Source organism: Pararge aegeria, chromosome 8 (genome assembly GCF_905163445.1).
Source record: "Pararge aegeria chromosome 8, ilParAegt1.1, whole genome shotgun sequence".
Classification (NCBI taxonomy): domain Eukaryota; kingdom Metazoa; phylum Arthropoda; class Insecta; order Lepidoptera; family Nymphalidae; genus Pararge; species Pararge aegeria.
Genome location: NC_053187.1, coordinates 1,002,350 through 1,146,528, shown reverse-complemented (window position 1 = coordinate 1,146,528; position 144,179 = coordinate 1,002,350). Strand labels below are relative to the sequence as shown.

At 35.4% G+C, this 144,179-nt stretch overlaps 1 protein-coding gene across 1 annotated transcript; it reads left to right on the top strand.

The window, feature by feature from the left end:
• The first annotated feature begins 44,768 nt into the window (after positions 1-44,768).
• On the top strand, positions 44,769-137,411 carry LOC120625952 (QRFP-like peptide receptor). Its single transcript, XM_039893232.1, has 8 exons — positions 44,769-44,962; positions 119,466-119,608; positions 122,254-122,480; positions 125,841-125,946; positions 131,353-131,450; positions 133,969-134,137; positions 135,494-135,615; positions 137,244-137,411. The coding sequence occupies exons 1-8, from the start codon at positions 44,769-44,771 to the stop codon at positions 137,409-137,411; spliced, it is 1,227 nt and encodes a 408-aa protein (XP_039749166.1).
• The last annotated feature ends 6,768 nt before the right edge of the window (positions 137,412-144,179 follow it).

Below are 144,179 nucleotides of genomic sequence, written 5' to 3'. Positions count from 1 at the left end.
AAACAGACTGAATTAGATGAGTCCGACTATCTATTTATCAGAAACAATTAACAAATAAACGAGATTATTCCTAATATGCCCTTTTAAAGTACCACCAATATTATTATCATCGTCGTCATCAACCCTTTACCGGTCTACTGCAGGGCACGGCTCTCCTCCACCACGCTGGCTCAGTGCGAAATGATAGACTTCACACGTCCTTGAGAACATAATGGCGAACTATCATACATGCAGTGTACTCACAATGTTAAGAATTTTCAAAATCGCTTTTGTTCTATTTGAGTTTACCAATGACATTCAAAATTTTGTATTAGAATAGGTGACTTCGAAGGAAAGCCATATTTTTTAGAAAAAAAATCCTAAAACATTTTTATTAACACCGTCTTTACGAGAATTTATAAATTTAGCAGCAAAAGCTTTTTAATAAAGCCCTTTCCAAGCTAACCCAATTCACACTTGGCCAGTTTTATTTATCTGTATAAACATAAAGTTATTAATGTAAAGACTTACTCTATCCCAAAGTTAACAGTTCTTCCACGAAATTGGGTCAGCAATTCCCTTACGTAATTTAGAAAGGATTTTCTGAAATTTAACTTCTTAAGTGAAGGGAGGCTAAAAGTTTGTGAGTAAATATAGTTCAAAATGTAACCCCAACTTCTTAACGATTTACAAATAAAATAATCCCAGGTTTAGTTTTAGATACCTTAAGATGCACGAGGTTTTTTGGCTGAAAGACAAAGACTCAACGTGCAACTCTGCGATTTAGAGATTTAGAACCAGTGCATCATCACCGCCAGGTGAAATTGCTGTCAAGGGCTTACTTGTAGTAAAAAATGTGTGTGTGTGTGTGTGCGTGTAGACTTAACGCGATTGAAGTAAAACTATTTATTGATAAAAGACAAAATTCACTATTTTATTTTATATTCTATTTAAAATTCATTAGTATCACTTTCACATTTTATAAATATTTACATTCGTTGAATAGATTAATTGAGAGTAGAAAATAGAAGGTGAGATCAACACATGTCAATATAACCTTGTCATTGAATATTATAGAATGTCGCAATCGCCAGAAAATTTATTAATTATTTATTAATTTAATTATGATATATTTTTTTAAACCGTTCAATTTTTATTTACTTTTCTATTTACAATTGAGCCGTTTAAAAATATTGATTATGATATTTGCCAATAGCTGGCGTATAAGTCAAGAAGCTTGGAGTATATGACATATACTTACGTCCAATCCAAATTATTATTTTGAAATAGCGGTAACTACACAGACGTCTGACGTAAGCGTTACTTCAATCAGAAAAGCATCTGAGTTACTCGCTAGTCGCGCCTAAAGAAGTTTTACTTCAATAAAAAGAACTTCGATTAAAATTGCAAACGCATACATTTCAAACAAATTACCGATGACCTATACTAGTACTTAAACAAGCGTTTAAATACAGCTGACGGCGAATTGATCGAACTACTATAGCATGCATCGCGTGCTGCGTTCTCAGAAAACGGATATGGGAACGTACGTTTGTACGTACGATAATACGTACGGTAATTGCTTTCAGATGAATTAATCGAGTTCCCTTGTAGAGTGTTTTTAAATGCAATAAGCTAAAAATGATTACACGAATTTATATGCTAATATATCAATGGTATTTTTTTTTATATTAATAACTAGCGGTAGCCTAGTATTCTTCGTCCGCTTTTTTTCAAATCCCGTGGGAACTGTTTGTTTTCCTGGGATAAAACGTACTACTTCTGTACTTTGTTACTCTCAGAATATTTGAATTGAAAGGATCAATTAAGTCTATTCCAAAGTCAAAGTCAAAAATATCTTTATTCAAGTAGGCCCTAGGTGGCACTTTTGATTAGATTTGACATTGCATGAGAATTACACGGTATTGAGATGATGGCGATTACCATTTCGTAAACTTAAAACTAAAGCTACGAGTGTTCCAAACGCATCCTGGTCTAAGAAGAAGGCCACAAAAAACTTAGCCGGTAGTTTTTTTTTTGTTATCACCACCTTACATTGTCATTAAAAAATATAAGAAGAGCAACCTGATTACGTAGTCCTTTATACTATAATCGCATTTATAATCTTAGTAAGGAAAATACTAATAAGAATTCACAGACCAACCAACGCATACAACCATAATAGAGAAACAGTCAGCAGCAGTACACATTTCATCATTTCATCAGAACAAGTTAATCGTAATTACTAAAGAAAAAGATTTTTCCAAAGGCCATGCGATATATAACAATAAATAGCAACATATTGATATATTATTTTATAAGTACGAGAGGTTTGCATCCAAAATCAGGAAATGTGTCTAACTCGTGACCTTACCACCGATGACAAGGTAGAATGGAAGCAGCCAGCCTCGCTCTCATCTCCCGCAAGATAGCAAAATGATTGTAAATGTTGATGTTGGAAAAGAGCAACTACTGAGTTTCTTGCCGGCTCTTCTCGGTAGAATCTGCTTTCCGAACCGGTGGTAGAGTCACACAAAAATACATACTTGACGTTTCAAAAGTGCTTATAAAGTAGGCCTACTTGAAATAAATGAATTTGAATTTGAATTGAATTTACCTAACTGTTGAACTCGAGCCAAAATAAGCAGACCTACCCGCTTGAGAAATGTGCCTAGTGTATATGCATATGCTATATATATGCTAGGCTTATTTGGAATTACCTTATCTTAGGTTGCAACCATGTAAAATATGTAGCTGTTTGTTTCCAAATAAATAAAAAAATATGTGTGCGTGTAACCTATACGCGCGATTGAAGTAAAACTCTTATTATTATTTACTGATGAAAGAGTAAAATGTTCCTGGGACTCCGTTTCATTTAATTCGCTATTTCTTCATTATTATAACTTTCACGTTTTATAATTATTTTCATTTATTTAAAAGAATAATTGAGAGTAGAAAATTGAAGGTAAGATCAGCACATGTCAATATAACCATGTCATTGAATATTATAGAATGTCGCAATCGTCAGAAAATTTATTAATATTTTTTTTATTATAAAAGTAATACATAAACAAGTAAACTGTTTTAATTCACTTTTCTATTCTCATTGGAGCCATTTGAAAATATTGGAAATAAATAATCAATTAGTTTTCATAATCTATTTGCCACTAGCTTGCGTATAAGTCAAGAAGCGTGGAGTATATGACATATACATACGACCAATCCAAATTATTATTTAAAAAAAAAACTGAGTCAGTCGGGCCTGAAGAAGTTTAACTTCAAATAAAATATAACTATGAGAATACTTCGCAGGGCATGCAAGGAACCTTAAAAGTGCCCCCGCGTGTCCATTAACCTGAGGCGTAGGTCTTAAGTCACATGTGCCTGTAATTACACCGGCAACCACGCCCTTCAGACCGGAACTCAGCAATGATTCATAGCGGTACTTACTCTGACGACCTTTGTCGTATAACGATCTACTACTACTAAATCCTGACGTAATAGAGTTATATCATAGATTAATAATTGAGTTCAGTTGAGAGATTCGTGTCAACAACCATCATTACTGGGGTTCTATATAAATAAATTACATGAAATCAGGTAGTTGTGCTAATTGGCGTTAAAATTTGCGTGTTGTCACTTGTCATTGACATTTATAAAGGACCGGCCAGTCAGTACTTGACAATTACGCCTCACAAATGAGTCCATAGTATTGAATTCGGTTTTTTTTTATACTTTATAGACTTGCGCTTGACAACTATCATGCCTGATGTAAAGCAATGATGCGGTCTAAGTTGGGGCATGCTTGCCTAGAAAATGCCTATCCACTCTTGTCTTGAAGGCATTCAAGTTGTGTAAATTAGGTAACACCAAAGCCGAAAGAGTAATGTTCCAAACTGTAACGTTACGTGTCAGAAAAGTAGAAGATACAGAACTGTATGTCAACCACCTAAGGATGCCACCGTTCACAGCGTCTCGCTGTTCTGTGGTAGAAAAGTACCCTAGGTGCCCAAAGTATATCCTGTAAAAAACCGACAGACAGTCTACATTACGTCGTTGTTGCAAGCTGTGTAGTTTCGCCTGAGTAAGGGGTCTTCTAAAGCTTCAGTTCAGGCAGAGCCATCCCACAGGTGACTACAGTATTCCATGCTGGTTCGGATTTTAGCCTGGTAAAGTGTAAGAAGTTGTCCCAACGTGAAATACCGCTTTACTTTGTAAAGGATACCAAGTTTTATAGCAGCAGTTTAGGCCTTATACTTAGTTGAGGTTGGATGAGATGTTGATGCCCAAGAGCTCAATATGGTCGCTTACAGGCAAGGATACACTCTCGAACAGGGAGCGAAGGTAAAAGGGCTCTTTTTTGCACTAAATAAACACGCTTGGGTTTTTATAGGGTTAAACTTAACCAAGCTGGCTTCACCTCAGTCATTTCATTTTGATTATTTATTATATCCCTGTCAAAAAGTATGTAGATCGGAATTTGTTTGTTTAGCCTATACCATTTGGGAGTATGGCCCAAAACAGCTGATTATTAAGGCAGTATTGCACCACCTTATCGTATTTAAGTAGTTAGATTGCTAGATTTTTTTACTGCAACGAAACCGTCTTTTTTGTATTCCACTGCAGGTATATCTCTTATCGGTTCTTACGCGATATCGTAACGGGGCGCAAAATCTAGCAATGAGATCTAGCTACGATCGAAGCTTCGTACCAGATCAGATCTGAGAAAATTCTGAAACTATACACTCCCGGATTAACCCGGGGAACTCCCAAATAAAACCACAACGCTATCCGTTTCTCGAGAGAAAGTCAAACTTTCGTAGTGCATATCTTGTCATATATATCTATGCATCTTAAAATAGTAATGGCATCTAATAAACTATTATCATCAGATTGAATTAACCCTAATCCCCGCTGAACTGAGGGAGCCGAGAGTTGAATAGTTCCATTGTCGCTTAGTTTATCAATTGCGTACAATCTCACACTGTTATATATTCAAAGCTACAAAGGGAGCGATCAATAGAACCTACTCAGGTACATATACACATTGTGAGGACTCAAAAATCTTCGCACAACATTACTTAGACTTGGACGAAAGTATTTTTTGTAAAACCTTGTTTTTTAGTCCAACAGTACCGGTAAAGAAAGGAATATGCTGTGTTTTTTTAAAACTAGTCCTCAAAAACATTTTTCATAACTAAGCCCAATATATTTATGACATAATTGGTTAATCGACTTATAATTCGAAGTAATAAATAACTATGCATAATCAAAAATTATAAATTATTACCTAATTCAGAAACCGATGCCATATACTCGTATTTGCCCGGTGATACTGTAATGGTTTGATGATGCAATCTCGGAAATTTACGAGATATAAAACCATTATAAAAAAATGTAGGTTTTTTTTGGACATATTAAATCAAATTTAACACCTATCTAAATACAAAACTTAGAATGGGTAAATTCAAAAATTCAAATCCATGCCTATTTCTGCTAAGCAGCAACGTCGCGGTGCTGTCTTTCAGTCTAATGGTTGCCGGTGTAATTACAGGCACATAAGACCTTACATCTACGAATCAGGTTGATAGACACAGGGCAGAACTTTGCATGATGTGTTTCTTGCATGCCCTCAGCGAAGTGTTGCTCGGTTTATGATAAATAAAAATTGATTGTCTGTAAATTCGGTTTACTGACGATAGTTAAACGTGACAACGTCATAAGAGAATACTGATGGAATGGTTGTATTTTTCAAAAGAAAATTTAAATTTTATTTGTTTGATAGATATTTTGTATGGATATAGAAAGTAGATAGATTGAAATCACAATTGAATTGATCAAGTTACATTTATTTGTACGCATAAATACAATTATGTCAATTTTTTTTACAATGTACATAGTTTATATCATCATCGTTGCTATAAACAATTGACACCACATTCACTTTCCACTGCACTTCATACTTGACGAAAACATGTAAATGTATTATTGTATAGCAGCTGTCCACGCGGACGCATCGCTCACTCAAGTTAGAGAGAGACAGATGTCGAACGCTGCCGAGCGCGGAGGCCGATTGTGCCTCTTTGTCGCTCGTTCCGCGCTTGCACTTCAAGTCTTAAATGGAACGCCTCAGAGCGAGGTAACGCCGCATGTTGTCACGTTTTTTCGTGCGTGCAGCCGGCTCCATCGAATTATAAGACGTTGTCACGTCAAAAAAACAAGCGGCTAAGTTTGTTGTGGGCTTCTTCTTCGACCAGGGCGCGTTTGAAACCCTTGTAGCTTTAGATCTAAGTTGAGGCAGTGTCATATATGTGCCTATTTGAATAAAGAAATATTTGACTTTGTCATTATATACTAATCTAACTAAATCTACTCTAACAAGAATTTTGATTGCTTAAAAAGCATTTATGTACACGAGATTTAAAAACGGTCCTTGTGTATGTTGCGGGAACTAATGTAAACTTTCGTGGATGGATCAACGAAATCTGTTGGCATAACAAAATGGAAGTATAGTTTTAGTGGTTTTCCCATTTATCCGAATGTCTGATGCAGTTGCCGCCGCATCGCTGCATCTTCTGTTTGCTCGCGAAATGGAGAATTGAACAGTGAAGTTTTACATCTATTTTTATCCACGCTCTGGAATATACAACTGTGCATGATCGAGAGTAATTTATATTTCAATACAAAATAGGTGGCCAGGAAAACAAGATAATTACAGTGACAGTAGACCTTTTTTTTCAACATTAAGTTATCGTACTTACTAACCAGTGCATGATGGGACGGCCTATAAGTTACCTAAGGCTAGCTTTTTCCATAACTATAATGCATGTAATTTTGATGGTAGTCCTAATTAAAAAAAAAAAAATTACTGATATAATAAAAACCGTCGCTTGTTATATCGCTCGCGACGAAATCCGGCGTCAAAGCGATATAATAGACGTGTATCGACGCCTTTAGTAGTATGTATACGTCACACATATCAGTATGTTATTGATATTGATCATAATAAAACGTGTAGTATTATGTGTGATTTGGCCAACAGTGTGTGTGCCAAAGCCTGGAGTAATCAACTGGCTGTAATCTGCGTCATCGCACTATGGGGGGAGGGGGAGGCGGAATAATCATATCGTATTGTGCTATCGGGTACGACTTAATTACCCTTTAGATTGCGTATGAATGGAATGAATGCCTTAGGCTTGGCTCGGTTGGCATTTTAACCAAGTCTCCTTCCTACCAGTTGATATCTTGGAAATGTCTCTGAAATGTTCAAAGTTTGTATTAAACGTAAGTTTATAGAAAACTCCTATTATAGTGTTAAGGACTACGTCAACGATAACAATGTTTGGGTGTAAATGATTGCTCTAACCAGGTTGCTACTTTAATAGTTTGAAATGTCAATTTGAGATGGTAATAACAAAAAAAAACAACCGGCTATGTCTGTTGTGGGCTTCTTCTTAGCGGGGCAAAGGCAAACGGCAAAGTCAAAGTCAAATATTTCTTTATTGAAATAGGCACATAGATGGCACCTTCGATACGTACATTACATGTAAAATATGACATAGAAGTCAGTTGATGGCGATAACTAAACGACGTGTTTAGAACCTTCGTAGCTTTAGTTTTAGGTTTACAAATATGGTTATCGCCATCATCTCACTACCGTGTAATTCTCATCATCACGCATCAAAAGTTCCACCTATGTACTTGAATAAAGATATTTTTGACTTTGACATTGACTTCATCCCGGAATTCAGCTCAGTTCCTTTAGTTGAGGGTGTATAAGTATTTGTATGTGTAGATAACAGGTGGACTATAAATGTCACTACATGGAACGGCCCGCCAGGCAAACGCCGAATAGGAAGACCAAACACGAGATGGGAGGATGGAGGAGTCCGCAGGAACAAACTGGTTACAAACAGCAAAAAATATACCGAAATGGAAATCATTGGAGGAGGCCTTCACCTGAGAGGGGTCCTTGCAAATTAAATATGGAAACCAATAATAAATTAATTCCTAAATATAATAAAAGAAAAAAAATGTTAAAACGAAATTTTATTGTAAACTTTATAGACACGATTTCTTATTTTTTTTTATTTTATTTCATTCTTATTTACTATGTTTGTAATAATATTTGTGTAGAATAAAAAGCTTTCTTATTTTTTTAATTTATTTTATTTAAGTGTTTGACGATTGTACAACGTGAGTTATTTTTAACTAATTCGATATATTATTTGACTGTCTCTTGAGTAACATTAGAGCGACATTTTGCACGGTAAATTTATACGCAAGAAACGAGTGCCCCTAAGTAACAGCGGTTGTAAAATCGACCGTTTACCCTCCCTGCCACAAAGGGCTAAGTCGAGCGTAGTTAATTCGTAGCTCGTTATTAAGATCCTTAACCTTACACTTTGCAGCCTACGGGAACATTAGTGTAGCGAGACAGGGGAATACTTAATGTTTGATGGCCAATTTGAAAATCCTATAGTTCACATTTTGGAAAAGAATTTAAGCAAATGGTTTTCACCTTAGGTAGCAAGGATCTGAAATGCCCTTCCAGCTTCTTTTCTCTACAATATGAGTACCTTCGAATCAAGAGTGAATAGGCATCTTCTAGGCAAGCACGCTCCACCTTAGGCTGCATCATCGCTTACCATGGGGTGATTGCAGTCAAGCGCTCGTCTATAAACAAAAAAAAACACCTCGATGGTGTAAAGGGGAGCATTCTTGACTTCAGAACACGGGGTCAAGATAGAAGTTACATTATATTACTTAAGTGCTTATTAAAATACAAATAAAAATTGTTTATTTGGGTAAATAAAATTACTAATACCTCTTTTCTATGTTTTTTCCTCTTACGCCATTGGTTGCCTGGAAGAAATCGCTATGTAGCGATAAGGCGACCAAACTTTACTTTCTTGCTTTGTATTTATATCTCTGTAACTACTTTTTTTTTTTTTTTGGTGTACAATAAAAGTGTATTCAATCATTCATTCATATTGTAAACGCTAATAGCTGAAGGCTCATTTTAAGGGTAGGATCACTACCCCTGTGTCAGCAGACACCGCTCTTCCGTAACAAGAAATAAATATAAAAACGAGGGTAGTTTTACAAACAAAAAAAAAATATTAGGAATAATAGAAATGTTAAACAGAAGAAGATAACTTAACTAAATAATAAATATTAAAAATAAAAAAAAGGACATTACAATATATTTTAAGTGCATAGTAGTTTGCATGTGTGTGTATGTGGAGTAAGTGCCTGCCTGGGTGATAAACGCTATTTGATATTAAATTATACGTTTTAATAACATATATTTCCTTATGTTGTAAAAAAAGAGTATAAGTAAATTAAATAAATAGTTTGATTCTCAGTTAGGGCCCGACTTGTTAGGTATTTAGGATAATAGTTAAAGATCCCACAGTCTTAAACTATTATTTTAAATCTTTCAATCTTTTTCTTCTAATAATAAGCTGAGTGATGAAAATTTAGGTTACTACTACAGTCCCTGCGAGTGGTTTCCTAAAATGAAAACTCTTTTATTTTGAAACAGGTGTTATGAGTTATTAGTTTAATGGCTAACATAGGCTGAGTACAAAATTTGTATCCCCTGATTGTATCACCTGCTAAGGTACGGTAACAGGGGAAGTGAGAATTTTACTCCCGTCTTACTTTATAAGTATATTGCTCTGATACTATTTCTACCCGTGTATCCATGCTCCAAGTTTGGAGCAGAGGATTTATATACGATTCAAAGCTAGTGGAAACTTACACCGCAAAAGAATCTATTAAACATTTATGGGTATTTTTTAAGTTATGTTAAGGTGATGCTAAAACCTATGCTTGGGTAAATTTGACACGGCTACACTATAAGCAAGGGCAAAAGAAATTGTCTCCACGGGGAGACGACAAAATGTATATGCCCACAGACTTGTAAATTTGATAACGGTGGTACTAATTCCTCGGCCGAGCTCTGTTACAAATTGCTCTACTGCTTCTTTAGAAGCTCACCTCACCTGGATATAAGCGATAACGCAGTTTAAGATGGTAGCGGGCTGACCTCAGTGGCGTGCACTGGGTTTCTTACCAGGGTAATCATACAGTAGGAAAATTGCATGAAACGGCAAAAATACCCCTCCAATACGAATCATATACAATGATTTAGGTATGCAGTGCTTTTGTGCATGTATGAAGTGCACGCCACTGGCTGACCTCAATGGAACTTGAGCGCTGGGTCTCATAAGTGGCCCCAGGTTTGAAACCCAGCAGGGCAATTTGGTAATTTATAAGTTCAATATTTTCACTTGACAGCCGAGTGGCGCAGTGGGCAGCGACCATGCTTTCTGAGTCCAAGGTCGTGGGTTCGATTCCCACAACTGGAAAATGTTTGTGTGATGAACATTAATGTTTTTTGGTGCCTGGGTGTTTATCTGTATATTAGAAGTATTTATGTTAATATACATAATTTTTTTTATTTTAAACATATTAATAAAAGAAAATATTCATCAGCTAACTTAGTACCCATAACACAAGCTACGCTTACTTTGGGCCTAGATGGCGATGTGTGTGTGTGTGTGTATTGTCGTAGTATATTTATTTATTTATTTATTAAATTTTTAATGATTTAAGAACGCATTGCATAAACTTCCTTCGAAATCCCACCTAGTATCTTTATAGTAAAATATTACAAAACAAACGCAAAAATATGCTAGCTCTCTCAGTTTTGTTGTGGGGGAAAATATCAAACTAAAGTAGTAAAGTATTTTCAGAGACGATAGATACTGTATTTACTCTGTGCTCGTTGTTTTAACGATTCTCAGACGTGCTGCAGACTAGTTTTAGTATAGGATAGGATATAGTAGTCTTAGTATAGAATGTTCCCGTTCTCAATCGAATAGTCGTTTTCGAGTGTGGAAATATTTTAACATCGAAGTTAAATTGAACTTACTGACATTGTTTTAAAGCTTAAATTTGCCTAGAATTCTTTAACTTGGCTTTTTGAGAGATCGTTTGTGAAACAAATATCAGAAGCACTGGATTTGCAACTTTGAAACGAGTGAAAATAGGTAAATTTTTCTTGTGTTTAATACTCGAAATCGATACCTCAATTGCGAGTGAGAAAATCTCGTACTATATGTACTATACGGCTATGGTAATGCTCTGGAACCTGGGAACATTGGCGCTATGGAAATCCAGGATATTGTCAGTGAATGCGGATTGAAACCGCTTATAATAAGAATGATATTGTATTGGAAAGGTGAGTGAGGACAAAGCAATATAGGCAGTGGCGTGCATAGTATGCATAGGGTATGCAGATGTTATAAAATGAAGAAAATCTCAAGTACGAGTTATAAATACTTAGAGGTAGGCTTTTTATAACTCTTACAATGCCTATCCTTAAGTTTTTTATTGTAACAATTCACGGAGTAATTATATATAATAAAATCCATAATTGTGCTTTTATTAATTTAAATAATTTCACATTCAATAATTTTTTTAATGTACTTTTTCCTGTAATGACAAAAATGTAAGATGGGAATAAATAAATAAATAAATAAATAAATCCAACAACCTTATTCTAAAACAGTAAAACTATGATATATATGCTTATTATGTAGGTACTTAGGTGTGTCTCGATAAGTTACTGATTATTTTTAGTACGCATTTACAAATGCATACAATACACAAAAACATCTCCATTTTGCGTTAAACATTTAGAATATTACCTAAATGTTCTTCGAATCTTATGTTCTAAATGTTTAACGCAAAATGGGGAAAGTGGAAAATGTTTGTAAGCTAGCTACACATTTATATTATTAGTATAGTTCACACGCGCAGAATATTTCTGCGCGTACTAATAATATAAATGTGAAAATGTTCGTTTGTTTGTTTCTATGTTTATACTTAATTTAAGCCCAAACTGAGCAACCAATCAACTTGATTTTTAACATAGAGTCATTTATATATTTTATTTGTATTTATATGTAAAATATTTATATATATTTGTATAATTTTAAATCTTATTTATTCCACCACCTACCTCTTTTCTATGTTTTTTACGCCATTGGTTGCCTGGAAGAAATCGCTATGTAGCGATAAGGCCACCAAATTGTACTATCTTTATATGTATTTATATCTTTGTAACTACTTTTTTTTCTTTGGTGTACAATAAAAGTGTATTCATTCATAGAGTAAATGGAAAGGAAGGAGAGTAAGATAGGCTTTAGAATATAAAGGGCGATAGTACTTCCCGAGATTCAACTCGGATGGGCAGCGTTCAGGAAACTTCGTGACATCTTTTATACGGCCGACTGGCGCAGTGGGCAGCGACCCTGCCGTCTGAGTCTTAGGCCGTGGGTTCGTTTCCCACAACTGGAAAATGTTTGTGTGATGAACATGATTGTTTTTCAGTGTCTGGGACTTTATCTGTATATTATATGTATTTGTGTGTATGATATTTATAAAAATATTCACCAGTCATCTTAGTACCCATAACACAAGCTACGCTTACTTTGGTTCTAGATGGCGATGTGTGTATTGTCGTAGTATATTTATTTATTTATCTTTTCGTCAAAAATCTCTCAGTGCCTTTATACCACAGTCTTCGAACAGTGCGTGTTGCCAGTGATGACCTATGGTTCAGAAACATGGTAGCTAACTATGGGTCTCATAAGAAGGCTCAATATCAATCAGCGAGCAATGGAGAGAGCTATGCTCGGAGTATCTGTACGTGATCAAATTATAATGTGGAGTTGCGTATACTTACCAGAGTTGCCGATATAGCTCAATGAGTCGCGTAGCTGAAGTGGCAATGGCCAGGGTACACAGTTCGGAGAAAGGAACGTTGGGGTCTCAAGGTGCTGGAATGGCAGCCTCGCACTGGTAAGCGCAGCGTAGGTCGACTAACGAGATGGAAAGACGAAATTAAGCGCGTCGCAGGTAGCCGCTGAATCCAAGCGGCCAAAACCGTGGAATTTTGAACTCCCTGCAAAATACCTATGCCCAGCAGTGGACGTCTATCGGTCGATATGATGATGATGATGACTTTCCGAGATAAGCTCTGTAACAAAACACTACTCTTACTAAGGCACTTACACAGTATTAGTGACAATATTAGTGAGAATGATCAAGTATACTTGCGACAAAATCCATAAGTACAAAGCACTGAGCAGTTACGAGTTCTGTCCAGACGCACAAACAGAGCTATCTCTTATTTGCTATAACGATAGCTAGAGCATTCATTTGCATAATGCACTTACATCTAAATGATAATTATCAAAGAAATTACCGTTTCACCTGCCATTGAACATAATTTTAACAGATTTCAAACATTTATTTTCATATGAGGTAAGGTTACTGTGATAGCAGGATATTAAGAAGCGGTGATAGCCCAGTGGGTAGACTTCGACTTTACTTTCGGGGGGTGGGTTCGAATCCCAGAACACACCTCTAACTTTCTAAGTTATGTGCATGTTTAAGCAATTAAAATATCACTTGATTTAACGGCGAAGGAAAACATCGTAAGGAAATCATAATGTTCGTGGGTTCTACATAATGATCTCAAAGGTGAATGAAGTCCACCAATCCGCACTGGACCAGCGAGGTGGCTTTACCCCCTTCTTATTGTGCCAGGAGACCGTGCCCTGTCGTGGGCTGGTAAGGGCCGATATGATGATGATAAGAATAATTATTTTATTGTAAGTTTGCGTGTCCTTTGTCCAACTTATAAGGATTAATTCATTGATTGATTACAATCGCACCTTCCGGCATAAGTAAACGCGTTCCACGGCTATTAGACAATTATATCCCCGGGGAAAAGGTGCAAATGTATCTTCTTTATCTTTATCAACTATTAAATATTAATAAACGCAGGTAAACTTCTCCTATTATTATTATAACGCATATATTATTTGGATATTAACTCCACGTGTGCGCCAGTGCTCAGAGAGTTGATACAGCTGTGGGAGGACATACATTTTGTATCCTTTCCCCGGCGAGATAATTGTCTCCTGCCCATACTATCCGAGCTGGAGTGTTATCGCGTCACTGGCCCACACATTCATTTGAATAGTGCACTTTATCAAAATAATGATTTCCGATACGCTCACAGCTTCTTTAGCGATCCAAAAGACTTTACAGGCTATTAAACTGAACGATCATGCTTTTTTGTTATTTGTACAGCCGTGGGCTAATTTCGACGCTATTCTGCATCACAATTGCGGCGTTGGAAAAATTCATTGTACTCATCGCCGCGCTGGGTAATGGAAATATGGAAATTATACTTCGCTATGACGGCTAATGAAGGATCTACCAACTATATTTTTTACCCCCGACGTAAAAACGGGTTGTTTTAAGTTGTGAAATGAATAGTGAACTAGGTGGAAGTATTCTTAGCTATGATGAAAATTGGTCCAAGGTGGCGGCACAACTTCCTCAATATGGATATGAAATGAAAGAGCTTGACTGGTAGAATAATGTACAGTACGAAAAGTCGGGGTTTTTTAAATTTAAAACTTTATATATTTACCCTGTCATCACTTCAGGAAATCGATCACTCGATCACATTGATCAATCAGTCGTCGAAACGTGTCAGTGAAAATATTTATAAACTATTTCCTCAGTTTTAGATTTCCAACGTGTTCGCGCTTAGGCTCCTAAAAAGCATTAAATGTGACGAAATATCGTGTTTTAGGTGAGAAATAAGAGCACGTATTCTCATTTGTATATACCCGAAAATATGTTATATCCACCAGGCTATTACCACTTCAATTACATAAAAAACTTTATAGCTTCGCTGAACAACATCCCTGTTCCTTTCCCTACTAATAATATAAATGACAATGTAAGTTTGTTTGTTACGCTTTCACGCAAAAACTACTTAACCGATCCTCATGAAACTTTTTACACATAACCTTGGAAGTGTTAGAAGTAATACTTTTTATCCCGACATTAAGCTCGGTTTCTTTGGGAGAGAGGATGAAAGTGTTTGACGATTTTACACCATAATTCTGACAAATTATAACCGATTGAAATAATTATTTTTGTACTATAGAGGTTGTAATATGTGTTTAATTTTGCCCAAACTGTGGTTGGAGATAGAGGACAGAACTCCTTAGTGGACAGCAGCAAACCCCTCATTTAAGGCTTAGCGATACTGAATACTTTAAATTTTTTAGAACTACAACTAAATGCCACATCAAAAACAAAATCAAACGCAGACGACAGGCAACATATAGTAAAATATAACTATTATTTGTATCGTGTTTATCGACTTATTGATTTAACGTAAACGTATTATTATAATTTGGGATTATGTTCATCAATTCAAAATTTTGTTTACTGATTCAATCGGGTGTATCAAATAACTTTGATAATCTTAGTTTAGTATTGAGTTTAACATAAAGATAATGTTGTTTTGACTCTATGACCTAAGGGTTATCGCAGAGCAAGAGAGAAATTACTTAAGCAAAAATCGACGTCACCTTTTATTGCCAAGTGGTTAGAGCCTAACACCTCAATTCTGCTTGTCTGTAATATCTCTACTACTTGTTTGGAAGGCAGATTTTATCGAGAACAGCTGCAAGAGAGCGAGATAGTGCAGTTATATATACATATATATATTCGAAAAAATATTTTAAAGATTCAAAAACATAAAAAAAAATCCAAATAATACACATTTATAAAGATATTTAAATTGAGTTGAGTTTGTGAAGTAATATTCTTTCAGACTACTATCTGTCGCCCAAGTACTCGTTGTTGCCCAAGGTTCGAAATTCGACCATAATTAATTTCAATTATAAGTTTGAATTTTGTTAAGGTTATATGGTCAAAGACTATTTTTCTAATTACAGATTTAGCCAAGGCTACACTGTTAATTTGCTTGCTTTTTTCAACCAAATTATTGTACAAAAAAATATTAGAAAATACATGGTAAAAATATATGTCAAATACATGGTAGTGTGTTTAAAGTTAATTTTATTGATTTAATGTATATTTAATGCATAATTAAAATAAATATTAGCATTCTGCACTCCTACTATATAAGACTATCAGTGTGGGAAATTTCATACTCCCTCGTACGAGTAATTTTTGTAAAAAGGGGTACAAAGTTTTGGCTTCACGTATTAATATACTCGTAGGTGTAAATTTTGTGTTGTGAGAGACGAGAGGGGAGCGGTGTTGTTTGCGAGCAATGTATAGTAACCTCGCTACATCGAAGGTTCTATACAAACATTATAAATTTTGTGTTGTGAGAGACGAGAGGGGAGCGGTGTTGTTTGCGAGCAATGTATAGTAACCTCGCTACATCGAAGGTTCTATACAAACATTATAAATTTTGTGTTGTGAGAGACGAGAGGGGAGCGGTGTTATTTGCGAGCAATGTATAGTAACCTCGCTACATCGAAGGTTCTATACAAACATTATAAATTTTGTGTTGTGAGAGACGAGAGGGGAGCGGTGTTGTTTGCGAGCAATGTATAGTAACCTCGCTACATCGAAGGTTCTATACAAACATTATAAATTTTGTGTTGTGAGAGACGAGAGGGGAGCGGTGTTGTTTGCGAGCAATGTATAGTAACCTCGCTACATCGAAGGATCTATACAAACATTATAAATTTTGTGTTGTGAGAGACGAGAGGGGAGCGGTGTTGTTTGCGAGCAATGTATAGTAACCTCGCTACATCGAAGGTTCTATACAAAATTTATAAATTTTGTGTTGTGAGAGACGAGAGGGGAGCGGTGTTGTTTGCGAGCAATGTATAGTAACCTCGCTACATCGAAGGTTCTATACAAACATTATAAATTTTGTGTTGTGAGAGACGAGAGCGGAGCGGTGTTGTTTGCGAGCAATGTATAGTAACCTCGCTACATCGAAGGTTCTATACAAACATTATAAATTTTGTGTTGTGAGAGATGAGAGGGGAGCGGTGTTGTTTGCGAGCAATGTATAGTAACCTCGCTACATCGAAGGTTCTATACAAACATTATAAATTTTGTGTTGTGAGAGACGAGAGGGGAGCGGTGTTGTTTGCGAGCAATGTATAGTAACCTCGCTACATCGAAGGTTCTATACAAACATTATAAATTTTGTGTTGTGAGAGACGAGAGGGGAGCGGTGTTGTTTGCGAGCAATGTATAGTAACCTCGCTACATCGAAGGTTCTATACAAACATTATAAATTTTGTGTTGTGAGAGACGAGAGGGGAGCGGTGTTGTTTGCGAGCAATGTATAGTAACCTCGCTACATCGAAGGTTCTATACAAACATTATAAATTTTGTGTTGTGAGAGACGAGAGGGGAGCGGTGTTGTTTGCGAGCAATGTATAGTAACCTCGCTACATCGAAGGTTCTATACAAACATTATAAATCAAATACATTGATTATCTAAAAAAAACAGCTAATTTAATGTTTTCGAATTTTTGGGGAAAAAGCTCGAGCATGCTTTCGCAATTTGTTGTCCCATAGTCAATCTCACTCCAACTGAACGCATTGCATTATCTTTGGCAAACAAAAGTTAATACGAAAACAGCTGGCGATAACAACATTATTACTAAGTAATCACACCTGTTATTGCCTCGTTGTTCTAGCATTAAGATGTCAAGTGAAGAGGCCAGGTTCGAGGCCTGGATTGTTTTAAAAATCATAATAGGTTTTCTGTTAATAAATGCTGGCACTTCACATTTTTTATCTTCTTAGATAGCAAATTAATTGCAATTTCTTTCCTTCTTCTTCTTTTTCAACTTTCCTTTCGGGGTGCCGAGTTCGAATCCCAGGAGGCACCTCTACTTTTGAAGTTATGTGCGCTTTAAGTAAGTTCTCAAACGTGTGTGAAGTCCACCAATCCGCACTAGGCCTGCGTGGTGTACTACGGCCTTAATCCTTCTCATTGCAGAGGAGACCGTGCTCTGTCGTGGGTCGGTAATGGATTGATGTGATTATGGCTTCTATAATTAATCTTTTTTTTGAAATCAACTAACAAATGTGTAGAATATGTGTATATGAAAATTTTACTCAACAGAAAACTGCTAGTTTAAAATAATTTGAATGGGTTAATTTTACTCCAGTTGCTGGTATATGCTAATGTCAAGACATATCAACATGTGTCAGCAAGGATCTGACGAAATCATGTCATGTTCAAATGTATTACATTAGAATATTATATAGCACACATTTTAGGTTTGGTGTTGGGAAAGTCCTTTCAACTTGATAATGCTTGACAATGCTTTGAACTTGCCATAAAGCTTTTAACATTTATGATTTTGGTGGCATTTTCGAGGTTCAACAAAACACGATTCATTTTAACCAGCTTCCAATATATGTTCAAAATTTAAGTTTTAATGTTTTGGTGGTAAATTCACTAGCACGTACAGAATAGAGTCAAATATTTTGAGCTATATATTTATGCTATAGAGATTGTTTTTTGTTTCTTTTAATACTTTGATAAACGCGGAAATCCATAATATATTATGAAAATTAAGCTTAATTTGCTATACTCCGCGTACAGCAGCAGAATCTGTATGGTGTAATTTATAAAAACTTCAATCCGTATACTCCACACCAAACAGATACTCGGCAATGTAACCTCTACGCACGTTTCACTCCGGAACCGGAGCAGCCTCAGGAGATGTTGACTTTACAATGAATTTTGACTTAACAATTATTCATTGTAAAGTCAAAATTCTAAGAAGTCCGCGACAGCATAATTTTTAATGTGTAACTTTTACGCAGACTGTTATAACTTATACAGACAAACAAGTCTGTTGCAAAATAGAAACACAATAAATAATGGATTAAAAAAACTTTTTGGAAGACTATGATATACAATGAATAATATAGTCCATATCTCCTTTAAATGATCTGGTGTCGGGGCGAAACGTGCATAGAATAAGTAACATACTATCTCTATGGAAATGTTTTTAATGCGTGTACGAAAATTTTTTTTGAGTTTATGCTTACACCTATAAACCTGTGATATTATGTGTGATGAGTTTATAAATGAATAAAATAAATTTTGTTATTATTAATAATAAAAATATTATAATTTTTATATATTATATAATAATAGTTGCGGATAAGCGGTAATAGCCGAGTGTATAAGATTTTTCACAGGCACACAATATAATTATTCTTTTAAAGACCTCCCTTGCGCAGTGGGGAGAGCTGTTGTCTTACAATTAGGAAGTTTCGGGTTCGATCATCCGCGGGGGCAATTTGGATATTTATATTTAGGTGGCTAGTTTTAACCGACAAGGACGTGCCGCCAAGTACCGGAACTTTAGAGTTACGGTACGATGCTGTTTAATCTATGTATTTTATGTGTATGTTTAAATAGTAATATGTATTTAAGTTTATATATGGATTTGTATATATATATATATATATATATATCTATATATGTAGTATTAGTATGTATTGTATTTGTAATGTATATAATTATCTGTAATATGTTTCTTCAACCAAAGGTTGTCTGGAGGAGATCGCTTCAAGCGATAAGGCCGCCTTTGTGCATATGTATATTATCGTTTATTTTTTTGTTAACCTGGCTTTCTAATTGTATGTGCACTAAAGACTTTTTCTTCTTCTTTTGTTTGGAAAGCACAGGAATATAAGTTTAATATAACTGTCATACCTCGAATACGTTAGCCCGCTACCATGGTTGGGCTTACTCGTAGTGGAATAACATATTTTTCTGGTGTTCGGGTATTAAAGCAAATTAAGCTAATATTTATGTACGTAGGAAGCGGTGATTAGGATTTTGGCTGGGCAGAGTTTGAATCCCCACACCTCTAACTTTTCTAAGTTAGTAATGTGCGCTTAAGTAATTAAAATATTACTTGCTTCAACGGTAAAGGAGAACATCGTAAGAAACCTGCACCCCTGAAAGTTCTCCATAATGTTCTCAAAGGCATGTGTAGTTTACCAATCCGTACTGGGCATCGCGGTCGACTATGTTACTTCTCACTGAGAAGTGACCCGTGCCTGGGCCTTTAATGCGTTGAAATGATTATGATGACTGATATATCCCTATCCCTACTAATATTCTTAATGTCAATGTAAGTTTGTTTATTACGTTTCAAGCAGAAACTACTTAACCGATCCTCATGAAACTTTGTACACATATTCTTGGAAGTTTTAGAAGTAATATAGAATACTTTTTATCCCGACATTAAGCTTAGTTCCTTCGGGAGAGAGGATGAGTGTTTGAAGATTTTACACCATGACTCCGACAAATTATAACCGATTTAAATAATTATTTTGTACTATAGAGGTTATAATATGTGTTTAATTTTGCCCAAACTGTGGTTGGAGATAGAGGACAGAACTCCTTAGCGGACAGCAGCAAACCCCTCATTTAAGGCTTAGCGATACTGAATAATTTAAATTTTTTAGAACTACAGCTAAATTGAACGCCACATCAAAAAACAAAATCAAACGCAGACGAAGTCGCGTCTATCTAGTATAATAAAAAGTCGTAAGCCAAGTAGAAAGAGCAAGCCATACTAAAAATCAGTTCGGAGAATTTCGCGCTGACAACAAACTCTCGTAATTGTGGGAGGAGACCCGTGCCCTGTAATAGGTTGATATGATGAAGCTAATATTAAAATGAAAGCATTTATAATAACTTTAATATAATCTATTCTCTACAGTAAAAACAAGCTGAAATGTTGACTCTAGCACGCCGTTTATACTGAAGATTCCTTTCAGGAGTTTTAGACTTCAGTTGTACAGTCGACTCCAATCCGCGTGGTTGTGGGGACGCACGCTCGGTTTCCAATCGCAAAAGTTACGCAAATCTATACAAAAAGTTACAGTGTTTCTGTTACATAGTTACCTTAATTGTAAGAAGTGAAAAAAGTTTACCGAATAATTTGATTTTGGAACGCGAAAAATATTTTAGTTCGAAAAAGTGCGGTAAAAATTCGTGTAAAAGTTCTAAAGTCGTCATTATATTGCGTTCGAGGTTTGAATATGGATTAGTTTTCTCTTTTTGAAATTCTTCGGTATGTGAACGCGTCTATAAAACATTGTTTTTTTTTTAACTTTAGGGTTCGAGGGTTCTTATTCTTTGAAGGAAAATATAAAGTCCTAGGTTTAGCCTTACATCATACAATACTTATAGTAATTACCTAATAGTTAAAACATTACAATATTTGACTTATCATGTTCACAGCTTTTTAGCTTTTTCAAACACTTAATTAAAAAAACGCAAATAAGTTAATAAGTCAGTGAAATAATCTTAGTATAGTTATGCGCCGCGGTTTCACCCGCATTAATCAGTGTGATGTTGTGTATAACCTTTCTAAATGAAATCCATTTAATGTATACAGTTTTTTGATATCATACTAGCTGTCGTCTGCATTATTCATCCTATTTTATTACGGTTTTTTACAAATACCGTGGGAACCATTCGTTTTTCTGGGATAAGTAGTAGCCTGTGTTTTTCTCCGTCCTTTCAACTTACTTTTAGCAAAAACATCAAGTGGGTTTTTAGCAAAAGTGTGTTTGCCCGTTTGCCCTAAAACGAGCAAACACACTTTTGCATTATAATGAATGAATGAATACACTTTTATTGTACACCAAAGAAAAAAAGTAGTTACAGAGATATAAATACATATCAAGAGAGTACAATTTGGTGGCCTTATCGCTATATAGCGATTTCTTCCAGGCAACCAATGGCGTAAAAGGAAAAACAGAAAAGTGGGTGCAATAAATAATATTTAAAATTATACAAATATATAAATGAAATACATAGATTCTAATAAAAAAATGAGGTTTAGTGATTGGGCGACTATAGGCATTTACAAAAGCAGGGATAAGTTGTATGAGCTATATGATGAAAAACAATACAATCAGACTCCAACTTTCCCTGAATATGTAAAAAGTTACTCCAAAACATTTAAAAATGTTTGTAGACAAGCTAAGTCATTTAAAGATCGGATAGTAAAATCTGAAAACAAAATACAAACCACCTGGAAAATTGTTAATAATGAATCTGGGAAAACTAAATCTCGAGACGGAAATTTTGAATTAATTATTAATAATAATATGGTAACTACTGATACAGACGTTGCAAGTACTTTTGAAAACTTTTTTCAGAATGTTCCTATTTTGTTAACAGATTCACTAAATTCCTCACCTACTGCAGCTCAGAATTTATTAAGAGGCAACATTAATGAGTGCAAAGTTTTATTTCATTTCAAACATATAGATGCATCGGATATCAGTAAAAACTTCAAGTTGTTAAAATTAAAGAAAAAAGGTGATATATGGGGAATGTCGGTAAAGGTAATATCTCAAATTATTGACGTCATTGCTCCTCTTTTAGCCATAATTTTCAATGAATGTGTTGATTTAGGTACTTTCCCGAACCTAATGAAACATAGTAAACTCATTCCTCTATTTAAATCTGGTAATAAAAATGATATAAACAATTACAGACCTATCTCAATCTTACCAGCTCTTAGTAAGATATTTGAAAAAATTATATTAAATCAACTTTTATATCATTTTAATGTAAATAACTTACTACACCCTGAGCAGTATGGCTTTACTAAAGGTCGTAGCACAACGGACGCAGGCGCTAAACTTATAAAACATGTTTATGATGCCTGGGAATGTTCACAGAACGCCATGGGTGTTATTTGTGATCTATCTAAAGCTTTCGATTGTGTTGATCATAAAACCTTGCTTCTTAAGCTAAGCCACTATGGTATCCAAAACGTTGCACTAAATTTGGTTGCCTCTTATCTCAGCAATAGAACCCAAAGAGTTTGCATAAATGATGCAAAGTCTCAGGGTTCAAATACCTCAATGGGTGTCCCACAAGGGTCGATTTTGGGTCCTTTTCTATTTTTAATGTATATAAATGATCTACCGTACCATGTCAGTGGAACATGCGACATTGTATTGTTTGCAGATGATACATCTCTAATTTTTAAGACTGATAGGAGTAAAGATAACTCTGACGAAGTAAACCGTGTTATGTCGCATGTAAATGCAAAAAAAACAAAGTGTGTCGAATTTATCTTACCAAATGTAAAGAAAATTGATAAAAATATAATGATAAATGGTGAATCACTAAAAATAGAGACTTCCACAGTTTTTCTGGGCGTGACCTTGGATAATAAGCTACAGTGGGGTGCCCATATAGATTCACTAGCGGGTAAACTAAGCTCGGCTGCCTACGCAGTCAGAAAAATTAGACAGATTACTGACGTTGAAATAGCTAGGCTAGTTTATTTTGCGTACTTTCATAGTGTTATGTCCTATGGAATCTTGTTATGGGGTAAAGCAGCTGATATCGAAACTATATTTATATTGCAGAAAAGAGCTGTACGGTCAATATATAAACTTAAATCACGCGAATCCCTCCGTGAGAAGTTTAAAGAAATAGGCATACTTACTGTAGCTTCACAATATATTTATAACAATGTAGTATTTGTAAGACAACATATTAGTCTTTATAAACAAAAAGTGGACATAAACAGTCGACTTACAAGAAATGGTCATAAATTAGTGTCATCTGCATATCGTCTGCGTAAGGTACAGGGATCATTTGTGGGATTGAGTATACGCTTTTATAATATGATTCCTAAGGTGATTTTGGACCTGCCAATGCACAAGTTTAAAGAATTAAAGCGAGGTTACTATACAATTGATGATTTTTTTAATGACAAGGTTGCTTGGAAGCATCCGGCTCCGCTTTCAGCTCTCACAAGATAGAAAAATGAATGTTAAAATGCAAAATGTAAATTGTTGATGTTGGAAAAGAGCAACTGCTGAGTTTCTTGCCGGCTTCTTCTCGGTAGAATCTGCCTTTCGAACCGGTGGTAGAATCACTACAAACAGACAGACTTGACGTTTCCAAAGTGCTTATATTAGGCCTACTTAAAATAAATGAATTTAGAATTTTTCTGAATTTTTAAATATATATATTAGATATTTATATAGATATATAAATATCTATATAAATATAACTATGATATATATACCTATATGAATATATATAATTATAATATTAGTATGGATTTTGATATTTCATTACAAATATAATCCTCAAATGTTATCTTTTTTGTTTTATGTTATTTTTAACAAATTCAAATTCTATATTCATGTAGGCCTATCGCAGTCATAGTCACATATATGTATGAAGCGTTCATACATATATGTGTACATAATTATAAGGGGATGGTTATTACTTCGTCCGTCCACTAAAGCTACGAGGGTTCCAATGGCGCCCTGGTTTAAGAAGAGCCCACGATAAACGTAGCCGGGTACATTTAAAATTCAAATTGTTTATTCAGTTCATATTCTTTTTAAATTATTTTTTATATTTTTTTAACTGTTACTATATCAGAATTTGATTTGTAATAAATAATTGCTGTTGTAAGTTTTATTTTTTACTACAATTACTTGAAGCTCTGTCTGATTAATGTTTGAACATTCAAATCCACTAGAGGTTAGAAAGTTCAAAAAAAAAAAATTAGGTCCTGGTCTCGATCCCCGGTTCGAACCAATAATGTCCTTTGGCAAAATCTTATAAGTAGTAGGATTTAAATATACAATCTTACTAGTAGTAGGATATAAAAAAATTGGGAATGTATGGATTACAGGATCCAAAATCCCAATATTCTTTCCAGATTGAGTAATAGAAAGAATTGGCTATAAGAAAAAAATAATTGGCACAGACGAACTAAGCCAAACTATGCGATCACATCGAATTTTCCCTGCGACTAACTAATTAACGCCTGATTGGCCGCCTGATGCGAAAAACGCCGCTTTTCCTTGTTTTCTCCGTGGCATATATCCTAATGTACTATCACTTAGAAATAGAAAAAAGAAATAGAATTTATTTATGGCAAAAACTCAGTACAATAAATCTTTAGAATCCTAAACTTTAGGGGACTTGCTAACAATAAAGCTAGAGAGTCAATACTTTTGTTTGAACACTCTAGTCTCTGAATTTTTAATTGGGTTTGAAAATTCTCTTTTGCATGATGCGGGTTGCCCTTTGTATGGAAATTTTTAGATCATTGAAATTTTTCAATTAAAAATGTTTAGTTAATTGAATACTGATGACATTATAAAGAGCTCTAGCGGTGAAACCTCGTGGCCACAAGTACAATCGAAGGAAATATAAAATTTATAAACTGCCACCATCTTACAATCGTGGCCTCTACGTTCTTTTTATAAATTTTATATTAAACTGTTTGTGTTCCATATTTTTAGCTTTAAACTGATAAGATTCAATTGTTATTATTTGTACAGCAAACAAAATAATCTTGTAATTTTAACCACTTTTTCGAATGTTGGTACCTTTTTTTAACTTTGTGGTTGATTCCACCCAACTTCAGATTCCTTAACTATTTATTATAAAAAAATATATACTACGATAATGCACACTTTGCCACCCAGCCCCAAAGTAAGCTTAGATTGTGTTATGGGAACTAAGATAACTGATGAATATTTTATAAACACCCACACACTGAAATACATTCATGTTCATCACACAAACATATTCCAGTTGTGGAAATCGAACCCACGGCTTTAGATCCAGAAAGCAGGGTCCTTGCCCACTGCGCCAATCGGCCGGCAATAATTATAATGATACAATGCAAATTTAATACTGATAAGATAGTATTAACTGATACTGAAATGAGTTCTCTCAAACGTCTCGGACAATTATCTATTTCATTCGTAATAGTTTACCCATTCTTTTTTATTATTGTTCAGTGAAAGATTCTTTAGTGCTATGCCACAGAGCTGCAGATTGTTATATACAAATAAAAAATAAAAAAAAAACAATAATATTGCAGAAGATACAAAGAAAACGGAACAAAGCAAGAACAGAATTAACATTTCAACTATAATAGATTATCAAAGAAAAGAAAGAGAGAAATCATTAAAAAAAAAACAAAAAAAAAGATAGATCAGCTATCTTAGTACCCATAACACAAGCTACGCTTACTTTGGGGCTAGATGGCGATGTGTGTATTGTCGTAGTATATTTATTTATTTATTTATTATTGAAATCATTATAGCTGGTAGTAGTAGAGAGTAGAGTTTTGTGACAGAGTTCATGCCGGGAAGTATTGGCGCCATGCTCATTTGACACTAAGCGCCATTGTTGCAATGCTGTGTTCTGGTCTAAAGGACGAGATTGCCGGTGTAATGGCTATACAGGCTCATGAAGTTTATCACCTACACCTCAGGTTGTGGACACAGGCGATACTTTGTAGGACATAATCCTTGCATGCCATTCGAAGTCATGCTCTGGTTATAGGCGATGGTTTTCCACTTACCATCAGGTGTACAATCTACTTATTCCGCCAATTATTACTATTAAAAAAAATCTCCTAATTTTCTTAATAATCTTTACGCTCACATCGTTGCTTGGGTTCTCTTTGTGCAAAAGCACGCTAAAGATTTCCTAATAAAATGTGCTTATGGAGTTATAATTTTTCTTACCACGGATGTCTGTAAGATTAAGATCTCAGCATCATTCCACTTAATTGAGAAGGGGCTTTTATACAATTTAACGAAACAAAGGTGTCGTAAAGATTAAGTTTTCAGATTCGCTCCATTAGTGAAAATGTATTCTCAAGATAATTTTATACAATTGTTCATAACAAGAACGTCTTAATAATATTCTCCTCTCCACTCATCTTCACTTCTCTCTACTCCTCTCAACTCTTTTCCACTTATCTCCATTCCTCTCATTTCTCGTCACTACTCTCCACTCATCTCCACTTCTCAAACTCTTCTCAATTTCGCTCGGTGGAAATATAACCCTCATCTCTCACAAGATAGTGAATTTAAAAGATTGTAAACTGTAAAATGATGTTGACAAAACAATCTGCTGAGTTTCTTGCCGGCTCTTCTCGGTGGAATCTGCTTTGCCCAGACTGACAAGACGTTTCTAAAGCGCTTATACGCCTACTTGAAATAAATGAATTTTTAATTTCTGGATTTGAAAGGAGCTGTTATTCATGTTTTCTTATGTTGTAATGATAATGATTACATGAAGTATTTCTGGCTTTACGCTTAAGTTCAAGAACCTTTGAGCGAATTTCTACTCGAGCCGTCCTATTCATTATATGACATTGAGCTATTAATTTTCTTTAAGTTGGAATATTTGTGGAATCTCAGAGGCCGATATTAGAATTGTTTTCAAGTCTTAAGTTAGATTCAATCAAATATTAAACGGGTGGGCTCTATTAAAAAATAAATTAGCATTTAAATGGATTTGCATTGTTAGATTTGGTTTAAAGATTCGCCCCGGATTTAGACTTAATTGTTAAGATAAAGGTTTTTTTTACCTTTAGGCGTTTTATTCTATTTAACGAATTCTAACTTAATAGTTGTCTATACACTATTCAGCAAAGTTTTCTAGATATGAGATTAAATTTTTAATTTACTTTAGTAGCGTTAGCGGGGATAGCTTATGGTAAGGGTTTCGGCTTCTCTTTCGGGGGGACGGAGTTCGATCCCAGGCACGCAACCTCTAAGTTTGCAGAGCTATGTGCGTTTTTTATTTATACAATATAATTACCACTTGATTTAACGATGAAGGAAAACATTGGGAGGAAGCTTGCACGCGTGAGAGTTCTCCATAACGTTCTCAAAGGTGTATGAAATCTCCACTTGGCCACCACGGTGGACTATGGCCAGAACCCTTCCCACAGACAGGTGACGCGTGCTCTGTAGACGATCGTTAATAGGTTAAAATGATGATGATGATGATGATGATGACTGATATTTTCTCGCAGTGCAGGTAAAAACCTTTATTAATTATTTAAAAAAAAAAAAAGATTATGAACTCAACGACTCCTAGAAGGCATAGAAAATACAAAAAAAAATGGCAGCATTGCATGGAACTGAAATCAAAGTCGAAAATTGCAAAAATAATATTGCAATATCGAATCTTAAGGAGTTAAATAAGAAATGAAAAGATTCGTAGAACATTCATATATGATATAGCCTAAACATCATCAGCAAGTTAAAAAGTCAATACGTAATATCGAATAGAAAAGTCAGTTCGGAGAATTTCGCGCTGTCAATTATTACGAGTGGTATATTTAAACTAATATAAGAAAATGAATCGTATTATATTTTGGTTCGGTCGGGAATCGGTTTTCTTAGATAACAAGGCCGGCGAAAAACTTTTTGTTAGACCCTTGTCATTCGCAGATTTTTCTTATTGTCTCGTCCATAAACTGGACAATACAGACTAAAAACATCAAACAGGTAATAAATGTATATCTATATAATCGTATATGAAAAACGTGAACAAACTTAGGCAAAGTTAGCGAGATTAGCTTTTTTCAGTAAAAAATACCTTAATCCAACTTCTCGCAAGCTTTTGTATTATTTCTTATCAAACCTTAGTTTCTTAGATCTCTTTTTTGCTAAAGCCAGTAGTCAAATATTTATCACAACATCATTGATTACAAGATAGAGTTATTTTACAAAAATAAAACCGTCTTCGAAAATAAATAAATGTTAGTAAAATCAAGCCTGAATACTGTTTAGCGAAACTAGCTTTCAGTCGCAAAAAAAAATGCAACTACTACTGACTTTTATAGAAAATGTGGATGTTCCGATATTCTGGTACATCCAGGCGTGATGTGTGTGATTGCGTAAAAAATGCGCGATAAAGCGATATCAGCAATCGCGGATTTGATGTAATTTTTTAAGAGTTCATCTGATCCCTGATCCATATGAAATTTGAATAAAACCATTCCGGCATAAACGCCTTTCAAAACCCGATCGAGCCTTTCACCTCAGAGCGTGGCGGTCCAGCTTAACATACTACGGAAAAATCTGTGTGAGGTGCGCAAAAAGAAGTTTTCACTTTAAATATAAACATCCGAATGATTCTTCTTTTCGTAGTCTGTTAAAAAAAAATAATTGTAACCTTTTTTTAACTTTATTGATAGATAATTTCGATATACACTTAGGTAATGGCATAAAATTAATGTAAAATATCATATATACATGTATGATATTTTCCATGAATACATGTAATGTGATACTTTTAATTTTGATGTATTTATTAAATAAAATATAATTTTTATTAATACATAACTATAACCTAAAATAAACTATTTAAAAACTAAATAAAATCTAAAACGTCCTCGAAACCACCGCAGCGATGCACAGTTCCCAAGATGCTGGCAGCATTGCCCCTTTGGATGGCCAAACTAATTCGTTGGCCAAGGTAACTTTTAATTCGGTAAAAAATCGCGCGGTAGAAAGCACGGGGAACACTTAAAATGGTTACTTTGGCTAAAGTCCGAGATATCCAGTGAGGTGAAATATCTTTTGTATAAGTAAAAAATAATGCATGTAATTAAGATTAAATTAAAGTTTTTCTATTTTATGAATAATGAATAGTGGCATAACTTTCATCTAACAAAGTATTTTAAGGCTGCGCTATCCGCGCATTACTCTATGCAACTATCCTTATGCAATCGTAAACAATATTTCATCTGGCTTCGCCCATGGCTAGTTTGTTAAATAGAGGAGGATGTGCCACCTAAATTACCAATTTATTGTTTTACGTTTACAGGTCCTTATTTAAGTTTTATAAATAGTTATCTTTTCCACATCACTAGCCCCCCATTCTCAGGGAATACTATTATATTGGAACAGTAAACTAATTAGTATTTATTTCTCAACTACAGGATGTAACTGAAATTAGACGAAAAATACAGCTTTTGAAATAGTCTTTTCTAATACATCAAATTATGTGTACAGTGTAGACTAACCTAATTACAAAATTTATTGCAATAACAATAGAAACTCTATACACCTTTTTCCTTACCTCCCACCTCCTAGGATAATTCATATGTTTGTCTTTAACAGTTAAGGCTTAACGTTTTATATATATGACGTTTTGTTTACAAAAATTGTAAAAAGATGTATATCAAATTTTTTATGTAATTTTTTCATATAATAGTTTATTTCTGTTTGTTTTAATAATATGTCCATCCATTTTCGGGTTATAAAAAGCTGAAATCTGTAGTTATAGTAAAACTGTAACAAATCAAATTCTGTACATTGAAGAAATATTATGAAAATTATTTTTGGACGGCACTCTTTAATCTATACAACGGATTGAAGCCAGAACTGTAGTTACGAAATACATGTTGCACTCGCGTCTATAGGTACAAGCTAGCGTACCCTTAAGTACCGTAATCCGTTTTCTCTCTAATTTATATTCACGATTCATCACCGTAGCCAGTTCTTCTCGATATTGTTAAGTACCTTGGAAAAATTCTTACGTAATCCGCAAATTACTATAATAGCATCGGCGGATATACATGCAAATGGTTCTCTTGACGCGTTGAATAACAAGTGTTAAAATATCTTCAGGCAGTCATGTTTTACAGAAGGTGTTGCCAGTGCCTTACGCCTCTGAAACGTGATCGCTTACTGTGGGCCTCATAAGTTGGCTCAGAGTAAATCACTGGGCGATGGAGTGAGTTATAATGGGAGTATCTCTACGTGGTCAAATTAGAAAGTAATGGCTGAGCTTTTTGTGGAAAAGGAAGGGGTACTTTCGCAATTCCATTTCTACCTCCATGCTAATTGGAGGTAGAAATAAGAATAGCGCAAGTATAAAAAAATAAAAAAATTCGGAACCGACCGGATTTGAACCTGCGACTTTCTGGCAATCGCCTGAGCGCTTTGTCCAATTAAGCTACGGCTCTCCTATCGTCGATGCCGAAATTAGTATATGCATTGCACGTCATTTAGTAGGAAACGTTGCAGTTTCGATCTACTTTTTTAAAGGTCCATATTACAACGAGACACGTTTGAAACAGAAATGACACATTGCTTTTTTTTATAATTTTTATCCTGTCGGTTCTGGAATTTTTTATATGCATTTTAAATTTATAAAATTGATAATTCCTCCAAGTGTAGGTAATACACTTATAAAAATTATAAAAATTATAGCATTGCTTCGTTCTCTGAAAGGCATGGTTGCCGTTGCCAAATGGCGCAGTGGGCAGCGACCCTGCTTCCTGATTTCAAGGCTTTGCGTTCGATTCCCACAGCTGGTAAATGTTTGTGTGATGGACATGAATGTTTTTCAGTGTTCGGGTGTTTATCTGTATATTATAAGTATTGTATGAATTTTATTCATACAATATATTTATCAATCATCTTCGTTCCATACTCAGTACCGCGGTGATAGCCCAGTGGGTAGGAGCTCGACTTCATTCGTTCCTTTAACTTTTCTAAGTTATGAGAGTTTTAAGTAATTTAAATATAACTTGCTTTAACGGTGAAGGAAAACATTGTGAGGCAACCTGAAGAATTCCTGAGAGTTCTACATAATGATCTCAAACGTGTGTGTGTTCACCAATCCGCACTAGGCCAGCGTGGTGGACTACGGCCTAAACCCCTTCTCATTGTGGGAGACCCGTGCCCTGTGGGGGGCCGCTAATGGGTTGATATGATGATGTCGATGATCTTAGTGCCCATATCACAAGCTAAGTTTACTTAAAAGCTAGATGGCGTTGTGTGTATTGTCGTAGTATGTTTATTTATTTCCCATATCACAAGCCAAGTATACTTTGAAGCTAGATGGCGCTGTGTGTATTGTCGTAGTATGTTTATTTAAATACTGGCACCTGCAGGCCTAGCACGGGTGGGAGATAATAGGAAAAGTTCATCCCCGTCTATTATTACACATATATTATTTGGATATTATTTCGACTTGTGCGCCAGTGCTCAGAGTTGATATAGCTGTGGGAGAAGATACATTTGTATCCTTTCCCCGGGGATATAATTGTCTCCTGCCCATGTCGTGCTGAGGCTTAATAACCCCAGGTAGACAGATAGAGGGTGGCAATTTGTAGGATATTTCCTTTGCACCCCTACAAAATGTTGCTCTGTTTAAAGGGGATGATTTTTCACTCATCATGCACATGCTCGGTCCGACAATTATAAATATTAAAAAAAAAAACGAACAAAGCCACGTTCAGATGCGGTAGCACAAAATCTTTTCAATATTTTCCCGGCAGTTAGCGCCGACATCAAGTGGCAATAGTTACTGGACGTTTTACGATTCTTTTGACTGTCCATGATTTATGTCCGAGCTCGTTCACTTTCCGAGAACCGCCAGTTGTAAACTCCTTTTATTTATTTTGCAGACTTCCAAATGTATGTACACCGATTTCAATTCCGATCGATTTGAGTTTATGTTCGTATGGATGATGATGTTTGGATTGCAATAGGTTCCATTAAAATTTTGTTTGCTATTTGCCTACACAATCGTTCACTATTGACAGAGTGGTCGTGGGTGAAGAACATGCATTTTCTCTGGCTAATGCAGCCCCCGATATGCGCCATTTGTTGTTGTCTTTAGAGTTTCGGGAACATTAGACTATGGAGGTTTGTGAAAGAGAATTTTTTTTGTGTCAAAAGAATTTGAGGATTCCTATCCACACAGTCGACAATAATCTCCCTTTGACTTTTAGTTCCTTTAAAATCGAGACGTTAATCTTTAAAGCTGTCCAAGGAATCCGCAACACTCTCTTGTATTATATTTCGAGTGCGTGGATTTTGCAACGTTCTTTCAAACGAATTTTGCTTTACCTTAGTTGTTTTATATTCTTTACACTAGGAATCGGGAATAAAGAACAATTTTGGGTGTACGAAGTTGAGGAAAACTAATACTATTATTAAAGTTTCGTTAATTCAAATTCAAATTCAAAAATGTTTCATTCATGTAGACCTTATAATAGGCACTTATTGTTCATACAAATAACATGTTAACACTAATGGTAGGTGATGGTGATAATTACATTTGTTAACTTAAAACTAGGGCTAGGAGGGTTCCAAACGCACCCTATATAAGAAGAGCCCACAACAAACTTAGCCAGGTTTTTTTTTGTTATCACCATCTCACAGTCGAGTTAAGTTTAGCTATGAAGTTAAGTTGCTATTTTACATTTGTACCTTACATAGTAAAATATATGACGTGCATTTCATCATCTTGATTACCAGGCCCACTACAGAGTATAGGTCTTTTCTCTGAATAAGATGGGCTTCGGCTGTTGTCCATGTAGATTTGGTAGAGTTCACACGCCTTTGAGAATATCACGGTGAACTCGCAGGTATGCAGGTTTCGATAAAGTGAGTGATAGCCTAGTGGGTAATAAGGCTAAGGCTATCCTTGTGGTGCGACCGGGTTCGATCTCTCTACCTTCAATTCAAGCAATCAATAAAAATAATAATAATCATTTATTTCAGGCTTTACCAATAAATTTACAAAATTAAATTAAATGCATTTAAATCCTTATATCTTAATATATATAAATCTCCTGTCACGATGTTTGTCCGCGATGGACTCCTAAACTACTTAACCGATTTTAAATTAAATTGGAACATCGTGAGCAGTCTGGTCCAACTTAAGAGATAGGATAACTTAGATCTTTAATTATAGTCGCAATTTTATTTTATTGCAAATTATTTGTCTGTAATTGATTGACAGTCACATGTTATATATATACTACTATACTCATTTAAGGCTTAGCGATACTGAATACTTTAAAAACAAAATCAAACGCAGACGAAGTCGCGGGCAACAGCTAGTATATATATACATTTCTTGAGTGCGTGTGTATGTCACCGAACTCCTCCTAAACGACTGGACCGATTTGAATGAATTTTTTGGTATACGTTTGGGTGGCACCCTGGATGGTTTAGATTCGTAAATTAGCTCGATATATGGCGGTGGGGTCCACTAGTATATATATAAATTTGGAAAGATGTATGTCAAAAAAATTAAATTAAATAAAATCCTAAATATAATATATGCTTTAATGGTAAAAGATAACATCGTGAAACCTGCATATCTAAGAGTTCTCCATAGTATTGGCAAAGGCGTGTGAAGTCTACCAATCCGTACTTGACCATTCTAAGGATACTCGCAGGGTGATTACGTATCTCAAGACAGGCTTGCGGCAGGCGTAAATCTAGCGATCGTTGCTATCTAACGTAACTTTTGAGTTTTTATTGCATGCACATTTGACGGAAAATATCGTGAGATTTACGGCTGTTGCAGGCCTGTCGTGAGATACGTAATCACCCAGCCCTGCCCCTCAGTGGGTCGGTTGATAGTGATGACTATGATGAAAATAAGTCCGAAAAGTAAGAGATGTGTGCCAGGGATTGAACTGGGTCCCCATTAAAGGATAGCCGTAGTCCCAACTACTAGGCTATCATCGCTTATGCTAACAATAACTATACAAACAAAGTTCAAATGGGACGTAAACTATATTTTAACACGTGCGTCCGCTGTTATTCTATAATAATAAATTATACAAAAACTGTTACAGTAACCAGCCAAAAACAGTTTACTCCTAAGTTTACGAGTCGCGAGCCTTTGAAGTCTGCACATAGCCCGCAAAAAATGTTCGCTCCGAAAATGTAAATGCGTACTCTATGTACCTTCAGTGAATTTTGATAATGGCATGCAATTTTTGGCTCGCTAAAATAAGTCGTATCCCCAAAGTCATAAGTTTCAAAATTCCCCACTGCACTCTTTTAAGTGTGCATTGGGGAATTTTAAAGTTTTGCAGGTGTTGGAATTTTAAATTCTTTTAACGATAAAACGATCGTTAAGTGGAGATATGTTTTTATATCCTTAAAAGTCAAAGTCAAAGTCAAAAATATCTTTATTCAAGTAGGCCCATAGGTGGCACTTTTGATGCGTACATAAGAATTACACGGTAGTGAGATGATGGCGATAACCACATTCGTAAACTTAAAACTAAAGCTACGAAGGTCCCAAACGCGTCCTGGTCTAAGAAGAAGCCCACAACAAACAGCCGCATGTTCTTTTTTTTGTTATCACCATTAATGTCATTTAAAATTATTAGAAGAGCAACCTGGTCAGAGCAATAATTTACACTCAAGCTTTTTTATCGATTACGTAGTCCTTTATACTATAACAGGACTTTTCTATAAGCTTACGTTTAATACAAGTAGTAGTAGAACTTTTGGTGACAGATCTCGTTCGGGGTAATATTACCACCATGTTTATTTCTGCCGCCAACCATTCTGTGTTGCAGTCCAGGTGGTTGCTGGTTTAACTACAGGCACAAGAGACGTAATAGACATTTGACGGCCTCCCTGGCGCAACGCTGAGCGCTCTGAATTTAAGTAGAACAGGTTCGATTACCGGCAATTCGGTAATTTATAATTTATGAATTTTCTCTGGTTTGGTGGGAGGCTGTGGCCGTGAGTAGTTAACATCCTACCGACAAAGACGTGCCGCGATATGACTACCATACAGGGAGTATGGTAGTCATACTCCTTATCGGGTTAAAAAAGCATAACATGATCTATAATGTAAATTAAGCTTAATTTGCTATACTCCGCGAAAAGCAGGAGAATCTGTATAGTGTAATTTATAATTTCTTCAATACTTATACTCCACACCAAACAGATCTTCGGCAATGTACCCTCTACGCACGTTTCGCTCCGAAACCGGAGCATCCTCAGGAGATATTGACTTTACAATAACTCTTCGTTTGCTATACTCCCCGAAAAGCAGGAGTATATGTATATCCTACTTTTCGCGGAGTATGGCAAATTAAACTTAATTTTCACAATACATATATTATGGATTTCCGCAAACTAACGCCTGCTTCTATCGAATGCATAATATGAACATGCACTCAGTTCACGATCTCTGATGAGATGTCAGTAATCTTCTCTACTATAGAGAAGAAGTCTACACCCAGCTGTGGGATGAGAATAATGATAATGTAGCTTAATAGTTTATTCCAAGAACATATAGGCGTTAGATTAAAGAGATTAAGACCTTTTATTTGTTCAGGGACACCACATTCAACATTCTCATCCAACATAGCTAGATCTCTTCCTATTTGTACAGTTTATCGCTCTAAACAGAGATAATTTCTTAAAGCTTGGAACATATGTACTTTCAAAAGTATTAACACCCTTATTGATTATTGGATAGAAGCAGTATTACATTTTTTTAACAATTATTTATTGTAAAGTCAACATCTCCTGAGGATGCTCCAGTTTCGGAGCGAAACGTGCATGCGTGCATGCACCAAACAGATGTACTCTACATTGCCGAAGATCTGTTTGGTGTGGAGTATAAGGATTGAAGGAATTATAAATTACACCATACAGATTCCCCTGATTTTCGTGGAGTATAGGAAATTAAGCTTAATTTTCATAATACATTATTGTTTTCCTTTAGCGAAACCAACAGGGATTTTACACTTAATATATTATAAGGGAGACAGTTTCTGTTATTGCATAATCTAATCATAAACAGAGCATAACTTCTCAGGACATGCTAGGCATGAAAATTATAGACATGTCCTATAATCTTAAGGTGTAGGTATAGCTATATATAGCGTATAGCTATAGTATAGCCTTTTTTACTACACTACAAGTTAGCTCTTGACTGCTATCTCATCTGGTGGCAAGTGATGGTGCAGTCCTAGATGATAGCGTGCTAACCTGTTAGGGGTGTGAATGTAACATTAAACCAATTCAAAGTTAAATGATAACTAGGTGTTTTCCTTTAATTGATTCTTCCATCAAGGGATAGCCCTTGATGGAAGAATCAACCCTTGATGGAGTAATTTAACATAGCGCCTCTTAGAACTTTTATTTATATTTGGTTAAATAGAGCAAATAGCAAGCAAAGAGCAGTTTCCTCTTTTGTTTTCTCTGTTATTTGTGAAATAAAGACTTCATCTTTTTATCTATTTAGTAGATTGAGTCAAATTCGTATGTTTAGAAAGTCGGCATTCAGGTAAATGGTTTGACTTCCATTCTTACCATCTACTGCAGTTATATTATAGTTATATACACCTTATAAGGAGACTATCTTTCAAAGATACTCGTAGTTTAATGCGGGTTGGCGGTCTTGTTTCAGGAACCCCAATCGTAAGATAAAGATTACTATCTGGTGGCATTGATAAAGGGTTAACTTGCTCCGAGGGATAGTACACTGGTAAAGTTAGCAGACAATTTGCCAGCAGATCACTAAAAATAGGAGGATTCTAACTAATATAGCTAATAAAAATAGCTAATAGTTTTAACATGCAGCTGAGTTTTTTTATTATATACTAGCTGTTGCCCGCGACTTCGTCTGCGCTTGTTTTTGTTTTTTGAGACACATGGACGTTAAATTTAGGTGTAGTTGTACGGATTTTTTTAAGTTGTGTATTCTAATATGCTAAAGGTAGAAGAACATTTCCAACATTTTTTTTTTATGTCCTTGTGTATAATCGTCAAACTTTTTCATTACCTCTCCAAAAAAACTGAGCTTAATTTCGGGATAAAAAGTATCCTATATTTCTTCTATTACCTCCAAGAATATGTTTCCCAATTATCATGATGAACGGTTCAGTCGTTTTTGCGTGAAAGCGTAACAAACAAACTTACATTCACATTTATAATATTAGTAGGGAAGTAGGGATAGAGATAGGGATAGTAATAACTGACCTGATGGTAATTAGAAAACTTAACCATTTATAAACAGAGTAACACTTCAGAGGGCGTGCTAAGAGCACGACCTGTAACATGCCTCCCTGTGTTCATAAATTTGAGGTGTAGGTGTCTGATAAGCCTCATGAACCTGTAATAACATTGCAACCCCGCCCTTCAGACTGGAATACAGTATTGTAACAATGCTGCTTAATGGCAGAAACAAGCATGGCACTTCCCGCATCATATTTAAGTCACAATATCCGGTAGAACAAAACTGGGTTACGATTGTATCGCAGTATTAATTATTATTCAAATAAATCGTTTTATCATCAAGGGACTTTATTTAGCAGAGTACTTTTAAATTCAATCTATTCGGACATTTAATTAAGAATTTATCGCGAGAAAGAAATTTAAAGTCTACACTAAACCCAACACTTATTTTAGAGCTAAACTTAATTGAAAAAGTCCTATAACTAGAACTCCGTAGTTTAGTATCTTCTCTCTAAACTTAACGGTTACTATTCGTTGCTAGACATAAAAGCTGAAACCGACGTAACTAAAATAAATTCTCCTGTTTTTTTTATTCCACTACCAGTTAGCCCTTGACTGCAATCTCACGTGGTGGTAAGTTATGTTGCAGTCTAAAATCGTAGCGGGCTAACCTGTTAGGGAGTGTTTCATACCCCTAATCAGTTTCTACGCGACACACCACCGGAACACTAAATCGCTTAGTAGCACGTCTATGACGGTAGGGTAACTAGCCACGGCCATAGCCTCGCCAAACCAGTTACCAGACCAAAACTAGTTAACTGACTCTTGTTAACATTACTTACCCAGCGCAATCTTCTATTTTTTTCTGCTGCTACCGTCCACATATCTCTCAAATAAACATTTCCTACGTGATGATTTGAAAACAAAAATAAAACGCGGACGAAGACGCGGGCAACAGTCAGTTTTGTACAAAGGTTTCAGAAGGATTCTTAGACTGCGTTTCACCCGATCGAAGCCGAGCTTAAGAGCAAGTGGATACATAATATATTTTGCAACTCGGAATTTTTCAGCGAAGGCAGAAGCACGTATTCTTATTTCAGAAAATTACAAGGGTGAAAAATCGTCGTTTACAACTGCAAGTTAGGAGTTTAAAAGTTGGAAGTATTGGTTTGGCTTAAGTTTTAAGTTTAAGAGTTGTAATATTGGATATTGCTGACACAAATAACTATACTTGTACTGCCATCGCTACCGTTTTTAAATAATGCCAACCAGCCAATTTAACCAACAGCATTCCCCAATTATTTTTTTTACATTGGTGTCATCGTCATCATCATCATAACAACCCATTGCCGGCCCGCTACCGGGCACGTGTCCCCTCCCACAATGAGAAGGGGTTAAGACCACGAGATCATTATGGAGAACTCTCAGGCATGTAGGTTTCCTCACGATGTTTTCCTTCGCCGTTGAAGAAAGAGATATTTTGATTGCTTTAAACGCACATAACTTAGAAAAGTTAGAGGTTCGTGCAGGGATTTGAGCTCCCCCGAAAATGAAGCGAAGACCTACTCACTGGGCAATCACGGCTTCAAATTGGTTACAAATCAACCTTGGGCTTTTAGTGTCCCACTCGTGGGCCCACGTTGCTTAAATACAGGTTACCTTGTGTTAATACTGAAAAACATCCTGCGGTTGTGGGAATCAAACCCACTGACTTGAACTGGTAGTAGGGTCGCTGCCCCCCCTTTTTTTTTCGTGGGGACCTCATGGATACCACCGCACCACGGGGAGGCACAGTGGTTATGTCGGACTCGTATCGGCTAAAACCCCACAGTGTTCAAAAAATTCGGGAACATCATCAGGGCCACGGGAACGCGTTCGCACACAACCGCGACCCAGCTAACATCGCCCGCCGTGGCAGACCCTCCTGTGAGAGGGTCGCTGCCCCCTGCGCCAACAAAATGCCATATTAAAAAAAAATAATGACATCGAAAATAATACAGACCACAATTCTGTCAATTTTAGTTGCCCTCGATCGCAAAGTCGACTCCGAGAAACTAGGTATTCCTTGTTTCTCGTTTCAAGTTGGATTGCAATTTACAGTGAACAAGAAAAATGGTTTACTTTAATCAGCATACTTGTTAGGGCCAGTGCAGATTGAGCGTCGAACTGCGAGTGCATGCTTGAGCATGCTTTAGCACTTTTTTCACAGATAAGAGGCGCGTCCACATTCTTGAGCTTTCATCTGCATTTTGCCTCTTTAAGTGTTAAATAACCGTCAACACAATCCAGTTTTGATTACAATTATTCAAGATGATACTAAAGGCTCGTAAGTTTGCATAAATCTTGAGGTTTGGTACGATAGTTTAATAATAAATAAATAAATATACTATGAAAATACACACATCGTCATCTAGCCCCAAAGTAAGCGTAGCTTGTGTTATGGGTACTAAGATAGCTGTTGAATATTTTTATGAATATAAAAGCCATAAATACTTATAATATACAGATAAACACTCAGACATTGAAAAACAATCATGTTCAATCACACAAACATTTTCCAGTTGTGGGAATCGAACCCACGGCCTAGGACTCAGAGAGTAGGGTCGCTGCCCACTGCGCCAGTCGGCCGTCAAATAAAAGTTTGATTGAAAGTTAAATCAAAGTTTGATAGAAAAACATAAAAATGATTTTAATACCCAAAATGATTTACATAGCGAAGATATAAAATGCTCGATTTTAAGATTCCAGAGTAGGATTTTATTTTAAGTTAAAAAAAAAACGATCATACAAAATAAACAATAATAATTTTCTCCTTGTTTTATAGCGATTTTTAAAAAACGAAAGATCTTGAGTTAGTTTAGATGACAAATGGTGATGTGATTTCTGTACTTAAATACAATTATTGAGAAAACCTAAAAGAACAGTTTACAACTTACTAGCTGCAGCGGGAATGTTCTTAACCAATCAAATTAAAAATCATTTGATCAAATAATATGTAGGTAGGGTACCTTATCGACAGGGTAGAGTAGGAAAGGTAGAGTAGGAAAAGGTTAATTTCGGGGTTCGTGCTCAGCGGTGGGATATAAAAAGAATAGTTTCATTCAAATATATTTCTGTGACTATTTACATCTGTCTATATTTAATCATCCGTAAGAAGAGTTCAAGCACTTTGTCGCTCGGTTTGCGCTGACCCTTTGTAACCTATTTCAATGTTGTTAATATAACGTTGTAAAATTGAAATGAGTTGAAAAGTAGCTAACCATATTTGTTAAGCTTTTTTAATAGATTACTTCTGTTTGTGTTTTTATATTGCTGGCATGTTTATCAATAAAGTTTTGTTCAGGTACCATGAAGGTATCTCATTCATAGCGCACGCAACTATAACCTTTCAAAGCTATGTGCGTTTTAAGCCATCACTTGTCCTATCTACAAAGGTTGCCTTTAAGAGATTGCTTGCAGCAATAAGGCCGCCTTTGCATGTCTACATTCTGTACTGTATACTCCTTACTGTTTCTTTTCCTGTATGTTATACGTGCAATAAAGTGTGTCTTCTTCTTCTTCTTCTTCACTTGCCTTTACGGTGAAGGAAAACATGGTGAAAAAAACAGTACGACTGAAGGTTTTCTATAATTTTCTAAGTCTACAGAGTCACTCAGAACTTATAAATTTCCAAATATCCCCTGTCGTGGATCGAACCGGGGATATCCTATTTATAAGACCACAGCGTTCATTTCTGCGCAAGAGAGGACGAAATAATAAACTAATGCAATTACACATCAGTAATTTAAGCAAATCGTATTAAGTACTTATAACTGTGATTATGAATGTAAATGCGTTTTATCTGCATGAAAGGAAATGTTCATTAATTATACGGATGCGGATTGGTATTGTATAATTAGGGCAGCGTTATGGACTACGGCCTACGGCGTTACGGACTTCTCATTGTGGGGGGAGACCTGTACCCTGTAGTGGCCCACAACTGGGCACGGGTCTTCTCCCAGTTCTCCTCATCAGGTTGATGATGATATTCATGATGAATTATATAACATATATAAAACTTTTATGAATATACAACGTGTAAATGAAAACCGAAATAATACTTCAGAGGCGTAAGAGGTGCGTTATTTACTATCTCTGAGACTTATCTGTGAAACCGAAACGCTTATAGTTTTTGAGTAAACCACTGCTATAGCTTTTACTGAAAGAAATTAGATACAGCCCTAACACACGTTAAGATAATTTGGCATCCATCAGCTTTAGCTCGTATTGCTAACAAAGAATCGTTAAAAGAAGAATCGAAATCGTTCGAAAATTTCTAAAAATTTTTATTTACTTCGATTAGCAAAAATTTCTAACATTTTTTATTTAGTCCCAGCACTGAAGTCTTCATAAATGTGGCAATTATCTATGGGTTCAGTATCGTTAAGCCTTGAGGGTTTGCTGATGTCCGCTTAGTTCTGTCCTCTATCTCCAATCATATTCATCAGATCTACACGAAATTAACAGGGTAACACAGACTGATAGTATAACCTATCCAGTACAACAATAATTATTTAAATCCGTTAATATTTTACTGAGTTATTGTGTAAAATCGTCAAACACATTCATCCCCTCTGATAAAGGAACTGAGCTGAATTTTGTGATAAAAAGTATGCTATGTCCTACCTCGTACTATCAATTCAAATAATGCAAATTTCATTTGAATTTATTCAGTAGTTTCAGCGTGATGCACATTGATGATACAAACAGAAAGATCGACATAAATAAAATAACTACAGTATCGATTTTAGAGTGCCCTCCAAAAAATATTTTGAAATATCTTCAATAGACAGAATTCCGCCCGTTACAGTTTCACTATAAGTATAGATAATTAGATGGTAAACGCCATTGTTTCGTCGTCAGAACCTGAAACTTGTAATTTTCTACCTCCCGAAGCATTAATTGCTATTTTGTTGCGAATTGGTTTTGTAGTTACGAAGTTTTGGGGGCCGTAAGTTAATATCCTTGGCTTGCGAATTGTTGGAATTTTCTGGATTGTTTACAAATGAACTGATTTCACCTCGAGGCGCATCGCTTTATTAACTCACAACGTTAGAATAGGGTCAGTCTGTCTGCTGTTTTTAATAAAAGCATTTTTTGAGTAACTTTTGATCGCGTTTTTTATTCCACTACAATGTAGCCCTTGACCGCTAACTCACCTGCTTGTGAAATAATAACGGGCTAGCCTTTTAGGGGTATGGTAGTTATATAAAACCCATACCCCTAATCGGTTTCTACGTTCCATAATAATAATAATATCTTTTATTTGGGAAAAAAACAAACACATAGCAATTAAAATATAGTACACGGTATCAATGACAATTAAAACTATAAAAAAGAGGATCTTAAAATTAGGTAACAGAATAAACTTAAATAAGCAAACCAAAAAAAAAATACTTCAATGTTCAATGAGCTCGTTTTTTAAACATCTCGTGAGAACCGTTTATTTTTCTGGGATACGAAGTTGCCTTTGTTACTCTCCGCCTTATCAACTAAACTTATGCCAAAAATAAAAACAAACAATCACACTTGCATTTGTAATGTTAATTGGGATTGCAAAGGTTACATGATCTGATCAGATTCGTCGAACATCACTATTCTCAGCTTATTAATGTTCTACTACTTAACAAAGGTTTCGCAGCAGACCCACCATCTTGCTTCAATACGGGCTTGTGGGCTGTAACGATTATTGCCATGCCATTCCAACATCTTCTTCTTCTTTCCCCTGGCTGCTATCCGAGTTCATTTACGGTCACCCCTCCTAGTAACCCTGCGCCACACCGTACGGTTGTGGTTCGTCTCTTCTGTTGTGTTGCTCGCCATAATATACAGTTTATATATGTAGTTTTTAATTGTTCTTAGCTAGGTTATTGGTAGTCGGCCACGGCCTCTTTTTCCGTCCCGTAAATTCGTGACTTTTTTACTCATATGGTCATCATCTCGCCTCATCATATGATCGTTCCGGCGTAGGCAGCTTTCGTTAAGTTTTTCATGTATTTTAGCGACTCAAAAGGTACCACGGATATATTCGTTTCTATTTTTTTTTAATCGCTCAATGTTTAACCAAACATCATTTTCAGCTTATTAATGTCCTACTGCTGAATACAGGTTTCAGAGGAGACCCACCACATTGCTTCCATGCGGGTTGGTGGGCTGTAATGATTATTGCCATGTCATGCTAGCGATAGTCCTTGTGACTCTTTCTACTGGCCCTATTCCTAACTAATATTATAAATGTGTTTGTTTGTATTTCCCTCACTCTCTCATTAAGCAATTGATACATTTGATTTTTGGCAAACAGTTAGTTGAAAGGAAGGAGAGTAACATAAGCTACTTTATATCCCAAGAAAACAAACGCTTCCCACGGGTTTTGTGAAAACCATAATCCTTGTTTGTTCTTTGTTGACGCCCCAACATAACGACCAATCCACTTGATTCATGGTATACAGAGATGATGCAACCTCTACGCACGTATCGCTCCGAAACCGGAGCATCCTCAGGAGATGTTGACTTTACAATTATTCATTGTAATGTCAATTGCAAGGCATTGTGGAGTGTGGAGTATACGGATTGAAGTTATTATAAATTACACCATACAGATTCTCCTGCTGTTCGCGGAGTATAGCAAATTAAGCCTTATTTTCATAATACGGATAGGCTACTTTTATTTCTAAAAAGACATCAAATTCAGTACAGGTAACGCTCGTTTCCGAAGCTCGAAATTTCTGAGCGGTTATAGGAAATAAACACAACTTTGTTTACACAAGCGTCCTTAAATAGTGCACTGTTCTGTATATTCATGGTTAGTGTCGTAATCCCACTTTTAAAACTGTTTCAAATTAATTTTATAAGTCACTTAATAAAAGGAAAACGATCATACCAAGAGTGAAAACCAATTCATCACCTCATCGGTTATTTATCAGAGAGTTTATGTTCAGGAAATGTTAATGAAATATCAAGAGTACTTGCGGTTATGTGATTGAAGCAAATTCAGTGAAACAATGAAAGTTTTTTTTTTTAATACAGAGCACTAATAGAGTAATAAGTATTACAATCAAGCCAAGTGTTTTGGCTAGTTAGCTATTTAATTTCAACCTACTATTACGTATCTTAGTCTTTTTGATGATCAGTGTCACTTTGTTCATGTGTTCTTAAACAATTAATGTGAGATTTAGACAAATTCAGTGGAACAAGTAATGTGAGATTGATGCGAATTCTGTGAAACAAATGTGTGTAAACTAAATAAATGTTCAGAAATAGATAACAATATGCCTGTAAACGTGTCTCTGAGTGATGTTCGGTGGAATGAGACGCAGCTGTGGGGGTCATCGCCCTTGGAGCTGGACGTGTTCTACAACCCTGATGTGGTGATCATAGTGATGTACGTGGTGGTACTGGCAGCCTCGCTCTCCGCGAACACTCTGCTGATCTTCATCGTCATCAAGTTCCAGTATATGAGGAGGTGAGTCTACCATTAAATGATATGTATGATAATATATCAATTCAAATTATTTGCCTTTTAAATAACAATATTAAAATAATAATACTATTACTAAGTACTGTTTCCCCAACCGATTTGAACACAGTGGTCAATCCCAAGATAAGTGTTCCAACTAAGCGCGAGACATGCGCTCTATTCTATTGGAGTGAAGCTATCAATCAAATCAAATCAAATCAAATACACTATATGGTACACCAAAGACAAAGCAAAAAAAAACACAACTGTAAGAAAGAAAAAAAGGTGCTAGGAAAAAAAAACCTACCAAAGTACATGAAGTTAAGAAGAATGGTTTGGGTGTACACAAAATAATATTTAAATAATAAACATAAATAATGAAAATAGATAAATAATAATAAATAAAATAAAATATACTTATTTCATAAACGTCCACATCTTATATATATATATTTCTTCTGTGCATGTGTATGTCAATGAACTCCTCCTAAATGGCTGGACCGATTTAAATGAATTTTTTGGTATCCGTTTGGGTGGAATCCTGGATGGTTTCGATTCACAAATGAATCCGACAGATGCAGCTGGGGTCAGCTAGTATAATATAAAAAATATAATAGAATATACTTATAATTTATATAATACTAGCTGTTGCCCGCGACTTCGTCTACGTTTGATTTTGTTTTTTGATGTGGCATTAAATTTAGTTGCAGTTCTAAAAAAAATTAAAGTATTTAGTATTGCTAAGCCTTAATTTTGAGCACAAAAGATCCTGGAGGGTCGAAGTGCATCCGCTGAAGGGGGCCTCATTACAAGATAGATAGATTACTAAACCTTAAATGAGGGGTTTGCTGCTGTCCGCTGAGGAGTTCTGTCCTCTATCTCCAACCCCAGTTTGGGCAAAATTAAACACATATTATAACCCTTATAATATAAAAATATTTTTTTTATTCGGTTATAATTTGTCGGAGTTATGATGTAAAATCGTCAAACACTCCTCCCCTCTTCCAAAGGAACCGAGCTTAATGTCGGGATAAAAAGTATCCTATATTACTTCTAACACTTCCAAGAATATGTGTACAAAGTTTCATGAGGATCGGTTAAGTGGTTTTGCGTGAAAGCGTAACAAACAAACTTACATTGACATTTATAATATTAGTAGGGATGTCACAAATAAGCCAGCAAGGAGAGAAGAAAAAAAGAGAATAGGGGGAAAAGAGTCAAATAAAATAATCAGCTATTTCGTTTCGACTATTCAATAATAGAAATAATTATATTTTATTTATTTAAAAAGCTGTTAACTGGGTAATAAGTTTTATGGTTTAATTTCTTTTGAGTGTGTGTACATAAACACTTTATAGTTTTAATTTTCTGTGTTTTTTACAAATCCTACTATAAATTCTAAAGCATACTCGATTAAGATCCGTGTTTTGTGATATTTAGTTCAATATTTTAGGACTAAATTTTATTTACAGCTTATGACGATGCAGTTAATTGTATAGGTTTTGGAAACATTGAAATTGTTTTCCCAAATATTTATGAATAAAAAAATTTAACTTATCAGAATCATCATCAACAAAATATACAAATAAAGATTATAAATTATAAATAAATACAGAATTATGACAATTACCAACTAGATTGTAAGCTCATCAGAAAAGAAACATCGAAATCGTTTTTTTAATTTATTATCTTTTTATTTTTTTTGAACAAAAAAGAGTTAAAGGCATTAAACGAACGAGGAGACAAAAACGGCCGTATCGCTAAGTTGTGACCTTCGACTGGTATTTTTAGGATTAGGAAAACCTGATTACCCATATGTCGGAAAGGTATACAACTGCTCCTTTTGGAAGTCGATTAAAAAGGTAAGCCTACTGTGTCAACGAAATTTTCTGTAGGTACATTACCCCTATATCGAATGAGCTTTACGTGAATAAATTGTGATAGTTTTAGATTACACTTAATTGTGATAGTTTTAGTTTATTTACCACTGCGCAATATTTTTTAGTGGTTCTGTATCATTAGTAGGAGATATTATTTTCATAACTTACATTATTATTATTCTTTATATTTTAGTTAGGGCTCAGCCACTGTACTTTGAAATTGTCACCTGAAGGAGATCAGACCCGGGGCCTCCCATGTATGAACCCGGGGGTATATCGCTCACCATAGCGTCAGGGGAGTCGTCAAAAATTTAATATGAATATCCCAATGCTTTCTACAGGCTTCCTTAAAAAAAGGTTTAGAGCACGTAACATCTTTCACGCTTCTCTATTGTGGGGCTGCGGGCTTTAACGTTTAATATTACGTGTAATCTAAAACTATCACAATTATTCTAAAAGTACATAGATTTATAGAATACGGTACAGAACTGCGATTTTGAGATACTAAAAAATCCGTGTTCTCAAAAAAAGGCTTAAAAAGCGTGTAATGAAAGCAATTTTTGGGCGGTAGGAAATATTAGAGCTTAAAAAAAATATATAAATATACATAAGAGTAAAGTTATCGAATGCAAAAATGATTTTTCCAAATCTACTGGTAGTTTCACATTAGCGTAAACAAACAAAACCTCTCAGAATTATTTTAAAAAGAAACATTTATCCATACAAACGAATTTAAAACATTCTAAGTGTTTACTTATGACAACCCTATTGGAGATAAAAGACTGACACGCGCTTAGTACCTACGCTACGCGACGCGAACCTAATAAAGTGATTGGAGTCACTTGATTTTAATTTTGCATGTGATCTTAGGGATGTATCTGATTTATTTTAGTTAAAACAATAGCAGTATCTTACCCAAATTCAAATTCAAAAATTCATTTATTTCAAGTAGGCCTAATATAAGCACTTTTGAAACGTCAAGTCTGTCTGTGTGTAGTGACTCTACCACCGGTTCGGAAGGCAGATTCTACCGAGAAGAAGCCGGCAAGAAACTCAGCAGTTGCTCTTTTCCAACATTAACAATTTACATTTTACATCTGTGAGAGATGAAAGCGGAGCCGGATGCTTCCAAGCAACCTTGTCATTAAGAAAATATATTAGCCAAAATATATTAGCATTTTGGTTTCACAGATAAATGTCAGAGACAGTACATACTGTACGTCTAAAGGCTCTGAAGATTTATTTCGGTTTACATTTACACGTTGTATAAAATTTAATTCGGTTTTTACTTCCTACTCTTCCAGGTCGAGTATCCTTATTATGTGATACGAAGTCCTCCGGGCTTTGTTTGTTTATAATACTTTATTCCGTACGTATCTAATGTAATAAGGCTTAAACAATTAAGAAAACTTCAGCTTCGTAATTTCACCGAATTTTCCGCAGGATTAATGGAAGGGCTTTTGTTACGTTCGGGGATAAGTGGTGCTTGGCGGAGTGCGGAAATGAACCCACAATTGCTTTACACTTTCTCTCAGTAGAACCATCCAGTGCTTGGAACCGGTTGGAAAATAACCAATATTTATTTTGGTTAAACCAGTTTCATCAACAAGGTTTTGCTAAAAATAGTAAACCGTTGTATAACCGGTTTCTTGCACGTGTATACGATACGGGGTGAACCTATCCTGTGATATAAACTGAAAGAAAACGTATTTCAGCGTTCCCCGCAGTGCTGATTAGTCATCTCGATCGTAAGGGATCCAAAACGAGAGTGGAATTCATCAAATCTCGGAAGCTACTTATTAACCCTTACTAACTACTGATTCCCTGATACCTTTCTAAAAAAACAAACGGATATAGTATCCATTTTGTTCTCTTACTACCGGGAAAAAGTATTTACACTACTTTTAAAACGTTTGATTTTCATTATTAGATACAAACCTATATTATGGTAATGCTTTCTCCCTCGTGGATTTCTCTACAGAATGATTTACAATGCAGTTTAAGATAGAAGTGCGCTAGCCTGGAAGGTGTGAGATAACTTATGTTATAACCCTAATCGGTTTAGACTCGGCATCATACAGGAGAACTATTCCTTCGCTTGGTTTTTAGTAACTAGCCAATAGCATATGAGGGAGTCGACTAGTTTGTATACTCATTGAGAATACCGGGGCGCAAGAAAAACTGAGTCGGCTTACATGATCGAATTAATACAACATAATCAAAATTTCCCTTGTGACTAGATTGCACCGGACTATATAATTTTCATGCCTATGTATTAGTCTTCTTATTAATGAAATATACGCGATTAATGAAATATTCATATAAAATCTAACAAAAAGTACCCTTTTGATTTTTATGTATGGATGTCTGTTGAGTGTTTAAAAATATTGAATTGTACTATGGGTCAAAAATATATTAAAAGTTAGCTATATTTAATAATTTTTTTCAATAAAATTTCAATGCTTTTTCAGACATAAAGATCGTACTAATTAACGATAACAGGCGAAGCGTTGTTAGAACCCCAACTAGGTGGACATATGATGCCACTGGAGGAAAAAGCTATAAAACTTGGAATTGGGAAACTGGGAATTTGGAACTCCTTTCAAAACACATGTCCAGAAGTGAACGTCCATCAGTTAAAATGTTGAGTATGATTGATCCCTGTAGTTGTTGAACAAAAGTTTCACATACAATGAACAAGAAGCTTAATTTGCTTAACTCCGCGAAAAGCAAGACGACTTAAACGGTGTAATTTATAATTTCTTAAATTTGTATACTCCACACCAATCAGATGTTCAGTTATGTATTCCCAAGTATATCATGCACGGAATTTCGCAAAGTATCCAAAAGTTTTAACATTACAATGAAAACTGGGATATCGCATCTGCATAGATGCCCTTTCAAACTAGCCTTATATAACTCTTCATTCAATAGCGGACCCACTATTTCCATTTCAATCGTGATTCGTGCCAATGTTTGCGATCCCTGAACTAGTTAACAATGCCTGGTTAATATCCGGTAGGTGTATTGCCTGATGTGAGGGTAAACACATTATAATTGTTTGTGTTCCTGACATCATAATATAACCTATTATTTCACAGATAATTGAATCTATATAATGGGACTTTCATGAACTTTGCTTTAATGGAAGTTCATTAATTTGATAGTGATTAAAACTTTGCCTGTGAATGATACCTAACTGATTAAATTTAGAATAGCTACCTATCTTAAAATCAAAATATAGCTTTGTGACTATTTCTGATATTCTCTATTTCTGTCGTACTTATTTTCCAATGCTTATGTATAAAAACTGCTTCGTTGGTCCAGCAGTTAGCAAGTTCAACTACGATCATGGGGTTCGAAGTTCGCAGCCTGTCAGAACATTGTAGCGAAGATCATGTAAAAGTAGTACTTGAATAAATAATATTTGAAGATTGCTGATGGTTTTTGTTATTTATTTCTATTATTTTTTATTATTTTTGTATTGCACTATCCCGTTTTCTCTAATATGTTTCTTCAACCGAAGGTTGTCTGGAGGAGATCGCTTCAAGCGATAAGACCGCCTTTGTGCATATGTATATTATCGTTTTTAGTTTATTTTTTGTTAACCTGGTTTTATATTTGTATGTGCAATAAAGACTTTTTCTTCTTCTTCTTCTTCTGTTTTTTGACGTTATACTTTTTTAGCGGCTTTAGGAAAAAATCATGGGAGTGAAATTATAAAATGTAACGAAATGCGCGCGCACATAGTTACGAGATTTTAACAGGATGAAGGTAACTGCAAAACTGAGTGAGATACATGGTCATCTATGTTCAATAGAAAAGTGCACGGGGCGGCCAAGTTTATTTTTTTTATTTATTTGGGACAGAAAACAATTACATATTACATAGCTCTTAAATTTAACAAAAAGAAAAAAATGGTGATAATTTGTAATCCACAACACTATCCACATAATATACACTTAACATTTGGTCGCTATTTACTTCGCAATGCTCTGAAATTAAACATGAATAAGATGTGATATAAATCAAACTTTCAACATTCTTAGGAAATAAATTCCATCCTCATCATCTGAATGCCTGGTATTCTTCTACTGTTCGAAATACCAGATCATTTGCGCATCATACTGCGCACTTGCAAATTGTGGAATAATCTCCCATCTGATGTGTTTCCTCCAAAATACAATCTAGGGTTATTCAAGGGGCAGATAAACAAACTCCTTAAAAGCCAGCAACACATCGGTGGCTTCTCTGGTTCCGCAGATGTTTATAGGCGGCGGTGATCACTTAACATCAGGTGATGCCCTTGCTCGTTTGCCCGCTATTAATAAAAAAACATTGATGGAGAATGGAAAACTGATGTACTACAAAATTGAAAACAACACTGCCAAGTTAGCGATGTGTCGTAATCCTAGGAATAGGAAATCCGGTACATTTAGATGATAACAAAAACAAATACAACAAACAAGGTATAAATAATCCAAGAAACAAGGACTTTTACGGTACATGCGGGTAATACTACAAATAATTTCAATCTGGATAATACCGTGCGAAAGGTGACATGTGTTGGGAACGAGGATGGTTCCTGCCCCAAGCGAGTTACGAATAAAATCACGGAAAAGCGACAGCACGCGAATTTTACTTCAATACTTGCAATATCTATTTTACTTCAATTATAAATCTGTAAAGTGGGATTAAATATTTATAACAATTATATAGGAAGCATTAGTGATTATTTACAGAACGTTTTAATTTGATCACTTTGTTTAGCATATAAAACAAAACATTTTAAATTGGTTAGTTTATGGGTGGTTTCTGTTACCACCGTACCAACAAAGACATGGTATAGAGCGATTTAGCGTGCTTTGCGTGTTTCTGTCTTGCTTTTTTAAAGGTTAAAAGATATCGTGTATTATATAAACTTATTAGAAATAAGTGAAATGTGCAGCTTCCAAACAAACTCATGTAAGTTTCAGGGTGCGAAGAATATTAATTTTAGTATTAAATAAACAGAGCCAACAAGAGGGGCATGCCGTGGTGGTTTTTAGTTTGGGTACCCCGTTTAGAGGGGGGAATCTCACAGTACCTCCGTCATGCCTTAGGGTCAGAGGTAGCAATGAAGCTTTTCCACCACGCCAAAAAGGCATTCAAGGAACATTATGCGTTCGTAATATAAAAAAATATTAAAAACACATACATACTAGAAACATGCAGATTTGTAAGAAAACATCCTGAATTTTTTTAAAAACTCCAAGACATGCCCCGGCAGGATACAAAATCGGCGCATGCGCAAATAAATACAACTTGCTCCTACCGCCATCTTAATTAAAATTAAGGCCACAGCACCGGCCCAAACCCCATGAGCACAAAAATTTACAACACAATCCCGGAACATATAAAAGAATAATAAATAATAAACTTATTTACAAAAATATTTAAAGCGTTGCTTGCTGGGGAATGCTTATTATAAAATAAACGACTTCCTAAATGAGAATATTTAATATTTACAATAATGAGTCCGCTTCTCAATCTGGTTACAGCGCCCGCACAGGGTTCCATTCAAATTCAAATTCAAAATTTCTTTGTTCATGTAGGCCTATCACAGGCACTTATGAAGCGTTCATACATATTTGTTTACATAATTGTAAGGGGATGGTGATAACTTAAATCTAAAGCTACGAGGGTTCCAAACGCGCCCTGGTCTAAGAAGAGCCCACAACAAACTTAGCCGGGTAATTTTTTTTTTGTTATCACCATCTTCCAGTAAATTTATATTAAGCCATGAATCTAGAGCAATTCACACCCAAGTTTTTTTATTGTTTAAGTAATCCTTAATATTATAATAGTATTTTCTGTTTTATATAAACTTTGAACTTACTGAGAGACATCGCAAAGATTTCATTTGGTAATGTAAAAATTAGATTGACATTCTCTTTTGAAAATATAATAATAATGTAATCTATGACATTGTAAAGTCATCATACTAAGGCGTAGGTGTTAAGCCTCATGTGCCTGTAATTACTTTATTTATTTATTATTTATTTATTAAAGGTACACAAACAGCTCGTTCACAATACATAGTAAAGAAAAATTACAAATATTTTGTTTCTAATCTCGGTTACTAGCCACTTAAAGGTGTGCACAGCATTTACTACAAAATGATCGATATTAAAATTACAAACAATAATAAAAATACGAAAAGTTTAACAAAACTAATAATACAATAAGAAAAATAACAAAAGAAAACTAAAAATTACAATCCAAAAGTGCAGTCCGGATTGCTTGACAAAGCAGAAATAATAGCACGTTTAAAACCTTTGGCCTTTGACAAAATAGATCAATATTGTTAATTACACCGGAAACCACGACCTTCAGATCGGAACACAGCATTGCTATAATTTATTTATTTATTTATTTATATACATGTATCAAAACAAGGTTTACTATGACCCACAAATATTTGAATATATTTAGGTAAAAGTCATAATTTGGCCCTGGTGTGGGTGAGTATCTGACTCCTAACTAGTTATAACTGTATTTAGGATATCACATATTCTACCGCGGACTAGTGGCATGTACAGGATTCATATTTTTAATACTGTAATGTAACGTACTTATAAAGTGCACTGTTAAAACACATCACTTATTTCTTAGAACTTAATATCAAAACATGATTAAATAGTAGGTAGGTCTATAAACTTAATAAACACAAAACTTAAAAAACTAGTATTAAAACAAGAAACTTTACTGCATATTATGCCTACTTGACATATTTTAATAAAATCTCACTCATACAATACGTGAATACCGAACAACATTGCCTACTGAAATTTGTGTGCCTACCTCCAGTAACTAGCCTATCTACCACATAATGCTCCTTAGGCAGAAATAAGCATGGTGGTACATATTTCCCTGAACGAGCTATTACAAAAAGCTCTACTTTTGATAATTGTTACATTATTACTTGAACTTAAATCAAATCAGGACGTGTCACGATTTAAAATACAGTACTTACTAGCGGTTTTTGTTTCCCTTTGTTGCGCCTAATCGCTGAACCATTTTTGGAAAGCCACATAACCTGATCTTGAAGAACGCTCGATGCATTTTATACCGCACATTTATAAATAATATAGAAGCGGAAGAAGTCGCGGACAGCAGTGTTTATTATAGATCTCACTACTGTGTAATTCACATGTAATGTACGCATAAAAGTGCCACCTATATAATTTAATGAAGTCTTCGGTGTATAATATAGTTCGGATTGCATTGACGTCAATGCAATCTTTGCAATCTCTTTCTTCATCTCTAATGATGTTCTTATACACAAACATTAATTTGAAGTCTAGAATCACTGGGTTTTTATTTAACACATGACTGGCTTTTCGTAACATATGATAACCTAAAGTTAAAGTGAAGTGATTGAATTCTCACCTTTATGACAAAAAACAAAAGAAGAAGAAGTGGAATTCTAGCTTTACTTCCTTGGACACTCAGCTTCACAATTTTCAGCGCCGAAATGGTGTCAATCAATAAGAAGGTATAAACAAAGTGTCAAGTGGTCAAAGTATAGGTCTAGAAAACTCACAGAGAATATATATTCCACACATCATCATGTCCATTGCTTGATATTTATTTTTATTGCTGAAACTAGGTATTTTATGGTCGTCCCGCCTTTTTTTTAAGGTTCTATTATCAAAGACTACTTCTTTAATCAAAGATTTCACTAACGCTACACTATAAATAATTAATTTAATATAATCCAAAAAAGAGTAATATACATGCCACAATATAATATACATGTCGAAATCAAATACAATACGGTTTAAAATTAAAATTTTTGTTGATTTAATGTATTTTTTATGTGTAATTTAAAAAAAGATTTTTTAAAGCATTTTTCACTCTTTCTCTATATAATCTATAAATGAAAGAAATTTCATACTGCTCCGTCCGCGCAATATTTGTTAAAAGAGGAACAAAGCTTTTGCTTCACGTATTAATATGTAGATTTAATGTAACTACTGTACGTATTTTCAAATTCCTTCAAAGCAAGAATGAATAGGCATTTTGAACGCATTTCCACTCCAACCTGGACCTCATTATTTCCGTACCTAAGGGATGAAATTCTTTAAGCAAAGGTCAGGCACAGGAGTATAAAACCTTTTATAAATTATCATACGTAAAAGCGTACTTGAATTATATATTTTGAAAGAAATAAAGAACTCGAATCATCGGATTATGAGTTACTGAAACAATCTGATAAATAATTTAAGAGTTTTGCATTGTTTCTTTTTCGATTGTCTCGAGAGATATGGCCGATGTATTTCGAGATCGTAGCTGAAAAACCTTTTACGATATTGTCAGAAACACAGACTACTGGGAATATCACGAAAGCGTTAGGCCGAATACCTTATTATGTAGGTAATTATAAAATCAATCGGATTTTACTAATTTACACATGTTTTATATTAATTTAATAAGTGATCTCGTGTTTTCTCATAAAAAATGTGTTTAGAACCACGTCACGTAAATGTATGTTAAATTACGCAAATAGAAAAAAATAACAACTATTAACTCTTGTTTCCAAGATTTGAATAGGTCTATTTTTTGAAGCACATGTAGATTCATGTTAAGGTAAATCTCGAGTGCTTTAAAAACTTTAAAAGTTTCCTGTAAGAACAGCTGGACCAATTACGATCGTAATCTCCGTCTAGAATAGGATAATAATATTAATAATAATAACATTTATTTGCATCGATCAATAAAAAAAACCGTGAAACTTTGATTTTTTTCTAGAAGGGCACTATATAATCGATACCGAAGCCCAACTGTAGTTTTTTTTTTAATTTTTGTCTGTCTTTCTGTGTCTGTATCCTGGCCGCGCATTACGGCAAAACAACTGAATTTAAATGAAACTTCACATGATAAGAGTTAATACTACGAGATATATAACATTTGTTTTAACCCAAATTTCAGCACAGCTCCCTTGGGAGAATCTTTTTGAGAAGGAATTAAAAGTTAAGTTAAGGGTAAACTGAAGTAAGTCCCCGGGATGGCCATTTGCGATTGCAAATATTTATATGATACAATCATATAAATATTTGCGTTTGAAACAGTGGGTCATGAGAGCTCCAAGAGCTAGAACAGATATATATATATATATATATATATATTATTCTCCCAAACCTCCGTCATTGGTTTTGAAATGTAGAAAAAAGTTGCATCGCTATTTTTTATTTTTTTCTGTATTTAATAACATAGGTTTGTACATTTGGCACTACTAGTTTGAACAAATCTTTACGTTTCGTATGTCCCGTAATTTACGCGGGTGAAGTCTCAGGGCACAGCTAGTGATGAATAAATGTCAAAATTTAGAAAAAATACAATAGATCCAAAAAACGTCCAAATCCGAAAGCCGTAAAAGTATGTGTTTAGTAAGTTTTTTTTTAATGTGAAAATTTTTGCAGTTGTTTTTTATGCATTTATAGTATTTCCATAGCTATATGTTCTACGGGGATTTTACGAACTCTTTCTGCGAGAAAGTACGTGAAACCTATTCGAAGACTGTAGGATCTGTTACATCAAACCATTAGTGAAATTAAAACGAATTTAAAAGCAAACTTCTCACTTCATTATTTTAATGAAGAAGCAGCTACAGATGCGAGCCGACCATGAATAAGCTACATCTTGTCAATGCTCAGAGATCAGACGGTGCACGTAGTTTGCTCAAATACAAAGCTTGCTTACTGCTTGGTCTATCAAATATTAATTAATAAAAAAAAATGACAGTATAGTATTTTAAATATTTAATTATTTTTTAATTTCACTCTCGTAGCCGCGTAGCAAAACGTAGCCTTCTAGTTTGTAGGCAATCAGTAGCCGACCTACAAGTTTATTATTAGAATATTACTCCGTCCCAACGAACAGAAAGGTCGCAACATGGCAGTCTCACAATCAAATCATGGTATTCTATCGTCGTGATTCGTACTTAATTAGTTTTATTGCCCATTTTATGACAGCTCCTTGACTTAAATCGGTCTCTTTATAGAACTTTATTACATTTGTTGGCTGTGACGTTCACAAAATGATAGCCCTCTTTAGGTGCTTTTTCACATGGCGACATTTTGATGTTAAGTTAAATCGTAGGTAGTCCTTTGTCAACTTTCCTTTGAACTTTGAAGATCACAATAATGATTCGAAAAGGGTAGATATTTTTTATAATTAAGAACTCGTCGATTGGGCGGGAATATCTCTTTGTGTAAAAAGATTAAAAAAAATTCTATACTACCCACCTAGTTCTTATTACCTGCATAAAAATAAATAAAATAAATATACTACGACAATACACACATCGCAATCTAGCCCCAAAGTAAGCGTAGCTTGGATATAATACACATAAATACCTATACAATATACAGATAAACACCCAGACACTGAAAAACAATCATGTTCATCACACAAACATTTTCCAGTTGTGGGAATGGAACCCACGGCCAAGGACAGAAAGCAGGGTCGCTGTCATATAAATAATGTATATTTTTTTTGTAATTTAATTAAAGTTCTCATTATAATTTTCAAAACAGTTTTAGTCGTTATGAAAATTTGTTTTGACTTAAAGTATTTTTTACCATAAGAAATGTTTGTGATATGGATTTGATGGATGAATTATTTGACACCGAAGTTCTATAATCTTGCGATCGTTGAGTTTATGTATTATTCAGATAAAGCTACGCAAAGCAGATGAAACGAGCGTACACCGTCTTTCATCTAAGACTGCATCATCGCATAAGTAGGTATTTGATCTAGTAGCAGACAGTATCGCTGATATATTCCATTCAGATACGTTAGAAATTTGAAGGTTACTTGTTACTATCATTGTTTTTCTCAGTTTCTTAAGTATTTCTGTTTGAATGTTATAATTTTGTTATTGTTACTTGACGCAGTGGGCAATGACCCTGCTTTTTGAGTCCAAGGCTGTGGGTCCGATTTGAAAAATCTTTGTGTGATGAACATGTATCATTGTGTCTGAGTGTTTATCTGTATATTTATGAACATTATAAAATATTAACAAATTTCCATCAGTAATATTGCACAAGTGACGCTTCGTTTGGGGCTAGATGGCGATGTAACATTGTCGTTATGTATTTATTTATTTGTTTCCGAACTAAATTATTTTGTTAAATCGTACTTAAGTGCATGCTGTGAATGCGATTACTTATAAGTGAAATTGTGTAAAATGAATTATTATTAACCTAATGCTATTTTTATCCATTACACATAATATCTGCAATTTTTTGTTAATAGTACTAATAAAAATAAATAAAATAAAGCGAGATCTAAGTATTATATATATATATATATATATATTTTATTTACTCTTACTCATAAATTAAAAATAGTGTATCCATACTAATATTATAAATGCGGAATGTTGTACTAGTTTGTTTGTGCGTTAGGTGCACTAGGTATGTTCGGCTATGAAAATAATTGAGCAGTGGAACTATGGACTCTTGTCTCGGGGTCAAAATCTAAGTGCAGAAATGGTAGCGCTAGGCTATTAATTATTTCTTTTTAGATTAATCAACCTAAGTATATTATAATTTTTAAATTTTTATTTAATATTTTTTATCAATCTGTCATCTCAAAAATGTATCTTTTTCTTTATCTTCGGAGATCAGTGGGCCAGCGTGGTGGACTTCGGGCTTAACCCCTTCTCATTGTGGGAGGAGAACCTTGCCCTGTAGCGCGCCGGAAATGGGTTGATATCATGAAGTTCAGACGTGTTTTAAATTAGTTTTTTACAAACTCTGTCGCGTTATAATGTTAAATATAGATGACTAGCTGTACCCCGCGTCTGCGTTTGTTTTTGTTTTTGTACTAAAATTTTAAGTTGTGTATTCTTATAAAAAAAAAAAACTATTCGCATAAACAATATCTGAAAAGAACTGTCTGACCAGTCTAGGCTCCTCCTGTCACTTACAAAAAATAGTAATCGTTATAGGACGAATCGAAATCGCATTGTTAGTTGATTTATATGCTAAAGGTTAACGAAGAACATTTCTAACATTTTTTATATAGTCCTTGTGTAAAATCGTCAAACTTTTTCATTAAAAAGTTCAAAGTTTGTATTAAACGTAAGCTTATAGAAAAGTCCTATTATAGTATAAAGGACTACGTAAACGATAAAAAAGCTTGGGTGTAAATTATTGCTCTAACCAGGTTGCTCTTCTAATAATTTAAAATTACATTGTGAGATGGCGATAACAAAAAAAAAAAAAAAAAACACCCGGCTAAGTTTGTTGTGGGCTTCTTCTTAGACCGGGACGCGTTTGGAACCCTCGTAGCTTTAGTTTTAAGTTTACGAATGTGGTTATCGCCATCATCTCACTACCGTGTAATTCTTATGTACGCATCAAAAGTGCCACCTGTGGGCCTACTTGAATAAAGATATTTTTGACTTTGACTTTGACTTTGACTTTACCTCTCCCAAAGGAACTGAGCTTAATTTCGGGATAAAAAGTACCCTATATTACTTCTATTACCTTCAAGAATGAGTTTCCAAAGTTTCATGATGATCGGTTCAGTAGTTTTTACGTGAAAGCGTAACAAACAAATTTACATTCACATTTATAATATTAGTAGGGATGATATATAAAAAGAATATAATAGTTTCATAAAATTAGAAATGGTTCTTACGTATTATTTGACATGGAGTACATAAACCTCTTTGGATCCGATCGAGGAAACTCTGAAATATAAATTAACGAAACAGTGAGATTTCGTTGGGACCCTTTTAGTGGCCATTATGGGTCGTTACGTTCTACTTGGAAGGACCTTACTTACAAGATTGTATTGTTTTACTTTTACCATACTTTTTACGCGTCCTTAACTTTTACCATATGACTATAAATTATCATAAAAGTTAATGTTGCCATGCTGTGAAAAACTTGCAGCTATTAAAGTGCTCAGTATTACTTTGCGGAATACCACGAAAAGGCTTATTTTTTTTTCTTTTCGCGGATTTTAGCAAATTAAGCTTAATATTTATACTGAGTGTTGCTAAGTTAGTTTCTGAGTAGGTATTGTTCGTAGCATGATTACAAATTCTTTGTGGGGATACGACTGTTGTATCGAAACATCATACGACCTACCTGGCACAGCGGTAATCACTCCATATCTCATAATGGGATGGGACGGGTTTGAGCCCGGCAGAGGCAGTTTGGAAATTTATATTGCACTGAATGGCGGTAGTAGGTACTTCTCAGGACGACCCCTGTCACAAAAAGCTCTAGGTACTACTACTACACACAAACCCCTGTCTCTATTGTAACGAAAATTAAGGCAGAAATTTAGCAAGAATCAAAGTCCATTATATTTGATTACGGCCATCACCAATCCGTCCATTCTTCCTATTCACTTACATAATACCCTGACAAAGATGGCTGACGCGTCTATTGAATAGATAATGTCCTTAAGCTACCTTTATACTGATCCTAGTGGAGTAAGGGCATCATAGGTCTATAATATGCTTTTGTTTATTAAAAGAAGAATTATTACTATTCAAATCATTGTAATTTATTTTATGAATATAATTTAATATTTATTTTATCTTTTTATGTATCGCGATGATTGTATAAACTATAATCTTATATCTTTAAACGAACAATTCTTGTATATATATAATTGGAATCTCGGAATCGGCTCCAAAGATTTTCATGAAATTTAGTATACAGGGTTTCGGGGGCGATAAATCGATCTAGCTAGGATTCATTTTTAGAAAATGACATTTTATTTGTGGTTTCCCGTAATAACCGATTTGGTGCAGACGAAGTTGCACGGGTCAGCTAGTTTTAGTAATATCAAGTTGTTGTAATGGGTCCGAAGAAGGGTGGCGACTCGTAACACAAGTTACCTTAATGCGAGTGGTGGCTATTATTGAAAATACTTCAACAGATTACAACACTATACAACTCCCGGGATTTGAACTCAGGACCATGCGTTGGAAATGCTAACCGCTAGATTAACGAGGCAGATCCAAAAAAAAAAATTAACGTCTTCAAATGAGTTTCAGAAACAAACATCAGCATGATCAGTAACTTTCAACATCGGCCTATAGAGGCGAGTATTTTATCAAGTAACTTAGTTTTTTTTCTGTGATAATAATTGGTGGGCTAAGGCAGATGACAAAACATAGAATAAACAGAGCTACATTTCACACAGCATGAAAGAAACACGTAATTTAAAGTGCCCCCTTGCGCCCCTCAACCTGAATTTTAAGTGTTAAGCTACATGTCTCTGAAATCACAGTTTTGCTCTTTATTCTGCAATATTATATTTTTATATAACTTTCCGTTTATTATAGTTCTCTTATCGTTGGCCTTGAAAATGCAGTAGAAATGTAAAAAAATAACCATAATCTTGTGTTAAACGAGTAACAGGAAATATGTATGCCGGAACCGTGTTCCACATCCACGTTACAGAAACGTGGATGAAAATCGTTTGAGTTGATTGGATGTCAACAACATAAGGATGCTACCGCTCACGGCGTTTCGCTCTTCCATGATAGAATGGCGTCGGTTAAAATTTCGAATTTCCTGAGCACACTTCTGCAAAAAAACTGACAAACAGCGTACCGAATCTATCCTACATGCTAAATAAACAATAATTCTAAAGAACGTAATGTCGAGGGAAAATCGGACCTCATAACTTTATTTCTGAACCAAATCCGATCAAACCTGGCTCAATAATTAAGTTTAGAGACGTACTGAAACATGACATTATAAAATAAATAAATTTTAACACGTCTATTTTTCATTTATGCATTAGGCCCGTCTCGCCCTACATGTATAGGGGCGATGCGATCGGACGCCCAGCACTCCGAAGCCGGAGTGCCTAGTATTGTGTCCTTATGAAATGTAGTTCAGATGATGTGTAAAGGCATTGGGGAAGCAAACGTTTGAGATATAAATTGAGTACTAGTGATAATTGAACTTTTAAAGAAGTGGAATATGGCAAGGACGATTTAAATCGTTTTTCTCTTTACGTAGTGTTATTTGAAATAATGCTATGGAGCGATACTCTAATTTTTAAGTTAGATTACTGCATACACACTGTGATGCTATGACGTGATGCAAATACGTGTTAAACCTGATATGATTCTTTAACGTGGTAAACCTTATATGATTATTTCACTATCGAACTTTTTTCTAGTCTGAGCTCGGGTGTGAGTCCACCGTTGCGCTGCTGCGTATGTTACTTCCTAATAGTTTAACTTTCTGTCTGTCTACAATTTAATCCATTTTTAATCAAGACTACAAAATGTGTATTTTCCGTATGATTAGTTATACCAGGCAGCTTACCCACCGGGGCCTGTTAATTTAGATAAGGCGAGCATTATCCAGTAATGTTGTCTTGCATTTTAGGAGGGTTTACGGTAATGCATTCCTGGGGTTTTGCTTTTAATGGTACCACAGGTTTGTTGACCTTACTTGCCCAGTGGTGTGCGCTGTGGTTCTATAAGTGGCAGGTCCCGGATTCGATCGCCGGCGGTAGCAATTAGGGAATTTTTGAAGTTTTCTATTTTGGCCCAATGGCAGGTTGCGGGCGGCCAACTGATTTGGAGTAGTATGGCTTTAATATAACTGCCATACTTCAACAGGTTAGCCCATTACCATCTTGACTGACCAGGTGGGACCTTACCAGGTGAGACCTTACTAGGTACCTTACCAGGTGAGCTTGCAGTCAGGGGCTAACTTATTAGAGGAATACATTTTTATTAAACATTTCATACGTAATTTATCAGTCGATTGTTAAAAACAAACTAAAAAAGATCAGAGTAAGTAATATGGAGATTACACCCACCACGCTCTGAATATTACTAGTACTTTAAAATATAACTTTTATAAATATTTTGCTATAAATCAATTTAGTCATCCTTCGCTGACTTGAATTTTCTATAGTCTGGTCTTGTAGCAGGCTTCGGCCGTGGCTAATTAGCACTTTACCGTCACCATGCAATTTAGTAATCTGGCATGATGGAGTGTAAAAAAACCTACCAATTAGGTGCATGGATTGAATATTATTGCCTTACCCCTAACAGGTTAGACCGCAACCATCTTAGACAACATCAGCAAGTGAGATTGCAGTCAAGGGCTACCTGTAGTGGAATAAAAAAGAAAAGGGCAGTTCAGTGCCTAAAGTAAAGTCGAAAAAAAAGTACCATGCTTTTCTCGAAGAGGTTTACGCCATTTTCGACCCCCTATATAACTCGTGGTGGATTAAACTAAAAGCCTGAATTTTCACTAACCAAGCTGGCATTGCACGAGTATAATCCCGGTAAATTTCAAATTTCATTCAATTTGAACCATTAGTTTAGGAATTATAACTAGCCAACATTTTTTAATTTTGTTTCTCGCTGACTGACTGACTCACTGGCTGACTGATCATCAATACTCTGTTACTTTAAACATATTCTAGCTTCAAAGTAGGAACTACAATTAGTGTTTAGTGTATAAATCAAGACTAAACCAAATTATTTTGTCTGTACTTTGCTTCTGTCTTAATTTAATCAACATATTCAAAGTCAAAGTCAAATATTTCTTTATTCAAATAGGCACATAGATGGCACTTTTGATGCGTTATTATATACAAAATGTGTACATAGCAGTGAGTAGTGATGGCGATAACTACAATCGTATTATTGTGACCATACCAATATTAATATTTTTGTAACCATATCAAATAATATCATCGGTGATAGCTCATTGGGTAAGAGCTCGACTTCACCTTCGGGGGGCCGAGTGCGAAACCCAGCTCGCACCTTTCCTAAGTTATGTGCGTTTTAAGTAATTAAAATATCGCTTCAACGGTGAAAGAAAACATCGTGAGGATACCTGAAACTAAGAGTTCTACATAATGTTCTCAAAAGTGTGTGGAGTCCACCAATCCGCACTGGGCGAGCGTGGTGGACTGAGGCCTTAACCTCTTCTGATTGTAGGAGAGCCGTGCTCTGAACTGGGCCGGTAAAGGATGGATGTGATGATGATGATCAATATTAAAAATCTTTTATGTTTTAAATAAAATAGATTGGCATGACAATCTCACTAAAAAAACCTCATTTTATATAAAACTAGATGTGCCCTGTGGCCTAGCCCGCGTAATTTTGGGAGGCAGCATACTGCTACGTCTACACCTATAGCCATATATGAGATTTTTTCACAAACATTTTTTTTCGTACGTAATTTTTTTTAAATAAAAAGTATACTATATTATTTCTAATACCTCCAAGAATATGCATAAAAAGTTTCATGAAGATCGGTTCAGTAGTTTTCGCGTGAAAGCGTAACAAACAAACTTACATTCACATTTATAATATTAGTAGGGATGTATAATATGTATGTGTATTACTTGTGAGATACATTATGTTTTCATTAGAATGAGTTGTTAGCTTAGCTAATTATGTAATAACTTAAGCCAGAAGCTAAGTAGGAATTTAACAAAGTAACCGACTTTGTATTACATTAATCTCACAACTTTTCACAGTAGAAGAACTGAGTTGCGAGTCTTGTTTTTTTTACAAGTGTTGTTTTAATGGCATTTATTTCACATGTAATATTTCCCTTGGCAAATCTGTTGCGAACAAATCCTCAGACGCTAAGCGAGTTAAGTTAAGTTAAACATTTGGAGTTGATCCAAATCGTTAGTTTGATAGCCCTTGCAGAATAACTTTGACGCTGAGGTGGCAAAGTGGAAATCATTACCATTTTGCAAGTTCACCTATAAATTTTAATAAAGGTTTAAGGCAAAGTTCATAAATATTTTTTTTATTCGATGGTGGTGGTGATAATAAATAAACCCGGCTTAGTTTGTTGTGGGCACTACTTAGACCAGGACGCGTTTGGAACCCTCCTAGCTTTAGTTTTAAGTTAACGAATGTAGTTATTACCATCACCTAACATTAATGGTAACATATTATATGTATAAAGGCTTTATAATTGTGACGAGGTCTACACGAATAAAACATTTTTGAATTTTTGAATTTTAATTTAGTATAAATAAATATAAAAGTTCATTAAATTTAATCAAGCAAATTCTTTCACAAACTCCGTTTAGAGTTTCTGATACTTTTTAACTACATATAAATGTATAACATAACATTAAAATATACAGACCGAGTAGTTCAAGCAATTAAAAAAACTTAAATTAGTATAAAAAATCGTACGGGACGGTCTTTGTTTGTTTGTTTTAAGTCTTTACTGCACACACACATTTTATATAAATTAAACACAAATACAGAAGAAACTTAAAATAATAAAAATAAAATAGGGCGTGCAAAGGCGGTCTTATCACTAAAGCGATCTCTTCCAGACAACCTTTGGCGTTAGGAAAAAAAAAATCTTCTCTCTTTATCTGCTGATGGAAGTGAAAACTTAATCTATGTACATATATGCATAGTATAGGTACAGATATAGGTCATGGTATGCGTCCGGTGACGATGACGCAAGTTTCGCGGTTTTTCTCAAAAAGTATACGACATATAAAGACACAAACACATAACAATTATTCATTGTAAATTCAACATCTCCTGAAGATGCTCGAAGCGGTTTCGGAGCAAAACGTGCGTAGAGGGTACATTGCCGAAGATCTGTTTGGTGTGGAGTATAAGGATTGAAGAAATTATAAATAACACCATACAGATTCTCCTGCTGTTCGCGGAGTATGGCAAATTAAGCTTAATTTTTATGTTTTCAGTAAAAAAAATCATTGATGAATTTGCTTAACTTCGATAACAGGAATAATTCTTGTTCTTGTTACTTCTTTGCACAAATTGCTCTCTAAAGATTGGCGCAGCGGGCAGCGACCCTGCTTTCTGAGTCCGTGGGTTTGATTGACTGGACAATTTTTGTGTTATGAACATGATTTTCTGTATTATTCATTTAAAAATATTCATCAGTCAACTTAGTACTCATAACACAAGCTACGCTTACTTTGGGGCTAGATAGCGATATGTGTATTGTCGTAGGGTATTTATTTATTTATTTATTTACTCACTATTTGTATATGAAACCAAATGAGGTTATCGTCTGGTCAGATACGAATCCTCAAGTTCTTTAGACATATAACTAGAAATAAACACTCCATGGATCGACTCGTTGTCCAGGGGAAAGTGGAAGGCAAGCGGTCACGCGGTCGATCACCCACGCGTTGGACAGACAAAATAAAAGTTGCAACACAAACCTCAATAGTCCAATGTTCCCGAAACCATGAAGACCGTAACAAGTGGAGGCGCATCGCGTGGGCTGCTGTAGCCAACGAAAATGTAGCATCGTTTACCACGTCCACTCTGTCAAGAGTGAACGACTAAGGAGGAGGATATGAAACCTTACTTTTCTACTCTAAATGATTTTTTTCCTTTATTCTAGTTATATTATTTATTTATTACTAGAGGGATAGCAAGAATTCCGATGGAAATGCCAAACAATTTGTTAATATGTATTTTAAAGGCTTACCTGGCAGATCTATTAACACAAAGCTCAAATGGCAGTACCGTATAGTAAAGAATGTTAGAAAAACCTAAATAGTAAATAATTAGTTAGATTTTAGGTACCAGTCATCACTCCACTTTCCGAATCAATCTTGAGCATTGATGAGACAGTAAAGTATTTTGAACTTTTAGTTTTCATTCCGTTAGTTATTGTTCTGATTCCTGTTCAATACAGCACTCGTCTAAGCTACGATATAAGCTAAAATTTGTTACAAAACGCTTGCTAAAAATATGTCTGTGACTGTGGGACTGGGAGTGGGACCGGAAATGGTAGTGGCAGTGTGAGTAGCTGTGGGTGTGTCAGTGGCAGTTTGCGTAGGCGTGGCTGTGGGTGCAATACCCACAAAACCACCCACTGCCACTGCCCGAAAAAGTTCCCAATATCCTCTCTCAATATTAAGCAATGTCTTCAATCACGAATGTTTCCATAATCCATCATTGTAGAATACTGGCGATAGAGAATAAAGGACAATTATTCGAAGGATATAAAGTATCCGGTGACGTCAAAGTGTCGTCAATGAAACGTGTAACAATGTTGGATCATTATACGTGCCAAAGCTGCGTGAGTTACCCGGGACTTCGTGAAACAAAATATTTCAAATCTATAATTGGATCAAATAAAAAACCGGCAAACTGTGAGTCGGACTCGCGCACGAAGGGTTTCGTACCAGTATCTAAACGGATAAAAAGCCATGTATGTTGGAGGTCCTTAAATAAGTAGTTGTTTCTTTTTAATTTAATTATTTTTTTGTAAATTGTATATGCAATCAAGATTCTGTGAATATTTTAAGCGAATACCTGCAACGAGCAAAAAAGTCTTGTTTGTTGTATTAGTAGTGTTGTAAAGCGATCTTAAATATTTATTGTATTCTGTTTTTTTAGTATTTTTTGTTATAGCAGCAACAAGTGAAAATTTTAACTGTCTTATTGTAATGCTTCATTAGACTCAGTCTGGGGCCAGACCAATAGATAGACGGTCGGACAGCAGTCTTATTATTTGAGTCTCGTTTTACCCTTCGGGTACGGAACCTTAAAACAAAAGCCGATTCCATCGTGACTTTAATGATATAAGAATAACGGATTAAAAATTATATTAGGTCAGGTCACCAACTGTTGTATACATTTAAGAAGTTATGAAAATTAAGCATAATTTACTATACCATTACCTCGAAAAGCAGGAGAATCTGTATTGTGTCATTTATAACTTCTTCAATCTACCCGTGAGATGGAAAGAAAAATAGAGATCTTATAATTTTACTCCGTGCCAATAATCAAGTTCATAGGTTACTAACAGTGGCGTTCCTAGGGTTTTGAATTTGAGCAAGCACAGTTACCTAAAGCACAAATTTAACTCGTCATGATCTCTAAGTCACCATTCTTGTTGTGCTAAATGACCAACCATATCAATAAATCATTGAAAAACACTACGGTTAGGGTCAGCACGCGAATTATGATAAAGAAGTTCTATGCAATGTTTGCCAAAATTAAAAAGTAATCATAGTAATCCCAAGTGTTTCTTTGAGTTCGGCTCTCTTTAATTCTTATGATGCCTGGTAATTTATGTCGTAACTAGCCGCGATCCAACCATTATTTTCATTAGAAAAAAAATATGCAAAAATTTACCTGTTGTTCGCCCATTATTTTTTGATTTCGCCACAGAAACAATTTGCACACAAATTGAGCTCATATTTAACAATATTTACTATAATATTTAAGAAACCAAAGCAGTAAAATGCACTATTCAACAAAAAAAAACAATAATAAACTCCTAACTAAGTAGTTACTAATCAATAATAATGAATCTGTCAAGTGTCAACTAGTTGTAACGCAAACAATAACACGCGTGAAGTTGTTTCAATTCGCTCGCTAGTCATCTTCACTAACTTCAACTCGCAATCTGGCATTTGATCTCCATACTAAATTATTAAATAATCTAGATTGTCTCTGCTAAATACATTGAAATTTTTATGAGAGAGAGCAGTAAAATAAAAGCTCCATATAAGCAAATGAGTGTGAGCGAGACAAAGCGGGGCCTCCGATCGCGTACGAAGACACGCGAAGAGCGCGATAGTGATAGTTCGGCGCGGCGCCGCGCCGTTCGGCTGGTTGCTACCACAGAGACTACCTGCCAGAGTAACGTAGTGCTTGCAGTAAAGTAGACAAAGAGTATATACATAGTGCTTGCAGTAAAGTAGACAAAGAGTTAAGCAAAAGTTAAAACATTGTATTTATATCCTCATTGCTATCAAGTTTTAATTTTTTTGTTAATTTCATTTCGGAATAGTCGAGAAAAATTTAAAAGAGATATTTATTGTAACGCAAGCCCGGCTTTTCGGCTTGTATGGTAGTACCGCTACTGGTTACTAAGTTAGGGCGTAAAGAAGTAGAAACGAATAAACAAATACAATTATGTATTTATAAATTATATATAATATATTTTAATAATATTTTTTCTGATGATAATGATAAATTTCTATAGCTTCATCCTAATTTTTGAAACCAGATAGACAATCGTCCATATAAAAATCCTGTTTTACTATTTTTGCAGCATGTGGAAAAGCGTGACCTTCGTCTTTGGCTACTAGCTGCAGCGTTTTAACAGCTAAATATGGGGCTGATGTAACTCCAAATGTAACTCTTAACGTTCGGTAAACTTCGATATCACTGTCAGATTTCTCTCGCTATAACAATCATTGGAAATCCGTGTTTGCCTTATCTACCAGAATTTGGCGATAAATTTTAACTATACCATCCGTAAAACATATAGGGTGAGTTCTCCACCGCACAATTATGTGACGAAGCTCCTGTTGTAGTCTAGGACCGACTAACAGGTTTTGCACGCCCTTGCAATAAGCATTACACACACACACACACACACACACACACACACACACACACACACACACACACACACACACAGACTCACATACACACACGCACGCACGCACGCACGAAAGCACGCACGCACATACAAATATGTGCTTTTTCACATGCTGCGACGAATAAACTTTTATTTGATTGTTTTTGATCGATTGGTCTTAAAAGTTTTCTTTGTGTCTTTACGTCTTGTTCACACTTTTATGTTATTAACTCTTTTAAATATTTATTAATTCAAAATACTTAATTATTTTTATGTTAAATCCGAGACCGTGCTATTTAAAGATGCTATGTTTATTTAATCTTTGTGGCCTTAGATTTAAGTGAAACTATTTATAAATATATTTTTATTGTAACGCTGTTGATTACGAATAAATAAATAAATACAATACGAATACTATCTGCTAATCACCATTATTGCAAGGCTGTGTACCGGTCTGAAAGGCGTGGTTGACGGAGTAATTACAGGCGCATGTGGCTTAACACCTACGCCTCAAATTTATGGACACAGGACAGCACGTTGCAGGACTGCCCTTTTAAATGTTCATTGGTTTATAGGCGTTGATTTTCCACTTACCATATTGGATAGAAGCAGGCGCTACTTTGCGGAAATCCTTTATATATTATCAAAATTAAGCTTAATTTGCTATACTCCGCGAAAAGCAGGAGAATCTGTGTGGTATAATTTATAGTTCAACATCTCCTGAGGATGCTCCGGTTTCGGAGCGAAACGTGCGTAGAGGGTATATTGCCGAAGATCTGTCTGCCTTGCCTTGTCCGTCAATTATGGCTGTATAAAAAATAAATCAAAAGTATTTTAGTGTCTATTTATTTTTTGCATCCATGCCTTTACATAGTCATGAGGCCCTGTCAGGGCCAAACAGTTTGACCCTTATAACTATTACAAATACACGATTTCAGGATTCTAATTAGTGTTAGTAGAAATATATATTAGGTGTCAGAATAATTAGTTACTATTAAAGATCGTCAGGTTAATAAATCTATTTTAATATTAAATAATTGCTCAGCCAATTGTTTTGTCAGAAAATTATGTTAAAAATTACTGTGGTATGTCATGATTTGTTAGCTTTTTACGCCTGAAACCTAAAGGACTGTAAGTAAGGTAACCACTTGATCAATACATTACGGTCTGACCCAAGTTTACTGCGGGTAAAACCACGGAGAACCGCAAGTCAAAGTATATTAACGTAAAGTATATTACCATTTAGCAGTTGACAGTTATTATTTACCTTTCATGTTCTAAACGTTTATACCCTACCAACAAGGATCAAAGAAAACGGACTTTTTCACCATCGCCAAAGTATATTAACGTAAAGTATATTTAAACCACGTCGCAAACTGTAATAAATCGCGAATAAGGACACTATAAATTATAACTTCCACTCGGTTTAGTCACATTATTATACGCCATAAATAAAATGTATAAAGTTAACATTAGTTTGTTAGAACCTTGATAGTGTAGTCGTGAAGCGGTGAGAGCCTGGTGGTCAGGGCTTCGGGTTCCCTTTCGGGGGGACCGAGTTCGATTCCCGGCACGCACCTCTATCATTTCGGAGTTATGTGCGTTTTTATATTATATTCAAATAATGATCTCGTTGTAATGATCCATTTAGTTTAACGAGTAAGTACAGTCCAACTAAAGGGAACTGGTCGCCTCTCAGAGGCTTAGGCCGTAGAAGGTTTAGGCCGTAGCCCCACACGTTGGCCAAGTGAGTAGAGGTCACATACCTTTGAAAATATCATGGAGAACTCTGTCATGCAGGTTTCCTAACGATGTTTTCCTGCAATGTTTAAATGCTTGAATTGAAAAACGCACATAACTCCTAAAAGTTAAAGGTACGTGCTGGGAATAGATCGTATAGAAGTACCGTCATCATCATATCAACCCATTACCGGCCCGTTACTGGACACGGGTCTCCTCCCAAAATGAGAAGGGGTAAAGGCCGTACCACACTTTACCAGTGCGGATTAGTGGAGTCCACACACCTTTGAAAACGTTATCGAGAACTCTCCAGCATTCAGGTTCCCTCGATGTTCTCCTTCAGTATTGAAGCAAGTGATATTATAATTACTTAAAACGCACATAACTTAAGTTAGAGGAACGTGCTGGGTTTCGAACTCGGCATCCCGTCCCATATCTCTCCTTAAATCTGTCTCACTCAACCGTGCGTGTTCAGTTCAGTTTAGTTCTTATGTGCTTTTTTTTATTTTTCATTTGATGAATCCAATTGTTAAAACATCTGTTTGTTGTTGGCGTGAAATTAAATTTTATGAGTAAAAGAAATTTACAGTCTAATAATTTTTTAAAGTAAAACGACAGAGAACTATTTACTAAGAAATTTCGCAATACAAGTAATATTATTTGTCTGGAAAACTTAAATAAAATATAGCAAAAAAAACTTTTATACTTGAGCATTATTTTCAAGTTCTTGTTCTCAGTATAATGTTACACCGGGGATATGTCGCGAAATATAAAGTTTTAGGGACTTTCTATATTGACTTTATTATGTTTTTTATTCCACTACAAGTAAGCCTGCAATAATTGACTGCAATCTCACCTGGTGGTAACCAATGGTGCGGTCTAAGATGGAAGCGGGCTAACCTGTTAGGAAATATGGCAGTTATAATAAACCCATATCGGACATCAAACCCATCGGTAGGTATGCGATCGGAACGCTAATTCGCTTAACGCGCTCGTCTTGGTCGGTAACTAGCCATGGTACACCTAGACTAATTGTTGAACTCATACTGCGAGACCACAGACTTAAGAAATGCAGAAACCGTGTACACGACTAATATTGAAGCATTAAAAACTACTCCACTTCAGTAGTCTTTCTCGCACAAATGGTTAGTCACTTCAAACCATTTAGCAGTTGACAGTTATTATTTACCTTTCATGTTCTGAACGTTTATACCCTACCAACAAGGATCAAAGAAAACGGACTTTTTCACCAACGCCAAGGGCTACACAGAACCATATTAATTCCACGCAATCTACCACACAAAAAAAACAAAAACACCAAAACTACAATGAACAGTTACTTTGCTCCTAAGAATGTAAGAATTAATTCATAAGAAGACTCCTCTGTATTCCATTATGACACTAACACTATCATTTAGGAACCAGCATCGCCCCCTCTCACTCTCCCAATACGGCCGGTCCCCGAGGGAGGTACAGACCAAAACCCTCCAGAGAATGTTCTAAACGTATACGATAAAATGGAAAAGGTTTGTGAGCTGGAACGTTCCGAGGTTATAAAATGAGACGTGCGTGGGGAGTTTTCACAGTTATTGGACACAATGCAATGCATACAATAATGGTTTCAATGAGGACTCTGCATGTTCTTAAGTTTGCAAGGCATAGGACGTTTTATAAATGAATTAAATACATTACTCCCTACACAGTACATTCTCGTTGATCACGAGACACGTCCCTATATACACTCTGACAAAATCATTCTTGCTTTACTTGACGGATTTGTGGAAGTGAAGAAAAAGAATTATTGAAACTGTCTCAGACAACATTTACAGCATCTACTCATGCACACCTTATGATATAGGTCACTGTTCTAGTAATCTACTTTAGTAATTAATACATTTTAGAAATAACTTCAATAGTCAGCGCAAAAAATAGTATTTGTAACTGTTGGATATGCCAAACTAGTATGTTTTTATATTTCTAATCAGATCTTTAATATACTCTGTTTAATACTAATTTGAATCCTACTTTTATTCCTTTGGTCTCTCTCTTCTGTAGGTCATCTATTTTCCTTCACTTACATACACTGTTTGGTGTGTTTCAGAGACAAGTTCTATAAAATGGCTCCTCCAATGTTAACCAGAAGAGCGGCTGCATTGGAAGAGCAATTGAAACTAAAGAATGCCCTCCGTGAACTCAAGTCACTCAAACAAGTAAATGCTGACTTGGTGAGGGAACAAGATGACAGTGAAGTTGAACTGAGAGCAATTATAGCCAAGAACTCCCAACTGAAAGGTGAACTAGCAGAGTTAAACAGTGCACACAATCTGGTCATAGAGGAACGCGACCAACTCCAGAAGGCAGTCAGCTCATTTGAACAATGCATATCAACCTATGAAGAAGCTCTAGGGAAAATTTCTATGTTGGAGGGAGAATTAAGTAGGGCATGTTCAACAATCAATGACCTTCAATCACAATTACACAGTGCTGAAATACTATCAACAAATAATCTGTACGATGAACTTGTTGCTTCATCCTCAACAATGCCAATGTGTATCGATCTGACTTGTGATAGTCCTTGTATTAAAAACCCCAAGCCTCAGCAACATTCCTGTTCCTATTTAAATAGCCATAACAAAATAAAAAAATACATTAAAATAAGTAAAATAATTAAAAAAACTCAAACTTTAATAAAAAAACAAAGGGCTGACACAAAAAACCTGGCATTAAGAAAGGAACGCTCAGTTTTAGTAAATAAATTAAACACCCTTTCATTATCCTCTCAGAGAAGTAGAGAAAACTATGAAAGTGAAATTCAAAGCCTCAATGATGTAATTAAACAATTGGAGGACTCACTTAAAACTGTAACCATTAAATATGAGCTATCACAAAGGCAGATTGATGAACAAATTCTGGCAGCTGATGAGTTGTTAGCCCTAGGTACCTACAACATGGCTCGCTTTGAGTCTTTAGCAAATAAATGTAACTGTACTCATGAGATACCTATGACTAACCTAAAATTATGTGATACAGTATCTTCCAACCAATTAGAAACATGCCTGGAGCAGTGCTCAACTGTCATACCAGACCCTTCACCTTTATTAAAAAGTATGCCTGAAAAACAGACAATTATATTTTCCGACATGTTAGGTAAAGGTTTTGGACCTATTATGAACCATTACCTTGATCACTCAGTGACTAATAGATGTTCACCGGGGGCTAGTTTCGATTATCTTATTAATAGTTTGAATAGTGACTATTTAGATGTAAATAAAAATGTTGTTCTCTTAATAGGAGACAGTTTGAATGTCAAAAAGCATCAAATTATAAGATGCATTGATAAATTACTAGCTTTACATAGTAAAACTCAATGTAAATTCGTTATGTGTGCCTTTCCTTACTGTGGCACATTTAGTTCAAAGCAGAATGAACATATTTATAATTTAAATTTATTAATTTATAACCTGACATGCCGTCATAGTGACGCAGTTTTTTATTTTGACATCAATAAATCCATGTCATCCCTATTGTCTAGAGATAGTTTAATTTTATCTAAGAAAAGTAAGCATCACTTGGCATCTTTACTAGCTTACAACTTAAATGATACTGTTACAAGTATTGTAACTAAGTCTATTGACACCTCTACATATTGTACTTCAAGTACCACCAATATTTCTAATATTGACCCTAGTACTTGTTCTAGTACTATAATTAATTCAAATAGTTATTTAAACTAAACAGTGAGACAACGGGGAAGCTCTGTAATATGAACATTGTACATCAAAACATACAGAGCTTCACCGGCAAAGAATTAGAAATAGAACTGTTTGTTGAAAAATTCAATATACACATATTGTGTATAACTGAGCATTGGCTCACTGGAGCACAAATAGCAGTTAACATCAATAACTTCAAAATGTCAAGTGTGTTCTTTAGAAAGACTGCTATTCATGGTGGATCCTTAATTTTTGTACGCAATAATATAACATGTAAGGAGCGAAAAGATATAGTTAGTCTTTCTGTGGAGCGCATAATTGAACTGTCTTGTGTGGAGCTGGAGCGTTTTATAATAGTGTGTGTGTACCATCCCCCCTCAGGTGAGGATGTAATGGAAGATGTCCTTAAGCGATTGTGTATGTCTACTAAAAATGTAATAGTATGCGGGGATTTCAATGTTGATATCTTATTACATAATACTACTACGACTAGGTTGTTAAACTTATTTAAATGCTTTAATTTGAATAATGCTTTCGATGAACCTACTAGAATCACAGCAACTTCAGCATCTTGTTTAGATAATATTTTTTTTAACTGTGATATCTTAGGTAAATCGATATTAAACAATTTAAGGTCAGATCATTGTGGCCAACAAATTACTGTTGTTGGTACAAATAGAAATAAACATATTGTTAAGTACAGGCCGATAACTCAGAGTAAACTGACGCGATTTGAAGGTGAAATATCAGCCAAAATTCCTGCTCTCTTTTTTGAAAACTGTCATCCCGACAATCTTTATCGTACGCTTTTCAATGAAATAGAAAGTGCATTTAATAAAGTATTTACTTTTAAATACATAGATTCTAATAAAAAAATGAGGTTTAGTGATTGGGCGACAATAGGCATTTACAAAAGCAGGGATAAGTTGTATGAGCTATATGATGAAAAACAATACAATCAGACTCCAACCTTCCTTGAATATGTAAAAAGTTACTCCAAAACATTTAAAAATGTTTGTAGACAAGCTAAGTCGCTATACATTAAAGATCGGATAGTAAAATCTGAAAACAAAATACAAACAACCTGGAAAATTGTTAATAATGAATCTGGGAAAACTAAATCTCGAGACGGAAATTTTGAATTAATTATTAATAATAATATGGTAACTACTGATACAGAAGTTGCTAGTACTTTTGAAAACTTTTTTCAGAATGTTCCTATTTTGTTAACAGATTCACTAAATTCCTCACCTACTGCAGCTCAGAATTTATTAAGAGGCAACATTAATGAGTGCAAAGTTTTATTTCATTTCAAACATATAGATGCATCGGATATCAGTAAAAACTTCAAGTTGTTAAAATTAAAGAAAACAGGTGATATATGGGGAATGTCGGTAAAGGTAATATCTCAAATTATTGACGTCATTGCTCCTCTTTTAGCCATAATTTTCAATGAATGTGTTGATTTAGGTACTTTCCCGAACCTAATGAAACATAGTAAACTCATTCCTCTATTTAAATCTGGTAATAAAAATGATATAAACAATTACAGACCTATCTCAATCTTACCAGCTCTTAGTAAGATATTTGAAAAAATTATATTAAATCAACTCTTATATCATTTTAATGTAAATAACTTACTACACCCTGAGCAGTATGGCTTCACTAAAGGTCGTAGCAGAACGGACGCAGGCGCTAAACTTATAAAACATGTTTATGATGCCTGGGAATGTTCACAGAACGCCATGGGTGTTTTTTGTGATCTATCTAAAGCTTTCGATTGTGTTGATCATAAAACCTTGCTTCTTAAGCTAAGCCACTATGGTATCCAAAACGTTGCACTAAATTTGGTTGCCTCTTATCTCAGCAATAGAACCCAAAGAGTTTGCATAAATGATGCAAAGTCTCAGGGTTCAAATACCTCAATGGGTGTCCCACAAGGCTCGATTTTGGGTCCTTTTCTATTTTTAGTGTATATAAATGATCTACCGTACCATGTCAGTGGAACATGCGACATTGTATTGTTTGCAGATGATACATCTCTAATTTTTAAGACTGATAGGAGTAAAGATAACTCTGACGAAGTAAACCGTGTTATGTCGCATGTGTCGCACTGGTTTACAGTTAACAACTTACTTTTAAATGCAAAAAAAACAAAGTGTGTCGAATTTATCTTACCAAATGTAAAGAAAATTGATAAAAATATAATGATAAATGGTGAATCACTAAAAATAGAGACTTCCACAGTTTTTCTGGGCGTGACCTTGGATAATAAGCTACAGTGGGGTGCCCATATAGATTCACTAGCGGGTAAACTAAGCTCGGCTGCCTACGCAGTCAGAAAAATTAGACAGATTACTGACGTTGAAATAGCTAGGCTAGTTTATTTTGCGTACTTTCATAGTGTTATGTCCTATGGAATCTTGTTATGGGGTAAAGCAGCTGATATCGAAACTATATTTATATTGCAGAAAAGAGCTGTACGGTCAATATATAAACTTAAATCACGCGAATCCCTCCGTGAGAAGTTTAAAGAAATAGGCATACTTACTGTAGCTTCACAATATATTTATAACAATATAGTATTTGTAAGACAACATATTAGTCTTTATACACAAAAAGTGGACATAAACAGTCGACTTACAAGAAATGGTCATAAATTAGTGTCATCTGCATATCGTCTGCGTAAGGTACAGGGATCATTTGTGGGATTGAGTATACGCTTTTATAATATGATTCCTAAGGTGATTTTGGACCTGCCAATGCACAAGTTTAAAGAATTTGTTAAAACACATTTATTAGAGCGAGGTTACTATACAATTGATGAATTTTTTAATGACAAGGTTGCTTGGAAGCATCCGGCTCCGCTTTCAGCTCTCACAAGATAGAAAAATGAATGTTAAAATACAAAATGTAAATTGTTGATGTTGGAAAAGAGCAACTGCTGAGTTTCTTGCCGGCTTCTTCTCGGTAGAATCTGCCTTCCGAACCGGTGGTAGAATCACTACAAACAGACAGACTTGACGTTTCAAAAGTGCTTATATTAGGCCTACTTGAAATAAATGAATTTTGAATTTGAATTTGAATTTGAATGAATGAACACTCTTTTATTGTACACCTCATAAACACACACTCATAAAATTGTTAGTAAAAATTTAACGAAAAGTATACAATTTTGCGGTCATATTTGCTTTTATTTTTATTTTGCGGGAAAAGAGCTTAATCTCAGTTTTCGCCAGTCAAAAAGGTTCTTACGAGCTAACTAAGTTACAAATATCCATATTCATTAGAATTTAAACGCATTTAGTTTGTTTTTAGAAGTAACCCGATAGAAATTTTGAGATGTCTCACAATAAGTTCCAAGGTTATACATAACGTAAGCTTATTTCTATATTCCTAATGTAATATTAAGGATGAACAATAAAAAAGCTAGGGTATGAATTGCTCTACCTTAATAGCCAAATATTAATTGACCGTGAGATGGTGATAACAAAAAAAATCGGGTAAGTTTTTTTGGGTTCTTCTTAGTCTATGGCGCGTTTTGGACCCTCCTAGCTTCCGTTTTAACTAAAGAATGAGTCTATCACTATCACCTTACAATAATGGTAACATATATATAGCTTTTATCTCATTAAAACTTTCCAGACAAATAATATAACTTGTATTGCAAAAATTCTTGGTATCTTTACTTTAAAATATTATTAGATTGTTAATCTCTCTTATATAACGACGGCCGATTGGCGCAGTGGGCAGCGACCATGCTTTCTTAGTCCCACAATGGGATCGATTCGATCGAAAATGTGTGTGTGATGAACATGAATGTTTTTCAGTGTCTGGGTGTTCATATGTTTATTATGAATATTTATGTATATTACTCATTACTTTATCATATGGCTTATGGGCTAGAAGGCGATGTGTGTATTCCCTTAGTATATTTATTTATAATTTATTAATTAAATATATATAAATCACAAATGCCTGTGATAGGTCAACATGAATAAAACATTTTTGAATTTGAATTCGTCGTTTGTTTATGTCGAAGCTTTGGCCGTGGCTAGTAACCACCCTGACAAAGACGTGCCGCTAAGCGATTAGGTGTTCCGGTGCGATTGTCGCGTAGAAACCGATTAGGGGTATGACTACCATACTCCCTAACAATTTAGCCCGCTACCATCTCAGACTGCATCATCACTAACCACCAGGAATTGAGATTGCAGTCAAGGGTTAACTTGTAGTGGAATAAAAAAAAATATATATTCTGGATAAAAATTATCTTCAGTAAAGGTAATTTTCATTTAGATCGGCGTAGTACTGTAATAATCTAATATGAAGCCAAACAAAGTTTCCCGAACGCTGACCTGCTGTACTAAAGAGCTAAGATCCCGAACTTTATGAAAAAAGTGTAAGATCGTTGCAACGAAATAAGCGTTTTTATTCTTATTAAAACTTGGAGCGCCACAGAATAAGTTTGCAAGAAATCTCGCAAAACAAGTAGGTAATAAATTTGTCTGAAAGCTTTACTTTTGATGAGAAAGAGCAATCATTTAATATGAGCGAGAGCAAAAACTTTTATATTTAAGCAATATTTTGCTATTCTCTGCGCACGAAGTAAGTGTAATAAAATTATAATCGGGAAATGCACGATGAAAGCATGTATATATCTTTTTATTTTGCGTAAGCGTTTGATTGCAAAGCTCTTTTTATTAGCGAAGGGGTAGCGTAATTATCGAATGTCTACGTGATTGGTATGTAAAGTTCACCAAACCGCTCTTGGCTAGCGTGGTGGACTTCGGCCTCGTTCTGAAAGGCTCGAGCTTTGTAGCTGTCCGGTCATGGTTTGATAATGATGAAGCCCACTGGTCATACAGCGGTCTTCTTCTTCTTTTTCTCTCTGGGCAGTTTCCGCAAGTAAGCGCTTCGCTTGTTGTACGTGTGCGGTGTCCTGTTTCTAGTTTTCATTATTCTGAGTTGACAGCATATCCAGGGATGTGCGGTCAAAAAGTAATTAAAGCAACAATTTACGTTCATGACGTTTCTCGGATTTCAGTTGGAGACCCTTAGCACGAGATTGGTCAGTTTGCAAGCATCGTTGTTCCAATAACGAAACTAGAAATATTTTGACGTTCTCGATAGCGGAAATTTTGCGTTGTGGCTATTAATATTTTTTATTAACTAACCTATGACCCACAAATAATAATAATAAGTTTATTTCAATTAACAGTTACACAGTAAATTAAAAGTAGTACAAAATAAGGCAAACATAAGGTAATGTGTATCATGAAACCCAAATTCGATAATACTGCTATAGTGCAAGACTGAGTCGCAGTTATTATCGCCCATCTCTGGAGCGAGAACCATACACTTGAATTAAATCTAGTGAGATGAATAAAAATAGAAACCTAAAAACCTTTTGAATGAAATTCAATTGAAAGCATTGATAAACTCTAATTTTTTTCTTTTTCTACATTTACATAAATACAACTGTTTGTTCACATTAAAGTAAAAAGTTCTAATTAAGTATTAGCCTTGGGTGGCCAAAATTGACTGCTGGTTTGGTCTGTACCGATAATATATTTTTTCTTTGGAATCATATAACCAAGTTTATTTGTAATGTATTCTAACTTAACTTAACGAGGTGGACAGACGACATTAAGCGCGTCGCAGGTAGCCGCTGGATCCAAGCGGCACAGAACCGTGGAATTTAGAAATCCCTACAAAAGACCTATGTCCAGCAGTGGACGTCTATCGGTAGATATGATGATGATGATGATGAATAATATAAGCTGTTTTATTAATTTATTACGATGATAATTTTTTATTTCAAAGTGTACTTTTTAAGAAATTGTTGTATTTTATTCCTGTAATACAGTTGGATTATAAGCGGGGTGATATATTACTTGAGAATTAACATCGATGATGTAAATTCAAGATAAGTCAATTAAGGAAGATTTTTCCAAAAGGCATAACCTCGAGCTTCGATACTCGATCGCAACTTGGTGGACGCTTGCAAGGTGTGGTCTCTCGTACTAGGGTTTGGGTCATGTAATTTCTATGAGAGCGTATCTAATTCCAGCGTTTATGGGAGAATTGAACACAAATGCACGACGCAGTACGAGTAGGTTCAATTTCCGACTGCAAAATAATACTTTGAAGAGAGCGATAAAATATGACAGCGACGTAAGCTAGTTGAAAATCTATGTATGCAACGTGTCAATGAAAACCGAAATAAAACTTCACAGGCTTTAGAGGTACATTATGTACTGTTTCTGAGACTTATCTGTGTATAATTTTTAAGTAAACCACTTCCATAGCTTTTACTGAGAGAAATTAAATACAGGCCTAACGTGACATGCAAAATTAATATCATGCGACTCCTGTTACATTATAAGAACGTAGGTACTATGCGCGTGTCGGTCTATCGGTCGGTATTATCTTCAATAGGGTTGTCAGAAGTAAATACTTAGAATGTTTTGAATTCATGCAGGTTCTCTTACAATCTTATCTTTGCGAAGAAACAGACAGACAAAGCAGTTAAATTAAAAACTTTTCGAAATCTTTGTGCATCGGCGCTTCAAATATAAACGCTCCCGGAAAGTGAATTTGAAGAGATTGTCAATTCCCCCAAGTTATGAAAAAAGTTTACCTAAGTACTTGTAAATTTTCCGAATGGTAAATTTTCTTCTGCGAATTTCCGGCAATTATAACTCAAGTGCCACCGCTCGAGACAACTCTGATGATTAATCCGTCATTACAAATGAGATTTGATAATAAAACCCAATGTTTCCTTTTATTAAACTCTTACTTTGACCCGCGGATTATAATTTCATTTGGCAGAATTGGATTACATAGGATAATAATGATTCTTTGAAAAATACGCGCTTCAGTAAGTATCAAATTCAATGAAAAAATAAAATCAATTGCGATGCGTTACGAACCCGCGTCAGAACAGTTTAGGGGTAGGTGTAAGTTGATTGAACTGTGAATTTACCAAGTTTTTCAATGAGTATACAAACACAAAAAAAAATATAGCCAGTAGCATTCTAACGATACTAATTATATCCTTATCTGTCCAGGCATTAAGAATAATAATAAAATAAAGAAACGAATATACAAATACGTGTGACAAAATAGCATATACACACATTTTGGCAGACCTGTGTAGTTGCATATAAGAAAAATCTAGTTCGCACCCTTCATGTTTGTCTGATGGTGGCGGATTATAGCAAACTAGCTGTTTGCCACGGTTTCACCCGCGTTTATTAACAGTCCGAAAAACCGCGAGATTAAGAACTCCCTACAAAAGACCTATGTCCAGCAGTGGACGTCCATTGGTTTACATGATGAGATGTACCTACTCGTAAATCTCGTCTCGTAATATACATTTTTCCCTATCCGCCGAACTTTGGAACAAAATATACATGCTATAATGGAGAGGGCTTAAATAAAGTTATTTTTTTCATGCCTAAAAATGCTTAAAAATTACGATTGAGAACACATTTTTTTTATATACTATGCCTTATGCTGGCATATTTATTATAAGAGATAGGTAAGCAATTCATAGTTAATAATTTTCTACAAATAAACTTGGTTACGCAGTCCAATGTTTTCAAGACTGGCGAATAATTTGAAAATCAAATTAAAATATTCATAATTCATTTAGGTCTATCCCAGGTACTTATGAAACATTGATACATATATATATGTTTGCTTATAAATATATGTTTATATATATCCATTACTTTGAGGTGATAACTAAATTCATTAACTTAAAACATAGCTAGAAGAGGTCCTTTTAGTGCTAATATGCGCACCACGAGAAGATTATATCTATCCATTTTCTTGTTTATCTCTATAGAAAATACTAGAAATGGGTAGAAATTATTACCTCGTGGCACGCATGCTAGCTCAATTTTTTTCAATGTTCAAGGAAATGCGTTTACGCATCCGTCCCGGAAATTCTATCTACTGATCTAAGCTACGGAACTTTCGGTGCGCAAATCTGACTTGTACGTAGCGGGTGATTTATTAATTCCCCGCCTGTATTTCTTCAGTAAACACGACGCGCATCTTTTGACCCATTTTATGACACATAAACAGGCACGTATTTACATAAGCGAGGCATCAGGTCAATTACACATCCGACGTTAATTAATTAATTATTTTGCTGGGTTTACGACTTTTTTATTTGGCTATCTTTATTACATTCAGATTACATTCCATGTTACAGATAAATAGTTATTTAATATTGTAGTAGCTTCCTTGGAAACAACTTTGAAGGGTCCAAAGGGAGTGACTGCCGGTGTAATGTCGGAGCTGTGCGATCGGTATATAAACTTAGACCACGCGAATCCCTTCATGCCAAATTTAAAGAAATAGGTATTGTTACATTAGCCTCGCAATATATTTATAATAATATATTCTTTATTAAACAAAACATTAGTAAATATAAACAAAAAACGATACGATACGATATAAACAATCGACTTACTAGACACGGACAAAATTAGTGATATCTGCATATAGTCTGAGAAAAGTACAGAAATCCATTGTGGGGATAGGTATATGCTTTTAAACTATTATACCGAAGGTTATATTAGATCTACCTTTACCTAAGTTTAAAAAATATATTAAACAAATTTAATCAAAAGTCAAAAAAAGTCAAAAGTCAAAAATATCTTTATTCAAGTAGGCCCACAGGTGGCACTTTTGATGCGTATGCTAAAAATATATAAAGAATGGAAGGCCAAGGTAGTCAGATATTCACTTCAATACCCACAATGTTCAGGATGGCACTTAGATCTTTCATTAATTAACAGTATTATTGAAGCTAAATACCTAGTTTCTTATATTAAAGTATTCATTTTATAAAAGACATCATTAAAGCCCACCAACCTCCTTTAGAGCAGTGTTGTGGGTCTGTACTCTATAAACCTGACTTCCCAAGGAGTGAAATAAAACAACTGGACTGACTCTAATACTGTATATTAAGCTTCTCTATAATTCATATTACTTGTTACCTTCAAATGACTCTACTACCAGTTCGGAATGCTGTCTTCGGCAGAGAAGACCACTGGCAAGAAACTCTACCGTTGCTCTTTTATTCAATCAATTAAAACAACTTATAAACACAATTACAACATCATCATTACAACGTCATATGTAATAACGCTAGGCCCTTTGATACAAGACATATTTTAAGACAGGTCAAACATAACTACTATTATCACTTATAACATCAGGACTTTTGGAACAAGCCGCTTGTATAGAGCAACCTCTGCTACATAAACTGTCGGTATAAAGTTGATCTAGGGCTCCATATATGATACCTAAATAAACCAAGGGATGAGATATACTTATCTGATGCAACATCAGGTATAACCATAGTACCAACAACTTTTAACGACTCCATCTCCAGTACATACGACTTGTTTCGCCACAACAATATTTCGTTAAGTGTATCGTTTCCATTATAAATCATCTCAACCCAATTTGTAACGTTCTATCCACAATACTTTACTTAATCTCCTTCTTTCAATTCATTACTTTAAATCCGTCCTAACTTTTTCTTTCCCGCCAATCTAACTTGTCAAACTCGCGTCTCCCGCCATAGATCCTATACTTTTATTTGACAGTCTACTAAAGTCCATTATTCTATTTTCAATACATTATCAATGAGTATACAAACTATTATTTGTTGATATATTTAATATAATCATCGGGTTTATCATAGATAAAGTGCTGTAATTCCTTATTTCCTAACACGTACATAAGAACCACACGGTAGTGAGATCATGGCGATAACCACATTCGTAAACTTAAAACTAAAGCTACGAGGGTTCCAAACGCGTCCTGGTCTAAGAATAAGCCCACAACAAACTTAGCCGGGTGTTTTTTTTTTTTTTTTATCACCATCTCACAATGTCATTTTAAATTATTAGAAGAGCAACCTGGTTAGAGCAATAATTTACACCCAAGCTTTTTTATCGTTTACGTAGTCTTTATACTATAATAGGACTTTTCTATAAGCTTACGTTTAATACAAACTTTGAACTTTTTAAGAGACATCTCCAAGATGACAATTGGTAGTTTATTGTAGAATTGTATGCAATTTCCTTTAAACGAATTATGAATTTTATGTAACCTAGTATATTGCACTGTAAGTTTATTCTTACTTCTAATGTTTAATTTATTGCAGTCACATTTTTTCTTAAATTTAGAAATGTTTTTATGAACGTACATTAAATTTTCAAATATGTACTGACTATACACTGTCATTATTTTAAAATCTTTAAATTTATCTATCAATGACTCTCTCGGACCCATTTTGTAGATAGAACGAACAGCCCTCTTCTGCAGCACGGAAATAGTGCTAGCATCAGCAGCATTACCCCAAAGTAAAATTCCATATGACATAATGCTGTGAAAGTAACTAAAATATACCAGTCTCGCAGTTTCTACGTCGGTCATATGGCGTATCTTCTTTACCGCATAGGCAGCAGAACTAAGCCTGTTCGATAAATTATTTACATGAGGGCCCCATTGAAGTTTAGAATCTAACGTTATTCCTAGAAAAAGTTTCCTCCTCCAGTTTCAGTTCCTCATTATTAAGTAGTACAGTGGTTTTCACGTGTTTAACATTAGGTAAAGTGAATTTTATACACTTGGTTTTATTTCCGTTAAGAACCAAATTATTAGCTTCAAACCACTGTACCACTTTAGCGAGAGAGTTGTTTACGTCGTCAAAAGCTAGTTCACGTCGATTTATTTTAAAAGTCAGTGATGTATCATCGGCAAACAGAACTATCAATTGTGGTTACTACATGATTGATGAACTCTTTTAGGACAGGGCTGCGTGGAAGCAGGCTACTCCGGTCTCATCTCTCACCAAACAGAAAAATTGTAAAGAAAGATTGTTAAACTATAAAATGATGTTGGAAAAGAGCAATATGCTGAGTTTCTTGCCGGCTCGTCTCGTGGAATCTGCCTTCCGAACCGGTCGTAGAGTCACTACAAACATACTGAATTGACGTTTTTAAAAGTGCTTATATACTTCTACTTGAAATTTGATATAATTAGTTTTATTTTATCCGTTTTGGTCTCAACTTCTCTGGTCGTAAAGGGATTAAAATCTAATTTTAGGTATATCTTTCACAGAAATTACTTCTTTCATAGACCGTCCAGTTTGTTTTCTCTTAAATGTACAAAAGAAAAAGGTATTCATTATGTGAAAGTATAATATAATTCAGCCAATCCTTTTGATCAACCACTAGAACGTAAGGGTAGTTTTGCCTCACTTTGTTCTGACTGTGCAGGCATTAATCCTCGGACCTTAATTCGGTTTTGTGGTTTTACAGTACGAGACCCGACTTTTTGTGTAGATAAACTTAAATCTGAAGGTAACATAAATGTGGGGTTGACTATAGTCTGTAGCTATGAGAATTCCAAAACACCCTGTAGCCCTAGTACAAAATTTGCTTGCTCGCTATCGAGGATTCGTTTTCGCATATCGAAGTCTATATCGTCTAAGTCAATAAATAAATATCCTACGACAATACCCACATCGCTATCTAGCCCCAAAGTAAGCGTAGCCTGTGTGATGGGTACGAAGATAGCTGATGACTATTTATATGAATATATTATTTATTTATTTATATTCTTATTCTAGCACTTATCATGACAGAATACTTGAACCTTATGTTTTAAAAATATATATATTATAAAAAAATATATTGTACACATCGTGTGAACTCGTTTTTTAAAATATTTTCCTGTATTTTTATGTGGTCTGCAATAAAAGCGTATTCATTCATTCATTCATACATAAATAAATACTTATAATAAAAAATAAAAAAAAAATTAAAAAAAAAAAATATAAATATACACATATAAACATTTTCCAGTTTTGGGAAACGAGCCCACGGACTCTGACTCGAAAGCAGGGTCGCTGCCCACTTCGCCAATTGGCCAACAAATCCAGTACTTCTGATTTTTATCGTACGAATTTGTTCAGCAAAGAGTCCTAGCTAGAATTGCAAATCTTGTACTAAGAAGAAGCCCACGACAAAGTAATCCGAGTAAATAATATTTTAGTAATATTTTCTTGTCACCATCGCGCAGTGTCTCTTAAAGCTAACTAAGAGTAAGCTAAATTAAAGCTTCGTAACGTTAAACACTCGATGCGGTCGGCAGACCGGCTGTTTATGTGGAGTCGCACAGTGGGGATACAATCACGTTTCTTTAGAGCTCACCAGGTGGTGATGCAGTCTTATTTGTTAGCGGGCTAACCTATATGGTGTGGCAGTTATATATTAGGTAGTAGTACAGCTTTATGTGACATAACTTGTCTGGGGAAGTACTCGACATGCTTATTTATGCTTATGGAGTCTGGAGGGCGTGGTTGCCAGTGTAAAGTTAAAATCTACGCCTTAAATTGATGAACACAGGGCGGCATGTTGCAGGACGTGCTCCCTGTGAGTTGTTGCGCTATTTTAATGGTTTCCACTTAACATCAGGTGGGACATCTGCTTGGTCCGTCAGTTAATATCATTAAAAAAGGTACCCATAACCTTTAGGCGGTATTGTACTGGAATGCTAAAATTTTTTATGGTTGTTTTTGTTGGCAGGGCGGTAAACCCAGACCAGAGGAAATTCTGAAGTTATAAATACCCCAATTGCCTACGCTAGTGATCGAATCCGGGACCACTTATAACACGCAGCGGTCACCATTTTGCTAGGGAGGTCGCCATATATTTCCGACAAGTGAAATTTATGTAAACTCCAAAAAGGTTCGCATTCCCAGAAACTAGAAGATCGTTAAGATTAAAAAGCAATCTCCTACGGTTGCTTTGCACACATATTTCTAATTTCCGTTCATGTGACCTACCTCGTTAGCCATTCGACATTTCGGTTGTATTTCAAAAAAGCCGACTGACCGGATTGTGGATTAGAGACCTTTTAAACCCAATGTCAATATCGGGCCGCTCTTTACAAGCTTACAGGCGACTTCGGAATATAACAAACCGATTCTTATAATAAACTAGCTGTTGCCCGTGACTTCGTCTGCATTTGATTTTGTTTTTTGATGTGGCATTCAATTTAGTTGTAGAAGTATTCAGCATCTTTAAATGAGGGGTTTGCTGCTGTCCGCTGAGGAGTTCTTTCCTCTACGGCCAACCACAGTTTGGGCAAAATTAAACACATATTATAACCGATACAAAAATAATTATTTGAATCGGTTATAATTTGTCGGAGTTATGGTGTAAAATTGCCTACACTTTCATCCCCTTTCCCAAAGGATATGTCGGGATAAAAAGTATCCTATATTACTTCTAATACTTCCAAGAAGATGTGTACAAAGTTTCATGAGGATCATTTAAGTAGTTTTTGCGTGACAGTGCAACAAATAAACTTACATCGACATTTATAATATTAGTAGGGATAGGGATAGGGATAATAGACAGGTTCTTCATACATTCATAAGTTTAAAGAATATGTTAAATCACATTTATTACAGTGGTAAGGTTATTTTATATAAGGTTATGGTTTATATAAGGTTGCTTGGAAGCATCCGGCTTCGCTTTCATCTCTCAGAAGACAGATAAATGAATGATGAAATATAAAATGTAAATTGTTGATGTTGGAAAAGAGAACTGATGAGTTTCTAGGATCTGCTAGATTTGACATCATAGCATCGGTGGGCCGAGTTCGAATCCCAGAACCTCTAACTTTACTAAGTTATGTGCGTTTTAAGCAATTAAAATATCACTTGGAGTATATCAAATTAAGCTTTATTTTCATAACATATTATGGATTTCCGCAAAGTAACGCCTGCTTCTATCCAATATATCACTTGCTTCAACGGTGAAGGTAAACATCGTAAGGAAACGGGAATACTTGAGAGTTATCGATAATGTTCTGAAAGGCGTGTGGAGTCCACCAATCCGCACTGGGCTAGCGTGGCGGACTACGGCTTAAACACTTCTCATTGTGGGAGTAAACCCGTGCCCTATAGTAGGCCGTTTACGGTTTGATATGATGATGTGCCATCTCCTTGGTCCATCAAGTTTTAGTATAAATACAATCTAAGCCCCCCGTTTGATCCCTTTAGTGGCAGATTCACGTCGTTTTCATAACCCATAACATTTTCACTTGGAAGTGCGAGTCAATCAATCAATTTATGCGTGAGCACACACGCGTTATGTTTACTTCTAAAATTACAAGTGCGATGAGCGCGTCTGCCTTCAGTGAGCAAATAATAAATTCGGAACGTTATTATTAGATTTGTAAATAGAAATGCCTGAAAAATTTCATCAATACTTTTTAAATACTACATAATATAATGGTTTGTTATTTGGATAGAAGCAGGTGTTACTTTGCGGAATACCGAGAATTAAGCTTAATTTGCTAAACTCCGCGAAAAGCAAGAGAATACAACAAACAAGGATTATAAATAAAACGATACATATTCTGTCTTCTTTTCGCGGAATATAGCAAATTAAGCTTAATTTTCATAATATATGTTTGTTATTTTTTGAATAAAATAATGAAATTTGCCTGTTGTTGTGCGAAGCCCAGCAAGAATCTGTAACTTTTCAGAGTTATGAGGGATTCAAGCTTTAATGCCATGCGGTGACGGCGGATTAGAATACAGGTGTACCACCAATTTTCTTCCCGCGGGCGTAGTAATATTAGTCATAAAATTAATCATCATTCTTCTTAGAACCCATTACACAAGCTACGCTTACTTTGAGGCTAGATGGCGATGTGTGTTTTGTTGTAATATAGTTATTTGTTTAATTATCCTACTAATATTATAAATGTAAAAGTGTGGATGTTTGCTAGTAAATCGCAAAACGCAAAAACGGCTGAACAGATTTTGTTGAAATTTGGCATGAATGTAGCTTTTGATATGAAAAAGAACATATCTACAGCTACCTTTTATCCCGATTCCTTAAGTAGCTCCCGAGGGAAAATAGAAAACTGTTAACGAGCTAAGCCGCGGGCAGACATCTTCGTAATTTGGTATACATGTCACTATGCTATGGAAAAGGACATGTACTTTCAATACCGATCTCTCAAATAGTTCTCCTGGTACGACTACATTAAAATTTATTAACAAGCCAAGCTTTAGACCCAATTCATAAGTCCATGCAGACGTCGCGGGCAGAAGCTTATTATTAATATTACTGGTTTCCACAGTAAAAGAAAACTGCGTGGTATTTGTGATGTTCTCAAAGACGTGTTAAGGGCACCTACCCCGCATATGGCCAGCTTGTTCAGCTAAGACCTTCTCAGTGCCCTGTAGTGAGTTAGTAATAAGTTGATAGCGTAACACTTTAATTTTCAACTATGTTTAAAAATCATAATTATTATTATAGCGGTAATATAAAGACACGTTCTCAGAAAATTTTAACTTTATACCTATTTCGGTTCAATAGATACAGCCCGCTGACAGACAGTCGTAGACTGGAGACTTAGTAATAGAGATTCGTGGGCACTGTTTCGATAAGGAACCCTAAAAATGTATTTAAGTAAATATGTATTTATCAACATCATAATATCAACCCATTGCCGGCCTACTACAGGGTCTGAGGGTACGGGTCTCGTTCTGCAATTAGAAGGGTTTTGGCCGTAGTCCACCACGCTCGCCAAGTGCGGTTTGGTGGACTTCATACGCCTTTACGAACATTATGGAGAAGCATCAGGCATATAGGTATTATCACGATGTTTTTCTTCACCGTTAAAGCAACTCATGTATTAAAATGTATGTGCATTGGAAAAGTTAGTAGTTAAGTGTTCCAGCTTCTTGCTGCGTATAAATTACAATACTACATGTTAATTCCTTTTGAATTAATATCGACCATATATGATGTAGTCGCGGTCGACATTTTGTGTTTCAGGTTAAACAAGATGGCCGCCCCGTTAATTTGTGCTTACGTCACCATCCGGCAGGTTTTTACGAAGCGAACCCAGAGTAATTAGTACTTTGTGTGCTTTACCGGGCGCGGATGGGGCTCTCAATTTAATTAATGAAGTCAAATAAAATTGACATAAACGGTGTGCACGTAAGCTACCTCAGTAACGTTGAAATACATTTTTAATTTGTTGCGCATAGAAAAACTTGCTTAGAGGTAGGGCATACATGAAAAAGTAAGGATGTTTTTCTTTTTACAAGCTTCAGTTTAACTTATGGCAAGTTAAAAGCATACAAGTTAGTAGGTATTGTAAACTTATAACTTTGTATCAAATAAAAAATGGATCACATCTACCATCGAAGCGCGAGGCGCCGTAGTCGCAATTCCACTGACACGTCAAAAATGTTTTCAAAATTCAAAATTCATTTATTTTAAGGCTTTAACTATCTACTTTTGAAAAGTCAAGTCTACCTGTTGGTAGTGACTATGCAATAGTTGTATGGCAGATTCTACGAAGAAGAAGCCGGCAAGAAACTCAGCAGTTGCTCTTTTTCTACTTGAATAAAGATATTTTTGACTTTGACTGTGACTTTGACTTTACACAGAAAGCATGCATATGTTTCTCGGTATTTTTGTCGTAACGTCTCAATGTCAGAATTCTAAATATAGTATTTTATTATTGCTATAGATCTTTCGATATAAGTTTAAAAGACGCAGAGTAACATATAGGCTTATTTCAATCCTAGCAAATACCAAACTCCTAAGGGCAGCGTACAGGAAAATTCGTAGTTTTACACCAATTATCGTTTTTCCTTTACGTCGTCACAATTCAACAAAACGACATATTCACCATAGGGACGACCGCGGGGTGCAGGTATTTCACTATAAACACTAAGGCAATAGCTAAACGTTGTACGCCCTGCTCAAAAGCCGCATTATTCAAATTTTCATGAAATAGTAATAAAATGTGAGTGGCGACCCACTGAACATAATTTTTTACGCCGCCGTAATAAATATTGTTTTGAAAAGCTTGTAGAGAAAGGCTCGTTTATACTTAGCGGTCGGTATACACTTGAAACAGCTTTGTTGTTTTATGAATTTCATGGCGCTTTTATTTCAGGCGAGGATTTTATCCACTTGTGCTATTATTGCTTTTATTGTCATGATAACGCACGAGTACCTTTTTTTTAAAGGAATAACTGACGGACCAAGGAGATGGTTGGACGGAAGAACCATCGCCTAACAGAGCAACACTTCCCAGGGAATTTAAGGAACCCGCCCTGTGTTTTACAACCTGTCTAAACAGTTGTATTTTTGAAGTAAAACTTCTACAGGTGCGATTAGGGAGTAACTCAGATTTTTTTCTGACGGAAGTAACGCTTACGTCAAACGTCTATATAGTTTCCGCTATTTAAAAATAATAATTTGGATTCGTTGTAAGTATATGTCATATACTCCACGCTTCTTGACTTACAAGTGAGCTAGTGGCAAATATCATAATCAATTAGGATTACTTCCCAGCCCATCAACCCGCATGGGAGCAGCGTGGTGGGTCTATCCTCTAAAACTTTCTTCCTTCTCCTAGCAGTGGGCCGTTAATAGATGCTGTAGATGATGAGCTCTGTCACAAAAAAACTCTACTACTACTAAAAGCTTCCACCTCAGGTTCTCAAGGTGTATTGCAATCCGTTGCAAGCGATATCGCAAGCGACGGATTTCACGTGCATGTACATATAAATAAATCCGCCTGAAATTAAATTCGTGTTAGTCGTGCAAACTCAATTGAGCCTATGTTACTAGCACGAGCTATTGGTTAATTCTACATGCACATGCTCGTTGCAAACATACTTTCAAAAAATTTCAAAATTCGTTTATTTCAAGGCCCTCTTTATACGAACTTTCAAAACCTCAAGTATGTCTGTTTGTAGTGACTCTAACACCGGTACGGAAAGCAGACTCTACCGAGAACAGCTAGCAAGAAACTCAGTAGTTGCTCTTTTTACTGGCGTCAGTAATTTGCATGCCTTGAAATAACTTTACCTTTTGTTTTTTATGCGAATATAGGTATTAGTATTTATTTATAGCAAACTTCAAAAATCGATTCGAATTATTTTTTGCGGTACTACTTCATATCTCCGTAAAATCGGTTTATATACTAAATGCAGGGTCCCCTAATTCCAATTATCATTTCAATAAATGAAACTATACGTTAAAAGCTATAGACCTAATATGCTACTAATTGAAAACTCACTTTATGTTATAAGCTGTACAGAACAAATAACCCTGATATTGATATAACATTCACATGTACAATGTGATTGTTATGGCAAATGCTTAGCTGTACACCCTCTCCGTCTGGTTTTATACACAGACATTTTGTTACTATATTAATATAAGACGCGAATTCGTTCGCGTAGAAAAGAATGTTGTTTTAAATTCTTTTAAGACATATAATTTGCTGATTTTGATAAGAATTCATATTTTTATTATAATATGACCAGTAAAAATGACCTAACGATTTTAATTATGTTTTAAATATAAAAAACTACTTTTTGTTACTTAAATATAATAGTTACACGTATGCTAAAACAGACTTTTTCGTAGACATTATCGAACATTATAGAATTTAATCATATATTTCTCATCGTTAAGGCAGCGTTCATAAGAAACGACTTTCAAAAGAAAAAGAAAAAATAATTTTCAGTTTCAGGTTATTATATAGCCTATGACACCGCACAATAACGTAGCTTTCTATTGGAGAAATAATTTTAAAAAACGACTCTGTAGATCTAGAGATTACCCCTTACAACATCACAGACTCACAAACGTTACCTCTTTATAATATTAGTATAGATGTACTGTTTGTAACAATTAACGTGAATTTAAATTCTTATTAATTAGAAAATAAATTATTTTTGTTCTTCTCTCTTTCTTTCTAACAATCAAAATGAAATGTGAAATTACACGATGAATTAGATTAAAGTTTAGTGCAAAATATCACTTTAATCGACGCAAAAGCTTCGATTAAAGTTTGATAAAATATGAAGTTTTCCACGTATTAAACAACTTTTAATTGGTTCTCAACTTTGCAATTGAAAATACCCGCTTACAAGTTGCAAGAGAAAACTTCTGCTAACTTCCAGACACAGTAGGTTGACATTGATAAAAGAATTGTTGCTTTTGAATCACTTGAAGTGTTTACACGCGTACCGACTGCGACTCATCAGCCCGCTCTTTTCATAAGTTTGGGCGACTCCTTTTTTTATTTCTAATTTTTACATCACCTAATGGTAAGTTAAAACATGATGCAGTCTAAGATGGTTGCGAGCTTACCTATTAAGGGAATGGTAGTTATAAGCCATACCCTAAATTACATCGTAGTGGTAATTACGCATAATTACTTAACAGAAATTTGAAATTCCCAAATTGCCCTTGCCGGGTAGCAAACCCGGGTCCTCTCGCTCATAAAACTACAGCCTTCACCACTGAGCCAGGGAGGTCGTCAAAAAAGTCCTAAGGGATTTAGCGTTTTTAATACTATGTGCACTGCCAATAACGCATTCAAACGAAAACTATATATTTACATATTATAAAACAAAGCCGCCGCGTCTGAAGTCCGGCTTGGGCGAGAAAAACTCAAAAACTACTAAACGCATTTTCATATGATTTTTACTCACGCGGAAATTCCTCTTTAAATTATTTAAATCTTAAGAATCGTATCGTCGAGTAATATCGTCGACCTAAGTTACGACGAGTATAAAAATGTTAAAAGTAGGAAAAATGCCGATGCATAAGCAAATCGTACCTTTGGCAGTTCATTGAATTGTGAAGCATCAAGCTGTTGTAGAGAGGAAAGAATTGTTTTGTTTATTTGGTGTACCCAATAGAATCCAAAACGAATGGGCCACTTTAACCATTGTTTTACCAACAGAAAGCAATTTTTTAATAAATTAACATTCGTTAGGTACGAGGCGTGCGTTGAGAAAACTATTTATGCTAAATAAAAGTTATGTACTACATGATAAAAGTATCCATTATTACTCAAAAACAAACACCGGGAAAACAGACGGTTCCAGCGGGATTTGTGAAATATCGGAATTCAACAGCTATATTTACTAAAAAAGGTTTTATTTTTTTGTATTTTTCTATGTAATGGTAATAATCAAAGATTACTGAACCGATTAAAATCGTTTTTTTCTAGTATAGTATATAGCTATATTCTCAGCGAGTAATTTTTTCATTTTTATTCCAGTAATTATAAGATTTCAGCCTGAAATAAAGGTATGTGTGTATGTAAGCGGTGATAGCTCAGTGGGTAGGAGCTCAACTTTACTCTAGTGGGGCCGAGTTCGAATCCCAGCACGCGCGTAACGCAGAGTATTTGTGAAAATCGAGAATGGAAATAAAAAATTTTGAGGTTATTTTGTTATTAAAAACACAACTTTAAATAAAAGTCAAATTCATTGTCGAAGAGGTCTAATTATCCCGCATATACGCGATATGAATAATTAATTCATAAATATTGTGCGCTAGTGGCCCAAAATGCATTTAAAAAAACTAGGTTAGGGTAGGTAGAAAGTTATAGAACCACTCAAAGCCGAGCGGAGCGGAGCGCGGCGTTCCCTATAGTCTGTTAAAAAGGTATATGGATAATAATTACCATATAGGTCAAAATGCATTTAAAAAAGTAGGTTTGCTTAGAACGTTATAGAACCACTAAGAGCCGAGCGGAGCGGAGCGCGACGTTCCCTATAGTCTGTCAAAAAGGTATATGGATAATAATTACCATGTAGGCCAAAATGCATTTAAAAAAAGTAGGTTTGGTTAGAACGTTATAGAACCACTCAGAGCCGAGCGGAGTGAGGCGTTCCGTCTATAGTAGTATATAGTAGTAAAAGCTAAACATAACCTAAAATGGTGTGAGTTAAAAAATTTTTTTTTTTCAAAAATTAGACAATGCCTTCCCCCTCCTCTCGATTCAGGGCGCACGATTTTAAAAATTTACCCTCTGTTCAAATAACGAATCAGGCGAAACTGAATTTGTCAAGTAATTCTCCGACGGGATAGAACGTAAGCATTGTCCACCCCATCCATGCCTTAAAGAGCACTTTAAGCCATTAGTTGCGGTTATTATCTAGGTCTATCTACATGTTATATTCTACTATCAATAACCACACTAGGGGTTAAGGCCGTAGTCCACCACGCTGGCCTAGTGCGGGTTGGTGGATTCCACACACCTTTGAGAACATTATAAAGCACTCTCAGGCATGCAGATTTCCTTATGATGTTTCCGTAGAACCAACAGATATTTAATTACCTAAAATGCAAATAACTTTGAAGGTGCGAGCTGCGATTCGAACTCGGCCCCCCGAAAGTGAAGCCGAGCTCCTACACACTGGGCTATCACCGTTAAATAATACACGCTAGAAAAACTGGTTGCGTTTTGATGGATGATCAAACGTTTATTTCTGGACAGTTGCGGCATGATGCAGTGTTTATGCGCAAACTTCAACGAGCCCCATTAGCGGTGGCAAGATCACTCGGAAATACACCGCTTTTCATTTACGTTAATATTTTTTGTTGCACGGATACGAAATTTTACTTAGACAGTAATCAATCAATCTAAAACAGTTTTTTATTGACGGCCGATTGGCGCAGTGGCCAACGACTCTGCTGTCTGAGTCCAAGGCCGTGGGTTCGATTCCCACAACTGGAAAATGTTTGTGCGATGAACATGAATGTTATGTTCATTATTCATTAAAATATTCATCAGTCATCTCAGTACCCATAACACAAGTTACGCTTACTTGGGGGCTAGATGGCGATGTGTGTATTGGATTAGTATATTTATTTGTTTTTTATTTATTTTAAAATCAAAATTCAAAATTTTCTTTATTCATGTAGGCCTATCATAAGCACTTACAAAGCATTCATAGATATTTGTTTACATAATTGTAAGGGGATGGTGATAACTTCGTTCCCCAACTAAAACCTAAAGCTACGAGGGTTCCAAACGCGCCCTGATGTAAGAAGAGCCCACAACAAACATAGCCGGGTAATTTTTTTTTTATCACCATCTCACAGTAAATTAATATTCAGCTATGAAGTAAGAGCAATTCACACCAAGGCTTTTATATCGTTTAAGTAATCCTTAACATTAAAATAGGATTTTTCTGCAAGTTTACGTTTCATATAAACTTACCAACTAATTATTTCACTAACTGCCTCGTTGGTCTAGTCTCAGTCGGTAACGTCTTTTTCGGTAGGGTGGAAACTATCCACGGCCGAAGCCTCTTACCAGACCAGACCATATAAATTCAGAAATTATAAATTCCCAAATTTCCCCTGGCGGGAATAGAACCCGGGACGTCCAACTTAAAACCACAGCGCCCACCGCTGCGCCAGGGAGGTCGCTAAAAGTTGCTTGAACAAAGCGCATGGTAAAACATTAATTAGTTTCCGAAGTTTTAAAGTGGATACGAGACAAGTTCTAAAGTTCCATTATATGTTAATAATGAAGCTCTTTAGTATCGCGAGCACAATAGTCTATAAGATGTGAACACAGTTTACAAGAGATAATATCCATGTAAGGATTACTTCTTTACCACAGATCTAAGAACATACAGAAGCCGTGTACACGACTAATATTGAAGCATAAACCACTCCACTTTAGAATGGTTTCTCGAACAAACGGTTAGTCACTTCATACTCTAACCATTTAGCAGTTGACAGTAATTATTTTACGGATTTACAACGGATTTTAATGAAGATTTCAGCGATTTATATTATGTAATATAAATGCAATTAAAGAAAAGACATGAAATTCAAAGATTTGTAATGTAAACTTATTTTTGTGCGCTTACATTGCTAACGCTGGCTGGACCTTACGAGATGGTATTGGATAAAAGCAGGCGTTACTTTTCAGAATTCCAATTTCGAACCACATGAGAATCTGTATGGTGCAATTTATTTTTTCCTCAATCCTACTCCACACCAAACAGATCTTTGGCAATGTACTCTCTACGCACGTTTCGTTTCGAAACCGAAGCATCCTCAGGAGATGTAGACTTGACAATGAATAATTTTCTGAAAAGTCTGACTTACAACTTATTACTTATTTAAAGTCAACGTGAATACTTACAATGAATAATTATTAATTTAATTAGTAAACTCTCCCATACAATAGGCAAAAAACTATGCCCTTTGTATGGGAGAGCCTTAACTATTGATGTTAATAATTTTTTTGGTATTTATTGTTAAAGTGGCAACAGAAATACATCATCTGTGATAATTTTCAATATTCTATCACTTTTCACGAGACACAGTCTGTAGACAGGCGCACTGACAGACATATAGACGGACAGTGGGGTCTTATTAATAAATAAATATACGACGACAATACACTCATCGCCATCTAGCCCCAAAGGAAGCGTAGCTCGTGTTATGGGTACTAAAATAGCTGATGAATATTTTTTTATGAAAATAATATACATAAATACTTATAATATACAGATAAACACCCAGACACTGAACAACATTCATGTTCATCACACAAACATTTTTCCAGTTGTGGGAATCGAACCCACGTCCTTGGACTTAGAAAGCAAGGACTACGCCACTCGGCCGTCATTAATAGGGTCTTGTTTTACCCTATGTGTACCTGTACCTAAAAACAGGCAAAGCTTGGTCACAATCTGGGTAACTAGGATGGAATTTATGATATGAATTTATGATATGAATTTATGTTTAAATTTACTCAAAGTACGTACTCAAAGTTTTTATGTTTATCTGTTCCCTTCAATTCGGGATTGCAAAATGTTTATGATCACTCGTGCATAAAAATACTGTTTTTTTAGTGAAACCTTTGAGACGGTGATTCGATAATTTATGTGGATTAGAATTAAGAGTGTAGGTTGTGTCTTCATCACATTTAATAACACGAGAGAGAAGAAAGAGCTATGTATATAATTACGTTTTTTTTTAGTTCTGGCTAATTTGCTAAGTATTTATATTCAATTATGTTGTTTATACAACAAGAATTGACTTACAATGCAATATACTAGGTAACATAAAACTAATAATTCGTTTAAAGGAAATTGCATACAATATACTACCCATTATATAGGTACTATGACATTACACACATCGCCGTCTAGCCCCAAAGTAAGCGTAACTTGTGTTATGGGTACTAAGATAGCTGATGAATATTTTTATGGATTTAATACACAGACAATAATACACATAAACACCCAGACACTGAAAAATTCATGTTCATCGCACAAACATTGTCCTGTTGTGGGAATCGAACCCACGGCCGCGACTCAGAAAGCAGGTTTTCTGCCCACTGCGCCAGTCGTCCGCCAAAGAAAATTCCTATTATAGTATAAAGGACTACGTAATCGATAAAAAAGTTTGTGTGTGAATTATTGCTGTAACCAACCTGGTTACAGCAATAATTCACACACAAACTCACGCTCACGCTCCCAAACGCTCTTCTTATCATTTTAAATAACAATGTGAGTTGGTGATAACAAAACAAAAACACCCGGCTAAGTTTGTTGTGGGCTTCTTCTTAGACTAGGACGCGTTTGGAACCCTCGTAGCTTTAGTTTTAACTTTACGAATACGGTTATCGCCATCATATCACTAACGTGTAATGTACGCATCAAAAGTGCTACTTGATCTAAGATGTTTTTGACTTTGACTTTGAATACAGCTGCCACTGGAAGAGGTACCACTGGGTGTCGTACGAGGCGACTAAGGGAATATCACGGAGAACATACAGTAGCGTTCTCAGTGCTACTACTACTTTCTATTGTGATAACTAACCCGTCAGCCCAGCGTGGTGGTTAGTCCAGTTACGGTAGTAAAACGCTTTTGATAGGTAAACGCAAACATACCTCGCATATATTTAGTGGGAATGCTCCATTAAGTCCCCAAAATCGTCATGTCCTATTTAAACACGTCTGAAGCCGTATTGTTTTACACGGGCCCATGAAAATAATAGTCCATAACGTTTGATGGCCCCGAGATATGACGCAGTGAACTCCCACTTAACTCTGTATACGCCCGTTTCATTTATATTGCAAATGTGTATAATCGCATTTGGTTGTGTATATAACTTCAAAAGTGTGATTTTAAGTCACGTAGCGGGCGATGGTAAAAGAGAGAATGACGCTCAGAGATCAGAGGATCACAAAGAAATGTGGCCATCTTCAGAAGTACAAGAATACATACTAATAAAAAAGTGTCTTAACAGTTTATTAATAAATACAAAAAAAAATCGGTTACAACCAAAACGATAAAATAAAATCTACAACAATTTCAAGTAAAATGTAGGAAGTTACTATGTACTTCGTAGATCATATACTTCGTATTCCTTTTTATATAGAAGCAACGAAAGTAAGTAGTTTGTAAGTTTGTAGAAAATATTGATTACTTGCCTTTTAGTTGTATTATAACAAAGTCAGAAAAGGAAAACCTTTTTGTAAAAAAAAAATCATGCATTTTAGTGGGTAGGTTTGCAATCATATTTAATTTATAATAGCCGAATCTCAACTGCTCATAAAATATTGCTTTTCCCGAAGCCAAGGCTTTATACTTGAGGAGTTTTCCAGGATTTTGTTTTAACTTCTATAAAAGTGAAAACTAAATTTCTTTACATAACGCTTATACAGGCGGTTAGGCACTTCATACAATAAAACATAACAATTTACAGTAGTTTTGTTCTAAACGTAAAATGGTAGAAAGTTTGTGAGCTAGCAATATTCCGCGGGTGTCAAGCGACACATGCTAGGGGCGTTTTCACCGTTTTTGGACACGGTGCACTGCATACAATAATAATACAAAAATAATGATTCTGTATGTTCCTATTTCTGTGTAAAAAATCCAGAATAAATAAAATTCTGTTCACAAGCATTGGATATTTTTTCCGCTAGGCCGGGCCACTCTTCAATCTTTCAAGCATTTTACCCCACGTCAAGTTGACGCAGTTTGAAAAATAGATTCCCACGTTACGCGACCGTGGAAAAAGGTCGAGTGGAATTTAATATGACGTCACATGTTGCGGATTACAGTTCAGGCGCGAACACATGTTGGTTTGTAAATAAAAAATGACAATCATACTTACGTAACAAAAACACAGTTTCCCTGAACGATTTAGTGTTCCCGAGAGAGTTTCCAACAACGCGGTAGTGTAATAGCGCACAAGTCTGTGCGTAAAAAGTAGGTGCATTCTCTATTCCCTTACTCACATAGACACGGTCGGAAAGCAGCTAATCGTTTTCTCTGAAGCACGGTAGTGAATCACCGTTAATTTCGAAACTTTGTGCTGGTAATAAGAATTCTTCGATATTAAAATCCAATGTACCAAGCCTTCTACACGGGAGGCCTGTAGGTTAACCATACACAAAGAACACTGAATATATTACGAGTTCATTATAACTTAGGATTCAGGATACGTTTGGGCTTTCCGTGGAGGTTAGTCAGGGATGTTAAGAAGCGAACCAATGATTTTTATGCCATCACGAGGAAAAAGACGTCAACCATATAAGGCTGCGGTCAAGCATAAATTGCATCTTGCATATGTTAGCGGGAAAGTTCGACTCATATGTTGATATGTTAGCGTGGAAGTTCGACTCACGTTGCCAACATCACTTCATGATGGTGCTTGTACGGTGCATTAAAATTTTTGAATCCGAACTTTAAAGTACCAAAGTTTCATTTCTTGAATTTAAAATATAATAAATGTTTACTAGCAAAGCAAGTGGGTAGGACTTCAACTTCACTTTCGTGGGGCCGAGTTCGAATTCCAGCACGCACCTCTCACTGTTCTAAGTTATGTGCGTTTTAAGTAATTAAAATTGCACTTGCTTCAACGGTGAAGGAAAACATCTTGAGGAAACGGCGTGTGATGTCCACCAATCTACACTGAGCCAGAGTGTTGGAATACGGACTTAACCCCTACTCATTGTTGGAGGAGACTCGTGCACTGTATGATGATGATGCTAATGCTAACATAGTATTGATAGCCTAGTGGTTAGAACGTTGGCTTCACTTTTGGGAGACCGAGTTTGAATCCACGCACCTCTAACTTTTCTAAGTTTAAGTAATTAAAATTTCACTTGCTTCAACGGTGAAGGAGAACATCGTGGGGAAACCTGCTCGCCTGAGAGTTCTCCATGTTCTGTAGTGGGCCGGTAATCGGTTGATGACGATGATGATGATACTAACATAGTCGTTTAAGTTGTACTACTGAGGATACCCAGGATCCCGTGATCTGACCAACGAGGCACTTACTTACTTCATATTATAATGAGAAAATGTGTTGGTCGGTTTTTCCTTTCCTCCTTTAACTATTAATTTCCTTCTATAATAGCATCAAAAATTTAGTTTAATTGTTAAGTGACTTAACAAATTATTCATTGTAAAGTCAAAATCTCCTGAGGATGCTCCGGTTTCGGAGCGAAACGTGCGTAGAGGGTATATTGCCGAAGATCTGTTTGGTGTGGAGTATAAGGATTGAAGAAATTATAAATTACACCACACAGATTCTCCTGATTTTCGCGGAGTATAGCAATTTAAGCTTAATTTTTGATATATATCATGGATTTCCGCAAAGTAACGCCTGCTTCTATCTAATATTCTATAATAGCCTTTTTCCAGATTGATTGGCAGACAAACTACAGTCGGGTGAACGTAGAAAATAATTATTTTGTATATTCTCTGAGCGTCCTCTACGCTCAAAGGATATTTCTTACTGATTAAGTAAAGAGGTATTACGTAATAAGTCAAGTCTTTATAAACTTCTGCTCCTAAGAGAGTTCAACTAGGGAATACAACGAATGTCTTTCATTTTTCATGTTATATCAACGAACATTAGTACTTCGGTTTACGTTGAAAAACAAAAAAGTAGTCATTATTTATTAAAAATTTCCCATCTGCACAGCTAGCATGGACAGGAGACAATTATATCCCCGGGGAAGGATAAAAATATATCTTCTGCCACAGCTCTGAGAGTTGATAAAGCTGTGGGAGAAGATAATTTTTTATCCTTTCCCCGGGGATATAATTGTCTCCTGTCCATGCTAGCTGTGCAGATGGACACGTTAAGTATATCCCCTGTCAGGGGATATTTGGGGATATAGTTTTTGTCTACTGCCTGTGCTAGCCCAGCTGAAAGGATACAAATTTGTTGAAACGTATTGGTAAGTATTTTAATGTTATGTTTATCCTTCCGGGATCGGACCGGGACGTCCCCACTATCAGACCACGAGTTAGGCTAAGATTGCATCTTTAATTAAAAAAAAATAATGAATCAAATCGATGAAAAAAGTATTTAACGCTAATCTTCAAATTGCGAAGATGATACATGATTTATTGTTTAGTTGTACCGTAGTAAAATAATTAAAATTACTTATAGCTAATAATTTAATTATTAGACTAACATCAGAACCAATGCGTTCTGGTGGGTTAATATAGTCTTGACACGGTGTCATAGCGCTAACCCATCAATAAAACAATTACTGTCGGGATCACGATTATCGGGATTTTTACTGACTCTGTGACCTTTCCATAAACATGTTCAGGTCGAGCAATAAGTTCATTGCAGACTACGTCAACGCCCGCAAGACTAGACTCTATACGCATGTTTTATTTTATGAGATCTATAATTAGTAAAATGCTCCATCCGTTAAACTTGAGCCTGAGTGTCTATGACAGCCTTACTAATATTATAAAATTCTAAATTCAAATTCAATATTTTTTGTTCATGTAGGCCTATCACAGGCATTTATGAAGCGTTCATACATATAATATGTTTACATAATTGTACGGGGATGGTGATAACTTCGTCCGGCAACTTAAACCTCTTGAGGGTTCCAAACGCGCCCTGGTATAAGAAGAGCCCACAACAAACTTAGCCGGGTATTTTTTTTTGTTATCACCATCTCACAGTAAATTTATATTAAGCTATGAAGTAAGAGCAATTCAAACCCAAGCTTTAAATCGTTTAAGTAATCCTTAACGTTATAATAGTATTATTCTGTAAGCTTACGTTTACATTTTATATAAACTAAACTACACACAACTACTAAATGCGAATGTGTGATTGTTTGTTTGACCTTCTTTAACGGTTTAACTAAGAACAATTTAATTCAACTCAACTCAAAGTGATTTTGGCATAGAGTTAGTTAAAAAGAAGGAGTGTAACACAGGATACTTTTTATCCCTGGAAAACAAACTATTCCAACGTTATTGAAAAAAAAAAACATAATAAACAAGAACTAAGAAAGCGGGCGACTGCTAGTCTTAACATTATACCCGAAAAGATCACAAAATATTACGTTTTTAAATTTTGGAAACCACTATTAGATTAAAAACCAAAAATACAAAGACTATTAAATGACATAACAAGTTGTGTTGTAAAAATCATATGGAATGAAAGACTATTATCTCGTTTCGTTTCCTTATAATCTATTGTTTCGTTTTGCCACGCACTAATCTATAAGCTCTGTGTGTAGATGGGACTTCAAATGTTTGCCTACAAGGTTATTTATAGGATATAATTTATTATTTATGGACGAAGGACCTCAAAATGCTGGAAAGTAGAAGTGGCTTTACACCTTAAATGCTGCATTGGTAGACACCCGTGGTACTCGTACTTGTAACTTTCTACTCATTGCTCGTATACCGATTCAAGGTGCATGATGCATGACATCTCATTATGCAGATAAAAACTAATTTTGACAAGCATATGGCAATAAGTACTAACGATTGAGTTTATCGCACACTGATGCCACAATCGCATAGGTGTATAATGGTCCAACGCAAGGTCCCAAAGACAACCCAACTAAAATAATCTTTCAGTAATGCTAATCCGTTTATGGTAATTGTCGACAACATCAATCTTCAAATTTATGTTGAGAATGACCAGTATAGAAAATACTTGTGGTATTTTTCTCTTTATCTTTTCTTTCCACCTGTTTTAACTAATAATATGAAATCTCCATTCCAACATTGCTAAAAGCTCTCATAAAGTTCTCATCTTTCATGGTGGAAAGAGAACTACTGGTGGGAACAGGTAAGATTGCAGTCAAGGGCTAACTTGTAGTGGAATAAAAAAAATAAAAAATGTAGGTCGTAGGCAGTAGGCGGAATCCTCTTGCGGCTTCCGCAACTCGTGCTTATCTTGCGGATTCGCAGCCAGTCTGCGAACAACCTAACGTTATTACCTTCTTGCCATACGGCTTGTAGATTTCGACTTAACTACAAGACATTAAATTTAAGGGGCGGATAAAACTGAAGCGTAAAAGGAACGTAAGTGAAATGCAAATTCTTAACGGTAAATATAACATGCTTTATTAGCATACTAGCTTTTGACAGCGACTTTGTTTGCGGTGTTTAGCCTGTCTGCATACTAAAGTGCAAAGTGGAGTGGTTTTTGAGCGTACGAAACTCGTTTAAAGTTGAAGAACAGTGTATACTCTCCCGTAGCTTCTGCGGTAGAGTAATGTATGTATGGATTTTCAACTTTAGCGAAACCCCTATTGGGATCATTTTAATTATTTAAATGTCGTTAGTTTTTACAGAGTGGCTCAATTGTCGTTGCTTTTTTAAAAAATACGCAAAGAAAAAAATATGAGAGAAATGCTAGTGTGAAATGTAATTTTTATAAACTCAGAACTTTAATTTAAATTAGGTGTAATTGGTGGCCAAATATTTTACTCAACTTTGTTGAACAAACAGTGGTTTTACACGGTCACAACATCTACGTTGGCCTACGACAACGCCAAGGCTTAAAACTTTTTATATAAATATGTTGTTTTTAGCTTTTATGTGGACGAAATGCATATACATACTTACATAGTTAGTTATATCGCTACTCAGCGATAAAGCCGCCTTTTGTATACTTCTTTCTGTGTTTTTTTTTTCTTTTTCTGTTTTTTACTTGTAGTGTGCTTTAAGAGTAAATAAATAAATGAATGAGTAATAAAATAAACTAATTGCCGTTTTTTATATTTCCTGAACGTTCATTAAAGGGCGCATAACCATATACATGCTACGCATATGCGCTGTGTCTTTGTGTGCGTTTGTGTTTGTATGTGACTGTGTGGCATCATGGCTTTCGAACGGTGGAACCAATTTTGGTTTTGTTTTTTTTGTTTGAAAGGTGAATCAATCACGATTGATATTAAGCTTTGTTTGAAGAAATCGTTCCAAAAATGTCCGCCACATTATGGCGGACAATATATTTTTACAACTCCCTCAATATGGGTATAAAGTGAAAGATCTTGACTAGCAGAATACTATGGCACTTGATACGACAAACTTTAAAACTAACAGCTGGGCGACACCACAAAATGTCAAATTACATTTATTTAACAACTTTTTCAATATGTAGGGGAGACTGGGTACGGTTGAAGCATTTCAGCGTTCATCCTTCATAGCATTGGGATTGGTTGAACAAATGGTGTTGGAAATATATTAAACAAATAACCATATATCTGTCTACTAATTGGCAATGTTACTTGAGATCTGTGTATTAAAAAGTAAATTAAAATTGTAAATTGTATTTAAAAGTAAATACAAATTTACAAAGATAAAGGAATTTGTTTCAACTGTTCCCATACCACGGTCGGTTGAAACAGTGTATGGAGTCAATTGAAACACATGTTTCAATTGGCATTTCATTCAAAAATACTTACTTCGAAAAACATAATGGGGCCTACTACACTCTAGCTAACATGGTAACAGCCATGTAACATTAAAATTAGTGATTTTACTTGTCGTCCGCTTCGTTCTATACTTGTGGCCTAATCAGGCATGGTTTGCGAGATATTTTTTTATTTCAACTGCCCAGTCTCCCATATACCAAAAGAGAGGGCTTGACTAATAGAATCATCCTCATCATACAGCCTTTTACCAGCCCACTATAGGGCATGGGTCTCCTCGCATAACGAGAAGGGGTTAAGGTCATAGTCCACCACACTGGCCCAGTGCGGATTGGTATACTCCGCACAAGTTTGAGAACTCTCAGGCATGCAGGTTTCCCAACCATGTTTTCCTTCACAGTTCAAGCAAGTGATATTGTAATTGCTTAAAAAGCACATTATATATATAAAATATAACTTACATACTTATAAAATTTAGAGGTGCGTGCTGGGATTCGAACTCAGCCTCGAAAGGAATGTCGAAGTCCTACTGGGCTATCATTATTACCTCTACTAATAGAAAAGAATAAAGTCGGGGGTTATAGTATCGTTGCAAACATTTACACACTTTATTACATCTTTTTGATCATAATTGTGGTTTTGTGAATAAAAGTCGTTCTGTCTGTATTGAAGATTTAAATTTTATTTTTGGTTCGCGTCTTTTTTTGCCAAGATGGCGCTGTGGTCTTTTAGTTGCGTAATTTTGCACCCACTGTTCGTCGCAACGTACACACAAGTCTAACCCAACGTCAGAAAAGCCTAGATTTATAAACAGCTTCTATAGGAACATGTTGAATGCTAATACTTACTTTGGGGCTAGATGGCGATGTGTGTATTGTCGTAGTATATTTATTTATACATTCTACATACTGAACCGTCGTCTATAAAACAAATTGTTTTAAAATTAACTCGTCCACCCAGCACGGGAGCGTTAGTTAGATTTTTTGTTTCTCAGACAGTAAAAGCGATGTCTCGCTAGCATAAATTAACACAGACAGCATCTTTGTGATAGTATGTTGAACTTCGTGCCTGAATACATTGTTTGCTATTATAAATTTTTTTAGTATTTTATTTATTCGTTGATCCATAATGTACTACCTACTAAAGCAGTTCTAGAGCAGTTTGATGTCTGCTGCAGAGCTGAGCGTTGTCTTCTAAGTGAGAGGGTACGAGTTCGATTCCCTGCGAGGGAATTTCTGAATTTTCTTTGGTCTGGTCTGGTGGGAGGCCGTGGCAGTTACCAACCTACCGACACCAAGCGTTCTGTATTTAGCGTTCCGGTACGAACCGTGTGAAAACCGTGTGGGTATCGGGTAGTTATATTGATGATCATGAAAAGTCGCAGCATTTTCTGATAAGAATATGTAAGTAACGAAATTAATACAACAATAAAATCTTAGAACAATGCATGTTGCGTAGAACCCAACCTGAATATTAATGAACAGGGCTTTCAGCCTTCTCGGACAGCCTGGGGGACCCTTTTTTTTCCACCACGAGTTAGCCTTTGTATGGGGTGGTAAGTGATGATACAGTTTAAGTTTAACCTTTAAAGGGAGTATGGTAGTCTTATCCCTAATCGGTTTCTGCGCAACATCGCACCGGAACACTAAACCGCTTAGCGGCACGTCTTTGTCGGTAGGGTGACCAGAGAAAATTCAGAAATTATAAAGTATTCGGAACCGTTGCATTTTTTTATTTACAATAGAATATAATTTGTTTATTTACCAGAACAACACAAACAGACTTACATACGGAGTAACGTAAAATTTTATTCCAAAGTAATAAAATATTTATCTAAATATATAAAGGAGAAACCTTCGGGATATCTTCGGTGAAGAGTCGAGTCAATTTGGCTCTTGGATCTTTACTCAAATCATCAACGGGCTTCTGCGTTAAGGACAACTTGTCCTCACTCAAGATTTTAGGTTTAGAGGAAATGAGACTACCATTTCGGTCTTCAATCGTGACAACTGGATCTGTCCGATAGACAGATGGACAAGCAGTATGGGTTAATAATGATCAAGTTTTGAACTTGCTTTAAAATATTAGTAACGCGGATCACGGAATTCGCGTGTCACTTGACTATTGAGCATATTTGTCATACAATTTGACTCAGCAGTTTTATTTATAGCGCGGCCTGAGCAACGCTTTTAGACCCTGTGCGGGGTGACGTTTATAAATAATGAACGCTACTTGAAATGAGAATGAGGGAATATATAATGCGACACATTTGCAAAGGAATGGTGGAGCATAAGAGAATTCTATTATCATGAAGGTTTTTACGATCTCCTTAGCGGTGAGCACTGAGGCCTTTTTTTATTAAGGGGTTAAGGCCGTAGTCTACCACGCTGGCCCAGTGCGGATTGGTGGACTCCACACACCTTTGAGAACATTATGGAGAACTCTCAGTCATGCAGGTTTCCTCACGATGTTTTCCTTCACCGTTGAAGCAAGTGATATTTGAATTACTTATGAAGCACATATATTTAAAAAAAATGAGAAGTTCGATTCGAACTCGGCTCCCTGAAAGTGAATTCGAGCTCCTAACCACGGCTATGGCCGCATCTGCACCGCTTGGTTAATTTACTAACAAAAATTATACCTGTTTTTACGATCTTTATCGTACACCACCGTGCCGTCGACAGTAGGTAACCACGAAGGAAAATAATTAACAATAGTGGTAACTACCTACTCATTACATCAATCAAGATATTCCATATTTCTATTCAAATTAATATGTTGGTACATCGGTTAAAGTTAAGAATTGTTATTAGGTAGGCCAATGCTATAAATATAGTATTCGTAACAAATTATATTATAAATATAAATATAATATAATTTGTTACGAATTACAACATATATTGTTAAATAACGCCTCTAAAAGTGAGCCCTTGACTGCAATCTTAACTGGTGGTTAGTGATGATGCGGTCTAAGGTGTTAGCGGGCTGTTAGGGAGTCTAGTAGTCATAGCCCTAATCGGTTTCTATGCGACATCGCACACTGTATCGCTTAGCGGCACGCTGACCAGACCAGGCCACAGAAAAATCAGAAATTATAAATTCCCAAATTGCTGGGAATCGAACCCAGGCCGCCTGCTTAAATTCGCAGCGTTCACCGTTGCGGCAGGGAGGTCGTAAACATTTCTTAATAGCTCGTTAATCAGCGAAAAATATAAATTATTATATTTTACTTATTCTATAAATTAATCTATAAATATCTATAAATTAATCCCCACTGAGAATTAAACTTAAGCTTCTTCATTTAGTCAACAACGTATAAAAGTTGTAAAAAAATAAAAATTGCTCACAAAAAGCCGCCTGTCACTCGTACAGCGTATAATATTCGTCTGCAAACAGATTTATTGACAAGATGATTGCAGCGCGCTGAACTTTGATTGAGTTACGACGTGGCGCGACTGCTGAAAAGTTAACAATTTTTACAAGAGCAGCCTACTTGTGTGATGATAGAAAATCGCAATTTAATACTTTTCTGAAATTAGCCAGATTCGACTCAGTGGCGTGCATAGAGGGTATGCACAGAGTATGCAGATGATGTAAAATGAAGGAAATCCTGATAGGCTTTTTATAACTCTTACAATGCCTATCCTTAAGTTTTTTGAAACTCTTACTGGAGGTTTTCTTCATTTTATATCATCTGCATACCCTGTGCATACCTCCTATGCACGCCACTGATTCGACTGCCATATGTATTACTCTGTGCCCCTATGTGAGAGTAGCAATCGGGCGAGTGTAGTATTGTTTATTTTTATTTATTTTTTATTATTGAAACTAATCAATTCTAACTCAGTGGTTAAGGAAAAATTGTTACTAATATAATGACGTCACGATGAAACGTCTGAAATAAATGATTATATGCTGACAGTAGGTCGAAAACTTCGCAGGACATGCAAGTAACATGTTTTGGTTCCAACGTTTTATTTCTGGAAATTACGCCCTGCAGAACTAGCTCCATGGACGGCGCTAATAATGGAGGCTTAAGCTAAGGCTATCCTAGAAGCGGGTCCATCACAAACCACACCCGAGCTCGCTGCAGTATGCGATGTTATTGATAAAACTGTTTTTGGAGTTTATTGGAGTTTACACCTTAAGAATCGATTTTCATATATAAGGCGCTCGGTATGAGAAAAATGTGAGGAGTAAAATCTACTAATGAATGACCTCGTTACGTTTTCGCTTTGCGACGTTGCATGCCCGGCAACCGTGTTGCGCAAACATGCAACGTCGCTTTCGTTTAATTAACTTATTTTTTCTATTTAAGTTACCAAGGAAACCGAATAATATCCAGATAAAGAAAAAAACACATAATTGTGTAGGTCAGAGTGAGAGAAAACATAATACATTTTTTTACCTATTCTAGTTACCATAGAAACTAAATAATAAACATTACATTTATCCTAATAGTTCAGATACTCTACATCCACCTTAATCTCCCGAAGGCTACTTTTAAGAAGTTACACTTCCGGCGTGTGTGAAAAAATTGCACAGGATTTTTAATTTACCCTTTCATATGGTATTAATCTTTATTCAGCTAAATACACTCTTTTTGTGTATGTTTCGACAATCGTACTTAAAGAGTAAACTCCAGTCGTGCGTCGGAGCTGACACACACTTTTTCTTTTAACTATATTGGATATAGAATGAAGACTGAAAATAGATAGCCGAATTCAATTTCGTTTCTCCATTTAAATAATTATTAAATAAATATACTACGACAATACACACATCGCTATCTAGCTCCAAAGTAATCTTAGCGTAGCTTGTATTGTGGGTACTAAGATGATTGGTGAATATTTCTATGAATAATTTACATAAATACTTATTATATACAAATAAACACCCTGCCACCTTTTAAAACGAAATCATGATTAAAAGTTACCGGTAACGGATCATATGTGCTTAATAGACTTAGCAACTTCAAAACATTTACCACGGAGCTAATTTTAACAGACAAACTCACACAAAAAGGTATTTATTTAATACCCTTTTAATTAATTTCCAAATATCTGCGAAAATTAATTTTCTTTTCACCACTCAAACAATATTCCGAATGGTAAAATCATGAAAATCGATTGTTAGGGAGTAAACTCAAAAAAGATTTAAGTTACATTGAGGTAGTTTTAAAACTTTGATGCCCCTAGACAATAGTAGTAGCTGGTCCGGGGAAGTACTATACAAATTTCTGCCGCTAAGCAACGTTGTTTGAATGCTGTGTTCCGGTCTAAAAGGCGTGGTCGCCGGTGTAATTAGAGGTACATACTTAACATCTCCGCCCCCGTTGATGCGCACGTTGCAGGATATTATCCTCGTATGCCCTGTGAAGTGTTACTGTGTTTATGGGCAATAGTTTTCCCGATACTATGAAGTTTGCGATCTGCTGAGTGATGGGCTCAGCAGATCGCAAAAATTATAACTATACAAAAGGAATTCCATTCGCAACGGAAGCGATGCAACTCTTATTGGCTTTTGAGTTTTGTCATAACATTGAAAGTGTCATCTCGTATCCGCAGAATAAATATTCCATACACTTAAAAGTTATAAGTACAATTTGTTGTAAGTATCGTTTTACCTACACACTTGTTCCGTGTATGCAACATAAATTTACAGACTATTTGTTTATGATGCACTAAGAGTAAGTTCTAGAAACACGCTTGAAAAACGCATAGAATAGCTTAAGAATTTGTCCACCTTCCCAGTTGCCATGCCGATTTGGACCGCCGATTTGCGCAGAATGCGCGTGGTTGTGTACCACTGTCAGTAACTGTTAATTTTCTTTACTGTGGAAATCTACCTTCCGGACCGGCGAAAAGACACTTCAAACAGACAAATTTGGCGATTCAAAAGAGCTTATAAAGTTAACATACCTAACCTTAAATAAATGAAATTTGAACCAGTGTATGAAGCGAACTAAAAAGAAAAATATTTAAAAAAAACTCAGTTCTTTAATGTTAGTAATGCCTGAGAAACATCCATCTGTTACGTCAAGCGATATCTATGATAAAACTATATGAAGCTAAAACAAGCAATTTTGACGACCTACCTGGCGCAGAGGTGAGCGCTGAGGATTTCAGTTGTAGGTCTCGAGTTCTTTTCGGCAATTAGGATGATTTTAATTCCTCAATATTCTCTGGTCTGATCTGGTAGCATGCTTCTGCCGTAGATCATCACCAGCCTACCGACAGAGACGTGCCGAGCCATACATAAATCATCAACTGCTGAAGCTAGTGACCCATGAAAGTCAGGAGAAAGAACAGAAAAATCTATCGATGAAGTTACAATGTTAACAACATCATTCGAATTATGTCCTACACCTTCTGCTCTCGTGTTCAGCTGTTTAAATTTTGCGATACATTTGAAGTTCGAATAGACTCGAATCAACCGTTGTAGGGACAAGAAGAAGATGGCGCGTAACGGAAAAATGTGACGCGTAACCGAACAATGTGACGGTAATTTTTTTCCAACGCCGATAAAGAAGTTTCACTTCAAAAAAAGTAACATATTTATTAAATGAAATACTCGTTAATTATTTTTAGATAAATTATTCCGCTGGCGTACCCACCCTAAATTTCTCATTTTTTACGCTGGATGATCAAAGGAAACGAAACGTTTACGAAACGAAGCTGAAATTTTTTAATTTGGTTGCGTAACGGGGCATAAGAAGTACCTGATTGATTTAATAGAAAGCTTATATATATTTAAAGTGGCTTTAGGTGAAGTCTGTTTCTAGATTCTGTTATTATGTGCTTGTTTAAACGGTGAAAATATTTCTATATTTTCCATACAAAAAAATTACTGTATGAAAACGCAAACTAAAAAATACGTTGGTATATTATGATAGAACTTTATTAAATTTGAGGGCTTGTACACTGTTTTAATTAAACCTGACTAATTGGCCGCATGTCAGCGCTTTTATAATTTAATTTATAAAAATTCTAACAGTAATTTTACCACCAAACTAAACAAAAATAAAAGCGTAGGTTTTTTTGAAGACTCATTATAGCGAATTCTTATTATTGTTTCCGATATAGTTGTTTTGTTTTAGAATTTCAGGATATTGTCAATTCTCTCGGTATTTAATGTACATTGTATTTATTTTTGGGTCTTCGCTTTAATTTAGTATATAGTGATAATAACTAGGTCCGACCGCTTAACGTGTTCTCCGAGGCACGAAGATTGACACCGCCAATTTTCTAACTCCGGGCTGGTACTGAAATTCAAACCACGGGTTCGTACCTAACACCTCGTGATCCGTAGTTGATCATTCTAACTGCCAGATCAACGAGGCAGTTATAATAAATATAAATAAACAAATACACTGCAACAACGTAAGCTTACCCCAAAGTAAGCGTAGCTTGTCTTATGGGTACTAAGATAGCTGACGAATACTTTTATGAATATAAAATACATAAATACTTTTAAATTCAAAATCAAAATTAAAAATTCTTTTATTTTAAGTAGGCCTAGTTTAAAAGCACTTTTGAAACGCCAAGTCAGTCTGTTTGTAGTGACTCTACCACCGGTTTAGAAGGCAGACTCCATTGAGAAGAGCCGGCAAGAAACTAAGCAGATTGCTCTTTTCCAACATAATTGTATAGTTTAACAATCTTTGGAATTTTTCTGTTTTGTGGGAGATTAGAGCCTGGCCTGGCCTGCTTCCAAGCAGGAATATGAATATGTCGTTAAGGAATTCATCAATCGTGTATTAACCACGATTGGTTAAATGTGTTTTAATATATTGTTTAAACTTAGGTAAACGTAGATCTAATATTACATTCGGTATGATGTTATAAAAGCAAATACCCATCCCCACAAAGGATTTCTGCACTTTTCTCAGCTTCATATCGACTTTTTGTTTATAATTAATTATGTTTTGTTTAATAAAGATAATATTATTTTAAATATATTGCGAGGCTACTGTAAGTATACCTATTTCTTTGAATTTGGTACGAATGGATTCGCGCGATCTAAGTTTATATATCGATCGCACAGCTCTTTTCTGTAGTATGAATATAGTTTCTTTATCACTAAGTCGATCTACCTTACCTTCGGTATCATGTTATATAAGCATATACCCAGATATCACTAATTTATGTAAGTTTCTTGTAAGTCTGTTGACCGACATAAACACCGAGACACTGAAAAAAACATTAATTTTCAACAAACAAACATTTTCCAGCTGTGAATCGAACGGACGGCTTTGGACAGAGAAAGCAGGGTCGCTGCTCACTGCGCTAATCGATAATATTAGTAAAGATAATATATATTGACTAAAATTCCTGTAAAGGTTCTATGTCAAAATTTGAACGAGTATATTTAAACGAGATACCTTTGGTCAATTCTGTTTCTCAAGTAGCAATTAGAAGTCTAGGTATTGTCGAAATAATAGTTTTTTTCAAAAATAATAAAAAATATGTTTTCTAAAGCCATTTTGAATGAGTAAAAGGTAGATGTCAGGTCAAGTTGGTACAAATATTCTGAAGATAAAAATCTGCATATTTAAATTGAATGATCAAATTGCTCCTATGCTTCATTAAATCTGAGAGCTCTAAGTAGGTATTTGCCACTCAATTTTCCAGTAAAACGACTCGCAGGGCTTTGATGTTAAACGTATGTAAGCAAATTTTTCTTTAGCAATGTCATGATAAGAATAAGCTTTTTGTTTTTATTTCTTTTATAATCTTTTCAACTTTATCTTAATACTAATTTCTTACTACTAATGTTGTCTGTGTATTAAAAGGGTTTCATAAATAAATGCAAAATTTAAAAAAAAAATTAAGCCTTTTCATTTAGCGTCCATATTGAGGGACTTGTAAAAATAAAATGTAGTTCGCCACATTCTAGTCGACACCCACGCACACACCCACACACACACAAACCCACACACCCACACACCCACACACACACACACACACACACACATACTCTCAGACATACTTGATTCCTTTAGACTTTTAAAAAGAAATATCACACTCTGTATCGTCAAAGTAAACTGGACCAAATGTCACTCGTTTCAAAATCACAAATTCCTTACTTCAGATTTTGTTTTACAAACGTTCTGTCAAAAGTCAAAAAAATTTTTAAGCAAATTTGAGCTTTACTAAAATGCAAATATGATTCATTTTACTTCGGTGTCCAAGTATTTCCAAACTCGAAAATGACTCTTCGATTGCGAGCGAGAAAATCTTGTACTAAGGCTACAATAGTGAACTTGTCATCCCTTCTTGACGGAGCCCTAGAATGTAAATATTTACTTTGCACCTTCTTCTCAATCTTTTCCCATGCGCTGCTTGAGATTTACGAAAACATTTTATTGTTGACAGATTACAGTAATCTATCTTTCATGGCGCACAAACTAGATTTATCATTCACGTCAAGAAATGGGGTCCGTGGATAAAAACTTTGCCACTGAATTTGTATACAGAAATTTCAGTACACTGCTTTGTTTGTTTGAAATGTTATTGGAAACGTGTGTATAGTAAAAGGTAAATTTATTCAAAGGTTTTCAAATACATAGTTACGAATTAAAACACGATTTATCTTTATCCTTAAAACATATGTAAGAAGTGTTCCGGTACAATGTCGCGTAGAAAACGATTAGACACGAAATCTGCCGCCATTAAAAAACAGCTGGTTCTCTGAAAGATTGACACTCTTATGCGCGTTCCATTTGCATTCTTGTCTATTATGCACTTGTCATTTTAGCTCTGATTAGTTACGTGCACTTGGTACATGCAAAATAACAGTGTTTAAACTATCATCAGGACATAATAGGTAGGCATATAGCTTTAATTTGAAATGTACCTCACGATGTTTTCCTTCACCGTTGAATCAAGTGATATTTTAATTACTTAAAACGCATATAACATAGAAAAGTTAGAGTTTTGTGCTGGGATTCAAACTCGGCCCCCCGAAAGTTAAGTTGAAGTTCTACCCACTGGGCTATCACCGCTTCAATAAGAAATGTTCTTATGCACTTCATACGTAACATCGTAAAATGAAAAGTGTATAAGAGATAAGAATGCAAATAATATTATTATATGCATAAATTAGTGTCAATCTATCAGAGAACCAGGCTGATGTCTTTTTATATATTCATAAGACACACCAGCAATTAATTGTAACTCCATTCATAAAAAAAAATATGTGTTAGAATTACAAATTCTGTCAAGTGCCATTACAATAATCAATTATAGGTCTATACAGCATTATCGTTGTTATCTCCGGTCAAAATTAAAAAAAAATAGTCCAAAAACTAGTCTTGCTGCCGTTTTGACATAATATACGAGTACATAAAATCAGAGATGTGAATCGCAATATTGTGCGAATGAGATAAATGAATAAAAAAATAAATATACTACGATAATACACATATCGCCATCTAGATAGCATGACATTGGCCGCTTTTATAAATCTACTATTTAATGACGCCGATTGTAATGTTGGCTTCCTATTAAATAAATAAATATATTATGTAGAATACTCATAGCCTGTCTTTGGACTATAAATGCATTAAGATATTAAGTAATTTTCTATGTTTTAGTCGTGATACTCGTACTTTATTTCGGTAGAAATAAGGAAAGTAAACGAGAAATAGCATTTTAATATTGTTTTAAGATTATGATTTCAAGTAACTTACATTACTACACACAACAACTTTTAAATCCTAACTAATTGTAAAGTTAGACATCACGTTCGAGACGAAGATGGCAAAAGTGTAAATATTTCAAATGAAAATATTTCAAGCAGGTCTACTTTTGATCGTCCAGGTATTTGGAATGACTCTAGCATCAAACTGATGGAAGGCAGGTTCTGTATAAAAGAAGTCGGCAAGAAACTCAGCAAATCTAAAATGTTTGGGTTAATGTATTCTTACTAAATTACTCAGGCAGAAACCTAAAACTGTCTAAACAGCTGATAGTTCCAATGATCTTAGTTCACATATAATCAGTGTGTTTAGTATATTGTTATGTACCAACAGACAACAATCTTGCTAAAAGCTTGTCCCGAGCAAGATGTCTCATCGAAAATAACAGTTATAAATTGAAGAATTCTCCGACTGCGTTATTCTATAATCTCACATTCTTGCGATCAACGCTGTGAATATGCTATATTATTTAGCAAAATGCCCATATCTATTCTAGCATATTTTTAAAAGCGGCGGTGAAGCGGTGATAGCCAAGTGGGCAGGACTTCTAATTTACTTTCGGGGGCCGAGTTCGAATCCCAGCACGCACCTCTAACTATTCTAAGTTATGTGCGTTTTAAGCAATTAAAATATCACTAGCTTTAACAGTGAAGGAAAACATCGAAGGGAAACCTTCATGCCTGAGAGTTCTCCATAAAGTTTTCAAAAGGTGTGTGGAGTCCACCAAACTGCACAGGGCCAGCGTGGTGGACCACAGCCCCAACCACTTTTCATTGTGGGAGGAGACCCGTGCCGTGCGTGGTTTATATCTAACTACAACTTCTATATTCGTGAACAGATTTGGATGTGTAAGGTTCTTTTAGAATCCCCATCTCGACTATGTATATTTTTTTTAATGAAACAATATGGTGGCTTTGTTGAGCCATTGCAAAGGCGTGTTCAATAACTATGTATTGATGTATATATTCTCTTAGAGATGAGATCTTATCAATTTACTTCTAGCACTAATACTCGATAGCGTTTCCACTAGCTGAAATTCTACGATCGCAATAATTAGCGGTTATTTAAACAATCCGAAAAAAACATATTTAGTCCGTGCGTCAGCGTTGAAATTAAAGCTGTATTTACGGTTACAGAATAAGACTTTAGCATGAATTTAGGTGCTACAACATTTTGCTTAGCATGTGCTCGTGAATGATAGCAAATCCCTGTGAAAGACAAATGATAACAATTTGTCGCCGTCTTACCTCGTCACTATTGAATCGCATGTAAATAATGGGATTCACACTCGCTCACTTGTTATTGATTGCTTTGTCGATAGTTTTCTTTGAAAAAAAGCAAATGGTTTATCACTAACAGTTAACCTGCGCAGAACATTTTTCATTTACGGTGGTGTAAATTAGCTTACGAAACTCTTAAGTCTAGTCAATTATTTTCATTACCTACCTCCATGGCTCCATCTAAAGAAGTTCCTGATAGTTAAAAAAAGAGTGATAACAATGGCTGTGTTTTTTACCATATTTAATGTTTATAATGTTTTTTCTATATATAATAGAAGCACCATAAACCGCTAACTATACACAGCAACCTCACAATGTGAACCAAAAAATTTTTAACATAATTATTATTAGGTACCAATAATAACTATTAAATTAACAAAGACAATAAAAATATATGAATTGAATATGCTAAATACAGCGACTCAACAGCGTAGTCCAGCTGAGTGTATCTTTCCCACTCGAGTACACTCGGTGCTCCCGAGTTCACCCGACCGAGCCTTTCACCTCAAAGCGTGACGGTTCAGCCTAACTTACTACGCCAAAAGAAGTTTTCACTTTAAAAAGAAGTAAAAAAGAGAGAACACCACAATAGCATAGCACAACGAAATCGAATGCTGTTCAATTGAAGATTCGAGGTAGGTGCTTTAGTTAGTGCGAGTAGAAACGGCAGAATTCCGTAGGGATTTTTTTACACGACATAAAAACAAATTGTTCTTGTTATAAGTTGCAGTAAGTTTCCCAAGGTTATATAGGCAATTCGATTTACTTAAAGTTAGTATTGCCAACTTTTCAATTACATCATCATCAATTCAATCGATTGACGTCCACTGCTAGACATAAGTCTTTTGTAGGGGGTTCCACAACCCACGGTCCTCGGTCGCTTGTTTCCAGCGGCTCCTAGCTAGGGGGTAGACCTACAGGGTCACCATTCCAGCACCTTAGAACCCCAACGTTTACCGGTTGTACTAGCTTTGTGCCCCATCCATTGCCAATTCCCTTTTGAACTCGAAAATACATGTGTTATAACTTTATTTAACGGTGAAAGAAAACAACGTGCGGAAACCTGCGTGCGTGAGAGTTCTCCATAATTTGGTAAGGCGTTTGAAGTCGACCAATCCGTACTTTGCCCTTCTCAATATGTGAGGAGACCCGTGGCCCGTAAAAATGAACATGATACGAGTATTTCAAATTTTATATTTATTGTTGCAGTGTCACAAACATATTCCTGGTTAACCTGTCGGTAGCTGATCTCCTGGTGACCCTGTTCTGCATGCCAGTACAGATTGCCAAGTCAGTGACGTTGCTGTGGTACTTCGGCGAGGTTATGTGTAAGACTGTCAACTTTTTACAAGGTAAGGGTGCAAATAGCGGTGTACATATTTTTAATTTATTGCAGTGTTAATAGCACTCACAATATATAAGATACGAGTACCTTAAAATAAAACAGACAACATTAAACCTTAGGTGATTTTTTTAAATATTTAGAGGGTGGGTGCCTATACACAAAGCAACACTTCACAGGGCATGCGAGGAGCATGTTCTGAAACATGCCGCCCTGTGCCCATCAATTTGAGGCGTAGGTGTTAAGCTTAATGTGACTGTAACTATACCGGCAACCATGCCTTTCAGAACGGACACAGCATTGCAACAATCGTCCTTATTTATATGATATGTCTCAAGATAGTTATTACTTTTTAGTTACCGCATTTTTCCAGGAAATATAGCATCGTTGTTAGTAATTTAAGAAGCGATATATATCCTTAGGCGCGTTGAACGTTAATCTATTGCTATAAATTTGAAAAAGCGTGTAAAAGCAATATAAGCAATAAAGAAAGGATGCTTTTTACGAAAACTATTTGGATCTGGAACGCTGATACTCAGCAAATTGGAATTGCTTTCCGGTCTATTTGGAATAAATTGTACAAAATTCCAGCGAAATAGATTAAAATAACCGTTCGGACATATCAGACTTTGCTTAGAGCTTAAGGCTGCCTTTTTACCAAGGACATGCCTAGGTTCAGTTATCATTAAAATATATGTTATTTGCTGGTAATAGAAGCTTTTGAAATGTGGGTGTATAAAACAACGTTAAGATTTCTTGACTAAGTAACGGTTTGGCTTACAAATGTACCTCTGTTAGGGAAAAGTAGCAGATTCTTGTTTCGTGTACCGTGTTCAAAGTACAGATACGTACTGCAAGACAAAATAAGATAAACTACCGTGATTTGATTTGGAAGTATGGCGTTATACTCAGTGCTCATTGGAAAGATGATTCAGTGGTAAAGAAAGCGGGCTAAGTGCATGTTGGATTTGCAACGAAGGGTGCACACGCTGAAAATATGCAATACTAGCTTTTACCCGCGGCTTCCCTTGCGTGGTAATTTGAAAAACTTTGCCAGCAGGAATAGGTCACCGATCATGAATACAGGACAATGCACTATTTCACTGCCTACTTTAAGAGATGCCTGTACATGACTGGGAGATTAATAGGCGGTTTTGATGAAAAAACGTCACGGTTATCGTGTTCTGTGACGAAAATTGCCAAACGTAAATGAACTTTTTGAATATATATGTTTGCTTGAAATATATAAGTCGGTTAAAATTCTTTTATGCCCAAAACGAGAAGAAGAAGAAGAAGATAAAGTCTTTATTGCACATACAAATATGACACTAGGTTAACAAAAAAAACAAACGATAATATACATATGCACAAAGGCGGCCTTATCGCTTGAAGCGATCTCCTCCAGACAACTTTTGGTTGAAGAAACATATTAGAGAAAACGAGATAGTGCAATACTTAAATTGTGCTAAATATAAACATTACATATACAATACATACTAAACGAGCCTTCTTAACAAGAAGAAAGTTGCTGGGTATTTCTTGTTTTATTGTTTAAGTTGGACCAATTAGGCGGATCCAATTAGTGTGATTGCAATGACGCTGGATTAAAAGGCCAATTTTGAGACTCAAACTGGGAACAAACTCAATCGCCGAACTTTTAGTTTGTCTTCATTCAAAACGAAATGCGTAATCAATTTCTTAAATTAATAGCCAAGTCAATTATTTTTAAAGGGGATTATTAACTTTCATCGAGATGCTGGAAATATTGTTTTGAAATAATGATGGAGATAATTGTCACATGAAAACTCAAAACTTTTTTTACAACTAGCTAATTTGAAACTTCTGACTAATTCGAATGAAACAATTGGCTAACTAGAAACTAATGGCTTATTAGAAACAAATGGCTAACTCAAAACTAAACAGGCCAATTAAAAACTAGTGGCTGAACTATTTAGAAAGGGACTGGCTGGCGAAAAACTACTCGGTTACCAGAATTGGGTTGGTTAATTTCACGTAACTAAATTTTTTTTTTATATTATTAATCGCTCACATGATGGATTTTGGTTTTTTTTTCATTATTTTGCACGGATAGATGACAACCATCGCCTATGATTAGATAAACACCTCGCATGTCATGCCAGGCACATATCCAGCAAGGTCTCGCCCTGTGTCCCTCAACCTGTTAAGGCTTATGTGCCAGTAATTACACCAGCAACCAGACCCTTCAGACCGGTACACAGCATTGCAACAATGTTGCTTTACAGCAGAAATCAGAATGGTGGTAGTACTTCCCCGAACGGTGGTAGTACTTCAAAAAGCTCTAGTACTACTAAATAGCTACAAATTCATCTTAGCCTGCTACTTTTTCGCGTAGATTGATTTTATGTGAGGGAGAAGACCTATTCTCATTAGAAGCACATTAAACTGATAATGATGTCAAAAGATTCAAAATTCATTTATTTCAAGTAGGCCTAGTTTATAAGCACTTTTGAAACGTCAAGTCAGTCTGTTTGTAGTGACTCTACCACCGGTTCGGAAGGCAGATTCCACTGAGCCGGCGAGAAACTCAGCAGATTGCTGTTTTCCAACATGATTCTATAGTTTAGTAATCTTTAGAATGATAATTAGATGGGTTATGATATTCGTGAATTCCAGGAGTGGCAGTGGCATCTAGCGTGTTCACCATAACAGCGATGTCCGTGGACCGATACCTCGCCATCACGCAGTCGTTGCGCCAGCCCTGGATGCCGTCGCGTCGAGGAGCTTGCAGTCTCTTGGTGGCACTGTGGCTCGTCTCCTTTGCCATCTTCGCACCGCTGCTGGCAGTTGCAGCGGTTGAGAAAGAGGTGGTTCCTTCGCTGATACGAACTAGAAACGGTTCGGTAAGTATCATCCACATTACATTCATTATCTATTTCTGGGCACTGGTCTCCTGTCTAATTGATAATTTTAGACCCACAAAACTTAGGATATTATAGAAAGATAGAAATACAAAGACTTAAAAACACAATAATACAAGACTACGGTAGAAACATGAAATACTATTTTCGAAACCGACTCACTTTTGCACACATTTGCACACCTTGAAATAAAACTCCGTAATTGTATTTACTTCGCTGTAGCTTTACTAAAAATATGAGCACCGCAGCGCGAAATTTTTAATGCATCAAAATGTACCAGTGTAAATTCAAATTAACTTTTTTGAATTCTTGGTACTGTTAAAAATATCTTTAAAGAAAAGTTCGCGAAGTCAGTAAAAAGCGAGGTTAAGCTGAACTAATGAAAAGACACGCCAAAACGCTGGCTTGAGTTTTAATAAACGCTAAAACTATAAGAATAATATAAAATGAAGAATTTATTATTTTTAATGAATTATTAAGATGCTGGCCTAAATCCGAGAGTGTTAATTTGATGACGGTCTTAGTTTTCACAGAGCTTACTATACTTTGGAAATGTTTAAAATTGGGATTTATAAAATACTCTGACCGCAATGTGTTGATGTGTATATTGTAAGTATTTAAATGTATGTTTGGCTAACTAGCTACGGCCCGTGACTTAATTCGTGTTTGTTCAGGGTTTTAATGGAGGAATGTTTATTTGCCCGGGCTTAAAGTTATGAAAGACTGTATAATTTTTTTTACTCTGTTTTTCTGGGATAAAAAGAAGCCCATGTTACTTTCGGTCCTTTCAACTAACTCCCTGACAAAAACATGTTTATTAATTGCTAAGTTAGTGCGTAAAGGAAGGACAAACAAGCAAACATACTTTGCATTTATTATATTAGTAAGGATTCACACCAGGTTAAACATCTGCATATCGTCCCACACAATTCGACATTCACGCTTAGTCTAATTAATAATTACTTAGTTTAATTTTTGCATGTATAATTTATAATTAATTGATATTAAACCTAACTTTAGCTTATATCTGACTAAAATGCTCAAGTAAGTTTGTTTGAACAAAACATTGTTGACATGTAATGGCTACATGTTTGAACTTTGCTCAGTTTAAAAGTCAAACATGTTGGAATAAATTGGTACCGAATATTAGCTTAGCTGTCGATATAATATGGTATGAATAAAATACTGAAAGCTAAAATCTTAACCTTATTTATTCGAATACCTGGTTAAGTTTAACATAATTTATATATTTAAGACTAACGGTTGCCGCTTTTATTTATTTTTTTAAAGCATCCCGACGGAACAGTTTATTTCAGATACGTGAGGTGTAGTTTTACTGATATTTTTAAAGTTGTGTATTATTGTCCAATAAATTGGATAGTTTTTAATAGAATAAATAATAAATAAATATACTAAGAAAATACACACACCGCGATCTAGCCCCAAAGTAAGGATAAACATCCAGATATTGAAAAACAATCATTTTCATCACGAAAACATTTTCCAGTTGTGGGAATCGAACTCACGGCCTTGGACTCGAAAGAAAGCAGGGTTGCCGCCAACTGCGCCACCCGGGCGACAAAGAATAAAAAAACTAAAAACAATTTTTTTTTTGGTGTAGCCCTTATTTTTTTAAACTAGCGATAACTCCTTTTTTAATTGGAGCTTGGAGTAAATTAAAAAGTATTTACTGTTATATAAATAAAAGTTCACATTACTAGGCTACATAAATAGATAATTAATTCATTTAACACTACTATTATAATACAAACTTCAACTGTCTTATTGTGAATACTTATAAATTAAAATTTAAAGCAAACCTTGCATGACCTTTGCCTAACATGATCGATAGTTATTATGCATACGAAGGAAACATAATCAGTAGATAAGAATATAAATTTAAAAACCCCTGACTTTCAATATCATGCAGATATTCTACTAGTTTTCTATTATTATTGTACTAGTCGTTTGATTCCCATTGAGGAAGTAGCAAAAAAAATCTAATCCGCCATTTTGTGACGACGGCCATCTTCGACCGCTTTTTATGATACATAGCTTAGAACATCCTCCCATTTAATTATAATAATATTAATTTAATTTTAATAATAATTATTTTTATTGAAAGGTAATAAATCCAGTTATTAGAATATTAAAAGATAAATTTAATAACAAAATAATATATAAATTATGATTTATAATAAAACAAATCTTTGAATTATAACACTCTATTACGAACGCCTTATTTTGGAATATTAAGATTTATAAAAAGTATAGAGTTATAGTTATGTTATGTTTTCCTTTTGACAATCACCTTTCTGGATCTTCCAAGTATACATACGTGACATTGGCGAAGTACAACGTGACGATTTGGCACACCTAAAAGCCAAAAAAGCAAAAAAAGAAGTAGAACACTCTCGACTTATTCACGTTAAAAAAAAAAAAAAAAGGTTTATCCGTTCGTTCTTAATCTTTGTAAAACCTTAATACCCTTTAATTTTTTTTTTATTCAAACACGTTGTTAAAATTTTATGTTCGAATCGCTTTTAGTCGCGGGCCCATTTATTTTGATAGCTGTGTTGAGTAGAATATAAAATAACAAATAATGATTGGTTTTCTCGGAAAAATCAGCCAATTAGCGTTTATTTAATTTGATGTTTCAATGAAAGTACTAAGGTTATTATCCACTGGAGCTTCTATAGCTGGCGGAAATATGACGAAGATGAGGAAATGACGCTAAAGCTATAATGCAGTGTAACAAGATTGTTTTGGCAAACGTTACACTTACAGAAGATGATGATGTTATGCACATCCTAAGTGGACTCTAGTTCTGTGTATAAATAAAAAAAACAGTAGAAAATGCAAGGGATGAAATATATAAATGCTTAAATTATTCGACTGATCCTCAATCAACGTGCACCAAAAATTTAGGTGAATTTCTTAAGAGTTATTGTTTTAATTTCCTACATAACATTACCCTTGCCAACGCTACTTTAAATCGATTTCGATTTAGTTTTTATATTTGCTACATTTGATGAAAATCGGTCAAAGCCGCTGCCATAAAATGGCGGATTACATTTTTTTCACACCTCCCTCGACATGAGTATGAAATGAAAATGCAGTATGAAGTTGTGTGTCGAAAAGATTTTCCGCAAATTTGTTCCACACCGCACTGCGTTAAATTTGTGTGAAGCCACAGATTATTTTACTACGCGGTTTTTAAATCACAAATGCGTTGAAAACTTAATGATTGCGAAAGAAATAGTTTCACGCTATTCGTTTCCGCCGTACCATTTGGTTTCCTTAAATCAAGTAATGAGTTATTTTTTTTAATTCCCTTTCCAGGTATATGTAGAAAACACCATCGAGTTCTGCACAGAGATATGGCCAGACACCATAAGAAAAGAGTTATTCGGGACTTTCAGTTTTATATTAGTCTACGCGGTACCTGGTAAGAAAATTTTCTTTTGACTAATTATGTTATTTCAGATATTTCAGCGTCTTAAACTATTTCAATCAATACATAGCTTACTTTAAGTATCATTTAATTATTTTCATTATGAGTCTTAAGGTAGCTACTTTAAATAAATGCACAACGAATTTGGAATTTCGCTATAGACTCTTAACAATAACCAATTGTATAGTAACCTCGCTGTAATAAATGTTTTACATTTACTTTAAACTTATGCATTGGCAGGTCCAAAATTACTTAAGGAATCATATTATAAAAGCGTATACTCAATCCCCCAAATGACCTCTGTACCTTTCGCAGGCGATATGCAGATGTCACTAATTTATGACCATTTCTTGTAAGTCGACTGTTTATATCCACTATTTGTTTATAAAGACTAATATGTTGTCTTACAAATACTATATTATTATAAATATATTGTGAAGCTACAGTAAGTATACCTATTTTTTTAAATTCCTCACGGAGGGATTCGCATGATTTAAGTTTATATATTGATCGTACAGCTCTTTTCTGCAATATAAATATAGATGAAGAATCTTAATGATCGGCCTCGTCTGCGCTTAGTCTCGTGGCTTCGAATTGGTAACTATGTGCCTGCAATTAGACCGTCAACCACGGCCTTCAGAACGGAACACAGCATTGCGACAATGCTGCTTAGCGGGGAAATAAGCATAGTGGTAAGTAGTGCGAAATCATGCAAAGAGCTCTGCGACTAATTGAAAGATGGTGTAAGGAAAACGATCTTTCAGTAAACCCTAAGAAAACAGAGCTGGTTCTCTTCACTAACAAAAGGAAACCGGACATACCAAAATTACCCACCCTGTTCAACACGAACCTCACCCTGTCTAATGAAGTAAAATACCTAGGAGTCACCTTGGACAGTAAGCTCAGCTGGAAAAGACACATAGAAGACAAAACAAACAAAGCAACTATTATACTACACCAATGTAAACGCATGCTAGGTAAAACTTGGGGACTAAAACCTAAAATAATGAACTGGCTTTACCTAGCAGTAGTAAGGAGTACTCTGACATATGCTGCACTCATATGGTGGCCAAGAACAGAACTCATAACCACCCAGCTAGAACTACAAAAACTTCAACGACAAGCATGCCTAGCCATCACTGGCGGCATGAGCACGACACCAACAACGGCGCTTGAAACCATACTGGACATCCCGCCGCTCCACTTATATATCAAAAAGGAGGCTACACTTGCAGCCCTGAGACTCAAAGCCTCAGGACTCTGGAAGAACACCAGCACAGCACACACCAAAATCCTGGAAGAGGCGTACAAAAGACAACCACAACTAGAGTGGAAATGCGACAAAATTAGCAAACGCTACATATTAGACAGGCAATACAAAATAAACATAGGAAAAGAACAAAGTAGTAAAACAGAACAAAACACCATCGAAGTATACACGGACGGTTCCAAAAGCAAAACAGGCACAGGATCCGGTATAGTATGCCCGGAGCTAAACATGAGGATCAGCTACCCACTTGGTAAGAACAATTCTGTCTTCCAAGCAGAGTGCGTCGGCATCACCACCGCAGCCATAGCGATGACAAACAGAAAGGTAATGAACAATAAAATAATCATAAACTCTGACAGCCAAACGGTTCTCCGTTCCCTGGCCAGCAGCAGCACAACCTCTAATCTCATTTACGACTGCCACAACGCCCTGGAAACACTCGCTGCCTCTAATGACATCACCCTAAGGTGGGTCAAAGGGCATGACGGGAACCCAGGCAACGAAGCGGCGGACTCACTAGCTCGCCAAGCCACAACACTGAAGGTAGTAGGACCAGAACCGATCGTACCGATTCCGTTCAGTGAGTACAAAACATGGCTACATGAACAAACACATAAGGAGCATTCCCTACTTTGGGCCAATGCAAAAGATTGTAAACAAACCAAAATAGCTTTCCCTAACCTAAACCAACACCTAACTAACAAACTACTCCGCCTGGATAGAAGCAAACTTAGGAAGGTGGTGGGACTCATAACAGGACATAGCTCCTTAAACAGACATCTTTCCATTATAGGTGTCACTGACAGTCCTCTTTGCAGAGCATGCATGGAGAAGAATGAAACACCTACGCACGTGATGCTGGAGTGCACGGGCGTGACAGAGCAACGCGAGATCTACCTGGGATCACCAGCCACTATCCCAGAAATCCTCAGCAACCTGGGCGGCATGCTGGGATTCTGGAACGAGCTTGGATGGCTGGAGTAGCGAGCAACATTGGGAAATTTCACGTACAACAAGCGAAGCGCTTACGTGCGGAAACTGCCCAGAAGAAGAAGAAGAAGAAGAAGCATAGTGGTAGTGGACCCCGGACGAGTTCTGCCACAAAAAGCTCGATTATTACTTTTTTATTTACTAAAACCCTGGTTCTCGAAACAGTAGGTAAATTTGATAACAAGGCCTCTTTTAAAACCAACCCAGTCAAGAAATTTTAAATATCCTAACTTATTTTAGTTAAGCATTGAACTCTCAAAGCAAAACTCGTCAAAATTAGTATACTTAATTTTTACAACTTGGAATAGTAAAATATGATAAACCTAATATTATATTTCTTATGAAGACTTCATCCAAAGCCTGTATACTTTGTAATCTTACATACTTTACTTATATATATACATTATTTCCTTATATATATTATTTTCTTACTTACATTATTTACTTGCGTACATTATTTACTTACGTATATTATTTACTTACTTACATTATTTAATTGCGCACATTATTTTCTTGCGTATATTATTTACTTACGTACATTATTTACTTACGTATATTATATACATACGTACATTATTTACTTAGATACATTATTTACGTAGATACATTTATTACGTATATTATTTACTCACTAACGTTATTTACTTACTTACATAATATACTTACGTATATTATTTCCTTACTTACATTATTTACTTATTTACATTATTTATTTACGTACACTATTTACTTATTTATATTATTTTCTCAGTAACGTTATTTACTTACGTTCATTATTTACTTACATACATTATTCACTCACTAACGTTATTTACTGACGTATATTATTTACTTACTTACATTATTTACTTGCGTCAATATTTACTTACGTGTATTATTTACTTACTTACATTATTTACTTTTATTCCTAAAACTTCCTACGAAATATCATGTTTGGATTTTAACCTTGTACCCCTTCATATACGTAGAAACATTGCCGATGTTTGTCTCTTACTTAACATTGTTAGAGGGTCATTAGATAGTCCGCAATTACTTACTAAGATACATTTTATTGTACCCTCACGATTACCTAGGCATAAAAAGATTCTGCACGTACCCTTGACAAAAACTAAGAATAGATTTAACTATTTTGTAATCTGTGTATCTTGCCTTCTTAATTATGTTTACAATGACCCCGAAATTTACTTATTTTATGGTAATATGAACAGTGTATGTCGCAACTTAGTAGATAAACTGTTGCATGCTAGGTAAACTTAATATTTACTTATAGTTTGCTGCATTTTTGCTGGGTTCTATCAGTTACCCTTGTTTATATGAAACTTATCTGTGGAAACCTGTTATTAGTTTTAACTCTTTAAGTCAACCAATCTGTTAACTATTTAGTACCTAGAACTGTTGGTTTTCCAATTAAAGAAAAATGAAATAAAATAAATAATATTATTTTCTTATATATTTTATTTACTTACGTACATTACTTATTTACATTATTTTCTTACATACATTATTAAATTATATATATTACTTACTAACGTATAATATTTACGTACGTACGTTATTTTTTTGCGTACATTATTTTCTTTCATATTTTACTAACATTATATAGTTGCTTTTTAACTTAACATTTTTTTTTTTATTTTAATAATGTACTTACACTATTTACTAACTCTCTTTATTTACGTAAGATAAATTAATTTCTTAGATTATTTTTATATACATTTCATACTTATATACTTATGTATTTACTTACATAGATTATTAATTTACCTCGTCTTTGACTGTTTGTATAAGTCATTTCCATTTTGAAACGAGTTCATGTTTTATAACATCTGTATCCTTTATTTTCTTCCTAATAAAGGCATTTCTCACTGTATCCTTAATTTTTGTATGTATTCATATTTCATTCCCTAATTGTGTAGCATCGTTATTTTCGTAAACTGTTGTTATGGAAAACTAAGAAAAAACTTCATGATAATCTTAAAACACCTGTGTATTCAATGAAGATAGAAAAGGGATTCGTAAATTTTTCATGTATTCAAGTAGTTTACTTTCCAATTTAGGTAAGGTAAGGAAAGGTTAACCATAAATGTCTCTCGGTATCTTTTTCAAGCAGGCAATAAATATTCATTAGCGTCCACAGTACTTATTGTTACAAGCATTTATATAACATACGTCGTATTTCTGCCTTTCCATTCTCTTATTTGAAATTCATTTTTCAAGCACTGTCTTGCCGAATATGGTAGTAACAAGATCAATAAAGATTTAATTTTCAAGTTAAAAAAATACTAACACAAAATTATTCCTCATTCCCTTTTAATATTGTGTACATTATTCTACGAGTCAAGCCCTTTCATTTTATACCTATGTTAAGACAGTTGTGAAGAAAATTATATCGACTATTTTGTGGCGGCGGCCATCTTGGACCGATTTTCATCAAATATAGCTAAGAACACTCCTGACTAATACACCTTTCAAACAAAAAACAAAATGAAAATCAGCTTATCCGTTCTGGAGCTATGATGCCACAGGCAGACTTGTGTGTTGTGGACACACATATACACACACAGACACGTCAAACGTATATTCCTATGGATGAAGCCTGATTTTTATGTGATTTAATAACCTATTGTTTTTGCGTCGGGAGTTATAAATAGTCGAGTAAATATGTTTTATACTTTTTCTTAGACCAAGGAGCGTATGAAACTAATTAAGCTTAAGTTTTCAGTTATTGAATTATGCTATCACCATCCCATAATAATAAAAAAAAATGTTGATAAGAGAAAGGTCCATCAATAATGGATAGAGCCGTATCTCTTTTTATTATCATTAAGTATTTGTTGATGTTATTGAAACTCGTTATATTCATGTTTTTATGTTTATATATTTTTATGTTTATATATATATATATACATAAAAACAAAATAAAATATTTATATATATAAACATAAAAATAAAAATATATATTATGTTACTTTACTAGCACTGTCCAGCTCTCTTGCCACAGGTTCTATAATTCGAAGGTGGCCTGTAAGAGATTGTTCGCCGCAATAAGGCCGCTTTTGTATGTCTACATTTTTAAATAATTTCTGATCCTTATTATAAATAAGGCATTGAAGGATATGATTTTTTTTTTTAATTTTCAGGCTGTATCGTAGTGGTATCCTACTCTTTGATGGGAAGGAGACTGTGCTCAGTGCTGCCCCCATTTGACCAAGCGGAGGGCAGTGCCAATAGTCAACAGGTAGGCATGATGTGTAAACTTTCTGGCAGATTACCAAACTGAGGTTTTTATTCAAAACGGAGCCTTCTTTTAAATTATTCGTTTACAAACTTTGTAAAAATTTATGCTTTATATATATTTATATATTAGATTTACAATATAAATAAATAAATAAATAAATAAATATACTACGACATTACACACATCGCCACCTAGTCCCAAAGTAAGCGTAGCTTGTGTTATGGGTACTAAGATAGCTGATGAATATTTCTATGAATATAAACCACAGAATTACTTATAATATACAGATAAACACCCAGACACTGAAAAACATTCATGTTCATCACACAAACATTTTCCAGTTGTGGGAATCGAACCCACGGCCACGACTCAGAAAGCAGGTTCGCTGCCCACTGCGCCAGTCGGCCGTCAAACTTAAACAAAATATATAAAATAAAATAAAATAAAATGGCCTTTAATTCCAAAACGTCATTTCATACACACTAATAAACATTTATACTTTTAAATTTAATAAACATTAATATATTGAATTGTTAGGTTAGGTATGGTTTAACAATAACATTGAATTAAAATTATGTACTTAAATTATTAATTAATTATGTCCCGAGTTTCAGATTGCCTGTTGGCAAAAGCCTCCTCTAGCTCTCGCCACTGCTTCCTGTCGTGCGCTACTCTGCGCCAGTTAGGTCCCGCGGTCTGATTAATGTCGTCTTCCCACCTCCTATATGGTCGGCCTCTATTTCTCTTTCCATCTCGTGGGTACCAGTTTGTGACGACTTTGCTCCATTTTTCCTGACTATCTCTTTGTGAAACAAAATATATACTTTTATAATAAAGCTGAAGAGTTTGTTTGTTTGAACGCGCTTTTTTCACGAACTAGTGGGTGGAATTGGAAAAATATCTCTGTTTTATCTAGTTCATTAATCGAGAAAGGATATAGGATATAACAACACGCTACAAATAATTGGAGTGAAGTATAGGTGTAAAATGCTGCACAAACGATAAAAATGATTCCTTTTGAGAGTTTCCGATACATGCGATGCTTAGACGGTATAATGTATTGTGGAATTGTTATATGTGGTTGGTGGTGGATATATGTGGATACTCTTTGGATATCTTTTAAGCTTGACACATACGCGTACGTAGTTGCGAGGGACTGCTAGTTAAACAATAAATTTCTATACTTTGTACCCTTTAATTTAAAAGCAGTGATAGCCCAGTGGGTGGGACTTCGACTTCACTTTCGGTGGGCCGAGTTTGACATCAGCACCCTAGCACGCACCTCTAACTTTTATGTTGTGTCCGTTTTAAGCAATTTAAATGTCACTTACTTGAGAGGTGAAAGAAAATGTCGTGAGAAAACACAGGTGTTTGGAGTCCTCCAATCCGCCAGAGCAGCGTGGGGATTACGGCCTTAACCCCTTCTCATACGCTAATAATATACGATAACAAATCTTGATCTTGGAGCTTCAGCTGCCGACTATTTGAAACGTTTGATGACGTAAATATTGTGATAACTACTAAAAAACCATAGATTAGAAGAGAAGAATATTGTACAATCTTACTTATAAAGGCGAAAGTTTCTATGTTTATAACACAATTACTTTGAAACTATTGGACCGATTTTGCTGAAATGTTCTACAGAGATAGATTGTAGCCTGGAATATAACATAGGCTTTCTTTAATCCCGGTAAATAAGAGAGTTCTCTACGGAATAAAAACCTTAATCCACGCGAACGAATTCGCGGGTATCAGATAGTAATTATTAAAAAAGGAATCCCCTAGACAAATAAGCTACGCAGAATGTGCGGTACTTCTTTGTTTGCGGAAAATAATATTGGCAAAGATCGAACAATGTTTACTCACCTTTCCAAATAAGTGGAAACAAACGATCTGCACTAAAAATATGATTTGCATAATATAAATAAACTGGACAAGGCTTACGAAAAAATAACATACCTATCGTCTTTTACATTTTTATGTTTTGTTTTATGAAACAAAACAACATAAATTAATATGTTTTCTGTCGTAATTCCATTTTCTGGGGTTTGATAGAATATGGTTTCTAGCAGAGGTGTAATGGTATACTTAGTATAACAAATGATTTGACCATTTGATTTGATGTTGTAGTTATTAAGGAAAAAAAAACGACCAAGAAAGAAACCAGAATACCAAAACTATTAATTTTAATGCTTTAAATTCAAGCTTCAGTAATTTAATAGATTGGATTGAAATCTTTAGGTTACTTCCTTAGGTTTACTTCCACTTGACAGACCTATTGTAGTTCTCCTAGTGAATTTAAAATTCAAATTTCAGATTCAAAATTAAAATTCAAAATTCAAAATTCAAATTCAAATTCATAATTCAAATTTAAAATTAACTTAGTTAAAGTAGGCCTAGTTTATATGCACTTTTGAAGCGACATAGTGAACGTCTATCATAGAAAGTGGGGAAAGTAGAAAGTCTTATTTATTATAAGAATTATTTAATGAAGAATCCGTGGTAATTATATTTTCAGCGGCTACGATTAGTGAGAGAGAGAAAACGAGTGGCTTGGATACTACTTCTGCTGGCAGTTCTGTTTGCGCTTTGCTGGCTGCCTTACAACATTCTGCAGCTGCTGCTAGATGTGAACGCCGTTCGAGAAGATTCCGTGGCATTGGTGCTGCCGTATACACTGCTTCTAGGTAAATATAACCACATTTTTTCATGGAATAGAATAGATTTATATACGAATAGTTATATTTGCATATATGTTATGCAAATATGAAATACAAAGTAAAGAAAGAAAGTAAATCACACATTTGTGAAAATGTTACATTTGTGTCATAAATTTTTAAAGAATAAAAATAAAAAATATGTGTGACAAAGGAGCTGGCTCAGTATAGCTGGATACTAAAACGCACAGCACTGGTTTTCAGCCAGCCCCATTATCTTCGTCGTCATTGAATCCTTGCGACTAAAAAATAACAAAATAATCATAAAGAAGGACAATAACATAGAGTATAATATATAAACAAACAAAAGATATTTTTTACATTAACACAAGCTTATTTACCCCTGAAGGACATCGTGAAATACAAAATCATCAAAGAGGTAAATAATAATCAAAATCAAAAACTATGAAATTAACCTAATAAGCAGAAATAGCAGTAAGTAACTTGACTAAGCAGCAATTGCTGTAAGTGTGCGTGCAAAATTACAAAATAATCGGTTGAAATAATCACATAAAATAAAATAATATAATAAATATGAATGCAATTCAACTATAAATAATATAATATATTCAATTAAATTATAGAGTTATAATAATAATGTTAAAATAAATAAAACTTATTTGTTAGGGATAATGACTTGAAAATTAATGTTCAATATCAAGGTAAAATAAAACTCCTAATATAATTGTATGTTATCATCCGTCCGTCCGTCGGTCTTTTGTAGGGATTTCCATTCGCTTCGATTTTATGCCGTATTTACAGGTCGTTTTATATCGTCTGGTTAACCTACTGTGACTTTCTAGTGCAGGTTCAGCACTCCATCACTGAGATCTCGACGTCCATTGGTTCTTCAAGCTATGTTATTACCCAATCATCATTATCAACCAAACACTTTCGGAATGAGATAGGTTTAAGCCTTAGTCCATCCCGATGGCTAAGTGTGACTTTACGTGCTTTGGGAAAGTTATGCAAAACTCTCAGGCATGCCAGTTTCCTCACGATGTTTCCTTCACCGTAAAATCAGGTGATATATTATTGCTTGTGTGGTGATGGCAGAACAGAATACTGTAGTCACCACCCCTCCTCTGGGGTCCCGCGGGTTTCATTTTCGGCGACCATAATCACAGGCTAGAGAGGTCTCTGGCATGTGACTATGGGAATACTCTCGCGTTAGGAGGACTAACCAAAAGTGGACCGTTATTAGCTGACCATGAAGATGATGATGATAAGGATGAAAGAGAGGTAAAAGTCCTGGCCTAGTGGTTAGGTAGCTATTGCTGCTGCGTTGCTCCACTTGCTCAATATATATTGTCTTTCCTCTTCCAGGGCACACGAACTCGGCGATCAACCCAATCGTCTACTGCCTGATGACGCGCAACTTCCGGCGGTCACTGCGCAAGTTGCTCTGCCACGACCCCGGTAACATACACTCTAGTACTCATTTTCATGTAAGTTCACAAACGGGCCCGATAACTAACGACTAACTAGATTAGCGCGTGCGATTAACAGTGCGCGTTGCCAGCGATAACTTACGGATCTGGAGCTTGCTTACTATGGGCCTTATAAGAAGGCTCAGTTTCACTCAGCGGATAATGGATGAGATCAGTGGCGTGCACTTCATACATGCACAAAAGCACTGCATACCCTAAAATTGATATATATCTCGTACAGCAAAAGGATTTTTGCCGTTTTATGCAATTTTCCTGCTATATGCATACCCTGGTAAGGAACCAAGTGCACGCGTGCGTGATCAAATCATAAATTAGAAAAACTAGAGTCACTGACATAGCTCAGTGAGTCGAGAAGCTGAAGTGGCAATGGGCGAGAGACATAGCTGGAATGGCGATCCCGCACCGGTAAACGCAGGGATGGTTAGCCCCCGACGAGGTGGACCGACCAAACAAGTAGCTGGGAGAAACGAGCGGCCCAGAAACGTGGATTTTGGAACTCCCTACAAAATACCTATATCAATCAGTGGACGTAAATTGGTTAAAGGGATGATAATGATAGTGATGGCCCTACCGACAAAGACGTGCAGCTAAGCGATTAAGTGTTCCGGTGCGATTTCGCGTGGAACCCGATAAGGGATATGACGACCTAACAGGTTAGCCCGCTACCAATTATCACCATAAGGTGAGATGCTAGAAAGTCAAGGGCTAACTTCAAGTGAAATAAAAAAACATGAATTAAATTAGTGGTATATACACACTGAAACGAACTGGGTCCTGTAAATAGTCATCATGGCTAATCAATAGCTCATTTGATATAATCGATTGATTTGACCAGGTTTCGGTTGTGAAAGCACGGTAGTCTCAAAGGCATTAGGAATGCTTAGTCATGAACTTGTTCTTTTGTCGTAGTAGGACATGTGTAGGTCCTGAAATTTCTAATTTCTGGATTATTTCTGGTCTGGTATATTGGGAGGCTTTGGGTCGTGGCTAGTTACAGCCCTAACGACAAAAGACGTATGAGTAGTTCGAGATTAGGGAGAGATGGTTACATATAACTTCTAAACATCGATAAATAAACTAGTACTATCTTAGACTTGCTGTATCACTTATCACCAGGTGAGGTAAGCTAACTTATAGTAAAATAAAAAAACTAGCTTTAAAACTCTTGCGTCGTAGCATCGTGCTACTGTGGTTAGTGATCAGTAGATGCAGTCTAAGATGGTAGCAGGCTTACCTGTTAAGGAGTATGGTTATCATAATCGGTTTTTACGTGACATCGCACCGGAACACTTAGCGGCACGTTTTTGTTGGTGGGGTGGTAACAAGCCACGGCCAAAGCCTCCCACCAGACCAGACCAGATACAATTCAGAAATTACGAATTCCCAAATTTCCTTTGCTGGGAATCGAACCATGCTAAAATTTACAGCGCTCACCATTGCGCCATGGAGGTCATTGGTCATTGGTCATGGAGACACGCTCGCGTTTTTCAAAAGTAAAGTTAAGCGTACCGGTTGTAGCCACAGTTTCGTAAGACACATTGTTCCGAGAAGCAGAAGCAAGCAGGAAACTCAGCAGTTCCTCTATTTATGAATTCGACTAGTTAGAACAAAGGGTTTGTTTCCAGATGCAAGGCTTGCGTCAAAAGTCCAACACGTCTAGCACGCGCACCACCGTCACCTTCCGCAGCAACAGCAACCAACGGCAGGCGTCCAACGTCCAGCATGGCCGTGCCAATAGAAACTCGCTCCGAGACTCCAACTGGAAAGATAGGGGAAAAGCACAGTTTATATAATCACATTTAAATTAAAGCACCAGTGACATCAGAATAGGGTAGGACGGACATGCAAAGGGCCGGCCGTAGAAGGCGGTTTGGTGGTTTTTATTACGTAATTATAAATGCACACAATTTAAACTCGAACATGTATAAAAATTTCAACGGTTATTTAGAACTAGGAACACAGAAATTGTTATCGAGCTGAGATTCACTATACATTATGTTTGTTTGTAAATATTAAATATGTAAAATCTTATAATATGTATTTCAGAGTATCTAAGTTATAAATTTTAAAATGCATATAAAAATTTCCGACAGGATCTGAAACGAGTGTAGCAACTAGCTATCGTGGTCTGAGCACCTTACTATAAAGCTACCGTTTTCATACCGCCGATCTTGAAATTAAAATAGGCCTTTTCTAACAGTCTTATCGTGCCTGTAGCGCCATCTTATATGGAACGGTTCAGTTTTGATCTACTTTTCGAAGCTCTATATTACAATAAATATAAATAAATAAATAATAAATATACTACGACAATACACACATCGCCATCAAGCCCCAAAGTAATCGTAGCTTGTGTTATGGGTCCTAACATAACTGATGAATATTTTTATGAATGACTAGCGTACCCAGCCCGCTTCGTCGGGCTAGATTTTGCTTTAGTTTATTTAAACAATAAACTTACATCATTAAATTTTTAATTTCAGTCTCATAATATATTAAATCATTTATTTCTCTCCGTATTCATTCTCTTCTATTATCTTCTCGAGCGGGTGAAGATCATTATCTACACACATGTAAACCCAACAATAGAATATCATCATAGTAAATAAAAGCTGTATTTGTCAATTCAAAAATAGGAGTGCTCCGATCGTCACTAAACTTTACAGGATTACTCGCCAGGTCAATCCGGAGTTTCCCTGAAAGTTTCATAGAAATCGGTCCAGCCGTTTCGGAGCCTATACGGAACATCCCACACACTTTCTCTTTTATATATATAGATATACATAAATACTTAAAAAATACAGATACACTCACCCAGAAACATGTTCATCACACAAACATTTTTCACTTGTGGGAATCGAACCCACGTCCTTGGACTCAGAAAGCAGGAACACTGCCCACTGCGCCAATCGGTGTCGCCAAATGAGACGCTTTTGAAACAAGAGATGACACATATATTTTTTTATATAATATGCATTTTAAAATTAATAGTAAGATTTTCGATATAAATTATAAATATATATTAGATTTATATATATGTAGTATGTGATACAAGTGAATATATATATTCACTAGCATATAGTCTTAGAAATTTCTCATTGGCTTCATTCGCATCTAAGGTAGCCTGGAAGAAACACTGTTAGTGATAAGGTCGTTTTTAACATCTAATTTTGTTATTTCATCATCATCATCAACCCATCACCGGCCCACTACAGTGCACTGGTCTCCTCTCACAATAAAAAGGATTTAAACCGTTGTCTACCAAGCTGGCCAAGTGCGGATTAGTAGACTTCACACGGCGTTGAGAACATAATGGAGAATTTCAAGCATGCAGGTTTCCTGGCGATATTTTCCTTCACCGTTTAAAGCAAGTGATATTTAAATTCTCCACGTAAGGAAAGCCGAAGCCTTACCCACTAGGCTATCACAACTTCTGTTATTTTGGTTTGTAATTTTTTATAAAGTAGTTTAAATAAATAAATGGATTAATAAAGTCACACTAATATATAACGCATTACACAATGCGTTCTTAAAATAAAAAGTTCCTAGGATATCAACGAGAACTTGCACGGAATAAATATTTGGCGTACAAAGCGCAAAGTATAATAATTTACGTAAGGATATTATATTAAAAAGAAAATTAAACTTTTAACCTGTTTAGCTTTAAGATACAATCCCATACGATAAATTTGCCACGGGCCCTCAACAGTGTACTTACGCTAACGTCTAAATAATAATAATTGGACCTGCAGCAGAACTAAAGCTCCTTGAAAGTGGCTGCTGTAAACTTGTAAGAGAGCTATGTATATGTTAAAATAGGAAGATCTTTCTCCGGGGGACCGGGCTCGGGGACTGAGGTCCAACCATTCATCATTGCAAGTTGTAAAACATTCATTATTTGTGAAAACTTAGCTAGCGCGATGTAGGATCTTTGTGGCGCCATCTAGTTAGATAATGTGGAGACCGCAAAAACTGAATATCGTAATGATTTTGTGAACACTAGATTGTGTCTCTATTTTTTTTTTTTACAACTAAGACCTACAATCTTACCTTCTGGTAAATAATGATGCAGTTTAAGATGAGGTATGGCAGTAATATTAAAACCATCCCTTTAATCATTTGTTTACTGTAACGGTTAATGTTGAAACTGATGTTTAAAATCACTCAAACAAGTATTTTATGTTTATTTCTGGGAATATTAGGGAGAGGCAACCCTTAACCCTTACGTTTAACGATTCCCCAAACCGAACCCCTTACGTGTAAAGAGATGGCAAAACTTATTACCAGTACGTGCTATTCTTTTTAGCCAGGTAGATTTAATAATTTATTTGAAATCGGGATAACTCAAGCTCGGGATGCAAGCTGCATGTGTATTCCATCACGATCGGTTCTATGGCCACATTAGCATATATGATATTAGTATGGATTTTAAATGCGCAACAAGAATTGTTGCTTTAGATATTGTAAATATTATAATGTATTATATTATATTTTTACTCATACAATCCTTAATTAATAGATGTATATTTCTTTCTCAATTATTAATTCGATAGAATCTAGTCAGAAATTAATGAAGTTATTATAAAATTATAAATATATCGAAATTATATTATTGATGAAATTCAAGGGTTTCATTTATTTATGAAATTCAAGGGTTGTTTTAATTACAGACCCTTTGTAAATTATTTATCCTTTTTAATTTTATGATATAGAAATAATAATTAACTAGCTGAGCTGAGGGATGTTGTTGAACTTTTAGCTTACGTAGCTTTGGGGTTGAGATGTGGGTTGATCTAGGGAGGTTAATTACATAGTAGTAGATTTATTCGTAGTAGATTTATTCGTAGTAGTTTTTTGTGACATACGAGTAGCTCGTCCGGAGAAGCACTACCATCATATTTATTTCTGCCGCCAAGAAGCATCGCCGTGTTCCAGTATGAAGAGCGTGGTTGCCGGTGTAATTACAGGCACCTGATACTGAACACCTGCACCTCAGAACGTTACTTGGTAAGACGTGTAGAAGGAGATAGAAAATTTGCTCTGTGATACATAGGATACAAACATCGCCATCTAGGTGTTACGGGTACCTACTTAGATGACTGATGATATTCTAATGAATAATATACCATTTTCTTTTTTTGGCGAGGTGGAAAAGTTTTATTGCTACCTCCGGGATTCCCCCCTCATAGGGGGTATACCCAAACTCAACACCACCACGGCATGTCGCTCTTGTTGACTTTGTTAGACACCCGGGTAACCCGTTGTTTACCTCCCGGACGTCTATCAACCACCCCAACCGATTGCTGGGGCTCGCGTGCTAACGAGGAGATGATCAGGAAAGCTTGAACCCTTCTGAATGAATAATATACCTACATAAATACTTATAATACACAGATAAACACACAGACACTGAAAAACGTTTATTTTCATCACACTAACATTTTCCAGTTGTGGGAATCGAACCCACGGCTTTTGGCTTAGAAAGTAGGGTCGCTGTCCACTGAACCAATCGTCAACAATTACCTACTCTTAGAAGGGCCATCTGCACGTTGGAGTTTGAAGTTGGTAGCTTTTTCTTGAAAATGACGCTCATGTTTGGAGATTTCCTTCGATGTTTGTTTCATCTGTATTAACATGTAGCTGGAAATTAAAACTTGTTATAGAAGTTATACTTCTTTAGCGGCGTTAGGAAAAGTCGTGAGAGTGAAATTATACGGAGTAAAAAAATACGCACATGGGTTACACGATTTTAACATGATGAAGGTAGTCGCGAAACCGAGTGAATACCTCGTCCGCCAGCACACTTTTACAATGCGCGCGCACACCGTCACAAAAATCGACTAATAAATTTATTTTTAGGACGAACTACAATTGTCACAAAAACAGATGAAAACGATGATCCTGCAAAAGTATAAATTGTGTAAATGTGAAAATGTGGTTGTTTGTTCGTTTGTTGGTTTGTTTGTCTATGATTTCAAAATAATTTTTGGCAAACAGTTAGTTCTTTCAGGACAGATAGTAACATAGGCTACTTTTTATCTCTGGAAAACAACCGGTTCCTACGGGTATCGTGAAAAGTATCGTAATAAACGCGGGCTACAGCTAGTCATATAATCTTCCTAAAATTAGTTTCGTAATTCATAAATAATAAAAGCCTTGACAAATTCAAAGACAGATTTATATACGGAGACTTCTATTAGGTCGGTCAGCCGCAGATATTACACAAAACTTCGATGAATATCTCTCTACATTCAATATTTGAATGCCTCTTAAAGGTGAAAGACCTCAGAGACTATTATTTATTTCATGCTACGGTAAAGGTAAACTCAAATAAGCGGCAAGATATAAGATCTTTTGAGAGGAAAACAACCACTCGAAAATTTGAAGAACAATTGAACATTGTACCTTTATGTTTTAATACAAATTCAATGTCGAAATTCAATTATTATAATTATAAGTAGGCCTAGTTTATAAGCACTTCTGAAACGTCAAGTCAAGTTTGTAGTGACTCTACAACCGCTTTAGAAGGAAGATTCTACCGAGAAGAGCCGGCAAGAAACTCCACAAATTGCTCTTTTCCAACATTATTTTATAGTTTAACAATTTTTTGAATTTTCTTGTGAGAGATAAGAGCGGATTGGTCTGCTTCCAACATTTTTGTTTCCAATTGGCTTGCTTTCTGCTGGCTCTTTTCTATAGTATAAATATAGTTTCTATATCAGCAGCTTTGCCCCATAGCAAGATCCCATACAACATTACACAATGGAAGTATGCAAAAAAAACATGCCTAGCAGTTTCAACATCTGTAAACTGTCTAAGTTTTGATCAAACCCCCACCCCACTGTAGAACAATCCAGGTAACAATCCAGGTAACTCCTAGAATAACTGTGGAATTCTCAATATTTAATGATTCTCCATTTATCATACTTTTATATCAACTTTCTTTACATTAGGTAAGATAAATTCCACACACTTTTGTTTTCTTTGCTTTCAAAACTAAGTTATTAACAGTAAACCAGTGAGATACGACATAGTACGCCTTACATCGGTAGACAAAATTCTTCTAAAGTAACAATTAAATATATTGCTATATACTGATTTATTTATTTATACATTCTAAGGGTGAGACTTGCGCGGGGCTTTTTCACTTTTTTCGGACACAATGCACTGTTTTTTCGGATACAATACAATAATGGCTGAATGAGGATTCTGTATGTTCTTAAGTAAATGCCGGAAGCGTAAGGAGAAAGTTTTCAAACTTCCTTCGCCCACATAGCCACTGTACTGACATTTCTACGGTACGCTGCAGTAACCACGTTATGGCCGTATCCTCGTTAGGGTTTCGCTCGGTTTCAAAGTGACATTTAATAAAATTGCACTTTGCCTTTGTCGGTGATAATGCTAAGTTATGATGCAGTCTAAGATTGTAGCGGGCTAACCGGTTAGTATAAGTATGTATTGTAAATATACCAAATAATATATATTATTTATGTAACAGTCAGAAAAACAACGTTCTTCAAGCAACTTCATAGCTAAATATTTTATTCGCTGAAAAACACCGGTAACACAAAAACCGTCTGTGGTCTGTGTAACACTCCTAACTTCAGTTAATGTTGACGAATGAAGTTATCACCTCTCAATTTTTAAAACATATAATATGATTATATACGCTTCATATTATATGTTTAAAACGTACGTTTTACGTTGTAGTGTCTACATTAATAAGGACTTAGAATTTTTATAGTCCTTTTATTTACTTAATGACTTTTATTTATTTTATAAATTTAGAATTAAAGTATAGTTTTTAAGGCTGAATGTGAATAGTGTTTAAACACGGTTCCATTTGTTTTTGTTTGTAAAGATTATTACCAAAGACCTTTTTAAATGTGTTACGCTATTTTTTCCAAAATTCTATCTCGAGCTTTAATCATAAGTCTCTTGTTAGTCAAACATAAGGTGAAGTAATTTAAATAAATACGAAGGTAACAAATAAATAGGAAGGTAGGTAAGTTCAAACAAGAAGTAAATTAATGACAACGCTTGAGATATCAATGTTACGGCGCGCGGTCGATTGCATTCGATCGCTACGTAAAAGTGTCCGAGGGTAACGTGCGGGTGGCGGGGTGCTACCGTCCGTTGTTAGATTTTTTTGTTTATCGATACCTCACATTGCTTAAAACGCACATAACTTAGAAAAGTTGAAGTCCTGCGCACTGGGCTATCATCGCTGATGGTTTATTTGTTATCAATAAGAACCAAGACGCATGTTCTTAACTCCATATCCTATCTTACAAAGTACACAACCACATACTTCATTTACGTTTGAGCAGTACGCCCCAGCGGCTAAACAATAATCCCTTTTGATAGCTCAGCCGTCCGCACCAACTACTGAAGTCATTAATATTAATCTTCCGCCAAGGTCTGTCACAGTACCCTTCATTGGACAAAATACGCTTATCCGTACAATAAATTATAAAGACTTTTCATGTATCTAAAAATCAAAACATTACTTTTACTTATATGGTCAAAGTCAAAGTCAAAAATATATTTATTCCAATAGG

What these genes read in the sequence shown, in the direction of transcription:
- LOC120625952 (XM_039893232.1), top strand. Translation starts at nt 44,769, where the DNA reads ATGCCTGTAAACGTGTCTCTGAGTGATGTTCGGTGGAATGAGACGCAG. An exon ending in GCAGTGCCAATAGTCAACAG is followed by an intron (nt 131,451 to 133,968) that starts GTAGGCATGATG and finishes TTATATTTTCAG; the next exon opens with CGGCTACGATTAGTGAGAGA. An exon ending in ACTCTAGTACTCATTTTCAT is followed by an intron (nt 135,616 to 137,243) that starts GTAAGTTCACAA and finishes GTTTGTTTCCAG; the next exon opens with ATGCAAGGCTTGCGTCAAAA.